This window comes from Dipodomys merriami, unplaced genomic scaffold (genome assembly GCF_024711535.1).
Source record: "Dipodomys merriami isolate MVZ:Mamm:240054 unplaced genomic scaffold, mDipMer1.0.p SCAF_3, whole genome shotgun sequence".
NCBI classification, from domain to species: domain Eukaryota; kingdom Metazoa; phylum Chordata; class Mammalia; order Rodentia; family Heteromyidae; genus Dipodomys; species Dipodomys merriami.
Window position 1 is genome coordinate 67,848,736 of NW_027204492.1, and position 102,974 is coordinate 67,951,709.

General features: G+C 39.1%; 1 protein-coding gene across 5 annotated transcripts; it reads left to right on the forward strand.

The window, feature by feature from the left end:
* The first annotated feature begins 11,023 nt into the window (after nt 1-11,023).
* Heph (hephaestin) lies at nt 11,024-97,696 on the forward strand. 5 transcript variants are annotated; one of them, XM_070040229.1, is made up of 22 exons: nt 11,024-11,049; nt 20,427-20,487; nt 20,677-20,881; nt 23,337-23,581; nt 28,196-28,408; nt 30,125-30,307; nt 32,012-32,266; nt 34,866-35,034; nt 37,366-37,502; nt 39,576-39,707; nt 47,963-48,174; nt 49,194-49,344; nt 52,045-52,257; nt 60,108-60,321; nt 64,083-64,222; nt 65,753-65,884; nt 79,466-79,572; nt 82,984-83,209; nt 85,816-85,955; nt 86,791-86,953; nt 90,826-90,870; nt 93,843-97,696. In XM_070040229.1, the coding sequence occupies exons 3-22, from the start codon at nt 20,706-20,708 to the stop codon at nt 94,073-94,075; spliced, it is 3,486 nt and encodes a 1,161-aa protein (XP_069896330.1). In that variant the 5' UTR covers nt 11,024-11,049; nt 20,427-20,487; nt 20,677-20,705; the 3' UTR covers nt 94,076-97,696. The 5 variants fall into 5 exon arrangements, with proteins under 5 accessions (XP_069896330.1, XP_069896328.1, XP_069896329.1 ...); XM_070040227.1 differs by lacking the exon at nt 11,024-11,049 and adding an exon at nt 11,784-11,986 and having other exon boundaries at nt 20,309-20,487; XM_070040226.1 differs by lacking the exon at nt 11,024-11,049 and adding an exon at nt 20,258-20,325.
* Nucleotides 97,697-102,974: the final 5,278 nt, after the last annotated feature.

Here is a 102,974-nt window from a genome sequence, read left to right on the forward strand (position 1 = left end):
GGTTCACAGTGTTTGGAGAAGAGAAGGGACTTAATAACAATTGGAAATTATGGGATGTGGTGAGAATTTGTTTAGCTGTAATTGTCACTATGACCATGAGGAAAGTTGGACCCATGTGGTAGGCCAGTCTTGGACTGTTAATGCCAGAAAAAAAGAAGAGATCACAGGGTTGAATTGTAAAGGGGGGGGGGAAGCTATGAGTATCTCAGAATTCTTAGTAGTGTATGGAGGAGTGGTGGCTTTACTACTGTGAGCTTTTGTTTTGTAATTGTTTTCAATTTGGTATTTCAGGGTCAGCAAGTGAGGTATGCTTTTGTGTTATATTTTTATTATTTTAGTCATTGTACAAAGGAGTTACTATTTAACAAATAAGTTTATGAGTACAATGTATCTTGATCTATGTTACTCCTTTCATCATTCTCATGCATCCTCCCAACCCAACCTGTCCCCTAAATTTTCCTAGTTTCATAGAATGTGTTGACTATTATGACTGTATTCTCCCACATTTCTCTCTTCATTTATTCATACTTATGAAATGCTAGTTTCCTGGTACTAATTTTGTGGAACTGTGTGTTCATTTTTCTAAAGAATTATGGCATTTCTAATTTCCCCTGCAAATAACATACTTCAGTTAATACATTTGTGTATATTTTCATATCACTCCATATGTGTTCACTTGTATATTTACAAATTAGTCCTAGAATCAATTTACAACAGAGAACATGAATACTTGTCTCTCTGGGTCTGATAGTTATCAATACTTATATAATGCTTCTTTCCTTGAGTTTTTATCACTTGAACAACATTTGTTTGTTATGATTGAAATGTTTATTAAAGACAAGTAAAATATTCTAATTTTAGATTTAATTACAAACACCACATTTTATTTATTTATTTATTTGCAGTACAGTCACATCAACACCCACTTACTTCTTATACCTGAAAAATCTCTGAATTTTATGTCCTATATGGACATGTTGTATTTTACAACTCAAATGAACGTTACCTTTAACTTTTATATAAAACCACAGTTATTGTTAGGTAGAATGTGTTTTACTTTAACAATGTATCAAAACTGTCAATAAAAAAATACTGTGAGCTAAGCATCAGTGGCTCAAATTTATAATCCTCGCTACTCAGGAGGCTGAGATCTGAGGAGGATGGTTCAAAGCAAGTCAGGGCAAGAAAATGTGTGAGAATCTTATCTCCAATAAACCATCCCCAATGTGGAAGTGGTACCCATGAGTCAAGTGGTAGAGCACCAGAACAAAACAAGCTCAGGGATAGTACCCAGGTCCTGACCTCCAGACCTAGGTCTGGTTAAAAAAAAGTACTTCTTAAGTTTTATTAGTAAAATAAAAAGCAATAACAAAAATTATAGCCAAGTCTTTGATCTCTGTGGAAGTATACATGATGTTCAGATAGTCATTTCAACCTAATCCTTGAGTAGTCCATTTGACTGTGAATCTGCTTTGTACTTTTATACTGTGTGTGATGCCATTATTATTCCTTGGACAATCCATCCAACACACAAGAATTATCTGCAGAGCAATATCCCAGGTTACAGGAGATCCTAGAAATGAGCCCAGTAAACCTACTTTAAAATGGTACTCATATTTTCCTTCACTGGACTTGGAACTCAGATCTCTGCATCTGCAATGGACCACAGCTTTTCTTTATACCACCAGAAGAAAGGAAGGAAGGAAATGTACCCTGCTGTGTGAGTTCATGTGGCTCAGTCCTTGAGAAGAGACAGACAGCTCAGCTAGATCACCTTGACACCAAAACAAATATTAGAAAGTGATTGACATGCCAGGAACTGGTGGCTCATGCCTGTAATCCTAGCTACTCAGAGGCTGAGATCTGAGGATTGTGGTTTAAAGCCAGCCCTGGCAGGAAATGCCAGGAGACTCTTATCTCTAACAAAGTACTCAGAAAAAAGCCAGAAGTGGCACTGTGGCTCAAGTGGTAGAGCCCTAGCCTTAAACAAAAAGAAACACAGGGAGAGGTACTAGGGCATAGCCCAGTAGTATAAAACCCCTGCCCAGCATTCACAAGGTTCTAATTTTGATGCCTAGCACCACAAAACATAAAATTAAGTAAGTTTTAGGAATATGAATATGTAGTTATGTTACTCAGGAATCTGAGAGAGGGAAACTCATGAGTCTGCAAGTTTGAGACCAGTCTAGGAAACAGAGCAAGACCCGTCTTAAAGAAATGTTGGAGGAAAAAAAAAAGAAATGTTGGAGGAATTTGAAGGAGGAAGCAATTGATGAAGACTGGAGTCAAAGATGTTTCAGGGAAAAATGGGACTTCAACTTGTTTGTGAAGGGTAGGAAGGATTTGTAATAGTAGAAATTGAAGTGAAGCTGAGTGAGAACATTGTAGAAAATATGCTACATCTCTAAACTAAGCTTTAGGTATAAATTGCCTTTTGGCATCTATGATTTTTTTAAATATGTTTTTAACGTGAAAATATTGTACAGAGGGGTTACAGTTACATGAGCAAGGTAATGAGTACATTTCTTATCAAGCATTGTTGCCTCCTCCTTTGTTTTTTTCCCCTACCATCCCTACCCTCCCATCTCCACGACTACACTCCCCCCACCCCCTGCCAAAGTTGTAAAGTTTGGTTTTTGACATAGCATCTTGTATATCTCACTGCTGCAATGTGTCCACCTGTATCCCTATTTAAACAATTTGTTTTTTTCCTTCCCCTCCACAAATTATACCAACATCAAATACAGTGAAAACAGGGGTTATCCTGTGGGGGAGGGACATACAAAGCAAATATAAAAAATCACCTTATAAATACGTTAGAAGCAATAGCAAGAAAGAAAAAAAAAACACTTGTGTCCTTATCTTGGAGTTCATGTCGCCTAACATCATCTTATCTGACCTTTTCTGCTTGTCTCAGACATATACTAGTTATTGCAAATAAGGGAAACCATGGGACCTGTGTTTCTTTGGGCCTGGCTTACTTCACTTAATATAATTTTTCCCAAGTCTTCTATAATTTTTTTTGTCTTACACTGTTTCTTTTTTTCTGCTACTAGGGATTGAATCCTGGGCCTTGTATATGAAAGTGCAAGTACTTTAACATTGAGCTATACCCTGGCCCTCATAAGCTACTTTTATGTCTAATCAATGCCTAAGAAGAAAAAATTCCCTGAAAATTCCTTCCAACTTGAAATCAGTCAAGGAGTGGTGGAGCATACCAATAATCCCAGCCCTCCAGAGGCTGAGGCAGGAGGATAACAACTTGGGTCAACTTGGGCTATCCTGTCTCATAAATAAATATCAGAACTTGTATTTTCGCCTTTAACATTTCTTTGATTTAAAAAAAAAATGTACTATGGTTTAGACTCAGGGCCTTATGTTTGTTAAGCCATGCCTTGAGCCCTCTACCACTTACATTTTATTGTGCCAAATTTACTACATCTATAAATGCATGAATCAATCCACCATTAATATATCTCCATAATACTATGATAACATAATTTGTCCATAGCTTATTTATTACTTATTTATTACTATTGCAATGCCACTTTGAACATCTTTGTACATTTTTGCTCATTTTGGTGAATATTTATGAGCAGAAATTCAGTGATATAGTGATATAAACAATATATACAATATCTATAGTGATATAAACAATATATATATTAAAACATGGTTCTATAGTAGTTCTTTCAGTTTATGCTTCTCAAAGTACTAGAGGATTTCTTTCCTCACAAATTTTCACATAGCCCCATCAATTTCTAAATGCTTATTAAACTGCACAAATAATCCAGGCAACATAGGCTTACACCTGTAATCCTAGTTACTCAGGAGGCTGACATTCAAAAGACCTGAATTATAAGACATCAAAGGCAAAAAAAAAATCTTCAAAACTAACACACAAATAGCTGGGCTGGGGCTGGGAAGGTGGCTCAGTGGTAGAGCCCTTGCCTTGCATGCATGAGGCCTTGGGTTCTATTCCTCAGCACCACATAAGCAAAAAGAAAAAAGCCGAAAGTGGCGTCATGGCTCAAGTGGTAGAGCGCTAGCCTTGAGCTGAAGAGCTGGGGGACAGCGCCCAAGCCCAGAGTTCAGGCCCCACGACCGGACCCCCCCCCAAAAAAAACAAAAAAAAGCTGGACTGGAGATGTGGCTCAAGTGGTAAAGCATTAGTCATGAGCAAGAAAGCTGAGTCAAAGCATGAGGATTTGATTTCAAGCCCTGGTATCAGCAAAATAAACTAAACTAAAATATAGTGTTTCAAAAATGTCAGCCAATACAGTTGGTTAGTTTAAAATGTGTACCATTTTTTGTTGCTCAAAAATGTTCATTTTCTAAGTACTACTGAGTTTGGGTATTTTTCCATGTGTTATGTGTTCATTTGGGTTTTCTTTTACTCTTTCTTTTGACAAGTTTTCACTGGATTGTCTGTTTCATAAATGTCTGATTAGTGATTGCTTATCTACTGCCCATGTGGCAAAAACGAATCACTTTTTGTTGAATTTCTATTTCTGAACTTCTCTTACTCCTTAGGTTTGGTACTCTTCCTTCAGCTGACCTTCAGTGCTTCCTGTGATGCTAAGCAAGCAAAATGATTGTACTTCCATTTTACCATTGAGGTATCTAATCTTAGAGTGATACTGAAATCAATTCCAAATATCACACAGATAGTATGTGGCAATAGCAGGATTTAGAGTTCTTGATTCTTATATTAATTTTGTGATAACTGCCATCACAAAGTATTAATGTGTTAACTGCTTTGCCCAATACATCATATCATTATTTTACTGCTGTGTTATGTTAATAGCCCAGGGGCTAGAGAAGTGGCTCAAGTAACAGAGTGCTTTTCTAGCAAGTATGAGGCCCTGAGTTCAATCCTTTATACTGAAAACAACAAAACCACTGAACTATGTGCAGGCATTGAAGGCTTTAGGGAATAATCATGAAATTGGGTTCTGCAACTTTTGTGAAAAAAACTTTTATAGATAATTCCCTGCCTCCTGGCTTTTTTTTCTTCCATATTTAAAGCTAGCAAATAGTCAACTGAATCCTCTGACAATTCATCACTAATGATCTCCTCTGCCTCCCTCTTCTGCTGTGACAGGACCTTGTAATGACATTGGGTTCACCTAAGTAATCCAGGATAATCTTCCTGTATTTTTTATTTTTTTTATTATCTTTAAATAGTTATACAAATGGGCTTCAATTCAGCATGTCAGTGTATGAGTACAATGCAATCTTCCTGCTTTAAGACCATATGATTAACAACTTTAATTCTATCTATGACTTTAATTCACTCTTGCCAAATAATGTACTATATTTAAAGGTTTCAGTGATTAGAGCATAAATCTCTGCAGGAAGCATTATTCGGCCTACTTCAGCCTCTGATCTATTATTCTCTCTCTCTCTCTCTCCCTCTCTCTCTCTCTCTCTCTCTCTCTCTCTCTCTCTCTCTCTCTCTCTCTCTCTTTCTCTCTCTCTCTCACTCACTCTCTCTCACTCTCTGTTTCTCTCTCTCTCTTTGTCTCTCTGTTTCTCTGTGTTTCTCTCCCTTCCTTTCTTTCTTCCTTCCTCCCTCCCTCCCTCCCTCCCTCCCTCCCTCCCTCCCTCCCTCCCTTCCTTCCTTCCTTCCTTCCTTCCTTCCTTCCTTCCTTCCTTCCTTCCTTCCTTCCTTCCTTCCTTCCTTCCTTCCTCTGAACCTAGGGCTTGAACTCAGAGCTTGGGTGCTGTCCATGAACTTTTGCTCAAAGCTAGTGCTCTACTGCTTGAGCCACAGCACTACTTCTGACTTTTGGGTAGTTTGCTGGAGATGAGTCTCATAGACTTTCCTACAAGGGCAACTTTGAACCATGATCCTCAGATCTTAGCTTCCTGAATAGCTGGGATTTACAGTTGCATTGGTACCCAGCTACACTGTCATTTAAAAAGACTCAAAGTTTGCCAGAAAAGTAATAGAGACAAGATGAGCTGGTTTGGAAAATAGAGCTGAGTAGAAACTCACTTTCTCCTGCCTGGAGTTGATCCTGAAATTTCACTTTACTCATACTATATAGAAGAACAGTTGCATTGGAAGGATCTGTGCGTTTTTGGTATGTTAAAGGAAAGTCAGAATTTGAAGTTGTACATGCTTCATTTTCTCAAATGTTGAACTTGCTATAAAGTTATTTGTGCAGACACAGAAGGCCCATAAATTGTGTTCAGACACTTGCATGTGCCTTCTACATATTTCTGGGCTCTAATCCAAAACCCCGAGTCAAAGAATCATGGGGTGTGAAACCTTGAAAGGGCCAACTAATAGGATCCAAATTAAACTGTCAGTTTTGGGGGTAAAGTGGGTTTTTAGTCAATTAGATCATATCATGAATATGACCACTTCCTTCAGGTGGTGGTTAAGCCAGCCACCATAGTGGGATTTTCTACCACAGGATTCTGTGAATGAAAAAAGTATTGCACACGAGAATAAAGAAAAGATGGAGTTTGTGAAGCAGTATTGCATCATAGGTGCCCTTCATCTGAAGGCTGCTTCTTTTGCTGTTATAAAAGAGTGGGATAACTGGGCACCAGTGGCTCACATCTGTAATCCTAGCTTCGCAGGAGGCTGAGATCTGAAGATAGTGATTGGAAGTCAGCCTTGGGCAGGAAAGTCCATGAGACTCTTATCTCCAATTAACCAACAACAAAAAAGTCAGAAGTTGAGGTGTGGCTCAAATGGTAGATTAGTATCCTTGAACAAAAATGCTTAAGGACAGCACCCAGGCCATGAGTTCAAGCATCAGTACTGGCACAAAAAAAAGTGGTATGAATGGCAGGCATTTTTACTCAGGAATCCTGAATTTTCCAGAAAAGACAACAATGAAGGCACATGTTTGGTCAGTCAATATAAAGAAAATTCATCTAGGGTTGGAATGACTTGTTTTGGGAGCTAGTGAGCTTTCAGTTACTAGATATCCAAGCAGAGTTGCAAATCATGCTGTAGGCAGGTTTCCCCCTGCCTGAGTGCCAGGGATCAAATCCAAGGTGAAGTAGGTAAACATTACCACTGAGCTACAAATCCAGCCTTTATTTTGGAGGATTTACAATTTTATTTTGCCCAGAATTTTCTCATCAAATACAAGTTGACCTGGCTTTCTTACCCAGAATATAAACCCTTTAAATGTAACCCTTTCAAGAACCTTGTGAGGCAACTGAAATACCGTCCCATGCTTTCCTGATTCCAGACTTGAACTCTGGGCCTCATGCTCATAAAGCTTACGAATGGATGGAATTCTTTTTTTTTTGTATATATTTTTATTGTAAAAATATTATACAGAGGCGTTACAGTTACATGAGTAATGAGTACATTTCCTATAGAGCATTATTACCTACTCCTTTGTTTTTCCTCCACCATCCCTTCTCTCTCCACCTCCCCAACTCCTCCCCCCCCCTGCAAAGTTGTAAAGTTCATTTTCAACATAGTGTCTTGTACATCTCATTGTTACAATGGGTCAATCTGTATCCTTATTTCAGCATTTTGTTATTTCCCTTCCCCTTCCCAAATTAGAAAAATGTATATACAAGATGCAGGGCACTGACATCTAATACAGTGTAAACAGGGGTTATATTGTGGGGGAGGAACATACGAAAGAAACAAAAATAATCACATGGTACATTATAAATGCATTAAAAACAACAGCAAGAAAGAAAAAAACACTTGTGTCCCTGTCATTTTGCATAGCATCATCTTATATGCTCATATGTACATAGCTTTTGACCTTTTCTGCTTATCCTAGACATATACTAGTTATTGCAAATAAGGGAAACCATGGGACCTATGTTTCTTTGGGCCTGGCTTACTTCACTTAATATAATTTTTCCAAGTCTTTTCATTTGCTAACAAATGTGGCAGTGTCATTCTTTCTGATGGAGGCAAAGAATTCATATATATATACATATATATGTATATATATCACATTTTCTTGATCCATTTATCTAATGAAGTGCATCTGGGTTGGTTGTATGGATGGACTTCTATCACTGGAGCCACACCTCCAGCTCCTCCCCATTCTTCTAAACCAGTGTGGCATAAGAGATTTTGGGCATAGGAACAGGATTCAGCCAGTTGTTAATTTGAACAACCCAGAGACATGGCAGTGCCATATACATATGCCTTGGAAACATGGCTTGTTGGCCAAACATTAATATTGTCAGGCCATATATATATATATATATATATATATATATATATATACATATATGTATATATATATTTGTGTGTGACATATATATATATATATATGTATATTCTTTTCTACTAAGATTTTAGTGTCCTTGAAGTCCAGCCATCTCATTCATGCTGTCATTCATCATGCATACATGTATCCATCAGATAAATATTTATTTATTTCTATTTGTATTTCAAATTCTGTGTTAAGTTAGGAGACTACAGTGGAAAGCAAGAAATATGTGATCTTTGACCCCTGCGCTTTGGTTATAACCTGTGGACAAAGGCAGATAAAGAATTTCAGTCAATTACATTTGATGAACAGAGTGACTTAGCACATGACAGCAGTATGTAAACCAGACCCACAGGAAGTCAGGGAACATCTCTTGGAGAGGGAATTTCTAAACTGAGAACCAAAAGAAGAATGAGAGGAGAAATAGGAGAAAAGTGTTTGAGCTAGATGGGACAATATATAAGGAGGCATGGAGGTAAGAGGAAGCATATAACGTATTGAACTCTGGCAAGAGAGGCATACATTTTAGGCAAGGCCTAGTAGCACTGAAAAGATTAGAAGGGGTCCTGTCACTCTTAAGGAGTTTAATATTTGCTCTACTAGAATAACACCATTCTGTGTGTGTGTGTGTGTGTGTGTGTGTGTGTGTGTGTGTGTGTGTGTGTGTATGTCTGTGTGTGTGTGTGTGTTGTAGGGGGAGGTGTGAAATGATAAGTCTGTGGATTCAGAGATGTGGTCTGGTCTGTGATGCCACTGGATTCAGAGGTTTAACTCTTGGAGACCCCTTCTCTACACCTTCTCCTTTCCCTTTGTTTTCAAAAACTGCTCAGCACAAGCTCATCTGAGGGTCCTGAGAACTCTGAGGTGCACAGGCTCTGCGGTGTTTGTGATGAGTACATGTGAAGGGAAGGCATACCATCTGGGAAGGTCCCTGGGTCCTCTCAGCCATGCCCGTTTCCCCTCCCTGCCCTACAGTTGCTTAGAACTGCTTCACTTTCATCTTCCATTAGTGGTGAGTGTTTGCTAAGATACTGATGGGGGAATGGGTTCTGCTGCCAAGGTTAATTTGGGGAAAAGCAAATATAGATTCCCTTCCCATTCTATAGAAAAGGAAGTGATTATCAGAGAGGCAAAGTTATTTGTTCAGGATCGCTGAAGGTTCTTTAGTACTACAATACTACAATGTAAAGCCAGGATTCGTAATAACATTTTGCCATGAATTAATACAACTTATATTATATATTTTCAATTTATTTATTAAAAATTAAAATAACCCTCAATTTGGTCTATTGCTATATGCCAATGTGTCAATATATGTTTCATGTGTATATTTATTTCAGTCCTCATTGAACTGACCTCTAATCACTATTTTACAGAGATAAAAATGGAAAGATTAAAAATAAATAACCAGGCACTGGTGGCTTATATCTGTAATCCTAGCTACTTAAGTGGCTGAGACCTGCAGAATCTCTGGTTGAAGCCAGCCTAGGTAGAAATGTCTAAGAGACTCCATCTCCAGAATAATCTGTCAAAAATGTAGGCTGAGTGGGGCGTTGGTGGCTCATGCCTATAATCCTAGCTACTCAGGAGGCTGACATCTGATGATCACAGTTCAATCCCAGCCCAGTCAGGAAAGTCCATGAGATTCTTATCTCCAATTAATCACGAGAAAACTGGAAGTGGAGCTGTGGCTCAAGTGTTAGAGTACTAGCCTTGAGCTGAAGAGCTCAGGGATAGCACTCAGGCCCAGAGTTCAAGCGCCACGACAGACAAAAATATGTAGGCTGGAATGTTACCCAAATAGTGGAGCACAAGCTGAGTGAGCAAGTCCAGGTAGTGGGAGGCACCTGAGTTCAAGCTTTGGTATAGGAAAAAAAAGTAAATATTATTCTAAGGCTGTCAAATCAGGAAATGCTACAGTTGAGATTTCAATCAAGAATATTTTATTCTATTTTCCATGCTTTAAAAAATGCCATATTTCAGACATTATGTTGTTAAAAAGAAAGTCTGTCAGCAGCTGTTGAGCTACTTAATTCATGGACGAAATCTTGCCTGGTGTTTGTTTTATTGAAATGATATTTATTGACATACAGGTACAAAGGAAGAGCTACAACTAGAGACTGGAGTGGTTACAGCATACAGAAACTGTATAATCTGCAAACAAAATATTTATTGTGACCCTTACCAGGAAACCTTGCCAAGCTGTGGTCTACAGGAGTCAACTTAAAAATGTTTTCTAAGTGACCTTCAAGAGAAGTCATTAGAAATGCATCCAAGGTGTGCAGGAGAGGTGGACACTGTGTGTCCTCTCAGTGAAATTTGGTGAATAAATAATAGAGGCCAGGAAATCTAACCTAGCTGGCCTCCTGCAGTCTTATTGTGTTGACTCAAGAGCGTCTGTAATGACCTCTTTTTGCTGTTCTTCATGAGTCAGAGTAGAGCCCTATCCCTTCCCCTCCCTGTCATAAATGCCTTAGAGCCTGGACTTGGATCCCAGGTTAATGGGTTTGGATCCACCTTCTCCCTCCAGCTTCAAGGTCCACATCTGTGCCAGGCAGATAACCCCAGGTGCTGTCGTAGCCTTATCCAGCTTCCCTTGACCACGGTCTGCATGATCAGGGCTGCATTGTGTGTGGCAGCTCCTTAGTGTCTGAGTGCCCTAAACTCTCTAGAGGTTTATGACCCAGACTTTGCCCTATCAGCTTTGTGAAATTTCCAGTCTTCTGACTATCCTCTTTCTTGGTCCCTGCTCCAGGCAGTTCATATGCATGAGAGGAAAATGTGTCCAGCCTGCCTGAAGAACAGTATCTCCTCCTAGTCAAGATCTCTTCACAAAGTAAGGATGTCAGGTGATAGAAACGCCATCCTCCCTGTCCTATACCTGGGCCTGATGGGTGGATGTGATTCCTTATCTTCAGGAATTACTCTCCACCCATTCTTTCTTTCTACTCTGCATCTTAGTAAAGCCTTCCTCTTCAACTCCTCACATTCAGACTGTGCCTTCTTCATGGAATGAATTCTAGGTATGTAATTTTACAGAGATGGGAGGATCCATATCCAGTTCAAGGATGTCATGTATAAATAGAAAGAGGCCCAGAGCAAAGGGTCTGGCCACAGCTTTATAGATTATTGGGAAAGAGAGCCAGGAGAGTTGGGATGTAGGTCACTTCAACCAAGCCTGAGACTTTTCACTGCCTTTTCTTTCTAGCAGCATCAAGATGGCCTTTGACTTTAAAATTCCAGACTCCTGTCTCACCCTACATTTTTAGGGCCCTTAAAAATAATTTCTACCACTGAGCTAACACATTCAGCCTGCGAATTTCTTCAATGGAACTGTTTGAATCGCTTGCAGGCTTTGGCTGGCCACCGAGGGACCTTGCATTCTCAAGCCTGCTTAGCAAAAGCTCAAGCAGCAGAACAGAAATGCAGCCCACCCCCCTTGTAATTCCTCTGGAGATCCAAACCGGGATTTGGAACACACCCGGATATGGTCAAAGAACCATCCCAGGTTTTGTGCCAAACCGGGGCCCCGGAACAGGACATTCCAGTAGTTTTGGTTTCAGGAAAAGAGGGCACCCAGCACTGTCCCCTCCCCCACCCAGTCACCCCCAGTAACCCTGCCAGACGAGAGTCCCGGAGGATTTAATTCATGAGGAAGTCCCGGTAACCCAGGATACTGAGTACACAGGGCTGGCAGGCGCAGGCCGGGGTCTGCAGTTCAGCACAGTGGGCGGCTGACATGAGTATGGAATGAAGGGTTTTCTCTGGCAAAGGTAAGCTTTCTCTTCTCTTTCCAAACCGCATCACCTGGCTTTCTAGGCAAACCTTTATTCAGCTGGTTGCTGGAGAGCTCTAGGAGGCTCAGACTCAGTGGCCATGGCTGAGAAGTTTCAGGAAGTCTGGTCGGTGCACTGGGAAGTTACAGGAGCCCACAGGCTCCTTTTGTTCCCTGTCGCCAAAATAGCCAGGATCACACTGGCTGCATGGTTTCCAGGATGATCCTAGGGCTGAGTGTAGTTCGCTGTCCTGTAGAAACAGCTTGCTCATCTGTCCCCCATGTTGCCGAGGCTTTTTGCGTGAAGATCACATAAATGGAGAACTCCGACCCTTAACAGCAGCCAGGTTTGGATTCCTATTTTGAGGCAAAGTTAGCACAGAGTAAGCAAGTAAGTGAAAGCTGAGCTAAGCAAAAAATTTGAAGATAAGGACTCTTCTTTAAACAGGGTTTAGATTCTGGCATGATTTTGAACAAATCCCTTCCCTTCTGTCTGTTTTCTACATATTAGTAACGATGGTTTGTAAAAGTTTTATAGATGTGACTCTACAATATATTCAATTTCTCATTACTGATTATCAGTTGTATGCCAAACAAGCCCTTCATGAGGCAGAAATATCCATTATTTGTGTTTGATATTGTAAATAATCCTGTGAAATAAATACCCCCCATTTTGGCATGAGAAAATTGAGCACAGGTACTTGGAAATAATTTCTTGAAAGCCTTGTCATACCTGTTACAAGGTTAGGTTTGAATCAAGGTCTTTGACTTTACTATGTTTCCTACCACAAGGTAAAGAAAGAGCAACAACAACAACAAAACCCTGAAGACTTTGTACAAGTACTGAAATATTGTTTTAATGACTAAATCCTAAGAAAGCAGTGGAGTGAAAATGTTCATCTTGCCAGAGGCTTCTGTTAGGAGATCTAGTGAGATGTTGGAGGTTGGCTACAGGGCAGCTCAGTATTTTGCGGCTCAGATGAGTGGTCTTTATCTGGGTGAACTTTTTCGTCCTTGTCTAGCTGACTTTAAAAGGGAGATGGGGTGAGGGAAAGCATTATTACATTAAAGGAACAACTTGTAAATTCTCAGGAATGCAAATTAGTTGAGGAGGCCCAGGTGATCTTGGGGTGACCTGAAGGTAAGGTAAGGTAGAGGAGGCTTGACTTATGGTACCTCACCTTCTCTGGTTAAACTAAGGTTTTAGTGTACATGAACTAAACTATGCCTAATTCCTCGTGGCCCAGAAACTCTATCTTTTCCTACCTGTGAATAGTTCTTCTATCTGACTTCCTTCTTATTTTTTGTACGTTTTTTATCGTAAAAATGCTGTACAGAGGGGTTACAGTTACATGAGCAAGGTAATGAGTACATTTCCTATTGAGCATTGTTGCCTCCTCCTTTGTTTTCTCCCTACCATCCCTTCCCTCCTACCTCCAAACTTACCCTCCCCCTCCCCCCAGTAAAGTTCACTTTCAACATAGTGTTTTGTATATGTCACTGTTACAATGGATCAATCTGCATCCTTATTTAAGCATTTTGTTTTTTTCCTTCCCCTCCCCAAATTAGAGAAGTGTATATACAAGATGCAGGGCACCAACATCAAATACAGTGAAAAAAGGGGTTATACCATGGGGGAGGAACATACAAAGCAACAAAAAAAATCACATGGTACAGTATAAATACGTTAGAAACAAGAGCAAGAAAGAAAAAAGATATTTGTGTCCCTATCTTGGGGTTTATTTCACTTAATATCATCCTATATGGTCATATGTACATAGCTTTTGGCCTTTTCTGTTTGTCCTACACATGTACTAGTTATTGCAAATAAGGGAAACCATGGGGCCTATGTTTCTTTGGGCCTGGCTTACTTCATTTAATATATTTTTTCCCCAAGTCTTTCCACTTCCTGACAAATGGGGCAATGTCATCCTTTCTGATGGAGGCATAGAATTCTATTATACATATATATATATATATATATATATATATATATATATTATATCACATTTTCTTGATCCATTCATCTACTGAGGGGCATCTGGGTTGGTTCCATATCTTAGCCATGGTAAATAATGCTGCGATAAACATAGTTGTGCTGGTAGCCTTAGTATGTATGGCCTTTGTGATCATTTGGGTAAATGCCCAAACTTCCTTTTCATTTTTAAAACTTTCCTTTTCATCTTCTTTTCTTGGCCACCTTTCTCCTTTTTTGCTCATGTTTGCTCTTTCATTTCTCTTTTTTTTCTTTTCTCTTCTCTTCTTTTCTTTTCTCTTATCAGTCTGGTTCTTCTCTGTGGGCTCAGCAGAGACAAACCTCCTTGCCTAAGTGAAAATTTACACTAGGATTTCTTATCCTTCATTTCAGTTGATCTTCATAGCAAACTAATGCAGGACCCAAGGCAGAAATTAACACCATTCAACAGATGAGAAAACTTAGCTTCTGGAAGTTAGGTGACTTGCTGAAAGTAGTGTAATGAGTAAGAGATGTGCTTTTCTGGTGCATGAATCCTTTCCACTTAAGAATGAAATAATCAAGTGGTTTTAAACACAGGTTATGGGTTCTCCTTTATGCTGCTCTTGAAGTATTCTATAAAACCAAAGTAAACAACATGAATAGCCATGACAAATTATTCCTGGGGCTGGGGGAAGAAAGAAAGGAAGTTGGTAATTAGAATGAATGAAAACTAGTATTTATCAGGTGCCTACTCATTCCCAGTTGCTACATAACATTACACCATTTAAACAATGGAAAATAGAGCTTACACCTAAATTTTTCTGACTTCAAGTTCTCCTTCTTTACATTGATCCATGTTACTTCCAAGGAGAGACTAATAGCCTGGAATATGTACATTTTTGTATGCATGAACAAGTGCCCCTGGGTTTGGAATGTGTCACTGTGTATTGGAACTTCAGAATGTATATGTTATGACTATCCATAAAATAATAAAGCCTTGAGATGCAGGTACAGCTCAGTGGTAGAACACTTCTCTAGAATGCAGTACATGACAGTTGTCAAATCCATAGCCTACTAAAAGAAAAATAGAAACAAATAAGGAAAGATGGAAAGAAGGAAGGGAAGGTGGGAGGAAGCTTTATAATCACAGTATGGTTCTTTTTGTGTATCCCAGTACTAGGGCTTGAACTCATGGCCTCATGCTCTCTGGATAATGGCTGGTGTATTACCACTGAAGCCATATCTCCACTTCCGGCTTTTTTGGTGGTTAAGTGGAGATGAAGAGTCTCTGGATTTTTCTGCCCAGTATGGCTTTGAAATTCCATCCTCAACTCTCAGCCTTGAGATAGGTTTATAGGTATGAGCCACTAGCAACAGAGTGGCATGTTTCATTTATAAAATTATTTCCTAATTGGTAATACTAAAATAATAATAAGCTGCGCACCAGTCACTGATGTCTGTAATCCTAGCTATTCAGGAGGCTGAGATCTGAGTATCCTGGATCAAAACCAGCAGGAAAAAAAGTCTGAGACTCTTATTTTCAATTAACCACCAAAAAGCTGGAAGTTGAACTGTGACTCAAGTAGTAGAATGCTACCCTTGAGCAAAAAAGCTCAGATCCTGAGTTCAAGCCCCAGGACTGGCAATATTGATAAAGTAATAAGAGCCACATTTTGAAATCTATGAGGCAGCTAATAATATTAAAGGTAAAGACTATGGATAGAGAAATGAAGCAATTTCCCAGGTCATACAGCTGGAATAGGGGAGCCAGGATTCTTTTAGTAGGTGTGATTCCCAAAGCTGTTTCCTGGATGCAAAATGCAGAAGCAATGCTTATCTCACAAGATTTTGAGAATCAAATAAGATGGCAGATATGAAAAACACACTGTAAAGTGAGAACTGTTAGGTGAAAACCAGGTAACATTGTTGCTCAGTTTCTGGAGGGTTAGCCCTTTGAACAATTAGTCACCACTTCAGTGTTTTAATGCTCATTCATTGTAGGCTAAAGGTTTGTACTAGTCTCTCCTGAGAACATTTCCAAGCTTACCTTTATTAGTAGAATTTTAAAGCTCTTATTGGATGATAGTTTTCTCTCTAGAAAAATCAGATCAAGGCACAACTGCCTTGCTGATACTTCTTTGAGGACCTTTGGAGGAGGTGCACCTGCATTCAGATTTGCAGTAAACAAAGGATACTCCCTTCCTGAGGGTTCCAAGGAATTGATATTTGTGATACCATATATGAAACTATAGATAGGTGTATATGAGTGGCCCTGTGTTTTATTACAGGATGTGAGTATTGGAATAGTGAAAGAGCTGGAATGAGTCTTTTTTTGTTTACATTTTGAGATAGAATCTTGCTGTGTAGCTTAGGCTAGCCTTGATCTTGCAATCCTTCTGCCAGTTTCCTGAGTGCTGGGAATATAGGCAAGTACCATCACACCCAGCTGGAATGATTCATTCATAGTTCTTTATATATGAACTTTGTGTAGTTATGCATTTATGTGTTTTGTCAGATTATCAAAATTCCATGACTCCCAAAAGATAAGAAATATATATTCTATCTGTATGTGTTCCATTATTTTAGAGAGTGGATACAAGCCCTTCAAGGTAAAGAAACTCACCTAAAGTCACTCTTCAAACCAATGGCAGAATTTGAATTAGAACCAGTTAGTGGGGAAAGGCATGCTTATGCCTCTTCTACAGTACTTTAGCGGTTGCTGCTAGGACCCACCTTCTGGCCTTCTCCGCCCTGGCTGGACACTTTTTTAAAATGTTTTTTATTGTGAAAATTCTGTACAGAGAGGTTATAGTTATGTGAGCAAGGTAATGAGTACATTTCTTATCAGGCATTGTTGCCTCCTCCTTTGTTTTTCCCCTCCCATCCCTTCCCTCCCCACCTTCTTGACTCCCCCCCACCCAAGTTGTAAAGTTCGTTTTCAACATAGTGTCTTGTACATCTTATTGTTACAATGGGTCAATCTGTATTCCTATTTAAACATTTTGCTTTTTCCCTTCCCCTCCCCAAATTTGACTGACATCAAATACAGTGAAAACAGGGGTTATACTATGGGGGAGGAACATACAAAGCAACAAAAAATCACACCTGGCTGGACCTTTATGGCATAAAATCCACCCTGAAAGCATTTTCAATGTGGGAAGTAAAGACAATATACCAGCCAGATACTGGTGGCCCAAATCTGTGATTCTAGCTACATCTCAGGAGGCTGAGATCTAAGCCAGCCCAGGAAGGAAAGTCCAAGAGACTTATCTACAATAAACTACCAAAAAAGCCAGAAGTGGAACTGTGGCTAAAGTGATAAAGTGCTAGCCTTGAGTAAAAGAAGCTCAGGAATAGTGCACAGGCCCTGAGTTCAAGCCCAGGACCAGCACACGGACACAAAAAGACAATATACTAGGCAGCCCAGAAATGTAACAGTACTACAATGTCTGATTTGGAGAGGTGGCCTTCTGGAGTCGATAGGATTTAAGTTAGCCCTTGGAGTAGAAGTACAGAAAGTAAAGGTTTTCATGGGAGATAGTAAAAGTAAAGGAACCAACTTACAGGAGAAAAAAAAGAGGATGAAGGAAATCAGTTGACTCTACTATATTCCAAACACTGATATGATTGGTGCACTTTCATTTCAGTTTTTTAAAATTTATTTCTCCAAGGCTATTATCATACTCACTTTACAGATGACAAAACAATTTCTGAGATGTGAAGTAAAACTCAAGGCTACACAAGTGATCAATGGGAGAGCCAGGTTTTAAAATCAAGATCCCCCAGAGGTCTGTCCTAATATCAGGACTTTCTCCAAAATGTGTGGTGTGTGTGTGTGTGTGTGTGTGTGTGTGTGTGTGTGTGTGTGTGTGTGTGTGTGTGTGTGTGTGTGTGTATGTATATATGTATGTATGTTTGTTTGTTTGTATGTGTGTATGTATGTATGCATGTCTGAATGTATGTATGTAGATTTGGGATTAAATACGTGAATGATTGTTGTGCAGGTAGAAGCCTGAGTGATTGTAAGGAAGTCTATAGGTTTTGTCTTTTAGTATTCACAGTAATGTCTAGGATTTTCTTATAGTTGAGTCTGCATATCCTTTTATTCTTTTGCCACTGGGGGTTAAACTCAAGACTTTGCTGTTGCTCAGCCAGCAGTTGGCACTACTTGAAGCATGCCTCCATAGAGCCCCACTTTTTGCTGATTATTTTGGAGAGAGAATCTCTTCAACTTTTATCCTTGGACTCGCTTCAAATCTCCAGATCTCAGACTCCTGAATAGCTGTGGTTTCAAGTGTGAGCCACTGGTGCCTGGTATATCTATTCATTTCTTTAATTTTTTCTGTAGTACTTAGTATTGCATTTAAAATTTTGATCAATAGCCTGTATTTCATGCCCTTTAATTGAATATGTAAGGAAATAAATTATATAAATCACTGAACATATTATTTAAGTGTGGTGTTCAATGAATAGTAGCTGTCATCAGCATCCCCGTTGTCTCTATCTATATATGTTTGAGGACATGTTGGTTTCTTTTTTCTCTCACATTTTTTTGCTGGTCCTTGGGCTTGAACTCAGGGCCTGGGCTCTGTCCCTGAGCCTCTTTGTGCTCAAGTCTAATGCTCTACTACTTGAGCCACAGAACCACTTCAAGCTTTTTCGTTCAAGCTCTGAGGGCTTCATGCATGCTATCCAAGCATTTTACCACTAAGCAACATTCCCATCCTCATTGGTTTCATTTTTAACTTATGTTTTTTATTATCTTTAGGTGGTTGTACAAATGAATTACCATTCACCAAATCAGTTTATAAGTCCAATGCACCTTGATCAATAATATGCCAGTTTCTAAGGTGATCATAATCATGTATAATTACATGTGGTTTTTCCTAGTTATAGCTGTAGCTGTGGGCCTGTGCATATTTTCTATGTGCATCCACATAAGTGTGTAAGTATGTTTGGGGGAAGGTAGATATAACAGTGATAAAAATCATAGGTGCCAGAGTCACATTTCCTGGGATCAAATCGCAGTTCTACTGATTGTTAACTAGGTGGCCTTGGGCAAATTAATTTACACACCTGTTCTGCAATTTCAGCACTGTAATATGGGGATAATAATGGTGTCTACTTCCTAGACCGATTCTGATGATTAAATGATTTAATCTGTGCAAGACACTTAGAACAGTGCACTCCTTGGATGCACAATAAGTGCTGATTTATTATTATTATAAAAGCCATTAAGGCTCTGAGAGGCAGTGGTTGTATGAATGCAAATGTTGGTATCCATGCCTCTAAGAACGTATGTGCCAATGTATGCAAATGTGTGTATTTGTGTTTATGTAATGTTTGTGTTTCTGATCTTACTGTGTATGGTTACAGAAGAGTGCCTCATGCCAGCCCCAGGAAGCCTAATTTCCTGGATTATTATTCTGAAATGAGAAGTTACAAGTTTGGGTCTGATGGTAATTTAGAGTTAGACCTGTGAAATGGGTTTGTACATAGCCTTGAGGACCATTATAGAACATTTCTTCTGAAAAGTTCAAAATACTTTCCTCACAAACTCATTGTTTTATTGTTAGCTTTTTGAAATATAACATGCATGTAAAAAGTATATAAATCCTAAGTAATACACTATCTAGCATGTAGATCAAGAAAGAACAGTCTGTCTTCCCTTCTTAGTCATTGATCTATACCACCAGGATCAATGTGGTCCTAACTGATTTGAGGGGCCCTTATTCATGAGCTGCCCTCCCACCCATGTCACTCCTTCTTGTTTTGTGTGTATGCTGCTACTTAGGCTTGAACTCAATATTTGGACACTGTCCCTTAGCTTTTATGCTCAAAGCTGGTGTTCTACCACTTGAGCTATACCTCCACTTCAAGCTTTTTGCTGGTTAATTGGAGATAAAAGTCTCAAAGACTTTCTGCCCAGGCTGGCTTCTAACTGCCATGCTCAGAGCTCAGCTTTCTGAGTAGCTAGGATAACAGATGTGAGCCTCTTGTGCTAGGCTCTGTTCTCACTTCTAATAGTAGGATTACTTTTCTCTGATGTTTTACTTCACATAAATTAAATTAAACAATATGCATACGTTCATAGTTGGTTTTCATGTAGCCTCACATTTGTGAGGCCTATCCATACTGTTGTGCATAGCCATAGATTGTTCTTTATCATTGTTGTGTAGAATTTCGCTATATGAGGAAAATTTAATTTACTCATCCATTTGAGTATCCATGGACATTTTGGATGACTCCATTTTGAGTGTATGTATATCCCAGTAAATGTCTTTTGATGAATTATCATTTCTTTCTAAACCAGTTTTTAGGTGATGGGAGGTGGCAGCACTGAGTATCCTTCTTTGCCTACAGGAAAACAAGCAAGAAAAGTGAGTTGCTTTAGGCACCAAGTGAGTCAGAGTGACATAATCAGCCTTCTGCTACCTGTTTCCTGATTCTTAGCCCAGACTGCATTCTTTCTCCTATACAGCTGAAGGAACAGGATCCAAATTTCTCTTCTGAAGGAAGTGATCACATAATTATCAGTACAGGTAATTTAACTTTGCCTTCCAAAGTCCTGTGGGTGGAGATCATTAAACACTTGCTGAACAAAAAGAAATCTGGTAGGTGGAGAAAATGTGCTGATTGGGTTTTGCTTTTTCAGCCACTACATCTGGCTTTGGCCTCTGCAGTATTCCAGATGCAAGTAACGTCCCTTTGTTCTCTTTTTCTCATTCCAGCAGATTCCGTTTGCCTATTTCTCAGTGTTATGTGGGCCATGGAGCCAGTCCACTTCCTCTGGGCACTGCTATTTATGCAGTCCTTATGGCCGCTACTGACTGATGGGGCAACTCGAGTCTACTACCTGGGCATCCGGGATGTGTACTGGAACTATGCTCCCAAGGGAAGGAATGTCATCACAAACCAGCCTTTGGAAAGTGACACGTAGGTTTAATCTCATTTGGTATTAGAGCTGAAGTTGTATCAGGGTACTCTTAAAGTTAGGAAGTAGCCTCTTCTCTTTTTTTTTGTATGCTACTATATGGTCTTGAACTCAAGAGTTTCTTTTCTTAATGTTTGGCCTTTTTTTTGCCAAAATCTGGCACTTTACCACTTGATCCACAGCTCTACTTCTGACTTTTTGGTGGTTAATTAGAATAAAAGAGTCTCATGGTACCACAACCCTCAGATTTTGGCTTCCTGAGTAGCTAAGATTATAAGCACAAGTCGCCAGCACCTGGATAGCAGTAGCCTTTTGATGATTCTTTCCCAGAGTGTGGTTACAGCCAGCTCCCAATTTCTGTCCCAGATTTCTCTTCTTTCATAAATCAGCAGGTTTCCTAGGAAGACGGCTGCTTGACTTAGAAGCTAACATCACATAGGGTATCTGTCCACACTGAAGTGCTGTAGTGCTTTTACAGTCTTAAAGACAATTCCATATTTTCTTGATTCCAGGATGGTATCTACATGTTGATTAAATAACAATTGTTTAGCTTATAAAAGCCATGATGTATGGATAGTGTTTAAAAGATGTGTGTAGTGGAACTACGCATGCATTGTCTGATAGAACTACCTTGATTTTAGATATTTGAGAAGTTGAACAGGTAACCTGAGTCATAGAAGTAAGTAATGACAGTAATGGCTATCATTTAGTAATACTATGTGGTAAGTACCGTAGAAATTACAAACTTTGTCTCACTTTATTCCTATAAAATATCTAGGAAGTGAACATGAATATCCTCATTTAAAAATTTTTAGAGTTGAGGATCAAACCACAGGCCTTGCATAGATCAAGCATGTGCTCTACCATTGATATTTACAGCTATTCCATGTTCCAGATGAGAAAAACTGAGACTCCTGGAGATCAAGTGACTTATCCAAGTCCCCATAGCTTGTATATGCAAGAGCTAGGATTTGAACCTGGGTAATATGAATGCAAAGCTTGTACTATTATCACCATTGTGTTGCTCACAGTATTCACCTTACTTGATCTTTAAAACTTGGTACTCCATAAATTCCTGTGGAATAAATGAATGAATTAAATAAATGCATTAAAAGAATCTTTTGTGCCACATGCCAGTAGCTCACACCTGTAATCCTAGTTATTCAGGAGGCTGAGATCTGAGGATTGTAGCTTGAAGCCAGCCCAGGCAGGAAAGTCCCTGAGACTCTTATCCCCAGTTAAGCACCAGAAACATACAAGTGGAGCTGTGGCTCAAGTGGTAGAACATTAGTCTTGAGCAAAAAAGCTAAGAGACAGAACCCATGCTTGACTTCAAGCCTTAGTACAAGCACGCATGAAAAGAAAAATCTTTGTGATAATGACTCAGTTTATCTCTCCAAAGCCTCAGAGTTTTCCACAGTTGGTTGTAACATCTCTAGGAATAATTATAGTAAGAATAACATCTCTTTTTTCCCCTCTTCCCACTTATTGACAAAAACTATCCATGTTGTTTGAATCAGAGTCCTTGTACTAAAATTAACTTTGAAGGAATATTTTAATTATCTCCTGTTCTTAATTCTTTGAAATAAATCATCATTTACTGATAAAATTATCCTAAGTTCTTTATGTATTTAAATATTCCATTTTTGTTTCTTGTGATTCTGGGAATCAAGCCTAGGGCCTCTTCCATTCTTAGCATGCAGTCTGTCCCTGGGCTCTACCTCCAACCCACCCTACATTGCAATTCTTTTAGTCACCAGTAACAACTGTCTGAGTTATTATGTTCATTTTCCAGATGGGGAGAATGTGCAGAGAAGTAAAGTAACTTGCTCTACATCCCACACATTTGGAAGTGGCAGAGTTGACATTTAATTCTTGGTGGCCTGGCTCCAGATGCTGTGGTTATAACCACTACCTATAGTTGGTATTATAACAGGATGATGCCAAAGCCACAACAAAAAAAAGAGTCAGTACTCAGTTTCCTTTTCCCCCTTACTATATATTGGATTGAAGCATTTGAAACTGGCTTTTTGGAGATTCAACATGCTCAATATATAAAATTTTATTTGTTTTAATGCACTATCTCCTACTCCCTTTTGTGTCAGTACAGACTTGAACTCAGGGCCCTGTGCTCATGCTTGGAATTTTGCTCAAGACTATCATAATTGGGGGTAAGACTGTCATGGATTTTCTTGCCCAGGTTTGCTTTAATCCTTAGTCCTCAGATCTCACCCTCCTTAGTAGCTAGGATTATAGGCCTGAGCCACCTGGCTCCCCATTTTCAAACCATAAAACCTAAAGCTTTTGTGTTTTCATGAGCATATTGTCATTTCCTAAACCATGATGTTTTGTCCTGAACCATGAGGGCACATTTTTGTCAACCTCCTCTGGAAAAGAGACTTTTTGTAGTTTGAAAATAGTAGAAAAATTGGAATTATTTTCTTTATTTTGTCCCAGAGTGGCTTCTAGCTTTCTAAAGTCTGACAAGAACCGGATAGGAAGCAGCTATAAGAAGACCATCTATAAGGAATACAGAGACAACACATATACTGAAGAAGTGGCCCAGCCTGCCTGGTTGGGCTTCCTGGGGCCTGTGTTACAGGCTGAGGTGGGGGATGTCATCCTCGTTCATCTGAAAAATTTTGCCACTCGTCCCTATACCATTCATCCTCATGGTGTTTTCTATGAGAAGGACTCAGAAGGTAAAAGACCCTATTCTTTTTTCTTTTTTACTAACATATTTTTTTCTAATATCACTTTTTCTTTTACTACTGCCTGAGAAAGAAGAACTGGAAGAAAGAATAACAGTTTTTACAGGTCAGGGTCTTTCTATGTATCCCAGGCTGGCCTCAGATTCATAATCCTACTGCCTTAGACTCCTCGGTGCTGGGATTACAGGTGTACCCCACTAGGCCTAACCAAGAAAAGGATTTATTTATGTATTTATTGTGCCAGTACTAGGGCTTGAACTCAAAGCCTTCAAAGTGTTTTTCCTTAGTGTTTTTGCTTGAGGCTAATGGTCTGTCAGTTAGACCATGCCTTTACTTCCGGCTTTTTACTGTTGAGGATGAGTCTCAGAGATTTTTTTTCTGCCGTAGCTGGTTTTGCACTGCATTCCTCAGATCTAAGCATCCTCAGTATTTAGAATCACAGGTGTGAGCCACCAGTGCCCAGCAAGAACAGCTTTTCAAAAATATATTTTCCTTGAGTTAGTGAAGACTTTAGTCAGAGTAAGCACAACTGAGTTCTAGTATCAGTTCTGTTTTTCATATACTGTATGATTGGGGCAAGTCACTGATCTTTATCAGGAATGTGAAGATACAATTCACTTTGTACCACAAGGAACTATTTGACATTTCCATTGAATATTTGAATATGCTTTGAAAAGGAAAGTGTGTTATGAATGTAAGGTGGTATTATGCCACAATCTTACAAAAAATTCCATGCCTGTAACCCTAGCTATTCTGAAGGCTGAAAAATGAGGATCATAGTTTGAAGCCAGCCCTGGGCAGGAAAGTCCCTGAGATACTTACCATCTAAACAAGCTGGAAGTGGTATTGTGGTTCACATGGTAAAGCACTGGCCTAGTAGCTCAGGGACAGAGCACAGGCTCTGGGATCAAGTCTCAGACACACACACACACACACACACACACACACACACACACACACACACACACACACACACACACACACACACACACACACACACACACACACACACACACACACACACACACACACACACACACACACACACACACACACACACCATTTTGTTTTTCTTAAGGGGCATTATGCCAGACATTGGTGGCTCATACCTATAACCTAAGCTACTCGGGAGGCTGAAATCTGAGGATTAAGGTTGGAATCCAGCTGGCAGGAAATTCTGTGAGACTTTTATCTCCAATTAATGAGCAAAAAGCCAATAGTGGAGCTGTGGCTTAACTGGTAGTTAGGGCTGCTAACCTTGAACAAAAAAGCTCAGGGACAGTGCGCAGGCATTGAGTCTAAGCCGTTAGTACTAACACACATACACAGAAAAAGAAGGCATTTAGTTTACTTTTCTGGACTCCCTTTATTTCAGGCTCCTTGGCCTGTAATACTTAAAATAGTAAGTGATGAAACTGAAGAAGGCAGTCAGAGCATCCTAGCTAATGATGAGGAAGCAGAGAAAGGGAAACTTTTATACACAGTTGTTGGAAGTGTAAAGTAATATAGTCATTACATAATTGTATGAAAGTTCCTCAATAAACTGGAAATAGAACTGTCCCCAATGTTACCTATTTGCCTAAAGGAAATGAAATTAGCATGTTGAAGTGACACCAGAATGTCTGCAATACTAGTCACAATATTCAGACTATTATATTCTCCTAAAGGTTCATCTATACACAAGTAGGCAAAGAAAATTGGTATAGGCCTGGGGATGTGGGTATAGAGTGCTTGTGTAGCACATATAAGGCTTTGGGGTCCATCTCCATGATTGAAAAAATGTGGTGTACATACACAATGGAATGCTATATACCCTCTATTTTTATTCCAGTGCTGGGGTTTAAGCTCAGGGGCTGGGCCCTAACCCTTAGCTTTTTATGCTCAAGACTGTTGCTCTACCACAGGTTCACTTCTGGCTTTTGGTAGTTAATTTCAATCTTTAGATCAGTCTCCTGAGTAGGTAAGATTACGGGCATGAGCTTCCTCTGACTCTATTCATTGTTAAAAGGAATAAAATTACAGCTGGATGCCAGCGTAATCCTAGCTACACTACAGTGCCTGTAATCCTAGCTACTCAGGTGGCTGAGATCTGAGGATCACAGTTCAAAACCAGCCAGGGCTGGAAAGTCTGTGAGACTCTTAATCTCCAATGAACTACCCAGAAAAGGCTGGAAGTGGCTCTGTGGTAGAGCACTGACCTTGAGTACAAAAAGGCTCAGGGACAGTGCCTAGGCCCTGAGTTCAAGCCAGTGGCTCATGTAATCCTAGGTACTCAGAAGGCTGAGATCTGAGATTTGCTGTTCCAAACCAGACTAGGCAGGAAAGTGTGAGAGTCTTAACTATAATTAATTACCAAAACCCAAAAGTGGAGCTATAGCTCCACTTGGCAATTAGTAGCTTCAAGTAGTAGAGTGATAGCTTTGATCTGAAAAGCTGTGGGATGGTTCCCAGGCCTTTTCCCAAGACCAGCACACACACACACAACATAGATTAACCAGGGGATATTGTGTTATTTTAAATAAGTCAGACACAGAAAGATAAACATCATATGATTTCACTGGTGCAGAATCTATAACATGCTGATTTCATGAGAAAGATTACTCAACTGCAACATTGGCACAATCAGATAAGAAGAACAAGTTCTGGTGTTATATGACATAACCAGGTGAATATGCTCAATAATAATGCATCATGTATCTCAAACTAGTGGTTTGATGTAGTTATACACACCTATAATCAAATCCCAGCACTTTTCAGGCAGAAGGATCAGCCAGACTCAGATAGGAAGGCCTGGTCTCAAAACAGCAAGCAAAACATAGTTTCTAGAGAAAATTTGAATTTATGCACAAAAATGGTGTGTTAAGTCAGGTGCAGGAGGCCCATGTCAGTGATCCTGGCTACCTCAGGACACTGGAATCTGAGGATCAGTTTGAAGCCAGCCCAGACAGGAAAGTCCAAGGACTATTATCTCCAATTAACTACTCAAAAAAAACCCGGAAGTGGAGCTCTGGCTTAAGTGGCACAACACTAGCCTTGAGCAAAGTGCAGAGACAACTCCCAAGCCCAGAGTTCAAATCCCAGGACCAACACTAAAAAAAAGAGTTAAAGGTAATAGATAAGGGACAAAGAAAGAAGACCTAGTTTGGTCATGAACACATGACCTTGGGCTAGTTATGTCTCCATTTTCTCTTTAATGTGATTTTTAAGTTATCTTTAGACTAGAATTCTATGAATATTTTTTCTATAGCAGGTACTTGAAGAAGGCAGTTTTTTTAAACATAGTATCATTCTTCAGAATGGTCTAGAACTCACCTTATAGTTTCACACACTAAATTATAGATCCTCTGTCTTCTGCTTTCTCAGTGCTAGGATTACAAATGCGTACCTCTCCTCCTGATTCAAAAGGAGGGAATGCTGTCTTTCCCTTTGCTTCCAGGGCACCAACTTTGTACTAGAGCACTGCAAGCTTAGTCCAACTAACCTTTCGCTTAGCCAGTTGGCTTACACCTCTCTGTTCATTGCTTTTTGTGTGTGTGTGTGTTTTATTTTTTTGTGCATGTGTGCTGGTCCTGGGGTTTGGGTGCTGTCCCTGAGTGTTTGTCCTCAAGGCTAGAGCTCTATGACTTGTACCACAGCTCTATTTCTGGATTTGTGGTGGTTAACTGAAAATAAGAGTCTTGGACTTTCCTGCCCTGGCTGGCTTCTGTAAGGGTTGCCAAAAGGAAACTCCCATGGGGTTCAAGGGAAAAGAAAGAGAGAGAGGAGAGATGAAAAGGGAAGATAGAGATCAGAGGGAGACAGAGGGATTAGAGAGAGGGGAAGAGGGGAAGAGGGGAGGAGAGAAAGGGCAAGAGACAGGGGAGAGAGAGAGACCAGAGGGAGAGGGGAGAGGGAGATCGGGGGAGAAACGGGGGAAGATAGAGCAAGGATAGCTATTAGGGACAGAAAGGGGACAGGGCAGAGAGTGGAGAAGGAAGATAGGGGAGAGAGAGGGAGAAAGGGAGGAGAGGGGAAAGTGGAGAGAGGGGGAGAAGGGAGTGGGAGGGAGAGAGAGAGAGATCAAAGTGCCACTTGCATAAGATGGAGGTGTGTGGAGCAAGAGAGCTTATGTAGGGAGGAGAGAGATTGTATAGGGGAGGGCACATATGGAAGTGACCTCAGAGAATGAAGAAATGACCTCAGATCTTGGGAACCTTGCACTTCCCCCAGGCATGCCAAGAGGTGCTGGGCGGGGACTTCCAGGGAACCAAGGGAAGTGAGCATTTCTCCTGGGCAGACCTAACAGCTTCAAATGGAAAACCTCAGCCTTCTGAGGGGACTTCCAGGGAACCAAGGGAAGTGAGCATTTCTCCTGGGCAGACCTAACAGCTTCAAATGGAAAACCTCAACCTTCTGAATAGCCAGGATTAAAAGTGCGATCCACCAGCTCTTTGCTCTCCACCCATTGGTGATGTGAAGTCTGGGATGAGAACACTATTGTGAACCTTAGAATCCTATGTTCCTTAAGAGTGGACTCAAGTATCCTATATGTCTGCCCTCTTTGGACTTCTTATCTGCCATGCTTCTTCTCATCTGAGTATTAAGAACATGTGATTTCATTTTTAGGATCCCTATATCCAGATGGTTCTTCTGGACACTTGAAAGCTGATGATTCTGTTCCCCCGGGAGGCATCCATATCTATAATTGGACTGTTCCAGAAGGCCACGCACCTACTAGTGCTGACCCAGCGTGCCTCACCTGGATCTACCATTCTCATGTAGATGCTCCACGAGACATTGCCACTGGTCTCATTGGACCCCTCATCACCTGTAAAAGAGGTACAGTCTCCAAGAATGAGCTATGCTATGTAGTTTGGGTTATCTGGGGGAAGGAGTCATATAGTTAAACTACTTTCATATTGGGCAACAGCTGGAGGACTGTTAGCAAGGAAAACCCTGTCAAACTCCCTGTGTGGGGCTTGAACTCTGGGCCTGAGTACTGTCCCTCAGCTCTGCAGCTCATGGTAAGCACTCTACCACTTGAACCACACTGCCACTTCTGGTTTTCTGGTGGTTAATTGGAGATAAGAGAGTCTCACAGACTTTCTTGCCCGGGCTGACTTTGAACCATGATCTCGGCCTCAGATCTTAGCCTCCTGAGTAGCTAGGATTACATGCGTGGGCCATTGGTACCTGGCTGTACCATTTTTTTCTTATTTCATTACCTTTTCTTATTTAAACGTAAAACAAAATGAAAAACCATACAAAATATTTTTCTGTTTTCTTTGTCTCTAACTGTTTCTCAGGGCCTGAATGCAATCCCTTAGCTTTTCTGCTCAAGGTTGGTACTCTACCACTTGAGGCACAGCTCCTATTTTCTTACTTCTTATTTTACTTTTGAGACTTAAATTTTGTCATGCACCTAAGTGCTTGTGGTGCACATCTGTAGTCTTAGCCACTCAGGGTGCTGAGACCTGAGGACTACACATCAAAGCCAGCCTGGGCAGAAGAAAAGTCAGTGAGACTCTTATCTGCAATTAACTACTCCCAAAAGTGGAAGTGGAGCTGTGGTTCAAATGATAGAGTACTAACATTGAGCAAAAAAGCTCAGGGACAGTACCCAGTTCAAGCCTAATGACTTGCACCAAAAACAAAAACCAAAACAAAAAATAACCAACATTGTTATGCTGGATGGCAGATCACTTTGAAGTGAGGCATATGGTATGGATTTAGGTATGGATTGAGAGTCCGGCCACCAAGTTTAGCAGAGGATTGAAAACTGAACTTGGGATGAGATATACTCAAGGAGTCATTAATTAGTCATGCCTGAAGATCACAGTGTTGTAGATATGTGGCTAGGTTCAAGTACTAGTTTGAAGGCAGGCAAGGACAGTGGGAAGGAAATACTCTAGGTCTTATATGTTCCCACCTTTAAGTCATGGGTTCAAATGTATTGTTTCATCTAGAAAGTTAAGAAGTGAGAAGTAGTATAAGGAGCCCCATCTGCTTTTCTGTTGCTGACAGATTTTTAAAGCTCCCTCTCCTTTCTTTCTATTCATTGTTAGGTGGCCCCTTGGAGCTTATATTGCTAAGGAAAGGACATTCCCAAGGGTACCATTCTTTTCTTTTTTATTGTTAAATAGTTTCCCACAGAGGTTTCAGTTTAATATAAGTTTATAAATATAGTACATCCTGATCAATTTTGCCCCTTTCATCATTTTCTCCCATCTCTACCAACCCCACTCATCCTCTTGAGTTAGCTGGTTCTATTTTCACATAGGTATGTTGAATACATTGAATACTATGACTGTTATCTAACTCTTTCTACCTCTATTCATCTGCCCCTCTCACACTCTCACCTTTCCAACCCATGGTTGGTGCATATTTTGATAAACTACAAGCTAGTTGTTCAAAGGAGTTGTACCATTGGAATCTTCCTCACTCCAAGAATACTATACTTTAGCTAATATGTTTGTGTTATATATTCATGTGATCCTATGTATGTTTTTATATATGTTCATAATTTATTAAGGGTACCTTTCATGTGTGCCCTAGGAACCTTGAATGGAAACTTTCCTCCTTGGCGACAAGATGTGGACTATAATTTCTTTCTGCTCTTCAGTGTAGTAGATGAGAACCTTAGCTGGCATCTTGATGAGAATATAGTTACTTACTGCAAAGATCCTGCCTCAGTGGACAAAGAAGATGAAGCCTTTCAGGAAAGCAACAGGATGCATGGTGAGCTAGGAGAAATTAATCACATTCTGACTGTGGACCTTGGTCGAGAGTTTCCCCTAGACCCAGTATTGGGTGGGTGTTTTCACATAACTGGTCCTTTTGATATGTATAAGGATCCAAACTCAGTGACATTTCTGTTTTATTTTGTGAGGACACAGATTTTCAAGATTATGGATCAGTAAGTGGTACAGGTTAAAATTTTAACCCTTGCTTTTGCTTTAAAAATGATGCAGACTGAATTATCTAACTCTGGAAAGAAATGGATGCTTTCCAGTTATCCTGCTTATAGGCTTCCTATAGTACATTTGGTTTATGTCTATATTAAATAAATTAAAAACAAAGTAAAGGCACAGAAGCCCCAAGGCATGAGCAGAGAACTGTTTTTTTTAAATAGAAATAAGTTGATTTTGTTTTTATTAATGAAGGAAGTAATTTGCTTACCTTTGTCAACAGGGGTAGGCTCAAAGTCAGATAGCCCCAAGGATTGCTGAAAACTCAGAGGGAAGACATAAAATATGGTTTATACAGCTCAAATTTCTCTTAGGTTTTATAACAATTGATTATGATAGCTGAGGTGATTAGTCAACTAGTGTGACATTTGTCCTGTGGAAACTTCTGAAGGAAACCAACCAGATAGGCAAGATGAGTCTGCAAAATAACCCCATTCCCCAGTGAGTTTCTCTGATTTCTGGTTTTCAACATTGACTTTATCACATAATAACTCTGTGGTCTTCAGAGTGAACTAATTTCACCTTTCTGACCCTAACTTTTCTCATTAAAAAAAAAAGAAGACCAATGGTATTTGCCTATTTCCCAGAGCTATTTGTAAATTTAAATGAGAGAATGTCTAGTCAGCTCCTAGAGAGTCATCCCTGAAATCATAGCTCCTCAGGGGGATGAGATCTGAGGATCACAGTTCAAAGCCATCCTGAACAGAAAAGTCGCTGAGATTCTCATTCCCAATTAATCAGCAAAAATGCTGAAAGTGGAGATGTAGCTCAAGTTGTAGAGCACCATCCTTGAGTCAGAAAAGCCAGGTGAGCACAGGACATTATGAGTTCAAGCCACAGTACCATCACAAAAAAAATGAGGTAATGTATATAGTTAGCACAGCATGCTGTTTAAGCTCATTTAAATATTATCTTTTTTGATATATGGTAAGGTTTCTCTCTTTTTTTGCTGGTATAGGCTTGAATTCAGGGTAATTCAGGGTCTGGGTGCTGCACTTGAATTTTTTTGCTTAAGGATAGCATTTTACCACTTGAGCCACAGCTCCACATATGACTTTTTGATGCTCATGGACTTTTTCCACATGACTTCAAACCAAAGTCCTCAGATCTCAGCATCCTAAGTAGCTAGGATTACAGGTGTGAGCCACCAGTGCCTGACTTCTCCCATTTCTATGTGCCATTTTCTTTCTTCCTTTTTTTTTTGTTGGTTGTGGGGCTTGAACTCTGGGCCTGAGCACTGTCCCTCAGCTCTTCAGCTCAAGGCTAGTGCTCTACCACTTGAGCTACAGCACCACTTCCAGTTTTTTGGTGGTTTATTGGAGATAAGAGATTCATGGACTTTCCTGCTCGGGCTGGCTTTGAACTGTGATCCTCAGATCTCAGCCTCCTGAGTAGCTAGGATTACAGGTGTGAGCCACTGGTGCCTGGCTGTGCCATTTTCTAATACTTTGTTTTCTTTGGGTTTCTTTTGCAGCAATCAATGGCTTTGTCTTTGGGAACTTACCAGAGCTGAGTATGTGTTCACAGAAGCATGTAGCCTGGCACTTGTTTGGAATGGGCAATGAAGTGGATGTCCACACAGCTTTTTTCCATGGACAGATGCTGACTACTCGTGGTCACCGCACAGATGTGGCCCACATCTTTCCCGCTACCTTTGTGACAGCTGAGATGGTGCCCCAGGAGCCTGGCACTTGGCTAATTAGTTGTCAAGTGAACAGTCACTTTCAAAGTAAGATCTAATATTTATGATCTTTAGAGTGTAAGTGGAGTCAGTAAGGTCAATAGGATGCTGGGCTTCTGGCTTGGAACAAAAAGAATATCTTCCAGGTCAGGTTCTGGGTATAGTGAAACACTAGACTTAAGTCAGGGTACTTAGGTTCTTTCTTGGCACTGTCACTAACTTTCTGGCTCATGTTGGACACATTTTTCTGGATTTAGTTTCCCCATCTTGCATACAAGATTGGCTAGGAATGGACAGCTAGACATTTAAATTACTTTTTCTACTCTGAAAATTCTAGTAAATTGAGACCTGGAGGTCTGATAAACAGAAAGTGAAGGAGAAATTTAAGGAGAGTAGATTAAATAGTGAAGGAGAAATTTAAGGAGAGTGGATTTAAGTAAACATGGATTAATGTAGCTAAGTAATGACACTGTGGTTGAGATCCAAAAGCAGTAAGGGCAGAAGTTGCATTTTTTTCTCCCAGAGGGAGAATGGTTAGAGTAATGGCTTATTGTGCATTGCCTTTTTTATATAGTGCAGAAGTTTTGTTTTTTTTTTTTTCACAGAGCGAGAATGGTTAGAATGATGGCTTATATTGCATTGTTTTTTATTCTTGTTTTTGGTTTTTTTTTTTATAGTGCAGAAGGGTTTTCCCCCAGAGGAACAATGGTTAGAGTGATGGCTTATAGTGTATTGATAGTTTTCGAACATTGAGGAACATCCAAGGGGAGGAAAAACATGTGAGGCAATGGTAGAGTAGTAGATACGTGGTTAGGTTTGACATGTAGTCTCAGCTGTGATCAACACACTACAGTATACCCTTGGTACCCATATGTTGATGACTCCAGGGAGAATGCCATTGAGAAAAATCCATGGATGTTCATAATGCATAAGGTTTAGTAATATTTTTTTCCCATAATGCTACCTGACTTCTGCTAAAGACATGCCACTTTATAACAAATCTGTAGTTTTCATGACTTAATTACATTATGCATCCATTTTGGCTTGTGAGGATCATTGTAAGTTTTGCTTTGCTGTTAAGGCACCATTTGCTCTTTGGGAGACAGATTTTTCACAGAATTAAATAAGGAGAGGGAAACACTCAGCACATCCCACCAGGATTTAAACACAACTGACAATAAGAACTGAGATTTTTCCAAATCAATTGAATTGTGTAATGCATGGTAGGCATTTAAAAAAATTTTTAAAACCATTTTAACTGTGGTTGGTCAGAAGCACATGTAGTAAATCCATGAATAAGGTAGACTTATTGTATATAACTCTGGACAAGTCTCTCTCCATTTCTCTGGCTCATTTGTCATCTCTATAAAATGGATATCTCTAAACTCCTCAGCTCTTACTTTCTAGAATTATTTGATATATGGTGAATTAGGGTATTGGATTAGTATTATGTGAATATGTGAAAGTGAATATGTGAGCAGCTAAGGAGTTTGATTGGATAATGAATCTTGGGGTAGTAGGTTTGAGTCAATAGAGGTCAGTTAAATGTACTTTATCAGCTGAAGTTTGTACTTGGTCCCAAATATGTCTGGGTAAGAGAGTAGATATACTACAGTTAGTGGAACAAACATCAGTATTGGAACTAGGCAACCCTACATTCAAATCATTTTTCTTCTTCCTGCTTACATGCCTTTGGAAAGTGTTGAGGATACCTATCTCACAAACTGTAATGAGGTTTCAGAGACTTGTAGGGAATTTAAATCTTAGAGACTAAAAGTGTGATATGACCAAGGTAGTGGTTAGAAAACCTCTCAAGGTTTGTACTTAAAAGATGAGAACTTAATTGTCAACAGTACCAATAACTAACTTTACAATCTTGAGCAACTCACTACATAATTTTGATTTCTCATTTTATTCATCTTCAATAGGGGATGTGAAAAGTGTGTTTCACAGGGTTTTGGGAAAGATGGATTGAGATAAAATGTAGAGCACTTGACATAGGACTTGACACCTCTGTTCTCCTCATCCTTCATGCCATAGACTTGTAACAGAATTTTTATTCTCCTTCAGGTATTGTGAGAGTCAAATGAAATAATACAGCTGAAAGACCTGCATAAGTTCCTAAGGAAATATAGACAGTACCACCTACCTATTAATATTATGGCATTCCACATTTGATGACATGTTTGTTTCCCTCAGTCAAAGCTTGGAGTGTCATCTCCATATGTGGCAGATGACTCGTTTTAGGAACTTCTCAGTTTATGAATATTTCCCCTCTTTTAAAATCAATGTTCCCATTAGCCCCATGATGTGCATTTCCCAAGGAAGAAAGCTCAGATTGAGGAAGTGCCATGCCTGAGGATTTACAAATAGTGGTCATGGTCAAGTTTGAATTCAAGTTTCCTAAGTCTCTGAGATTGTTACAATGTGAGCCTTTTGTGGAGGCAAGACTGAGGAGGTACTGAATTCTTAACTGCTTGCTTTCTCCCAGTGACACACTTAAGCAGTGAGAGGAAGTGGTCTATTTGGGACAGGGCAAAGAGAGTAGTGGAGGATGTGAGGAGAGAATACTAGGAGAAGGAGTATGCTGAATCCTCTATGTAGAAATTCTGGTAGAGTGGGACCAGCCATGATGTTTTTCTTCCAGGTGGTATGCAGGCACTCTACACAGTCACATCTTGCTCCACAGCCCCTCCTGTGGGCCACCTCACAGGCAAAGTTCGGAAGTATTTCATTCAGGCTAATGAGTTTCAATGGGACTATGGCCCGATGGGGCATGATGGGAGTACTGGAAAGAGTTTGAGAGAGCCAGGAAGGTAAGAGGCAGAGGGCCCTTCTCCCTACTCCTGTCCAAATGCCAATTCATCTTCCCCCAAATCTCATTTCACCAGAGGATCATACTTATTGGCTGATTGGTTTACTATCATCCATGTTCATATTGTCTTCTGGGAAAACTTACTCTCTGGTATAACAGGTAGCAAAGTTTATTTTTTTGTTTGTTTGTTTGTTTGTTTTCTTGGATGGTCATGGGGCTTGAACTCTGGGCTTGGGCGCTGTCCCTGTGCTTTTCAGCTCAAGGCAAGTGCTATACCACTTGAGCCACAGCGCCACTTCCAAATACTATGTTTTTTTTTTGTCAGTCGTGGGGCTTGAACTCTGGACCTGAGCGCTGTCCTTCAGCTCTTCAACTCAAGGCGAGTGCTATACCACTTGAGCTACAGCTATTGGATTGTTTTCCCAGTCCTGGGGCTTGAACTCAGGCCCTGGGCACTGTCCCTGAGCTTCTTTTGCTCATGGCTAACACTTTACCACTTTAGCAAGAGCACCTCTTCCAGCTTTTTCTGTTTATGTGGTACTAAGGAATTGAACCCAGGACTTCATGCATGCTAGGCAAGCCCTTTACCACTAAGTCACATTCCCAACTCCATATATTGGATTTTTAATTGTTATTATAAAGGTGATGTACAGACAAATTACAGATTCATAAGTCAGATAATGAATACATTAAGTTTTGGACAGTGTCACCTTCTCTTGCTCTCTATTCCCATCCACAAGTTGCATAATTCATTTTCAACATAAGGTTTAGTTAGTACCAATGTTGCATTTGTTCACCCTTTGTCCCTCCATTTCTATGCTCCTGTTTAAAGTTTATTTTTTGGAAGTTATATCTCCAGGAAGAGATCCAAGCATTGGTTGAGGTTCATCCTGTTGTAATCCATGACTGTGTTCAGAAAGGAAGGCCATTAAGGTGGCTATTCTTCAGCTGTTCTTTATTGTATCCATCACTTACCTCCCTGTTTTTTTTTTTCTGTAATCTGTGTCTTTTTTCTTTGCCATTCCTGTGGCTTGAACTCAGGGAATGGGTCTATCCCTGAGCTTCTTTTGCTCAAGGCTAACACTCTACCACTCGAGCCACAGCACCACTTTCAGGTTTTTCTGTTTATGTGGTACTGAGGAATTGAACCCAGGGCTTCATGCATGCTAGGCAACTACTCTACCACTAAACCACATTCCCTGCCCCTGTAATCTGAAGGAGACATTTGAAAAGGGGTATAACAAGCACTCTATCTTATAGCTATTCCACATATCCTTTTGGAGGAATTTCTCCAAGTTCTCCTGGGCCATCTATGACTCAGATGTGGAGATGATATTGCAGGAAGGCAGTGCTTTACTCAGTTGCTAGGCTTTAGATTATATCAGTTCACTGGAAAACTGGTGAGGCCAGTTCCTTCACAAATGAACACTTGATAGATGATGAGGGGGAAGACCCTTGGATTCTTTCAACAGTCAGAGCTGAGTGAATTTACGGGAAATTTAAATTGGTACTTGCATTTTAGGGTGGCATCTAGAATCTCTATGCTGGTTTATCCATTTAGTAGGCTTTCATATTCAACTGAAGGTTATTTTGTTGAGACTGGATCTCCCTATATTGCTCAGGTTTTCCTTGAACTCCTGGGCTCAAGATCCTTCCCGCCTCAGCCTCCCATGTAGATGAGACTATGTGGAGAAGTCTAGGTGTGGGTGGATTAAAGGTGTTATGAAGAGTCACTCTAATAATTAAAATTACTACGTTGCTAGTGAGGTGGTTCTCTTCTCAGGTTCTCCTTGATTCAGGCAGAAAGACACCAGGCAAGGTGAGGATGGAGATTATGATTATATAAAGCTCTCTATCCATAGATTCATCATTGTCTGTAACAACAGCAGTCCATATAATAGCAGCACCTCATCACATCCTGTCCTCCAGTAGCCATACCCCATTCATCAGTGGTATCACCCCATTAATTTTTCTTGTCCTTCAAGGATGCCTATTTATACCCTTATCTAGAAAAAAAGTGGCACTTGACCAAGGATGGCCACAAAAGGCCATGCATGCATACTCAATCGCAAACTTAAGGTAGCACATGTGCACATGACTGAAGATTACCTCCTTGGAAATAACTTCAATGTCTTTGGAAAGGCTCAATGAGAAGCTGTAAATCTCTTAGTAGTGGTGTCATCAGAAGCAGCATCTTCCCTGGTGGGAGTTATCCAGGACAATCTCAGAAATTCTCTTAACCATAATGATCCATAACCTGATGACACTGAGGGTGAAATGCGGGTCTGTTTGAAACTCAGTAAAATAACTTATTTTTGTCCTTATGTGCCAGTGGCTCAGATAAATTCTTCCAGAAGAACTCTACCCGGATTGGAGGTAGTTACTGGAAAGTTCGATATGAAGCTTTCCAGGATGGATCATTCACTAACAAAGTGCAACTGGAGGAAGATAAATATCTTGGAATCCTGGGTAAGGATGATGATGATGATGATGATGATGATGATGATGATGATGATGATGATGATGATGATGATGACAACGACAATGACGATTATGACGATGACGACGATGATTATCTTTTTTGTGTTCCAGTCCTCGGGCTAGAACTCAAGGTCTGGACACTATAGCTGAGGTTTTGTGCTCAAGGCTAGTGCTCTACCACTTGAGCCACAGTGCCACTTCTGGCTTTTAGTAGTTAATTAGAGACGTCACAGATTTTCCTGCCCTGGCTGGCTTTGAACTATGATCCTCACCTCTCAGCCTCCTGAATAGCTAGGATTACCAGCAAGAGCCACTGGTGCCTGGCTTATTATTATCTTTAAGTAGTTGTACAAAGGGGTTTCAATTCAACATGTCAATTCATCTATCAATTGCATCTTAATAGGGTATGGAATCTTTAACTCATGAAACTTACTAAGCAGAGCCAGAGAAGTGAGAAGGACTGAGAAATTTGAGCCTAGGATGATTCAGGCGCACACTGGAGTTCAGCATCTCCCAAAGTGAGCCCCAAGAGATGAAAAAATGATTATGTATCTGTGTGTGTTTGAAAAACGTTAAGCATAGTCAAGTAATATTCTTTAGTGTAGGACTTAAGACAACCTTGGATTTATTTTTCTTTATCCTGAATCTCCAGGATGGAAGTGGAGTATGCAGTGTTTCTCATATTTCCATTACTACTGGAACATTATGGTATCATCTGCTAGCAGTATTGTTTCTCTAGGGCATTCTTGTAGAGCTGTATGAGGCAGTAAGAATAGTCAGACTCTTCGCAATCTGAGGCCAAGAGCAGATTGACATAGACAAGTTTGCTATGAGAGATAGAGACATAGGCTTGGATTCTCACTTTGGAGAAGTATGCTGAAGGTTGAAAGCACAGTATTAAAGAGCATAGAAAGCTTAGATGTGGTTTAGTTTCTGGGTGAAACGGGCATAAAATAGATCAGACAGGATAAAATTTGGGAATGAAAGTAATGTAATGTACTCTGGAATAGGTATATGCCAATTGATTGTAGTTCTGAAAATGGATACTAAGTTTTGTGTTAGACAGGGAGAGGTTATGAAGAAAAACAGTCCTCTCTGGTAAAGAGAGATGGTGATGAGTAGGACGGACTTTTTAATTGACTGGGGTTCAGTGTGGGTACCCAGTCCTTGAGCAGAGGTAGAAGTAGTAGGTGTAGAAACGAAGGTATTAAGTCTGACCTATAGTTAGAGCCAATATAGAAACCCAGAGCATTGCCTTAGTATTTTTGGTTGGCCTTGAAGTGACTCAAAATAGGTTAGAGGTGAGTAGTGAAGCACAAAACAATCTCAAAGTTATGGCTAGGTGGCTGAATCCTGACCCTAGAGAGAGGCCATAATAATTGTCCTTGCTCTGAATAGGGTTAAGAGTGAGATGAGCTGAGATCTTAGATGAGACCTGTCAGGAGATACAGCTAAGGGAGCTCAGACAATGAAGTCAGGGGAAATGGGAGCAGACCTGACAGTCTGGAGAATGTCCTGCCCTTAGGTTATGACTGTGCAGCCATTTGAATTTGGTCAGTTCTACCTCTCTGGACTTAAATTTCTTCATCTGTGAAATGGACATAATGACTCCTGCCATGTATGCTTTAAAATGATACTTGAGGGTCAATATGAGATAATTTTATAGTACTTTTAATAACTCTAAATAAATATAGTTGGAATGGATCGTTGTTATTCTGAAGAGTATTCTAGTATATCTACCTTCACTTATATTTTCTTTCCTTCTCTCCTTCTGTTTCCTTCCCCCATCATTGTCATTTTCTTTTCTTTTTCTTTTTTCTTTTTAACTGGTCATATTGCTTGAACTTGGGCCCTGGACATCAGAGCTTTTGTGCTCAAGGCTAATTCTCTACCACTTTGAGCCACAGTTCCATTTCTGGCTTTTTGGTAGTTAATTGGAGATAGAGTCTCACAGAACTGTGATTCTCAGATCTCAGACTTCTGAATAGCTAGGATTACAGGTGTGAACCATGGGCATCTGGCTCATTCTCATTCTCATTCTTTCTCTTCTCCATTCTTTAGGGCCAGTGATCCGGGCTGAGGTGGGTGACACCATTCTAGTGGATTTCCACAACCGAGCCTCACAGCCATTCAGCTTGCAGCCCCATGGGGTTTTTTACACAAAAGACAACGAGGGTACAGTATACAATAATGGTGAGCAGACAAAGTTTCCACAAATGGGGGCTGTTAGTGGGTGCATATGGCTTGAGGGGAGAAGGGAGGTTTTGGAGGGAAAAAGAGTGCTATGTGTGATAGGGTTGAATGAAAGATGATGTCATAATGAATCAGAGCTAGGTTCAATAATAAGAGAAAGCCTTAAAAAAACATGTTCAGAAGCAGGACATGAGGCTCAGTAGTAATTTGTACCTAACATACCCCACATCCTGTAGCCAACTGTCAGCAACAAATTTAAAAAATATATTTCCATGTATTCATACTAGAAATTGCCATGTACATTTTGATGTATCTTTTTTCTGTGCTTATAAAAATGTTTATATTTGAATTTAGGGGATAAAAAGGTTATGTATAGTTTGTAGGCATAAATTAATTGTACAGGGGTGTTTCAGAGGTGATATTTCCATACTGGTGTAAAATGTATTTAAATGAAGTTCACTCCCTCTTCATTCCAACTTAACTTCTGCAACCCCTCCCCCCCTATTTTTAGCAGTGCTAGGAATTGAACTCAGGACCTCACACTTGTTAGGCCATTACCAGTACCACTTCAGTCCTGTTTTGTGGTAGTTATTTTTGAGATGGGGTTTTTGCTTTTAGTCTGGGCATGTGCAAGGACTGAAATCTACTTGTTTTAGGCTTTCTATTGTTGCTTAGATGACAAGTGCTTGACATTGCATCCATCTTCCCTTGAGATGGAGTCTTGTGTACTTCTCTGCCCAGGTTGAACCTGGAACTCTGATCCTCCCTATATCGGCTTCCATTGTAGCTTAGAATGGCAAGCATACACCACTGCATGCAACTATGGGTTGAGAAAGAGTTTTGTGAGCTTTCTAACCTGGTATGGTCTTACATCATTATCTCCCCATTCTGTTGTTGTCACGTAACTAGGATTACAATTGTGAACTACTGATGCCTAACCCTCACTCCTTGTTTTTTAAAAAATTATTTTTTTGGTACAAGTCTTGGGGCTTGAACTGAGGGCCTGGGTGCTATTCCTAAGCTTTTTTGTTCAAGGCTAGCACTCTGCCATGTGAGCCACAGATCCAATTCTGTTTTTTTTTGGTTGTTAATGGGGAGATAAGAATCTCATGGACTTTCAAACTTGGGCTAGTTTTGAACTGCAGCCCTCAGATCTCAGCCTCCTGAGTGGTGTGAGCCACTGATTCCCAGCTCAAAAATGATTTTTAGTGTACATTAGTTGTACAAGGAATGTTTCATTGTGACAATTCCATATATGCATCCAATGTATCCTGTACAAATTCACCCCCCTTGTTACTCTTCCTTAACTTTCTTCCTTTAGAGCAGTTCTAATACATTTTCTAGTTCCATTTTCACTCATGCAAATAAACAACTTTAACCACATCCATCCTCATTTGACCTTTCCATTAGCCCTGTCCATTCCTGCTGCTACCCATCCAAACAGAGTCTGTTTTGCACTTCTGCCATTAATTTTTAATGTGTATTAATTGTACTAAGGGGTTTCACCATCGTTTTTCATCTGTGCCTACATTACACTTTAATCAGAATAGCCTTCTCTATAGCTTTCCCTTTTCCTGCCCACCTAAACTCACTACTGTCAGCAGTTATCACTGAAATTCCTAATTTCATATTCATGCATAGTTGCAATGTATTTCAGAATTATTTACTCTCCATCTTTCTTTATCCTCCTGTTCCTTGTCCTCATTCCTCTACAAAGTCCAATAGGTAGAATAATTTCCTATTTATGTATATTGTTATATATACATATATATGCATGTCTATGAACATGTATGTATTTTAGGTATTGTTTACACATATAAGTGAAAACATAGTATTTACATTTTGGGGCTTGGCTATCTTTTTCAACATGATATCCCTCAATTCCATCCATTTTCCTGCAAATGATATGATTTCATTTTTCTTCATGGTACATATATATGTGTGTATATATATATATATATATATATATATATATATATATATATACCCTATCTTTATCCATGTGTATGTCATCATTGAGGTCTTGTTCCTTTATATAAGCAGCATTAGTAGATTTCACGGTGCTATCTTTACATGCGCGTGCACACACACACACACACACACACACACACACATGCACACACTTCAATCATGCTCATCCCCCAGTACCTTCTCCTTTTACTTTTCTACTTCTACTAGTTTTCTCTGCCAGAAAATCCCCTTTTTGTTGATATAGTTTTTCATTCTGCTGTCCTGAAAATCATATCTTTTTTCATATAATTATCATATTATAAATATGTTAGTGACTGTATGGTATTCTTTTTTTTATTGTGAAAATACCATTCAGAGGGGTTACAATTACATGGGCAAGATAATGAGTACATTTCTTATCAAGCATTGTTGCCTCCTCCTTTGTTTCCCTTTCTCATCCCTTCCTATCTCCCACCCCCCATATCCCTTCCCCCCCCAGGCCAAAGTTGTAACATTTTTCAACATAATGACTTGTACATTTCATTGTTGCAATGGGTCCACCTGTATCCCTACTTAAAAGATTTGTTTTTGCCCTTCACCTCCACAAATTATACCAACATCAAATACAGTGAAAACAGGGGTTATACTGTGGGAGAGGGACACACAAAGCCACAAAGACATCATCTTATAAATATGTTAGAAACAATTACATGAAAGAAAAAATATTTGAGTCCTTATCTTGGGGTTCATTTCACCTCACATCAACTTGTCTAAACGTTTCTGCTTATTTCAGACATATACTAGTTATTGCAAATAAGGGAAACCATAGGACCTATGTTTCTTTAGGTCTGGCTTACTTCACTTAATATAATTTTTTTCAAGTCTTTCCATTTCCTAACAAATGGGGCAATGTCATTCTTTCTGATGGAGGCATAGAATTCCATTGTGTATATATACCACATTTTTCTTGATCCATTCATCTAGTGAGGGGCATCTGGGTTGGTTCCATATCTTAGCTATGGTAAATAATGCTGCAATAAACATAGTCGTTCTGGTAGCTTTAGTATGGTCTTGTTTGTGATCATTTGGGTAAATGCCCAAAAGTGGGATTGTTAGGTCATAGGGGAGCTCTATGTGGAGTCTTTTGAGGAACCTCATACTGCTTTCCAAAGTAGTTGAACAAGTTTAGACTCCCACCAACAATGCAGTAAGGTTCCCTTCTGTCCACATCCCCTCCAGCATCTGTTGTTATTAGAGTTCTTGATTATAGCCATTCTAACTGGGGTGAGGTGGTATCTCAATGTTGCTTTGATTTGCATTTCTTTTATGGCCAGAGAAGTGGAGCATTTCTTCATGTGTCTATTGGCCATCCTTCTTTCCTCTTCAGACAGCTTTCTCTTTAAGTCTTTAGCCCACTTATTTTTGGGCAGTTGTTTCTTTGAGGATTTGTTGTTGGGGGATTTAATTTTTTGAGTTCCAAGTATATTTTAGATATGAGACCCTTGTCTGTTGTATGGCTAGTTAAGATCTTCTCCCAATCTGTGGGCTTTCTATTGATCTTGCTAGCTATGTCCTTTGCCATGCAGAAGCTCTGCAATTTCATGTAGTCCCATTTGTTTAAACTTTCTTTGATTTGTTGTGTTTCTGGGTCTCTATTAAGAAAATTTTGGCCTGTGCCAAGGAGACCTAGGGTTTCTCCTACTCTGTCCTATAATGTTTTCAGGGTGTCTGCTTTGACTCCGAGGTCTTTGATCCATTTGGAGTTGATTCTAGTGCAGGGTGATATGTAAGGGATCTAGCTTTAATTTTCTACAATTGATTAACCAGTTTTGTCAACACCATTTACTGAAGAGGCTGTCTTTCTTCCACTCTATTTTTTAGCTCAGCTCCCTTATCGAAGATTAGATGGCTATAGGTCTGTGGGTTCATTTCTGGGTTTTCAATTCTATTCCATTGGTCCTGAGGTCTGTTCTTGTACCAGTACCAAGCTGTTTTGATTACTATGGCTTTGTAGTAGAGTTTGAAATTTGGTATTGATATTCCTCCAGCAATAGGTCTGTGTGTTCATTTCTGGGTTTTCAATTCTATTCCATTGGTCCTGAGGTCTGTTCTTGTACCAGTACCAAGCTGTTTTGATTACTATGGCTTTGTAGTAGAGTTTGAAATTTGGTATTGATATTCCTCCAGCAGTGTTCTTTCTGTTAAGGATCATTTTTGCTATTTGGGGTATAGTCAAAAGTATTTTTAAAACACACTAAAAGTATAAAGAAAAAAGCTGTAAAGTAAAGGAAACTTGCACAAGGCCCCCCGGTTTGCTCTTTTTAATGAAGTTAGTACAATTAACTAAGGCAGGATCAATAAGAGTTTGAGACTAGCCTGGGCTACATAATGAGACTATCTTAAAAAAAGAAGAGAGATATTTTGGAGAACACTGAAACTTTCAATATGAACTGGACATTAGATGACATTAGGGAAATATTTTAGGTGTGGTGATGGTGTTCTGATTACATGGGGGATGCTTGCTGATTTATTTGGGAATACAATTTTATATTTCCAATTAAGCAAACAATCTATCTCTTTTCCTCTCCATATAGGGAGACATAGATGAGATAATATTTTTTCTTAGGCTGGGGACTGAACCTAGGATGCCACACATACAAGTACTTTGCCATTGAGCTCTACCTCCTACGTAGATATAGACAAGGATAGCAAAACATTGACAATAGATTCTTGGTGGTAATGTGGTCATTGAATCATTTTAAATTACTTTTCTATTACTGTATATTTATTGTACAAAATAGTGGGCTTCATTATACCAGATCATATATGTATGTGATAGACTTTGATCATATTCACCTCCTCCATTAATATGTTTTGTTCTCTCTCCCCTTTCCACTGTGATATGGAATGTTCTGCTTTTGCTTATGGCAGGCAGAACCCACACAGCTCTTTTGGCCATGGGTAGAACCCACCAAACCTTTCTGGCTTTGGAGCAGACAAAAACCACTAGGGTTGCAGCCCCATGGCAGGCAATGCCTGCCAGTGTTGTATGTCATGAACCTTGTCTGCCAGTGTTACAGATATGTAGCCTTCTCTGTTCTTGTCTCAGGAATTTAGGGAATGATTTCCAGGACAAGTGTGGGTGAGTGTAAAGAACTTTTATCATGTTGCTTTGTATGTCCCTCCCCTACAGTATAACCCCTGCTTTCACTGTATTTGATGTCGGTATAATTTGTGGAGGGGAAGGAGAAAAACAAATCATTTAAATAGGGATACAGGTGGACCCATTGCAACAATGAGATGTACAAGTCGTTATGTCAAAAATGAACTTTACAACTCTGGTGCGGCGGGGGGGGGGGGAGAGGATTGGGTTAAGGGGCGGTAGGAGGATGGGAAGGGATGGTAAGGGGAAACAAAGGAGGAGGCTGCAATGCTTGATAAGAAATGTACTCATAATCTTGCCCATGTAATTGTAACCCCTCTGTACAGTATTTTCACAATAAAATAAAAAAAGAACTTTAATCAGAGGAGAATTATCTTGCTCAAAGGACACAGACACTCACGCATGCACACGTGCACTGGCCTTGGGGCTTCAACTCAGGGCCTGTGCACTGTATCTGAGCTTTTTTTTTGCTTGTCTAGCTAGCATTCTACTATTTGAGCCACACTTCAACTTCTGCTTGTTTGATTAATTGGAAATAAGAGCCTCAAGGACTTTCCTCCCCAGGCTGGCTTCAAACCACAAACCTTCACATCTCAGTCTCCTGAGTAGCTAGAATTAAGGGCATGAGTCACTGGTGACCAGCTGTGTGTCCGTTCTTATATCTATGTTTCTGTCTAGGTGTCTGAGTCTAAGGGTTCTTATACCCTGGACTGTGCTCTGATTGGTTGCCCCTATTACAATTAGATGTTTTGGAAGATTATTGGTTAGATTCCACAGTATTCTGATTGGTTGGTAATTCCTGATAAGGTCCCTTTTACAAATCCTTTCCCCTAGGGAAGGGCTAGGAAGGGGCACAAGCAAGGTATTTTAAAACAGTGTCTCCCTTGTATTTAGTTTCTGCTTGGTAGGCCAAGATGCTGTCCAGGAGACTTTGGTCTTAACTAATTTATCCTTTCAACTGGCCTTCTTCCTTTTTTCCTATTGTCCATCTTCTACTTTCATGTCCACTTAAATATTGTTTAAAGTTTTCTTTGTGTCTGTATATTTAAAGAATTTAAAGAATTAGAAACCATGAATAAGTAAGCATAGGTAAGTTAAAATAATTCAGATGCATACCCCTTTGTTGTCAGTCCTACCATAAAAGCACTAGTGTTTTTCTGTAGACTTTTATGACTATTTTTCAGGATATATTGTAAGGTGTGCAGTAGATATGTCAGAGAAATACATTAAAATTTTTGTCACTTATATCCAAATTGCTCTATGGGCAGCCAACCAGACCTGAGAAATTCACCTTTTGCCTCACACACACATACCAGCAGTCTGGCAATCTTTTTCCTTTTGTGCTGGTACTTGAGCTGGAACTCAGGGCTTTGCACTCTTCCTATTTTTTTCCCCTTAAGACTGATACTCTACCACTTGGGCCAGGCTATCACTTCCAGCCTTTTCTGGTTAATTGGAGATAATAGTCTCTTCTGTTTGTCTACCTGGGCTGACTTTAAACCTTGATCCTCTTGAATACCTAGGATTATAGGTGTGAACCAACATCGCTAAGCCTGGGAGAGTCTTTTTTAACATTTTTCAAAATGATAGTCTTGTAGGCAATAATATCTATAACACTCCAGGTATTTTGATTTACATTTATTTGATTGCTATGTTAATATTCCTTTATGTGTGGGTATGAACTTGTTCAAAGCTTTTGATGCATTTTGTCAACAATAATATTTTAATTCACTTTATTATCATAGAAGTAATATACAGAGGGATTACATTTACATGTCAGGTAATAAGTATGTTTCCTTTTATATGGTATGTTTCCTTTTATATGGTGTCATCTATTCCCTCATTTTCTCCCATTCCCTCCCTCCCATCTCCACCCACGAGTTGTATAGTTGACTTACATCCATGTCCAGTGTACTCCACTGCTGTACTTTTTCACCCTTTTTCCTCTGATTCTGTGCCCTACCCACACCCTCCCACAAATATGTATGTGAATGTGCCATATATAAGGTAAAGAATGCAGAATCATAAGCAAAACAAAAAACAAATTAAGAAAAATGTCCTTTGTTTCCATATCTTTAGAATTCATTTTAGTATATTATTATTATTATTATTAGCTGTTCTTGGGGCATGAACCCAGGGCCTGAGCTCTGTCCCTGATCCTCTGTATGCTCAAAGCTAGCACACTTGAGCCACAGTACCACTTCTGGCTTTTTCTGTTTTTGTAGAACTGAGGAATCAAACCTGGGGCTTCATGCAAGGTAGGCAAGCACTCTACCACTGAGCCACATTCCCAGCCTGGATGTTATTTTATATACATATGAAGAGGATTTGGGTATTGCTCCTAAGACTATCCTCTTTGGGTCTCACTGTATGCCAACACTGATTTTTGAGAAGAGTTTTCCCATATATAGTTAATCTTGTTAGAGTGGGGTAGATGCTAGCTAAGTCATGTCTCAACAATATTGATAGCAAAATGTTATTCAGGTATTTTAATGTATAATTACTAGTGAATTTTGCAATTAAAAAGCTGTTTTGATTGTCTAGTGTTTCTGTTTAAGTGATTATAGCCTTAATGCTTTTTCATATATGCACATACATACATTTGTAACATATACATACCTAGCTCCTACACACACACACACACACACACACACACACACACACACACACACACACACACACACACACACACACATATATACATATGTATATGTATACAGGAGAGGGGGGGCTTAAAGCATTCAATAATACATCTGTTCTCAAGTGTGAAATAGGCTATGACAGGCTATGGAAAGTTTTTAAATAGAGGTAGAGATAAAAGAGCAGATGAATGTGTGGTTTCAAATAAGTGGTATGCCAAAAACATTTCTAAGTCCCTTTTAATCCAAAGGTCTTATGATTTAAGAAAATTGAACTCTAAGCAAGTTTAAATTCCCCCAGGTGAAATAGCAAGTAGTGGTACAAGCAGAAATCAAAGTCTAATATCTTGATTCCTAGACCAAGGATCTTTTCAATATTCAGTATCCCATGTTGCTGCTGTTCCTGCTGTTCCAAAAATGTGCAATCTTTATCATATGTCTTTGGATCTGATAATCCTCATGATAGCCAGTATGAATAATGAATCTCATGCTTTCCCCTGCAGGCTCATCCCCCTCAGGCTTGGTGGCCAAGCCCTTTGAGAGAGTAACATATAACTGGACAGTCCCCCCTCATGCTGGTCCCACTGCTCAAGATCCTGCCTGTCTCACCTGGATGTACTTCTCAGCTGTGGATCCTATAAGAGATACAAATTCTGGCCTCGTGGGCCCCCTGCTGGTGTGCAAGGCTGGCGCCTTGGGTGCAGATGGCAAGCAGGTGTTGTAGGGGTGTCTAGCTGGGAAGGGCATGCAGCTGGGTTTCTGGATATGAATTAAAATGGATCTGGATTCTATAGGCAAGGGAATAGAAATACAATCCAAGAAAGCCATTTTGTCAGAAATTAGTAATTGGTGACTTCCTGCTCTTTGGGCCTGTTATTTTTAAAATTCATAAACACATCTTCCTTAGCCTGGTATCCTTCCTATTTCTTATCTTCCTGCAGTCATCTACCTCACCACACTCCTTTCTTTCCCTTTGCTTTCCTGCCTCACCACTTCAGTGACCCTTAAAAGCTGCCCCTAATCCCTAAATCTACTTTGCTGTTTGTTTCACTCCTTAAAAAATTATAAACAGAATAGGTTTATTTAGAAGCAAAGAAAGAAAGCTGAGTTAGAAGTGCAGACTCTCCTGAGAGCTGTTTATCTCCATTTGTATCCACTATTTCTAATTCTGTAACTATATTCCAGTTACTAAATCTTTACCACATTTTCTCATCTGTAAAAATAAAGGGTTAATAAAGGAAGAAGGTACCTTGGGTTTCTGTGAGATTAATGAGAATAATCTGTATAAAATGCTTAGCACCACATCTGGCAAATAGTAAGCACTAGGTAACTGCTAGTTGTGATAACAGTAGCTATTATTATTTTTTCTAATTATATTTGAATTTCTCCCCTGAGCCATCCGTGGATTTCCCAGTCATCTTTTCCTAGTCCTCTCCCAGTGCCTGCAGGTTTTTCTCTTGCCACATTCTGTTCATCTTTCCCATTCCCTTTCTGACATTCTTCTCCTTATTCTTGTTCTTTCACTCTGACTTCCTTTTTCCATCTGCAATTTGAAGCTCCTTGGGGGGAAACCTGCCCAGCAACAGCTGCAGCTCTGGCAGGAGGTGTAGGCTTAGCTCTGAGTCTGGAAAAGGAAACAGGAAAGGATCCAGTATCTGGATCTGCAACTACACAGTGCACCACTTCTGAACCCACTGTCATTCATCCCTCTGCTTTCTTCCACGGGACCTGCAGAAAGGGGTGGATAGAGAATTCTTTCTTCTATTCACTGTGATGGATGAGAATGAGAGCTGGTACAACATTATCAATCAAGAGGCTGCTATGTTGGATTCCTCATTGCTCTCATCAGATGTCAAAGGCTTCCAGGAGTCCAATCGGATGCATGGTATGAGGAATACTTTTGTCCTGGGTATAGCTAAATGTTCATAAGGACAATCTAACCCTGACAACAATTATAAGTGATCCCTGAAACACTTATGCCATTGATCAGCTTTGTCCCTGATACAGTCTAGACTGAGGGATTCAAACTAAAAGAATAGAATATTCTTAGATTTAGTGTATTCCTATGCTGTACCCTGTGTTCCATAGTATGGGGAACACTACAAGAAAATACTGTGAAATGAGAACTGTGTGCAAGGAATCTTCTAGACAATGTTGAGAGTAAGCTGAGTTAATACCCTTCAAGTATTTTTTTCATTTTGTTGTTTCTGGCATAGAACCAAATGTCTTGCACCTGCTAGCCATGTACTCTACTACTGAACATGCCCAGCCCCCCTTTTAGATTGTTTTCCCTCTCTTCTTTGGCATAGAACCAAATGCCTTACACCTACTAGGCAAGTACTCTACCACTGAGCCATACTCCTAGCCCCCCTTTTAGATTGTTTTCCTTCTTCTCTTGCTCCCTTATCCCGTACTTCAACTAAGTATGGAATACTTTTTGTTCCCAAATGCACACTTTGTACGAAGCTGATTTCATACTTTGGTAAGTGCTGCACCCTCCACTTGAAAAGTCTCTTGTTACAGATTTGGCTTCAGTCTGTGCAAATTTGTCCATTCTCTGAGACTGAACTCAAAAATTACCTTATCTATGTTACCATTTCTTGTCAGTCAAGTCTTGAGTGAAGCCACCCTCTTCTGAACCCCACGGCACTTTAAGCAGGTCTTTTTAATAACAAGTTCCAAACAGTGCTTCATATTATAATCATGTGTGGCATGGCTTTTGACTTCTACTAGAGTATATTTTTCTAAAGTGAGTATTATGTGTTGCCTATGTCTATATCCTCTACACTGTTTAATACATCATACCTATTCCTTGAGATACTAAACAACTAAATGAGTGGGTGGGTGGGTGGGAGAATGAATGGGAGGGCATTCATTCTTGGATGGGTGAACTTCAGTGGGAACACCAGCACTTTGCAGTGAAATGCAAGTAATAACACCCATGGAAAAATGTAGAACAATCTAAGACATACTATAATTAAGTGCTAAATTGTGTAGAACAGCTTTTAAGTTCGGAGGAGGAGAACATTAATGAGGAACAATCAAATTAAAGGATTTGTAGAAGGGAGCACTTGAGCTGGGGCTCAAAGACTGAATAGTTTTGCTACTAGAACATTCTAGGCAGGGGAAGCATAATTGAGTTTAGTGACATTCTTATCAACATCTTCAGGGATTATTAAATAGGCTGACTCCTGCGGAGTGGAGACCTTGAAAAGCTTATGTTTCAAGCAGCCCTCCCTGTATTTTGTTGGGGATTATGGTTACAAGGTGGGAGGGGGACAAGAACATGTGTGCTGTCTTCTGGCTGCATCTCTTAGTTCACATCTCATGTAGTTCCATCATTGGATAAATAAGACAGTCTCCTGAACCAAGTTAATTCCCATTTATTGACCACTGAATTGGTACCGAGAACCATTCCAACTACGCAGGCAGTCAGACACATGAGAAATTATCTTCTTCCTGTTAGGACAATCTAGTGCATAGGATTTTCTGTAAATCACTGGTTTTGGGAGGTAAGTGATAGTGCAGAAATTTCCAGGCTAAATGGTTCGTGAAAATTAAAGGTCAGAGAGGGACTTTGTGTCACAGAGAAGATGTTTGAGCTGGTTCATGATATCTGAATATTAAATTGCCATAGAGATCAGAGGTGAAGTTTTTTCCAGGTAGAGGGAACATCTGAAAAGTCAACATGTGTTTTCTAAGCACTTTCTGTGTTTAACATCTTCTGGAGGTAGAGGCAAATATCAGTGATAGGCTGTTTGTGAGAGAGAGTGGGAGTATAAACTTCAGGAGGGAGTACCATAGACAAGACTTTCACAAGAGTTCAGGCCAGAGAAGATGAGGGCCAAAGCTTTGGCATTTGCAGAGAAGGTGAAGATGATACAGACTGATGGTTGAAGATAGAATCTAAGGGACAAGAATGAAAACAGATGGATGAATTGGGTGCTGCCTTTATGCTGTGATCCTAGCTCCTCAGGAGGCTGAGATCTGAGGACTGCAGTTTGAAGTCAGCCTGGGTAAGAAAGTCTCTGAGATTCTTATCTCCAATTAACCAGCAAAAAGACATTAATGGAGGTATGACTTAAGTGGTAAAATGCCAGCCCTGAGTGCAAAAAAGCTCAGGGCAGCACCCAGGCCCTGGTTTCAAGCTCCAGTACACATGATAAGGAACAATCAGAAGTTGTATGAGAATCAGAAAGTATAATGTCACAGAAATCAAGGAAATTTGTAAGAGAGTGGGGCTTGTAAAAGGTGGTGTGTGTGTGTGTGTGTGTGTGTGTGTGTGTGTGTGTGTGTGTGTGTGTGTGTGTGTGTGTGTGTGTGTGTGTGTGTGTGTGCAAACACATACAAGCTCTAGTAATGTCTGTTGTTAGGAGACTATGGTGGAAAGGAAGGACCTGAGACCAGATAAGCCAGTTGGGCCCTCATCCACAAGATGGGAATTCAAGTAAAGTTGCAGATGAGTTGAGGTATATCTGCCCTATGTTGTGGGAACTATCGTGTAAAGCTGATGCCATGTTGCTGGCCAATGCTTGAGTAGTCTGATCTCATCTCCCCATCTTGTCTTTTGTGTTTTGTTTTCCAGCCATTAACGGGTTTCTGTTCTCTAACCTGCCCAGGCTGGACATGTGCAAGGGTGACACGGTGGCCTGGCACCTGCTTGGCCTGGGCACGGAGACTGACGTGCACGGGGTCATGTTCCAAGGCAACACTGTGCAACTTCAGGGCATGAGGAAAGGGGCAGCCATGCTCTTTCCTCACACATTTGTCACAGCCATCATGCAGCCCGACAACCCTGGTAAGTAATGCCTTAGTAGCTCCCCAGGTTCAGAGGGAGTAGGGAGTAGAGGGTGAAAGGTCCAGGGTTGAGAAGAAGCAGCATTTGATGGATGCTGAGGAGGTTCCCAAAACACTTGCCTACTCCATCTTCAGTGTATGCTTTGTGTTCTGGTTTTGTGGACTCTCCTCAGAGAGAACAGAGCAAGTAGAAGGTAAACGAAGTGCTTTTCTGGAAGAAAAGGAGAGAAGCTGTCCAGCTTCAGTGCAGTTTTTACAAGGTAGAGCATAGACATGGTCACACAGACCTTGACATCACACAGCTTTTATAAGGAAGAAGCTCAGTGAGGTGCATCTATAACTCTCTCTCTCTTTCTGTCTCTGTCTCTCTGTGTGTTTCTGTCTCTGTGTCTCTGTCTCTGTCTCTCTCTGTCTCTCCCCACCCCCGCCTCTCTGTTGCTGCAACAGTTTCAGATCAGAATTCAAAACATAGGAGCTCCAGACCAGGAGCATTCACTGACTTGCTAGGTAAGCTTGGTCTAATAATTCCCCTTCTCTGTAGGTAGATTCCTCCCTCCCTCCCTCCCTCCTTTCCTTCCTTCCATCCTCCTCTCCCTTCCATCCATTATTTGTTCTTTATTCCCCTCCACACCCTTTCACAAGTTTGATATTTTACTCCCTTTCCACCTCCACCCTTTATTTTCTGAAGAAATCTGACCAGAATAGTTCTTCAGATTCCCTTTCCGGCATTCCATAATGCAGCAGTATTTTTTTTTCTTTCACTCTCCAGGTGTATTCTTTTTTCAGCCAGTAGGTGGCAATAGTGTTTGTAAGAAAAATCATCAAATCTACGCAATTCCTGCTAAACATTTTAGTCATGTAAAATGCCACCTTAATGAAAACAATGCTTCTTAAAAGTTTAAAAGTGTCAATCTGGACCTGAAACACAACCTAAAGGTGATCTTCTCAGACCTTAAGTCCTCATTATTTCTGACCTGGAATATTTTCTTGATCAATTTTAGAATGTTGACTAAGGGAGCTGAAAGAAACAGTTTTTTTCCAGTGAGTTAAGAGAGGAATCTCTATGTAAGAGATCATGCTCTCCAACGTTAGCCCTAAGGTCCAACCCTAAATTGAATCGCTTTTCTTTAAAGCCAGCCAGGCTCCCCAGCTAGGTATATATGCTTTCACAGTGCCCATACTTTAAATGAATGAAATTCATTTAATTTGGGCCATCCTATGGACCAAGGAGGGTAGCTACAGATGACTTAATATTCTGCCTAATCACAGTGATACATATCTGTTGTCTTAGATACTTGCAAGTCTGAGGCAGGAGGATCATGTGAGCCCAGGAGTATGACCCCAGCCAGCCTAACACAGCAAGACCCTGTTTCACAAATAATTATGTGGGCACTTAGTGGCTCATGCTTTGAGTGTGGCTCAAGTGGTAGAGAACTAGCCTTGAGCAAAAGAAGCTCAGGAATTGCATCCTGGCTCTGAGTCTAAGCCCCAGGACCAATAAAATACACAGTAAATAATAAACAAACAAACAAATAACATTGTGGTGGGTAGACTGGTGGAAAAGGGGAGGATAGATTTCTTAATAGTAAAGATGGAAGGGTTATTGTTGGTTTTGTTTCTGAAATTTTTAGCTAGCAAAACAAACCATTTCCCCTTTCCTTGCATTTCTAAACCTTTAAAAGTCTTTCTCACCTTAAAGAAGGAGATCCCAGAATGCAGAGAATCAGAACTGATCAGGTCTCTTTTCAATAATTTCAATTCACTTATTTTACTAAAGCATTTAAATTTAAGGCACAGATATCTGGACAAGGGAAAATGAGTTGCTCACAGTAGATATGTTGCCTCTATATATACTCATTTTTTCATTAAATCCTATTGATATTCCTATATGACCTTTTGAATCTGAAGTCTCCATTCTTTCCCCGGAAATTTGCTCCATGACTAAGATGAGACCACTGTGAATAGTTTTTTGTTTGTTTGTTTTTTTAAATAGGTGAAGTACCTAATTCAGCAGACCAGCCAGGATCAGAATCTTTGCAACTAGGTAGTGATGAGCAGTGATACACACAGATATGTGTGTGAGCAGCTTGACAGGTGTTTTATAAACATCATTGTGTCCAAGTAAGGTGCTGAATGTCTGTAGTTCTAGTTATTCAGGAGTATGAATTGGGAGGATAGCTTGAGCTTGTGAGTTTTGAGACCAACCTGAGCATATAGCAAGACCCATCTCAAAACAAATCCCTAAATATCAGCATGTTATATGTTGGGTGGTTATGATTACGTTTAAAAACACATGTGGAAAAATACCCAGCAAAATGTTAGCAGTTTGTTTTTGGGGTCTATTGGTGATTTTAAAAATCATTTTTATTGGCAGTACTGAAGTTTTGACACAAGGTCTTGCACTTGATATGCAAGTGCTCAATCAGTTGGGCCACATTCCAACCGAACACATATTTTTTGCTCTAAATTTTAATAAGCTTATATTATGCTTAATAGAAAATGACATGCTGTGTTTATAAATATTCTGTGCAGTATGCCTTAGCTCTTTCAATGGAACGACAGATACTAGAGATTTCAGAGACAGGGAAAGTGGCAAATAAAAAGGTTAGAGCTCTAATGTGTTCTTTTCTACCAAATCAAGGTTAGATTTTTCAGCAGCAGAGATAAATTTGATTACTGGTGAAACCACTTATTACTTCTTTCCTCTCTTTTGGCATTGGGATCTCTCTGTGCTCATTATTTCCATGTTTTCTCTCCTTTCTTGCACATTATGGCCTGTGGCTAGGATGTGAGGATGAATGAGACAGCTCTTAGACATGGGAAATGGAGATAGGTATGCCAACATTATTCATAAGGCTAAAATGAGGTTCTCTGAAAGAGCTATGTAACATACTAGGAACTGAGGGAACCTTTTCCTGACTTTCAGTTTAAGGCCTTGCTAGGAAAGCAGATGTTACTCAGAATGAATTTTTACTTCCCTAGTCACAGACTGTACTTTTAAGAATGATTAAAGAGGTTCTAGATGAAGAGGGAGGGTGGTGAGGAGAGCACCAGGGCCAGAAGGAGCTACATGGGCAGTGGTTGGGAAGCAGCACCTGCCTAGAGTGGGTTGACTGCTGATTTCACTCAGGGGTTCTCAGATCAGCAATGTGCTAAAAAGTGTTTGTAAATGTGAAGACATGTTTCCTTGTCACAGTGTCTGAGTATGGAGGATATGGTACTGGTATTTAGAGAGTAAGAGTCCAAAAGTCAACCTGGAAATCTCCAAATGATTATTAGTTTGGGCATGGGGATAAATGGAAGCTTAATTTGATCAGTGCATTCTATCTGCATGTGTGGAAATGCCACACTGAGCCACATTAATACATGTTAATCAGATTTTTTTCAAGTTTTTTCTTTGTTTTAATTTTGATTATCTTTAAATATTATAAAGCATAATGGAATTCAATTCAGCATGTCAATTTCTGAGTATAGTTCATCTTGATCAATGTCACCCCTTTCATCATTAAGTATGATATATGCAGGAGAGAAATTCAGTGGTGCAACTCTTTTGAACAACTAACTTATGGTCTAAAAACATGGATACCAGGAAGCTGCAACTTGTGCTGTCAAGGAGGATGAGGTTAATGGAGAAGGTAGATGAATGAAGCAAGAAGGAGGATGGGTAAATGTGGTCATAAACTTCAATGTACATATGTAAAAATAAAACTAGGAAAACTGAGGGTATCAGTGGGGTTGGAAGAGATGGGCAGTATCAAAAAATAAAAAAATTGTTGGAAATAATTTTGCAGCATGTTTGACATAAGGAAGAACAATTTCACCTCAAATAATGATAGCATCGCCAAGATGCCAAGTTCTTTTTTTAAAAATTATTTTATTGTAAAGATGCTGTACAGAGCAGTTACAGTTACATGAATAAGGTAATGAGTACATTTATTGTCAAACCTTGATACCTCCTACACTGCCTCTTGAACAGTGTCACTGCTTTCAGCATTGTTTTGTTAAGATAAGGGTCTCCCTAACTTTTTACCTGGGCTGGCGTTATATAAATACTGAGTGCTAACCAGCTGTATTACTGGAGCCTCTCAGCTGGCCTTAAACCACAGTTTTCCCAATCCAAGATGTCAAGTTTAAAGGATAAAGGAAGTGGCCAAAGACCCAGTTAGAGGGAGCAGTCCGTGCTAAAGAGCACGGGTTTTATCTTCTAGGTTACAGGAAGCTGTCAAAGGTTTTCTTGCTTTTATTAAGGTGAGAAGAGACAAAATGGGTTTTTATTTCTGTAAGTTTTTTATTGTCAAGGTGATGTACAGAGGTGTTACAGTTACATAAGTAAGGTAATCAGTATATTTCTTGTAACCTTATTAGAGAATAGTCCAGATAAAGCCAGGTGCTCATGGTTCATGCCTGTAATCTGAGCTACTCAGGAGTCTGAGATGTGGGGATTGTAGTTCAAAGCCAGCTTGGTCAGGAAAGCACATGAGACTTTTATTTCCAATTAACTACCAAAAAGCCAGAAGTAGAGCTGTTGCTCAAGTGGTAGAACACTTGCCTTCAACTCAAAAGGGACAGCACCCAGATCTTGAGTTCAAGCCCCAGGGCCAGCATTAAAAAAAAAAAAGACTATGGGCTGGGAAGGTGGCTCAGTAGTAGAGTGCTTGCCTTACATGCATGAGGCCCTTGGTTTGATTCCTCAGCACCACATAAACAGAAAAAGCTGGAAGTGGTGCTGTGGCTCAAGTGGTAGAGTGCTAGCCTTGAGCTGAAGAGCTGAGGGACAGCGCCCAGGCTCAGAGTTCAGGCCCCATGACCGACAAAAAAAAAGAGTAGTCTGGATAATAGTTTTGACTCGAAAGGACACAGAACCAATAAGGCACAGCAGAAAGATGATGAGAGGCTTCCAATGGATTGTGGCAGTGGAGAAGGAGAGATGGCAGAGCTAATTAATACTGAACAGAGAAATGACATTGTGGAGAAGCTGAGGAAGAAGCAAGGATGGATGACCTTTCCAGTTTGTATAGTAGATAGATTGTCGTATCATTAGCCAAACAAACAAATGAATGGATTTGGGCTCATCCTAGTTTTAAATTCTCAATGAATTCTAAGTTTTTACATTAATTATTTGTGGGTAGAAATCCCAAGTGTAGAGGAAAAACTTGGGCTCCCAAAGAGTATTTGGATGGCTTTATAATTCAAATCCATAAAGCATGGAGTAATAAGAAAGAACATTTAAGGCAGAAATTGATGTTAAGGATATATAAGGAAGCAGAGAGGCCACAATAATGAGAAAGCAAAGGCTTGGTAAGTGATGCAGGAGGAGACAAGGAAAACAAAAGCAGAGGGTATGTTGAGAAAGAAGTGGTATGACTAAGTTTTCATATGAGAAAAGTCCAGCGATGTTGCTACACAAGGTCATATGACTCTCTCTCATAATGTTTCCACTTGATTATCAGACTTCTTTTTTACCCCAGACCCTAATGAATGAGTTTTGGACAGTGTGTACAATCATCCCTTTGCTGACCTGTTCATTTACCAACCATATATTTATTGTACGCTTACTGTGTTGTCAGACTTTGATAGTGAGGTAAATATTTTTGCTGATCTTTGTTCAATACATACATTCATAAATGAACAAGATAATATCAGATAGTGATGCATATTGTGAAGATAATAAAATGGTGGAGGCACCATATTGGAGAACGGTGTTCAAAAACTAACTCTATGAATGTGACATGTAAATGAGGAGGAAGAGCTATGTGAACATCTCTGAATACACCATTCTAAACAGGTGCAAATCCTGTAAGGTGGGAACAAGCATGGCTTGATCAAGGGTCAGGAAGAAAGCCAGTAATATGGTTTGAGCGTAGAGATCTAGGCAGAGACTGACAAAATAGAGGTCAGAGGTTGGTAAGAGTCATATAAAGATTTATAGACCATAGTCAGTAGCTTTGATTTTATCCTGAGGATGAGTGGAACATTTAAAGCAAGATGCCAGTGTACTTTGAACTCTATTCATTAAAGATCATCCTACATACTATGTGGATGATGCTTGAGACAGCAGGAGAAGAAGCAGAGAGAATTGGGAAGCTCCTTCAAATTTCCAGGTAAGAATTGATGGTGGCTTGCTTGGACTGGAAATGAAAGAATAGGCTTCCTGCTATGTTTACCAGATAAACTAGGATTCCTGGACTGAAGCAACCTTCTTGCCTCAGACTTTTTTCTTTTTGGTTAGTTGTGGGGCTTGAAATCTGGGCCTGGGCACTATCCCTCAGCTCTTCAGCTTGAGGCAAGCATTCTATCACTTGAGCCACAGTGCCACTCGATTTTCCTGCCTGCACTGGCTTCAAACTGTGATCCCCAGATCTCAGTCTCCTGAGTAGCTAGGATTACAGGCATGAGCCACTGGTGCCTGGATATACCTCAGACTTTTAAGAAGCTGGGACTATAGGTGTATACTACTACAACCATCTCTGAAAGGGTAATTGTGAACAAATGTAAGGGGTAATGGAAACAGATCTCTTGAGAAATAGATACATAAAGAAAAGAAAGAACCTTTTTTGAAAGGACAGGAAGACTTAGGGCTTAACTATGTCATTTAGACATAAGTGAATTAGGAATAGAGAGGCCTAGCACATAGAGTAATTTGGGGCTAGAATAGTCAGGGAGGGAATTTGGAAAGAGATTAAATGAATTGGCTCTGCGAAAATGAGTAGACTATCGTAAATTTGGAAGGTGATATGGGACAAGGGCATTCCAGAAAGGGGATAATAGCATTCAAAAATCAGAATGAGAGTTTGGAGGAACCACCAGAAAAAGATTTAGACTGGGCTTACATCTGTGATCCTAGCTACTCAGGAGGTTGAGACCTGAGGTCATAGTTTGAACCTCTTGGCAGGAAAGTCTGTGAGGTTCTTATCTCCAATTAACCACCCCAAAAATGGAAGTAGAGGTGTGACTCAAGTGGTAGAGTGCAAGTCTTGAGTGAAAAAGCTAAAGGAGATCACGATCATGAGTCCCTGAGTTCAAGACCCAAGACCAGCACCAACAAACAAATAATGAAGCCAAAAAAGAAATAGATTTAGTTAGAGTGGTAGCTCTAAAATTTGAGTAATGTATGGGAAATGGGGCTGGGTCAATAGTTTATGCTAGCTCACAAAAAGGTTTGAAAGAGAGTTTTGTAGCAATAGGATATTCAACAGTGAGAATAATGGTCCAAGACACTTGGCTTCTTTTGGCCCACACTCTGAGCCTGAATGGCTTCAATGTAGTAATCTGGAGCTTGAGATTAGTCTAGGCAGCTCCATGACACAAAATTCATGACTGGTATTTGAACATTTCACTGTAAAATTCTAGGGCAAACCCTTTGAAGAGCTCTCTTCTGAAAACATTCTTTTCATCAGTAGGTTGCTTTTTTGGTGCCTGTCATGGGGCTTGAACTCAGGGCATAGGTGCTGTTCTTGACCTTTTCTGCTCAAGGCTAGTGTGGCTAGAATCAAACCTCTTCTGAACTTTTGCTTGTTAAATGAAAATAAGAATCTCTCGGATTTACCTGCCCTAACTGGCTTCCTACCATGATCTTCAGATCTTAGCCTCCTGAGTAGCTAGGATGATAGATGTGAGCCACCAGTGCCAGACTCAAGTTGGTTACTTTAGTGGAAGACTACTTTAACTTTAATTTAGACAGTGAAACTTTTTAGCTAGAACTCTTAAACTCTGAGCTTGTTATTACATGAATGGATAGAAGATCCTTTTCCTAGACTACCTGTTCTCTGCAGTATGTCTAGGGAGAGCAAATTCTGCAGAGACTTCCTATGTATGTTCTAACTCTGGTTTTGTTTGCTGATCCTTCCTAAGGGACATTTGAGATTTACTGCCAGTCAGGCAACCACAGAGAAGCAGGGATGAAGGCAATCTATAATGTCTCTCAGTGTTCTGGCCATCAAGCCAGCCCTCGCCAACACTACCAAGCTTCAAGAATCTACTACATCATGGCAGAAGAGGTGGAGTGGGACTATTGCCCTGATAGGACCTGGGAACTGGAATGGCACAACCAGTCTGAGAAGGACAGGTAAGACCTCAGTAAAGGGGATAGCCCACTTTTCATAGATGATGATACTGAAACTGAGTCGGAAGTGACAACAATTATCTAAGTTCACCTAATAGGATAACAACAGAAATGAAGACCAGGAACTAGTATGCAGGTCTTCTGAAGTCTAGTTCAATGCTTCCTATTTGTTTGATTATTGGTTTATTTAGGTAGTACTGGGATTTTTTTTTTTTAAATTGTATTTTATTTTATTTGAGAACATACTGTACAGAGGGGCTACAATTACATGGGCAGGATAATGCATACATTTCTTACCAAGCATTGCAGCCTCCTCCTTTGTTTACCCTTCACTTCATGGGTTTTTTTTTTTGCCTGCTAAGCAAGCATTCTATCACTTGAGCTATGCCCTTTAATCCTTTTTGCTTTTAGTTATTTTCACATATTATCTCATGCTTTTTGCCTGGGCTAACCTTCATCTGTGATCCTCCTACTTTTACACCCTGTATAACTGAGGTTATAGACATGAACCACGATACCTCATGTGTTTATTGAGATGGAATTCTAACTTTTTGAAAAATCTGTCCTTGAACTGTGAACCTCCTGATGTCCATCTCCTACATAGCTGGGATTGCAGGCATGTACCATCATGCCCAGCCCTTCTTCTGTATTTATTTACTCATAGCTAGAGTAAAAGACCTAACCCACATCCTTGCCCTTCTAGTTAGTTGAAGTGCTTACCCTGGGACTTAAATTTTATAGAATTTTCTCAAGGAATTAAATGCCTCAAGCTCAATCATTAGCATACAGACTAACTTGTGTGTCAAAAGAGTCTAAAATAGCTGGGTACCAGTGGCTCATGTCTATAATCCTAGCTACTCAGGAGGCTAAGAAATCTGAGGATTGCATTTGAAGCCAGTCCCTGGCAGGAAAGTGTAGGAGACTCTTATCTCCAATTAACCACCAAGAACCCAGAAGTGGACGGGTGGTTCAAACGATAGAGTGTTAGCCTGGCCCCGAGTTCAAGCCCCAGGACACACAAAAAACTCTAAAGCAATATTTAGGTAAGATGGTATTTTATTTATTTACTTAATAGTATATATAAGAATAATCCTGGACTGATAGGGGAACTCTGTCACCATCAACACATCCTTTCATCTCTGAGACCTAGAAGCCCATTATATCTGTAGTCATTCCTAGCATTCAAATCAGGGCAAACAGCATTGCTTGCAAATAGATGACCAGGAACTTATACATGTTTCTTTTTCATGGCCTATTGTCCCAAAGATATCCATATGGCCATCTTCACTTCAGAGAAGCCTGTAGATATAGGGACATGTAATGTGTGGCTGGACAGCCATGTGCTCAACTAAATCCTATAACTAAGAAAAAAAAGTAGAGAAGAGAATCACGGGGACAGATTATTAGTCTCTGCTAGTTTGCTTTAGGTGCTTTCACTGTAGTTTGCCAATTCCTTTTTTTTTTTTTTTTGGTTGTTTAAGGCTGATGTCTTCTTGCTAAAAAGTTGGGTGCTGGTGACTCATGCCTGTAATCCTAGCTACTCAGGAGGCCGAGATCTGAGGATGGTAGTTCAAACTCAACCCAGGCAGGAAAGTCTGAGATTCTTTTCCTTTAATTACAAAAATAAGCCGGAAGTAGAGCTGTGGCTCAAGTAATAGAGTACTAACCTTGAGCAAAAAAGCTCAGGGACAACACTCAGGCCCTAAGTTGAAGCCCTAGGACCAGTGCGTGTGTGCGCACACACACATACACACACAATGCTTGATGTGGGAGTTATGAAAAGTGAATTCAATTTCCTTTTCTGAGCCTAGATTTCTCATCTACAAATGTGTAGTCAAAAGAACATGACTGGAAAACAGAGGGAAGGAATGACAAGCTTCAACCTAAATCCTGATTATCTTTTAGAATGATATCTTTAGAGATAAATCCTTTTGCCTTTATGCTAGTGATTATACCTCTGAGAGCCATCTACCTTTTAGGCCTATTGGAAATGTCCAGTGATAAAGTGAATAACAAATGCTTCGAAAGCTGGACATCAATGATTAACATCTATAATTCTTGCTACTCAGGAGGCTGAGACCTGAGAATCACAGTTGAAGCCAGCCCAAGCAGACCAATCCTAGAGACTTTTATCTCCAATTAACCAGCAAAAGGCTGGAAATAGAGGTGTGGCTCAAATGGTATAGCACCAACCTTGATGGAAAAAGCCAAACAAGAGGATGAGACCCAGAGTTCAAGCCCTAGTAGTGACAAAATAGTAATAAAATAAACTCTTTGAACTGGAAATTATCTCATAAGGAGAGATCTGTAAGATCCCATTTCCTATCTGCCTTTCCCCCACCCTGGACCTCTAGCAGCTGAATTTGACCATCTTCTACTTTGTCCTTTAGTCAACATAGTTTTAGGTAAGCCCTCATTAAGACTGTAACTGGGGCCCAGCACTAGTGGCTCACACCTGTAATCTTAACTACTCAGGAGGCTAAGATCTGAGGATTGTGGTTTGAATCCAGCCTGGGTGGAAAGTCTGTGAGACTCTTCTCTCCAATTAACCACTTGAAAACTGGAAGTAAAGGTATGGCTCAAAGTGGTAGAGAATGAGCTTTGAGCAAAAAAGCTCAAGGATAGTGCCCAAGCCCTGAGTTCAAGTCCCACAACTAACAAAAAAATGAATGCAACTGGAGCCAAGAGGTTCTTAGCCAAGTGTTCTTGCCATATGATGTATACTACAAAATTTCTCTCTGGATATTGAAAACCCAGAAGCTTAGATGCTGAAACTATCTTTTTCTTTCATGCCAATATTAGGGCTTCAACTTGGGGCCTCATGTGCTGTTCACTTAGCTTTTATGCTCAAGGCTGGTGCTCTTCCACTTGAGCCACACCTCTTCTTTCAGCTGTTAATTGGAGATAAGAATCTTTTGGAAATAAGAATCTATGTGCTTGAGCAGGCTTTGAACTGTGATTCTCAGATTTCAGCTTCCTGAGTAGCTAGGATTACAGGCATGAACCATCATCTCTAAGTTGACACTTACTGTCTTTAACTGTGGTTATTCTGTTCTGTAATAAATAGTATCTCTACTTTTTTGGGGGGGGGGTCCAGTCGTGGGGCCTGAACTCTGGGCCTGAGCACTGTCCCTCAGCTCTTCAGCTCAAGGCTAATGCTCTACCACTTGAGCCACAGCACCACTTCCGGCTTTTTTCTTTTTTGCTTATGTGGTGCTAAGGAATCGAACCCAGGGCCTCAGGCATGCAAGGCAAGCGCTCTATCACTGAGCCACCTTCCCAGCCCCAGAATATCTACTTTTAATTATCTTAATCACCCTCTCTTCATTATTGAGCTGACTCTATTTATATACCTTAATGAATTTTCATAGATTATTTCAATCAATTGTTTTTGTTAAGTAACTCATAAATTCTGACTGATAAAAGGATGCATGGTATAATTAGTTAGCTCTTTTTGTTGTGTGCCAGCCCTGGGGCTTGAACCCAGGGCTTGGGCAGTGTTGTTGAGTTTCTTTTATACAAGGCTAATGCTCTATCACTTGAGTGACGGTTCTTTTTATGTGAATTGCTAGTACTTCTATAATGAGTAATTTAAGATTAATGGGGGACAATTGTTATGCAGCCAGTGTGTAGGACAGTCTAACATTAGAAGGATTTAGAGCCATATCTTTCATATGTGATATTTGAATGGTTTTAACTTAAATTACTCATATCTAAAAATGATGGCTGAAGTCCAGGTACTGATAACACTTTATTTCTTCCAGTTATGGTCATGTTTTCCTGAGCAATAAAGATGGGCTCTTAGGTTCCAAATACAAGAAAGCTGTCTTCCGGGAGTACACTGATGGTACATTCAAGAACCCTCGACCAAGATCTGGAGCAGAGGAGCATTTGGGAATCATGGGTAAGGAACCTTCACTTCTGTCTTAACCTCTAAAAGCCTGAGCTGCTTCTAGAGTTGCTATGTCCTATCAGGACGGCCTGCCCCTTCCCCATTCAAATATTTCTTTATGATATACTAGAACAATGGCTCATTGTCCAAAGGAGCCATAAAAATAAGCACTAAAGGAGAAGCTGATTCTGCTGCAACATGATCCAATGTTTTGTATAACTTTGGAGTATGAGGTCCCTCCTGCCTAGAGGCAGGAAACCTTAAGAACATCCAAAATGGAAAAGTAATAGGGGAACCAGTATTACCCCTATACTGCAGGTTAATTACCATGGTAGTTCTTTTTTGTATTGCTTTTGTAAGGCCCAATGAGTTTCTTTATGTTCATTCTGATACACAGGGATGCACTGGGCTCTGAAAAGACCTCAGCTCTTCAAAGTTCTATATAAAAAAAACTCATTTCTTACTGGAATGCTTGCACAGAACTTGGAATCTTGACAGCCTTGGTTTATTAGAGGTAGATCACTGGGATGGGAGAAAGTGGGAGTAATTGAAGGCATAATTGTGTTGTTAGAGTTCCCTCATGATAAAGGTGGTAACATAAATTTAAAGACTAATCTAAAAATGGAGCCATGCCTTTCACTCTCAGAAGGATCTTGGGTGAGGGCAGACATAGTTCATAAGTATGCCTTTTATATTCTTAGCATACATTAGATTTACAAGGGGGGATTTCATTGTGACATTTCCATGCATGTATATACTGTAACCCAATCAGTTTCCTAACTCTATCAATCACTCTGCCTTAGTTCCTCCTTGCTTGCTACTACAAAGTCACCAGGTTTCATTGTTCTGTTTTCATACATGCAATCAATCTACTTCAACCATATTAATTCTCTTTCATCCTCTCTGTTATCCCAGCCTCTGTTTTTCAAATACCTACTCCTCCAACTAAGCCTGTTTTTTTTTCTCCTTCCCCCAGTCCCTGCTGATCAACAATTTCATGGGGTTTTTTATGCTGCTTTCATGCATAGTTGCAGTGGATTTAAAAATTATTCACCCTTTTTCTATACCTCTTTTTCCTTCATCTTTTCCTTCTAAGTAGTCCTTTAGTTAGATTCATGTTGTGATTATCCATATATATTTATACACATACATATATGTTTATATATAATTGTGTATGCATGTATATATACACATATGTTCCTGCTCATGAATATATATATATATATATATATATATATATATATATATATATATCTTTTAGGTGTAACTTCCACATATAAGGAAAAACATAGGATAGTTTGTTTTGTTATCTTGACATGTCTCATTCAATATGGTGTCCTCCAATTCCATCTATATTTCTACAAGTGACATTTTGTTTTTCTTTATGGTTGTATAATAATCTGCAGTGGGTACACACACACACACACACACACACACACACACACACACACACACATATCTCTTGTTGATATGACTTTTATGTGGTGCTTCCTAGTCCACTTCCCCCACTAATGAATGGTTTTCTTTTTTTGCATGTATTAGGTCCACTTATCAGAGGAGAAGTTGGTGATATCCTGACTGTGGTATTCAAGAACAATGCCAGTCGTCCCTACTCTGTGCATGCCCATGGAGTTCTAGAATCTAATACTGGCAGGCTGCAGGCTGCTGAGCCTGGTGAGTAAGGACACTTAGTGAAGGGACAAAACACTTTTGCTTCAGTATTCAAGCTTATTTCTTTAAAAATTATTCTCTTGGGCTAGAGTATAAGGTAAAGTACTGGCCCAACAAGAATGTGAACTTGGGTTTGATCCATAGCGTAAAAAACCAAAATTCCTTGGTATAATATGCTGTGGTAGAATGCATTATTGCATGTGTAAGGTCTTTGGTTTGATCGCTAGGATCACATACGCAGATGAAGGTGTGTGCTCAATCATTAGTTTGAAAACACTACTAAACTTTCAGATTCATGTATTTGTTAAAAGAGATTTCTAGCCTCTTGCTCCAAAGTCTGATTCAGTGCTTCAGGATTCCAATTTGTTAATTAAGTTGTCATGCTTTGAGTTCAGGAACTACATGTTGAAGACTACTGACATAAAGCCCCAGAAGGAAGCTTTTAGGAGAAGGGAAGTATGAAGGAATAAGCAAAAGGGAATTGTTGATGAAGGCTAATACGTAAGAGGGGTGGAAGTTGGAGTAGGGTAGAACAGATATATTTTCCAAAGATCAATGAGGCAAAATAGAAAAGGTTTGTGAGCAATTGGATACTGAAAGTAAAAAAGATAAGAATTCTTTTTTTTGGGGGGGGTAGTCCGGTCGTGGGGCCTGAACTCTGGGCTTGGGAGCTGTTCCTCAGCTCTTCAGCTCAAGGCTAGCACTCTACCACTTGAGCCACAGCGCCACTTCCGGCTTTTTTTCTTTTTGCTTATGTGGTGCTGGGGAATCGAACTCAGGGCCTGATGCATGCAAGGCAAGCGCTCTACCACTGAGCCACCTTCACAGCCCAAGAATTCTTTTTTTAAAAAAAATTATTGTAAAGGTGATGCACAGAGGGGCTACAGTTACATAAGTCAGGTAATGAGTACATTTCTTTTCGAACAGTATTATCCACTCCCTCATTGTCTCCCATTTTCCCCCTTGACTACCCTTCCCTCCCAAGTTGTAAAGTTTATTTCCAACATAGTGTTTAGTAAGTACCCCTCTCACACTGGTTCATCCTTTGTATCACTGTTTCTGTGATTCTCCTTCCCTTCCCCAAATCAGATAAACTTATATATGAGACAAAGGGTACAGAAATAAAAAACAGTGACAACAGGGAATAAAACAAAGGGAGGAAAAAAAGAAAAAAAGCAATAACAAAGCAATACACTAAAAAAACCTCTTGATTCCATTTCTTGGAGTTCATTTTGATAATCATCATTTTATGTCATCATACACACATATCTATTGAGCTATTGTGATCCTCTGCTAAGAATACCCTAGACATATTCTAGCTATTACAAATGAGGGAAACCATGAAGCCTGGCTTGCTTTACTTAATACAATTTTTTTAAAGTCTTTCCATTTCCTTATGAATGGGACAATGTGATTCCTTTGATGGAAACATAGAATTCATATATATATATATATATATATATATATATATATATATATATATATCACATTTTCTTGATCCATTCACCTACTGAGGGGCATCTGGGAATGAATTGCACTGATAGCTCACAACTAATCTAGTTCTCAGGAGGATGATATCTGAAGATCATGATATAGAGCCAGCTTGGGAAGAAAAATCTGTGAGACTCATCTCCAATTAACCACCAAAAGCTAAAAATGGAGCTGTGGCCAACTATGAGCAAAAAAGCTAGGGAGCAACACCCAGACTCTGAGTTCAAGCTCTAGTTCTGACACAAAAATAATAGATAATAGTTCAAATCATTATTATGTATGCTATCAAGCAGTGATTAACATATAGTGACATAAACCTTGAACTAGAAGTGACAGAGAAAAAATTCTACCATCATTTAAGAGTAGATAATTTACTGTAAATAGATATACAGTAATTCTAATCAATATTGCAATTAGATATTTTTGTTATGAAACACAATGTTCATATATCAAGTTCATTTAGGAAGACAAAAAGTTGCTTAGCATGGACAAGATCCTGAGTTGGAACCCCAGGATCACATAAAGCAAGAAGGAGGAGGAGGAAGAAGAGGAGGAGGAAAAGATTTTTTTTTTAATGTCCGTCATAGGGCTTGAACTCTGGGCCTGGGCAATGTCTTTCAGCTCTTCAGCTCAAGGCAAGCGCTCTACCACTTGAACCACAGCACCACTTCTGGTTTTCTGAGTGGTTTATTGGAGATAAGAGTCTCACAGCCTTTCCTGCCCAGGCTGGCTTTGAACCACAATCCTCACATCTCAGCTTCCTGAGTAGCTAGGATTACAAGTTTGAGCCACCAGTTCCCGGCTAAGATTTTCCTTTTAAATTTAATAAAATACTGACTAGAACAATCTAATAGTATGACATTATTAAAAAGATACAACTAGAACACCAAAAAAGTCAACATAATATAAAAGACCTTGATACCAAAACAAGCTCTGCTTTTGTGATTAACAATGAGAATGTTACTCCTTACATCATTGCTCACCCATCCTTCACTTTTCTACCTCCTCTTCCTCCTCCCACAGTAGCTCCTCAGTGGGAGAGATTAGTAATCTTAGTGACAACCCAGGATCTTAGCTGGTCAGTATCTTATTAGTAGGAAGGTTTTTCTTCCCATCTCTTCCCCTTCCCTTCCCATTCATCCCACCCTCTCTCCTTCTTTTCCTTTCTCTTTTGTGTACTGGTATTAGGGCTTGAACTCAGTGCCTCCACTTCTTACTTGACACTCTTGCCATTTGAGCCAGTCTATTTCCAGCATTTTGGTAATTAATTGAAGATAAGAGACACTGGAATTTTCTACCTGGGATAGCTTCAAACAAAAATTATCAAATGTCAGCCTCTTGAGTAAGATTATAGTTGTGAGCCACCAACACTTGGCTGGATTGATGTTTCTTTATCTCAGAACTCCTAATTGTGCTGCCCAGCTGCTTGCATTGTGATCTGTTGACCTGTGCCTGCAACTGGGTGAGCTGGATGTGTTTATTAACACAGGTGCATGGCACATCTAATTATCTTAGTTTAATGGAATCAGAAAGAAGAAGCCTTGATTAGGCCTCTACATCAAAGTTTTGTTCTATAATTCATCTGTTAGCAAAGTTCTGCAGCAGGGGTTAGTAGACATTAGCTTAGCTATTAAATACTTTGGTTCTCATTTGACTACCATTCTTCATCGTTTCCATAGTGACTCAAAGGGAAGGAGCCATTTAACTAGACTTTCTTACCATCATGGAATGACACCATCATAATAGCATTGAAATTTTGACTCTCATATTTAAGTCTCTCTCTCTCTCTCTCTCTCTCTCTATATATATATATATATATATATATATGCTTAATATTATAAAAAGTTAGCATTTCAAGGGAAAAGGGAAAAGTTGATCAACATGATTTTAGGACAAGTAGTTATCTACTAGGGGAAAATAAAACTTGTTCTCTGACTATTACCACATGCTAAAATAAATTGCATATAGATTAAATGTAAAAGTATCTTAAAGAGAACTAAAAAAATGTAAGTAAACATTTACTTGGATTCTGTGTGTGGATAAGTTTTTACAATTTGGGGGAAGGTAGGTGGTCCTAGGTGAACTCATCTTGCTGGCTTATGGCTGACTATCACTTCCGGTGGAGTTTTGTGCCTTTTCTTTGGCTGAACTGGGCTTGAACCTCTGGATCTCAGTTTCTTGAGTAGCTAGGATTTCAGGCATAGCCACTGGTGCCTGGCTTGTTTCTACAACCTTAAAATTCATTTTACTTAAAAAAAAATTGTTGTTGCTATTCCAGTTCTAAGGCTTGAACTCAGGGCTGGGTCACTGTCCCTGGGCTTGTTTTGCTCAAGGCTAGTGCTCTACCATTTGAGTCACAGCTCCACTTCTGGCTTTTTAGTGGCTAGTTGGAAATAAGAATCTAATTGGCTGGGTATCAGTGGCTCACGGCTGTAATCCGAGCTATGTAGGAGGCTGAGATGTGAGGATCAAGGTTTGAAGCTAGCCCAGGCAGGAAACTCCATGATACTCTTACCTCCAATTAACTATAAGAAATCAGGAATTAAAGCTGTGGCTCAAGTGGTAGGGCACTAGCCTTGAGAAAAATGCTGAGGGAATGTGCCCAGGCCCTGAGTTTAAGCCCCAGGACTGGCATACACATACAAAAAGAGTATCATGGACTTTCCTGTGCAGCCTGGCTTTGGACTACAACCTTTGGATCTCATCCTCCTGAGTAGCTAAGATTACAGGCATGAGCCACCAGAGCCTGCCTGGCTCCTTTATTTTTCACTTGTATTTTCCTTTACCAGTTCAAGTATATTAAAACAGATACTGTAAATAGTTTGTTTAGTGGATTATGAGAACATGAATCAGATTATATGGACAGAAGTATAGAAAGAAGTTGTGGAAATGAAAATCAAGAGTATCAACCACTTAGTTTTGAAGACTTGTCTGTGGAGTTGGAGGGGGGGGTTTCGGAATTTAGGATCCAGGGAAGATTTTTAAGTATATTCTAGACTTGTCCAGTGCCATAGCCATTAATCACATGTGGGTATTAACATTAAAAGGAACTGACCAGAGGAGATGGCTTAGTTCTGTAATCTTAGTTCCTTTTGAGGTAAAGATGGAAGCATTTCAGTTCAAGATCAGCCAGGTTCACAAAAAGTTGTCAAGACCCTATCTCAGGAATAAATGAGGGATGGTAGTTCTTGCTTGTAATCCTACTATGTAGGAAGCATAAGTAGAAGGATTATTGGAGGCTAGCCTGGATATAAAGTACTCTAAAAAAAAAAACTGAAAGCAAAAAAGACTAAAGGTATGGCTTAGGTGGTAAAATGCTTGCGTAGAAAGTAAAAGGCCCTAAGTTCAAGTCACTACCAAGAAGTTAAAATCAGTTTAAAAATTCAGTTCCTTGTTATAGTTGCACATGGGTTTGATATTGTCTTGCACAATAAATCTCTCTGATCTGCACCAACTTCAGTATTTTTTCTTCAGTGACAAATGATAAAGCCTCATCAAGTATCATTTTTCTTTATTCAGGCTCTGAATCCCATTCCTTCTTCCTTTTTAATTACCCTACTCCTTTGATTACTGTTTTTCTTACTCCCAATAGTTTCTACATCTCTGCTGGATCACTGAAATTAGCATATGTGCATGCTCTAATACCATCAAACAGAGGGGTTTTCCTGGTTTATGGGAGGAAAGCAAATTTGTAGATTCATATGCAAGCAAGGCCATAGGTGTTATGAAGGTAGGTATTATAGCAGAAGAGTTTGGAGGAAAAGAAAACTGGAGCAAAAGAGATTTTGGAGCAAAAGAAATTACTAACTCAGAGTGTGGAAAAGCAAGCTGTTTGTTTATTTATGTTTTCATTGACACACAATAATTGTACATATTTATGGGTTACAATGTGCTACTTTTATCTATGTGTGTATTATACAATGTTAAAATCATGGTAATTAACGTATTCATTACAATCAAACATTCATAATTGCTTTGTGGCAAGAGCATTCAAAAATACCCTCTTCTAGCTACTTTAAAAGATACATTACATTATGGTACAATTAGATAGGAGGAATAAATTCTGATGTGCTATTACACAGTAGGGTGAGTATAATTAAAACAAGCTTTTCTGCTGAACAGTGTAAAAGACCCATCTGAGGTTTCTTATAATGAATTCAAAGTCATACCAGTCTTGTTTATTATATCTTTGAGGTTTTTATTTTGTAATTTTTAAATTGGCAATGTTTTTTAAAATTATATTTTCAGTGTTACTAGGGATATGGTGTAATGTGTATTAGTCATAGGGGGTTTAGATTTTCCTTTTCAGAAGGGCAATTTGGCAATGCATGTCAAGATTAGAACTTTCTATCCCCTTTGACTCATTAATTCCACCTTGAGACTTTCATTCCAAGGAAATAATCATAGATGTATTTAAAGATTTATGGGCAAAACATTATCCATAATAGGAAAATTTACAACCCAAATGCCCAATATGGGAAAAAAAACAGTTAAATTATGGTAAATTCATAAGATGCTGAATTACATAGCTATTAAGCTCATATCTGTGAAATATCTAATGATATTGGAAAATACTAATGATGTAAAGTTAAATCAAATGTCAGGCTTTGAAACTATTTCAAAATATTGTAATTTTATAAAATGAGAAAATATGTACATGCATAAATACATATACCTATGCATCTATGTAAATCTGCATATGTACATATATCTATATGCAGTAAAAAGAAATAGTTAAGTATTGATTTTTATGTAATAGGATTTCAATGGCTTTAGTACTCTGTTTTTATAGATTCTGAAATATTCAGTATTGCACATGTTTTATTTGTACATAGTTTTAAAAATTTATTTTTAATCATAGAAGTAATACATGAGTGCATTCTCATAATAAAATATTCAAATGGTACAGATAAGCAGAATTCCCCTTTGGTCTTACTCTCTTCTCAGAGGTAACGCAACACATATTTCCTTCTGGACCTTTCTCTCTGCATTTATGCATACTTACACTTAAGTTACTTTATATTACTAAAAACAATGGCTATTGGTTCCTCTCATTTTAAAAAAAAAGTTGAGTAGAGAAATATAAACTAATGAAAAAGACCAAAAGGACATGTCTGAATGATGACTGAACCAGAGGCAGAGCAATATTTTGCTATCAAAAACAATTTAAATAGGGTATCAGAAACTGCAAAGGATAAAATATTACTTTAATTTCAGGTCCATCCTCAGTCCCAACCTTACCTTTAGGTAGCCAAGTAGCCTTTATGTCCATGACTAACAAGACAGGTTGACTTTGGAAGTTGTTTTGAGATAATGAAACTAGACTGGAATGCAGTCCAATATGAGAAATGCCAGAGAAAGTGTGTGGGAAATAACATGCTTTAATTAACTCATAATCCTTCAAGTACAAAATTTCTTTAATTACCAAGCCACCTGTTACTCTTAAGTTCTTCAGTGCAGCCAGACCCAATAGTTTTAGATACTTTTCCTTGATGAGGAAATGGGTGTTTAACATTAGGACAGGTGGGTATTAAAATTCACAGGATTGCTTTCCTAGCTTGGAACATATTAGATGTAAATGTAGGTTGCAGCAACAAAAGGAATAAGACCAGGTTTGGGGCCTTCAGTGAATATGGAGAAGTCAGACACAGCTATTTCTGTTCATTAAGCTATGATATGAAAGCTGGTTTTCAAAGTTCAAGTGCTAAGCTGAATTATGAGATAGATCAGGTCTCAGAGGCAGAAATATAGCAAATAAAAAGCTTGGAAAAGAGTAACACAGTATCAGGAGTATGAGGAGGTTCCTGGGGATATTATCAAGGTGGGAAACATTTGTGTATTTTTCGGGTGGTTAGATAATAACACTTCGGTTTGGCTTGGTTTTTTATTATTTTGGTCCAGTCGTGGGGCCTGAATTCTGGGCCTGGGCGCTGTCCCTCAGTTTTTCAGCTTAAGGCTAGCACTCTACCACTTGAGCCACAGCGCCACTTCTGCCTTTTTTTTCTGCTTATGTGGTGTTGAGGAATCGAACCCAGGGCCTCATGTATGCAAAGCAAGCGCTCTACCACTGAGTTACCTTCCCAGCCCCTGGCTTAAGTTTTGAAGTACAAAACCACGTTAGACCTGGTAGGGTTCCTAATTGTGCGTGGATGTGTGTGTGTGTGTGCTATCACTTGAGCCATAACTCTACTTTCAGCTTTTTGGGGGTTAATTGGAGGTGAGAGTCTCTTGCATCTATCTGTCTGGACCTCCTTTGAACAATAAGATCTCAGCCTCCTGAGTAACTAGCATTACAAATGTCAGACACCAGTGCTCAGTTTAACTTATTCTTATAGTTTTTGGACATCATGTTGTTTTATTAGGGCTGCTATAATAAAATATCACAAACGTGATGTAAACAACATAAATTCATTTACTTATGATTCTAGAGGCTTTTTTTTGTTGTTGTTTTTGAGGGCTGTGAGGGAAAGCTCTATTTCACTCCTCTCTCTTTGGCTTGCAAATGATCATCTTTCCCCTGTGTCTCTGGTCTTTTCCTTGGGTTTGTCTCTGTTTACAAAGTTCTCTTTATAAAGGCAGCATTTATATTGAGTTGGGGCCTGACTGCATTTAAAATTGATTACCTCTGTAAAGACACAATTTTCAAATGTGGTCAAAGTCTGAGCTCCTAAGGATTAAGTTTTTGGCATATAAATGGTTTTGAAGAGAAACAATTAAATCCACAGCAGAGATTATGCCAGCAGCAATTCTGATGGATTGGTGGAAATAGAAGCCTCCTGTGGAGGATTAAAGAGTGAACTGGAATTGAGGAAATGAAGATAGAAATGTTGACCAACCTTTAAAAAATAACCTTCCTTTGTGAAGGAAGGCAGGTACTAGAGAGGGTAAGCTTGGGAGGAGGAGAGCCAAAGAAGGAATAAGAGACTTCAGCATGGTTTAAAAGAGGAATGAGGACCACCTGGCTCCCAGGACATATAAGGTCTTTGAAAATCATTTGGTGTGATTCTAAGGCAATCACAGGTGGGAATCAAAATTCAATATATCTAGCTGCTTTTTTCATAGCAACGTATTCTTCAGTATTACCTAATGTTACATGCCAAATGATCTTTGGAAGAATAAAGGTTTCCTGTAACTGAATGGATAGAAGAACCCACAGAGCACAGATTAAAGTTCCAGGTGGGAGAGGGAATCTCAGTCTGGCAGGACATAAGATGAAGTAGAATTAAGAGCTGTTCTAGAATCCTGTAATCCTAGTTACTCAGAAGGCTGAGATATAAGGATCATGGTTTGAAGCAAGCCCAGGCAGGAAAGTTTGTGAGACTCTTACCTCTAATTAACCAGCAAAAAGGCACAAGTAGAGCTGTGGCTCAAGTGGTAATCCTGAACAGAAACTCCACACAAGGGCACAGCACTCCGTCACATACACAAAACAACTGACCTAAACATAGTAGAGCCTTGAGCTAGAACAGAATCCTTCTTTCTCCTTCTGAAGATAGATGGCTTGTTGGATATGAATATAGAAGAAGAAAGAATGAGAACCCTTAGAGTTGGTAGTAAGATGGCTAATCTTGATTAGTCAACTTGATTGGACTGAGAATTGTTATGAAGTTAGTATAGCAAACTTCTGTGCATGAGAGAGCATTTCCAGAGATAAGTTCCTAAGGAGGATGAAGTGTGCCATCATTTAGGCACAGATGAAATAAAGGGGAAACAAAGCAAATGGAACTGTGATACTCACTAAGACACTATATTGAAAATGAACTATAAAACTTGTGGGTGAGGACAGGAGGGAAAACGGGGAGAAAAGGAGAGAAGGGGTGACATTGTCAAAAAAGAAATGTACTTTTTTCTCTTGAGAAGAAATATTTTATTCAGTAATCATTTTTGAAGGTATTTTAAAGTAAATTTTTAAATATTTTTTATTGTAAAAATAGTATACAGAGGGGTTACAGTTACATGAGTAAGAAAATGAGTACATTTCCTATGGAGCATTGTTACCTCCTCCTTTGTTTTTTCCCCTACCATCCCTTCCTTACCCACCACCCTACCTCCTCCCTCCCCCCCAAGTTCATTTTCCACATAGTGTCCTGTACATCTCATTGTTACAATGGGTCAACCTGTATCCCTATCTGAGCATTTTTGTTTTTTCCCTTCCCCTCCCTAAATTAGAAAAGTGTATATACAGGATGCAGGGAAGGTCAAAAGCTATGTATATATGACCATATAAGATGATGTTAAGCGAAATGAACTCTTTATATGACTTTTGTAACTGTAGCCCCTCTGCTTATCACCTTTACAATAACAATAAGAAAGGAACAAAAAGAAACAAGATGAAAGCTCCCAGATTAGACATTTTCTCCTGTATATTCTGGCCACCATGATGTGAGCTACCCCAATCCACCAAACCCTCATTGTTACTGTGAACTGACATCTCTAAAACCATGAGACCAAATAAATCTTTCCTTTTTCAAGTGTTGATATCATACATTTTGTCAGAGGCAAAAAAAATGTAACTAGATGGGAAGGGGAAACAAAGGAGGAGCCTACAATGCTTGATAAAAAATGTACTCATTATCTGGCCCATGTAATTGTAACCCCTCTGTACAGTATTTTCACAATAAAAAAATTAAAATTAAAAAAATGTAGCTAGTACAAATAGCAATGGCAGGAATTCTGGAGCTAGGCTGTTTAATTTCAGATTTCAGCTATACTGTATTACTTTTTAATTATATTTTCATCTTTAAGTAGTTGTACAAAGGAGTTACCATTAAACATGTATCACTGAAAATAATTTAGTTATTCATGAGCTTTAGTTACATTCCACTATACAATGGAATTAATATTTATTTCATAGGGATTTGGATGAAGGTAATACTGAGATTTGATCTCAGGGCCTTATGTTGTTCAACTGGTATTCTACCATTTAAGCAACACCTTCAGTCTTGCTTTTGGCTATTTTTGTGATGGAATTTCATGGACGTTTCTGCCCAAACTGGCTCCAAATCACGATCCTTTAGATCTTAATCTCCTGAGTACCTAGGATTAGAGGTGTGAACCACCATCATCCTGTTCACAGGGATCTTTCAGATTAAAGAAATAAATGCATTGTTTACAAGCATTTGCCAATATTATTTTGTGAGTTTCTAGATGAAGTTACTCTTTGAGGGTGAAGATATATGAACAGATGGGCTTGATGAGTGTGCTGAAAGTTTGAATTTTCACCAAGGGGAATGTGATATGGAACTAATGAAATAACAGGAAAGACAACATAGCTATGACTGGAAATAAATTTAAAGGAGCTGCAGTCCACAGGGTTGAGCAGCTGTATTTAGCATGCCCTTTTTTAACAGGAGAAAAGTTAGACTGTAAAATAACCTAGGGAGTTTAGTGGCATTCTCATACCACTGAGCATAAGAATTACCTGGAGGGCTTATTAGCAATACATAAACAATGATATCACATGTATGTGTCTGGGGGGGGGGTAGCAGTGCTGGGGCTTAACCTAGGGTAACATGCATCTAGACAGCACTCTCCCACTGAGCTCCCTAGCTCATTTTGGTTGTTTTATTTTTGACTCATGGCCCTGTAATTGTTGGTAAACACTCTATTATTTAAGCCATACCCCTATCTGGCATTGTGTTATGATTTGCATTTTCACAGTGGATACTGAGGACGAATACCTTACATGTGATTTTTCTTTATTTGTTTATTCTGGTTATGGAGCTTGAACTCAGGACCCTAGTGCTGTCTCTTAGCTTTTTTACTTAAGGCTGGTGCTCTACTACTTGAGACACAGTTCCATTCTCTCTCTCTCTCTCTCTCTCTCTCTCTCTCTCTCTCTCTCTCTCTCTCTCTCTCTCTCTCTCTCTCTCTCTCTCTCTCTCTGTGTAGTTAAGAGTCTCTTGAATTCGTATGCCCAGACTGGCTTCAAACCACAATCCTCAGATCTTAATCTCCTGAGTAACTAGGATAACAGATATGAGCCACTGAAATGTGGCTCTTATACATCGTTAATAAAATATCTGATTAGAGTTTGATTCATTTTAATTGGATTTTTTCATTTTGTTGTTTTGAGAATTATTTATTATTTTGTTATCAAAAGTCTCCGTATAGTCAAGTTAAGAATAAGCAAATGATTTGAATACTTATTTCTCCAAAGCAGATATTTAAAAGAGAAGATACTCAACACATTACTCACCAGAGAAAAGCAAATCAAACTCAAAACAAGACAATATGTATCGCACTCTAGAATGGCTAAAATAAAATTAAGACAAGAACACTGTAACTAGTTATCATAAGATACTCTTTATGGGAATATAAAATGACAGCTACTTTGGGAAACTGACAGTTCCTTAAGTGATTAATTGTAAGAGATGCTTTATAAGGTAGTAATACTATCCAACATATAAGCCAAAAAGAATTGAAAACGTGAGTTAACACAAAAACTTGTACATAAATGTTGATCACTATATTTTTGGTGTGGAGTTAGGCTTTTAATCGAGGGACACACAATTGTCTCAAAGTAGAAATGACAAAGTGTCCAACTGATGAATGGATGAATAAAATATATTCCTGAAATAGATATTCTTTGGCAATAAAAAGCAGTTAGGTACTGATATACAGTTGGGAGTAGTGCAAATACATATCTGTAATCCCAGAACTCATGAGGCAGGAAAATTGTGAATTTCAGGCTGATTTGTGCTTCATAGGGAGACTGTCTCAAAAAATGTACCAATATGTGCTACAACAAGAGTGAACCATGGAAACATAAAGCAGACGAAAACTACTAATAAAATATAACATAGTATATAATTCGATTTGTATCAAAAGTTTAGAATGAGAGCGAATACATGAGTAGTTGTCTTTGAGTGGTAGATAAAGGGAGACATTTTCATGGTGGTGAGTCATTCTAATATAGATTATGGTGCTGGCTATAAAATTTTGTGAATATACTAAACCATTGAATTTTGCACTTTATTTTCTTATTTTTCCAGGTAATATTTTTAATTTTCTTGTTTATTATAATTTATTTAGTTTTTGTTAAGGAGTTATATAAAGGGATTTCAATTAAATATGTTAATTGTGCATATTGATGGGTTATAGTGTGGTACTCCAATACATGTATGCAATGTGTAATGATTAAATTAGGGCAGTTTGCAATTTATAAATTATATAACATGTGAACTATTTCTCAAGAAAGCTATTATAAAATAATCTGGAAGTGATTAGAGGCTGGATTGGAAAGGACAAGGCTAAAGGCAGAGAGCCTTAAGAGGTTTTGTAACTAGTTGAGAAAAGTCTAAACTAGGGTAGTAGCAGTGGGAATTGCACAGAGAAGAGGATGTCTATAAAATATAGTGTATAGAGAGGGGATCAATAAGACTTTCTTTTTGGTTGGATGTTGAATGGATGAGAGTATAAGAAGACTAAAAGTTTCAGTGTGGGAGAATGATGATGTTATTTCTAAACACAGAAGGTACAGTTTGAGAAATAAGATGTTTTGTCTGTATGTGTGTGTGCTCATACCTGTTAAGCACTATCTCACTGCACTAGAGTCCCTGCCCAACAATTTCAGGGTTTGAGCTGCTATCAAGACAATCTTCAAATTGTGCATAGCATCTAACTGAAAATTTTGAGTTGGGGTTTATTATCAAGGGAGTTTTGCTAGAAGCATTTAAGATTTATCAAGACATAGATCATAATTTATGTCACAAAAGTGACTAGAAGCTTTCATAGAAAGAGCATAGAAATAAAGGCATAGGGGATGGATGGAGAGTCTCACTGAAATGGTTTGCTAAAAAAGTAGACCAAAACACAGCTATAAAAATGGTGCAGAATTATAAACAGGGTAAACACCAGCAGTGCTGCCTTACCAAAGAACTGCACCTAGGCTTTTAAGAATTGGAAGAGTAGCAGAGAGTATTGAGGGTATCCCATGAGGGAAAAAACAACAACAATTACCAAGATAAAGTGGAGACTGATATGGGAGAGATTAAGAGCTATCTGACCCATTACAGAAGTTTCAAGAGACCTACAAGTTGAGAGAAATTTCTGACCTGGTCCAAATTGAATTCCATTTTTTACTTGTCCTAGGTGAAGTGCTTATTTACCAGTGGAATGTTCCAGAGAGATCTGGTCCTGGACCTAACGACTCTGCTTGTGTTTCCTGGATCTATTATTCTTCAGTGGATCCCATTAAGGTAAAGACAACATTGACTACCTAGATATAAGTCTGAGAAATGGGAAAACTACATGGAAAAAACAGATATAGGAAGAAGGAAGCCCTCAAACATATAGCATGGTATTTAGAGAGAAAATCCTCAAATGTTGAATTTACTAGGAAGTGGGGGGGGGGTGAACATAACAGCTAGCACCAGATATTTGTCCTGAGAATTTCCTTTCTCATCTCTTCTTTTTTAAATCATATTAGACAAATACATTAGCATTCAAAAAAAACCCTAGGTATTGTTGTCTGGAAGCTGGAGTTCTAATTCCAAATGTGGGTATTTGTTTGTCTTTGGAGTCATTTTAGGAAAGTTGTTCTACCTCTGTTTCCTCATCTGGAAAATGGCTTTATCTATTTAGCCATTCATGCATAGCATGCCATTCACAATCATTTATTGAATATGTACTCTATACTGGTCATTTTACTTGGTACTTTAGATGTTGAAAATGTAAGATGCATTTCCTAATTTCAAAGAGTATGGACTAATGAGTAAAAGGGAAGTGGAGATTCTATTAGTTTGGAAGGAACATGCATTTTGGGCCTTGAAATTAGATATGGGATATGACGGATAGGAGAACATTGCAGGGAGAAGAAATAAAATAAAAGAGTATTGAGTTTTGTAAGTGCTTACTGGATTTGAAAATAAGTGAGTTCAACCTTGCTCTATACTTCCTGGCCACCATGATGTGAGCTACTGTGCTCTACTACGTCTTCCCTGCCATGATGGACTAAAACCTCAGAAGAATGATCATCACCAGATAAAGACTTGATTCCTGCTTATTATTTTGGAAATGGAGTCTCTCAGGCATTTCTACACAGGTTGCCTTCAAAGTGCAATCCGCTGATTTCAGTCTCATGAGTAGTTGGGTTTACAGGCATGAAACCACCAGCATCCAGTGCCAACAATCTTCTACATGTAACTTTACATCTGAGAGTATGTTTCCAGAGGACCAAAAACAGATGGTGCCACAAGTTAGATTACTTGCTAACCAAGTGGTAGTGAGAACACCATCACTAATAGAAATGACAGATGCAATGGAGAACCATGATGAAGACATAATCATAAAAGCAGTGGAATTTTGCACCAAGGATTGTTTCAAGTACCCTAGAAACAATGCTAATGAGAACTTTTTGAACTTGGAAAAAATATGTTGGTTGTGCTAACTAAAGAAGACCCAAAAAACAATGAACTGTGCTAGAGGAGAGGATCAAAAATCTCCAGAGAGACCCTTGATGAATAAGTCTCAGAATTGCATGAGGGAGTTTTTCTCAATAAGTCTCAGATTTGCATGAGGGAATTTTTCTCAGCAATGACCGCCCCCCCCACAATTCCAGTTACTTTATGTCAACATGCAGTAGAGGTATCAGAGGAGAGAAAGCCTTAAGGAAGACAGAAGTTTTGAAGATTATTCATTTTGTCTTGTAAATTCTGAGATGAGTCTTAAAATGCTAGGCAAGTGCTTTGCCATTGAGCTATATTCTTAGTTCTGGATTAGATTACTGTTTTTTCTCTCTTATAATCCTTTTTATTTTTCAAATTAGCATACATTAGTTATACAAGAAGGCACTTCATTGTGACATTTGTACAAATACTTACAATGCAGTTCAACCAGTCTTACCCAAATTCAGCTCTCTTCCTTCTAGTCCTCCAAGAAGTCTTAATGAGTGCTCATAACTCCAATCATGGAAATTATCCTATCCTTTTTTTTCTGACCTTCCAACATTGTTCACTATCCACATCCCCTGAGAAAGTACCCCAAACTTGTGGTTTTTGAAAAGGACATTTATTTTAGTATTGAATTTGTGACAGATGATAGCACTTAGTTCTTATTCATTTTTCTTTGAGCAGTTGCATTTTTTGAGTAGCTTTCAGTTGAAATAAATAAGACTAGATTTCTCTTTTGTAACACACACACACACACACACACACACACACACACACACACACACACACACACGTATGTATGTATTTGTCAGTGGTGGGGCCTGAACTTTGGGCCTAGGCGCTGTCCCTCAGGTCTTTAACGCAAGGCTAGCACTCTACCACTTGAGTCACAGCGCCACTTCTGGTTTTTTCTGCTTATGTGGTGCTGAGGAATCGAACCCAGGGCCTCATGCATGCAAGGCAAGCACTCTACCACTGAGCCACCTTCCCAGCCCCTATTCTGTAACATATTTTGAGTCAAAAATATAATTTAGGAATTTGTCATACAAATCTATATGGATATGTAGAAGTATATTCACTATAGATATTTTTTAGATTCATTAGAGCAAAAGAGTGGGGAAAACCCTATGGGCCTATCTAAGGCATATGCCATTGATAGTACATCCAAATGAATATCATAAAACTGTTCAGAGGAGTGAGTTGATTCCATACATATAAACAAGGGATAACAACCTTTAAGATCTTTATTAAGTACATAGAGATGAAAGAAATTACCCCATTGTATGTGTATGCATACCTTTACATCTATTATTTTTGAAAACTGAACAAGAAGCATCTACCATTGGAGATGGGAGATGAAGCTGTTACTTAGGATCTTTTTTATTTACGTCCTGTTTGAATTTTTCTACTAACATGCACACCTGTGTCACATTTTAAGGATTAAAGTAATAAAAAATAAATTGTGTGTGTGTGTGTGTGTGTGTGTGTGTGTGTGTGTGTGTGTGTGTGTGTGTGTGTGTGTGTGTGTGTGTGTGTGTGTGTTCCAGTACTGGAACTTGAACTCAGGGCCCTGTGCTTTTCTTGCTTTTTTCATTCAAAGCTAATATTCTACCACTTGAGTCACAATTCCACTTTGGGCCTTTTGCTGGCTAATTGGAAATAAGACTTCCTTACCCAAGCTGGCTTTAAATCATGATTCTCAGATCTTAGCCTGTGCATAGCTAAGGCCATAGGTGTGAGCCACTGGCACCTGGCTAAATTTATTTCTTAAAAATTAGTTGAAAGCTGGGTACTTATGGCTCCTGCCTGTAATGCTAGTGACTTAGGAAGCTGAGATCTGAGGACTGTGGTTTGAAAGCAACCAGGCAGGAACTGCATGAAACAGTTATATCCAAATAATCACCAGAAAACCAGAAGTAGTGCTATGGCTCAAAGTGATAGCATGCTACCCTTGAGTGAAAATGCTCTGGGACAGTGCCCAGGCCCTGAGTTCAAGCCCCATGAGCAACAAAACAAAAACATAAAGCTAGTTCAAGTTAGCTAAAGCATATATTCAATAGAAGATATCTCCCAAATGGTTGTGAGAATGAATTAACATAGTAAGGTGCTTTTATGATGTACTGCTAAGGAGCACAGTGGAATTAGGTGGGCCAACTCCCTGCAGATCACTTCCACACAGGATTAACTCCATCTCTTTCTCTTTCTTCATTCTTCATTTAGGACATGTATAGTGGCCTTGTGGGACCCTTGGCCATCTGCAGAAAGGGCACCCTGGATCCCCATGGAGTACGAAGTGATATGGATCAGGAATTTGCTTTGTTATTTTTGATCTTTGATGAGAACCAGTCGTGGTATCTGGAGGAGAATGTGGCAACTTATGGACCCCAGGAGCCAGGACTTCTTAACCTACAGGACGAGACTTTCTTGGAGAGCAATAAAATGCATGGTCTGTAGAAATGAAGTTACCCCTAACCCAAACAAATTTTACTGGTTGCAGGTGGCTACCAAATAGACCCATCACTGTTTAAGGGGGTATAGATCCAGAAAAGATAGGAAGATTGGAAGATATAATGGAGATGAATTGGGAGAAATCTTTAACTATTGTACATTTTTACATAAAAAATGGATGTATAATCCAGATTAGATCAGGTGCTGAGGAAAGAGGAAGGTAATTCTAAAGTTGCCATGGTGACATGAGCAAATTTTAACATATTAGAGAAGGCAAGATGGACATTTATGACTCTCTTTGTATCTTATGAGCTGGCTTCTTGGGGCCTCTCTGTTTGAAAATTCAAGGTTTAATCTCTTCATATCATGCTGTTTTATTACCATTTGGATTTAGGGATCTGCTTTCTCAGTATAGACAGGTGAAGGCTAGCTAGTCTTTTAGTCTGCTTTTCAAAGTTTCCATTTATGGATGGGATAATTGAGAAGAGATGCTCGGGAATAGCACACTGGGTTTATGCTATGTACAAGGAAGATCCTTTTTGATTCTTGAATGTAATTTTTGGGAGGAAAAATGTTCACCAAAGCCTTCCTTTGCTCTAGAGATCTGTGTAGCTTTTCACAAATAAGAGAAAGTCTTAAATAAGAGGGAGGACTTAAATGCAATGGAATGTATGAAGTGATCTCTTATCATACCTTCTAGTCCAAGATTTCTTTGATGTGAGTGAGGTGCAGCTTTGATAATGACTCTAATGGAACTCAAAAGTAGTATCCCATTGTCCCACAGATTTTAGCTATTTCCTCTTGATGAAAACATGAGTGATTCACATTAGAACTGATGATTCATAAACTTCACAAAGTGAACTTGTTAGTTCCTGTCAAATCTGAGAAATAAATGGCTGAGGACAAAGGGGAAAATGGGGCACAGGTAGACTGTGCTAATACAGGAGTTTGACTGATGCCCACTTTTATCTGTTTATGTATCCATTAATCCAGATTCTTCAGGTATGACTCTACCTACCTGTCTATCTAGTAGATATTTGTGGATATTTTCTGAATGCTAACACTGCAGATACAAAGTCAAATAATGTCTCCAAAGGGTTAAACAAATAATATTATTTTCTTCCCTTCTGGATTCCTGAACTGAGAAAAAAAAACATTTGCTTCAGATCAAGTGTGAGTTTTTTAATTACAGAGAAGGATAATTAGAAAACTGAATTTTAGTTATACAAGTAAATGGGCTTGCTGCTACTTCCCTGGCAGTAGATTGATTTTCTACATGTCATTGACGTAGATGGACAATAGCTCTCCTCCTTCAACAGCAGCATCATTTTGTCCAAAAAGGAAATAGTGAATCAGTTTGCATCCCTTTCTGTGATCAGACTTGTCATGGAGAGAAAAGCTCTAGAATGGGCTGAGGTGAACCAGTTTAGTTCTTTCTCCCAAATTTCCAATTTGGTGGGCCTAGACATAGAGACAGACCATAAATGTTCCTTCCATTATTTCCCTCATGAGGAGAAAAGTAAATATTACCTTCCCTCTGTGAGAACATGGGATGTGGGAGGGAATTATTCTGGACAAAGTCCTACCAGTGCAAATTAATATAACATAGAATAGTTGGGTGTCTTTCGAGCATGGAATGCAATTTGGAAAGAGAGAGGATGAGGTCTATGCGTTAATATGATTAATTACATGAATGTGTCAAGCTAAAAATTTATTGTAATCTATGGTATCTGATAATTCTGTAGCATCCTTGCATTTAGCTTCCTTCCATTCATTTCCTGCTTGCTAGTAATAGTCTAGTTGGGAGAATGAAGCATTTTTTTGTGCCAGTCCTAGGGCTCAAACTCAGGACCTAGGTGCCATTCCAGAGCTGTTTTTGCCTAAGGCTAGCTCTACCACTTGAACCACAGCTCCTCTCCCATCTTTTTGTTAATTAATTTGGAGATAAGAGTCTCACAGACTTTCCTGCCTGGGTTAGCTTTGAACTACAAACCTCAGATCTCAGCCTCCTGAGTAGCTAGGATTACAGGAGTGAGCCACTGGCACCTTACTTTAAAATATTTTTATACCTTAAAAGTAGCTAAATGTAGAAGAGTCAGAGAGATAGTACAGAAATGTATGGGAATGTAAGGAATGGGGGTATTGAGAAGAGCTTAGGAGATCAAGGAATTTTTCCATGACTAAAAGAAGCAAGGAGGGAAACTCAGGAATATAAGGACACAACGGACATGCATGGGTCATGTGAAGGATGGTGAAAAATGACACTTCTTGGAGTAAATGTCTTGGGGTAGTGGGCAATAACTCTGAGAAGCTAGTTTGGGACTCTATTTTGAAGAATATTATGTTCAGCTCCAGATCCATTAGTTTCCTTTTGGAGGATGGAGGGATCTATTACAATATTTTAAGTAGAAGAACAGTAGGATTAGTTATTTACAGAGATCACATCAATGTGAACAGTAGATTGGAGAGTAGTAGATGGATTAAAGATTATGTGAATTAGGATCCTATTGCTGTCATCCAATTATAGGGACTAGACCCTAGGACAGGGACAAAGAGGTGTCTAAGGGAGATTTGAGAGATAAAAGAGACTTTATTCTTTTACAGCCATCAATGGGAAAGTCTATGCCAACCTCAAGGGGCTTACCATGCACCAAGGAGAACAAGTGGCCTGGTATATGCTGGCCATGGGCCAAGATACTGACATACACACTGTCCACTTCCATGCAGAGAGCTTCCTCTATCGGGTGAGCAGAAGAGGGGGTGATGGCAAGAGTGCCATGGCAGCTACTGAGGATGAAGAGAATAGCAAGGAAAAAGATAATAATCAGTTAGAAGAGCGGAGGCCTAGTATATGGAGAGCATGGATCTGTGAGTCTCATCTGATTATATATTCCAGAATCAGCGATATTCTTCAACAGCTTAGCTTTCCCCTGTAATATTGAAGAGAATAGCTCATTAATAGGGAAAGGACATAGAAGAAATTGGCGTTATGGGTCTCTGTCAAGGACTTGCAACTCAATGAGTTGTGTGATCCTAGGAGCAAGAAATTTTGAAATAACATCACAGAATCACTGAAAGTTCCTAATCCATCAGAAGAAGAGTTTTATTTCAGGAGCTACATAGAATTATCCATGTATTTTGAAGATTTCCCTTCAAGACCTTGAGATCTAAAAGTGTTTATAATGTTCATGACAATGGGAAGAAACCTCATTGAATTCATTTCTAAAAGCATCATGAAGCAACTTCATAGAGGTCAGAGCATAAGTCAAATTCTTGAGATTTCCACCAGTTGAAAGTTATGGAAAAACTAGTTTGGAGTCTTCTAAAAGAAATTGAAAAGCTTTTGCACTTTGTGGCACTTTAAGAAACAGTAGAAGAGAGTCTTCTGTTGATTTAGTTTGTGTGGGTGGATCCTAGGAGAGATGAATATAATGGGCTTTTAAAGCTATTCTCTGTTCTAGGAATTTTGGAATCCTATGTCCCTAATGTGAAGTTAGAGACTGTTATTTCCTCCAAGTTATGAGATATAAGGTTCTCTTAAATCAAGTTCCTTCCTTACTCCTAATCTCTCTCTTGCAGAATGGACAGAGTTACCGGGCAGATGTTGTAGACTTGTTTCCAGGCACCTTTGAAGTCGTGGAGATGGTTGCCAGCAATCCTGGGACATGGCTGATGCATTGCCATGTGACTGACCATGTCCATGCTGGCATGGAGACACTCTTTACTGTTTTGCCTCAAAAAGGTAAGGCCTTAACTCCCTAAGATGGGTCATCTTCTAACACTTTAGCCTATAGTAATAAGATAATCCCAAGAAACCTCTTGTACCTCTCCTCTGATCCCAGAAGAACCAGATGCACAGAGTATGTCCCTTCCCCAGGCATTTCTCCAGCAATATTTCTCACTTGGCCTCTGGAAACCTGTCCATCTCCAGAATACTTTGATACCTTTTGACCTCCCAAGGCTTGACCTAATCTAAAACTGCTTAGGCTCTATGCCTGGTGCAGGTCTACACACTTTCTATTTAATTTATCTATAATTTTATTATTTAAAGTACATTAAGACTATTGCTCATGAGCTCCCCTTTCTTAATTTTTTTCTCAATTTTTTGTCTGAGTGCTGGAGCTTGAACTGAGGGCCTAGATGCTGTACCCAAACTTCTTTTTGCTGAAGGCTAGTGCTATACCACTGAGCCACATCTCTATTTTTGGCTCTTTTTCTGAATAGTTTATAAGAGTTAAGAGTCTCACGAATTTTCCTGCCAGGGTTGGCTTTCAACCATGGACCTCAGATCTCAGCCTCCTGAATAGTTAGGATTACAAATGTGAGCCAGAACACCTGGCCTTTGAGTCCTTTTTTAATAGAAACCCTTTATGGGCATGACATCCCAGTGGGATGAGGGAGGGAGATCTAGAGCTGCCAGTGGGTAGTACAAGAATGGAGCTTGCTTGATGCCACACATTGATGTATGGAAATACAGACACTACCCAACTCCTCCCTGCAAAGGCACTTACTGACCCAGGATCTAGAGACAATATTGAGCATATGATCCTCTGCTTTCACCTAGAGTAGAGTAGGCTGTCTCTGCTTCCCTCTCCTCCTGTGCCTTTCTCCCTGCTCAAGGGCCAGAAGGCAGGAAGGCAACATCATGCCCCCTTCGGTTAACCACACCAGCACCTCCACACCTTCCCCCTCAATACTGTGTGGGAAGCTAGGAGTTATGAGTCCCTTGATTTTATTTTAGTGCTGGTGATTGAACTTAGTACCTAATCATGTTAAGTGTGCATTCTACCTCTGAGCTATGTTCCCAGCCCTTAATGCATTTTTTTAAAAACAATTTTTATAATTATTTCTAATGGTTACCTCTTAATTAATTGGATTTGTGAAGGTTGTGAAAGGTTATTTTTTCTTCTGTCCATCAAAGGCTAGAAACAGATATCGACATTTAACTATTGCTTATCCCAGACAGAATTGGTTCTAAGGATAGATATTTTTCCTAATTTTTATGGTGATGAAATAACCAGGTAAATGTTTTATCACTCACCTTTTTTTTTTCACCAAACAAATAGAAGGATAGGCTGCACTGACTTTTGTGTCTTTAGGTTGTTAAACAATTAAGTGTCTCACTTTTTGATCTACTTGACCAAAGTCCAGCCCCTAACATTTTCTTCTTCCCATGAAGGACCTTTTCTGGAACCCACAGGAATGAAAGGTTATTTTTCATTGTTTTTCTTTCTATAGATGTGTGTGTGTATGTGTGTGTGTGTGTGTGTGTGTGTGTGTGTGTGTGTGTGTGTGTGTGTGTGTGTGTGTGTGTATGTGTGTGTATTTGCATGCACTAAAGCTTGAACTCCAGGCCTGAGCATTGTCCCCAAAATTCTTTTTGTTCAAAGCTGGCCCTCTACCATTTGAGACACAGCTCCACTTCCAGATTTTTGGTGGTTAATTGGTAATATGAATCTCACAGATTTTCTTACCCTGGCTGGCTGTAAACTACAGTCCTTAGATCTCAGCTTCCTCAGTAGCTAAGATTCCAGACATGAACCACTGATGTGAAGCCTTTTTTTATGTGTTTTAGAATATCTTATGCTTTGAAAAATGGTACTATTAAAGTGAATGTTTTGAGGTTGTCAACTAGTGACATTTTACCAAAAGAGTAGAGAATATGAAAATGTCTTCAGCTATTCAAATAGACTTAGTAAACTAGGGTCGAAAATATAACTCTGCTTTTTACCCCAGGGAAGGAACAAACAATTGTACATGATGATTTCCTGTATTATTAGTTTTGTTCTCTAGCATTCTGTAATATAAGAATGTGACTTCTACTGGCTACTCTTATAGTCATGCTAATAAGTCCTTTTATCCCTCCGTTTTCAATCAAAGTAATGTTTACAAGAATTGCAACACCAATGGGATGTGACAGAGGAGATCCAGGTCCTTAAAAGTCTGGCCAAGGGATGGAGAAAGTAGCTGGGAGTCTAGACGCTTTATAGACAAACTATATTTTATCAGTCCTAGAGAATATAAGTTACATAATTCAGTTGATATATCATCAAGGTCTATAGATTTCAGATAAGAATATGTTTTCATATACTATAATGACTCATCTCAAATATGAGCCATGCAAAATATGAGACCTATCAATGTATATCATTGGGGTACATGTATGAGATAAGTGTAGCCCATATCTCCCTATAACAATCATCCATCCCATAAACTTTAATCTATTTGCTTTTCTGTTTGCATATATCTCACTATGGTCTAATTCCATAGTCTAATCCCTTTTACTAACAAGACAATCACAAGAAAGAGTTGAAGGTAATAGGGAGGAAAGAACTAACTGTTGAAACAAAGCTACTGATAAAGTAGCAAAGGATAAGAACTAGAGTTAAGGGAAAAGATTAGTATAAGTCTGGGCAACGGTAATTCTACTGTAAGAAGGGAGAAGAGATAAAAAGAGGTGAATCATTGTGCACATTTGGAGGAAGTCTTGGCTGATAGAGGGGTTTTTATTCTGTGGTCTCTGTTTCCTTTATGATGAAGTCTATAGAGTCATAGGAATAATATTTCCAGGAAGCACTAAGGGTTCAGATGAAGGTATATTCAAACAATATTAATCTCCCTAATTGTGTGATCTCTAAACCTGTGATCACATAATAGTGTGTTCTCAGCATATCAGCAGGTGATTTTAATACTATTGGTAAGCTAGTGCCCCAATGGAGTCTGACCTAGCTATTAATTGTAGAGCAGAGAGGATGGAACTAGAGTGTTGGAAAAAATGTAGAAGATTTCAGGAACTAGAGGTATAATGGGGGGAGAATAGTATTATTTTTGAATAAAGAGTAACAGAACACTGAAAAGATAGGAAGTTACTATTAGATTTTGTATTTCTAAGATGGATTATGGGGGGGAGTTGATAGAACTGGAGTTAGCATACAAGTCATGAAGAGTTGAGAGGTCTAGAAATTATGAAATTGACTGTTGGGTAGGTCATCCTAAGCTAGGAAGCAAAGACTTCCCCAAATTGAAGAGAACTTCAAGATAAAGTAATAAGAAGTGATTTTTCTGGTTAAAAAAATATGAGCCTCAAAAGCGATATCTTTATTAAAAAGGAACAAACAGTGATTAAAAGGCACAGCTATTGGAGGGTGAGTAAATGGACCACAGAGAAGAGATTAGCCTGATTAAGAAACACAAGAAAGAGGTATACTGAGAATAAGTTGAATTGTGTAGGGAAGTACAAGGACAAGGAATAGAGGCTTCCTGAAGAAATAAGAAAAGGAGAAAAAAATGTGTGTGTGTGTGTGTGTGTGTGTGTGTGTGTATTTATTTATATATAGTCCAGTACTAATGGGGATAGATAGAAGTAGTGTCAAGAAATATGTAGAGGACTACTTACATTATGGTTTCTTTAAGTCTGTACTCTTGTCCACAGTTTGTGTGGACTCAAAATATATTAACATACAGATATTGACTATGACTACAAACTAGTTCATTCCACTTCCATTTTTCTTATTTCACAGAGAAATTTCCCCAATCAATGCTGGATTTCCACAGGGAACCTATAGATTGACAGAAACAGTATGAGAACTAATTTCTTATTTTCTTTTTCCCCAGAACATGTAGGCACTTTCAGCACCATCACCAAAGAGACTGAAAATGGTAGGTGAAAAGAATGGATAGTCACATGTATGCATATGTGTGTGTGTGTGTGTGTGTGTGTGTGTGTGTGTGTACTTGTGTGTGTATGTGTGTGTTATCTCTAGCAGATGTGATACCTCTGGCTTGACTGAAAAGTAATCACCCTGGTATCAGAATCCAGAGATTTGTGTAAGACTTCAGAAGCCAGGGAACCAAGATTCAACTTCCTTCAACATGTGTATTCTCTCTGGCTCTTTCCCCCAACCTCTGGAGTCAGAGAAAACAACCTTGTCCTCAGTTGGAGGCTGCTTTCTTATCCTCCTACCTAATGTGTGAGAGAGAAGAAAATTCAAGTCCTGCTGGGGTAGGCATGAAAGAGTCACAGCAAAGACATGGATTCCCACAGGGACAATGTGAGACTAGAACAAACACCAGACGTTCTTCAACAGCTATTTTTATATTGCCTCTTTCCTCTTCATCAGTGGAATACTAAGCAGTTGAAGCTGTAGAAATTGCCATTTTTTTCCTTTAAGAAGATAGAGATTCTTATTCTATGCAGCATAGGTTCAAATTGTGCTTTTGTTTTTCACCTCATTTGTCCCTACACTGAGAAAGATTCAGAAAAGTAAATTTGAGTTAAACAAGATCCTAGAGACAGATATGGTGATAGATACCTATAATCCAAGTACTTGGATACAGAAGGGTTATGATTTTGAGTTCAATCTGAGCTACACTGTTTCAAAAGACCAAAGAAGCATAGGTTGGTCACAATTGTTACCCTAGCTGCTCAGGAGGCTCAGATCTCAGGATTGTGTTTTGAGGCAAACCCAAGCAGAAGAAGTCCATAAGACTCTTATCTCAAGATAATCATTAAAAAGATGGATAGATGTGACTCAAGTGGTAGAGTGCTAGGCATGGACAGTAAAAGCTCAGAGTGTGAGGTCCTGAGTTCAAGTCATAGTATGTGTGCATGTGTGTATACACAGACCAAACAACAAAGCGAAAACCAGAACATTTAAAGAGTATTTTCTCTGGAGGTTTTTAGCTGTACTAAAAACTTAGCATCTCATTTGCAAAGTCCTAATGATCTAAGGGCTAATGAATGGTTTGCCAGGGGACTAGCATATGTCTCTAAGATGTTAGAGTTAAATGGGTAAGACTTAGACCACATCTCCTTCACTTCAAGTAACTCAACTATTATATATATATATATATATATATATATATATATATATATATATATATATGTATATATATAAATCATTATACACATGTATCTGTTTTTGTATCTACATGTTTGTGTATATGTACATATCTTCTGTATATACTTGTATATATGTATGTATTTTGTGTACATGCATAGCATTTCTCATAAGTTCTTACTTTCTTACAATGGGGAAAAAAATCCTCAAAACTCTGTCTAATAAAACTCAATTATTTTCTCCAGGAGAAGCAGAGAAACAGGAAGTGATTTGTCCAAGGTCACAGAGGCGTAAATGGTAGAATGTAAACTCAGGAACAGGATGTTTCCCAGCTTCTGTTTAAACTCATTACTTTCTACCTTCTGTCTTCTGTTAGAGCATTCATTCACCCAATTATATACTCATCAAACAGGTGTCAAGTACCAATGATACAAAAACAAATAAGACATAGTTGCTATTCCCCAGTGTCTAAAAATGGAATGAGACACAAACAGTAGTTGCAATGCTGGATGCTATTCACAGAAAGGGCAAACAATAATAAGAGCCAACATTTGTTGCGCATTTGCTATCTACCAGGTGCCATGCTAAATATTTTATATGTATTATTTTACTGAAATCTGACAATAATCATCTGTAAGTTATGGTCATTTTTCCCATTTTTTAAAAATAGGAAACTGAGATCCAGATAGAACACTTTGCCCAAGTCACGCAGTAAGTAAATTGTAGGAGTACAAGGAGAACAGGTATTCTGGGAAACAGACCATTAATTGTCAAGTGAATTGAAGAAAACTTTGCTGTAGTATTTAAGCTGCATCTAGAGATGAAGAGAAGGACAAATGTATATTCTGGTAAAGGAGTACAGAGCAAAGACAAGCCTCAGTGGATTGTTATGATGATAAAGACTCATAGAGAATGAGTTCTGTGGCTCAAGAGTAACAGATAAGACTAGAAAAGTAGATTAGGGGCCCACTGTGAGGGCTGGAATGTCTGACTTAAGATTCTGAGCTTTACTTTGTAGGTCTGTTGGGGACTATGAAAAGTCTGTATGGCAGGAAGTAACAATCATCCAGAAAGATCTGTATGATATTGATGTGTCCAGAACACCACAGTGGCAGGCTATTATAATGGTCTAATGGTAAGAATGAGCATTGACAAGGTAGATGATTGAATCAATCTTCTTTCTGGAATTTCCTTTATTCCTCTTAATTTTATATTCAGGAACGATGCAGACCAAGCCCAATTATTTATCTCCATCACAGGCCTGTGGATATGTGTAGAAATATATCAACGATTTCCTACTGTGGGTTTTAGGTCAATTCATGGATGCACTGTGGCCTCAGTGATTCCCAAGGAGCCTTCTACCTATGATGTTTTATTTATCTGATTCGTTATATGTTTGTTGTTGTTGTTTTGATGCCAATAATGGGGCTTGTGTTTAGGGTCTGGGTTCTGATCTTTAACTTTTTCTATTGAAAGCTGATGTTCTAACACTCGAGCCACACCTCCACTTCAGCCTTTTTGCTGTTTAATTGGAGTTTTATGGACTTTCCTGGTCAGGCTGGCTTCAAAGCACAATCCTTGGATCTCAGCCTCCTGAGTAGCTAAGATGAACCACTGGCATCTAATTATCTATATCTTTGGGGCCTGTCTTTATCAGCTGGTATTTTGTAGGTTAGGGATCGGTTTGCTGTACTATTTGAATAACCTTTTTCCTTTAAGAGATGACTGCAAAAAGTTCCCTTAGAATATTACTCATCCATGGGTACCCATTTTCTTCTTATTCTATTTCAGCTCTGATTCTAAGGGACATTGAAGATGGCAGTGTGAGAATGTTGGGCATGAAGCTCCCTGTAAAGGATGTCGAGATTCTGATTGCTGTTTTGATTGCCATGGGTGTCATCCTCTTGCTAGTTGCTCTGGCTCTAGGTGGCATGGTCTGGTACCAGCATCGGCAGAGAAAGCTTCGACGGAACAGGAGGTCCATCCTGGATGATAGCTTCAAGCTTTTGTCTCTTAAACAGTAATAACTAGAGTCTGGACATATCCTCAGGAAGCACATGTGAACTCCCCAAATCCCAGGAAGCTGTGGACTAGCAGCTAATTCTACTGTGAAAAGGGCATAGTTGTTGGAGGGGCAAGGATGGAATCAAAATTATCTGGGCATTTCTTCATTTATTTATTTACATGCTTTTACTTTTCTTTAGTTTCTTTGCTATACTTAAGTACTTAGGATTAGGTAAATCCCATAGTATGCTCCACAAAAAATTTCAACAGCTATAATAATATTTTTTAATTCTTGGAAGGTCTGGAAATTTCATAGAAAAGGATCCTTCTTTATGAAATAAACTCATTAAGTAGGTTTTTCAGCCTTCCAGAATGGAGGTAAGTTGAACTAAGGTCATATGAGCTGCAAAGTTAACTCATAACTAAACTAAGGATTATGAAGAAGGATTATGAGAAGATGGGGAATTGGAGGTAGGGTAGGAATTGGGAATACAAATTGTGATTTATTTTCTTTGGCAGTGGACTCTTTTGGAGAATTGTGTGGAAGGGTTATTGATGCCATAATTACCTACAACCTGTGGATCCAGATATACTCCAGAAAGCCACTCATTCAGTACTGTAAACAGGGTGGCAATTAAGGGAATTTTGAGTGGCCTCCCCATGTTTGAGACAGGAAATTCTTTATATTAAAGTTGTTAGAGCTTGTTAGAGCTGGGCCCTGGTGGCTCATGCCTGTAATCCTAGCAACTTATAAAACTGACATCTGAGGATCCCAGTTAGAAGCCAGCTCAAGCAGACAAATTTGTGAGACTCTTACCTCCTATTAACCAGCAAAAAGCCAAAAGTGGATGTGTATCTTAAGTGATTGAGCACCAGCTTGACTGAATAAAGCTAAGTCAGAGTACAAGTTCAAGTCCCAGTACCAAAACAAAAAAGTCCTTGTTAGAACAAGTACTAAATTTAGTAGTTTTGATGATCCTTCTGTGGCTTTCTCCTCTTACTCCTTCTTGCACAGGAGATTGTACTCAGGGCCTTGAGCTTGGACCCTTGTGGCTTCAGGAAGGTAGCTCTGCAATTGAAACAGAAGACTCTCAGGTTTCAGGAAGCACAAGTGTCTGCTGTCCTTTGTTGATACTGTAGATTTGTGTTTTGGAAGCTATCCCAAAGAAATCTCCAAGTTAGAGTGGTTGATATATTCTATGAAAGGAGCAATTACCACTAATTTAGCCAATATATACAATCAGCCTAATGGATAAAATGTGGGATATATACACAATCCTTTAGCCATAAAGAAGAATGAAAATGTTAGTGAGAAAATGGATGAAACTGGAGATCATCATGTTAAGTCAGATTCAGACAATTGTATTTTCTCTTTCATATGTGGAATTGAGACTTGAAAAATAAAATGTATGGCATGAATGTCAAACAGGGGAATTTTTAAAGAGGTGGGAACCAGTAAGGGAAAGGAAGGTGGGAAAAGCCGGGGATAAATATGATTGAAGTATATGTATGAAAATGCAATAATTAAACTTGCCAAAACTATACAAAAAGAAAACAAGAAAATAACAAGGCACAAATTTGATTAAAGTAGAATGAACAAAGAAAATATGGTATATAGCGTGGAATATTGCTCAGCCATAGAGAACATTAAAATGTTATTTCCAAGAAAATAGGTGGAACTGGAAATCATCCTAGTAAGCAAGAAAACCCAAATACTTCATGCTTTCATTCATATATGGAACCTATACCTAATAATGAGACATGAAATGCAAAAGAGGATGTCTCTGGAGGACTCAGCAGGAGGAATAAGAGCAAAAAGGAAGTGTACTGAGTGTTGAAGGAGAATCAAAGTCCTATTTATATGACAATGTAATGAAACCCACCCAGCAAACATTGAAAATAAGGAGGAAGTAATAGAATATAATGGAGGGGCTGAACATATTCAAAGTATTCTGTGTACATGTATTGAACTATCAGAATGCAGCCCCTTAACACTTTCAATGTATCCTACTCCAAAATAAAAATTTTGAAAGTATATTATATACTTATATAGAAATACTTTGGACAATTAATATATGCTAATTAAAGAAAAAAAAAGAAAAGGAGTATTGATGCCATAGGTGACAAGTTTTTGTGAATATCAGAAAAATTGGGCAGAGGGTGATAAAAGGCTGAAACCAGCCTCAAACCTGTTCATAGGACAAGGATAGGAGGGCAGAGATCTGTTGGCCTTTTTTGACTGTGGGGAAATGAGAGGTCAACTTGCAGCTTTGAGGAGCACTATAGAAGATAGTCACTCTCTCAGATTCCTCACAGTATTCTTTTGTTACCTGCAAGGTTGGGCCTTTCTAAAATTTTGGTGAAAGACCACAGCTCAGAGGTACAGTAGGACCATGCACTGGTGGCTCATGCCTATAATTCTACCTACTCAGAAGGCTGAGATTTGAGGATTGTGATTTAAAATCAGACGGGGCAGAAAAGTCTATCTCCAGTGAACTAGCAAAACATTGGAAGTGGTGCTGTGGCTCAAGTGGAAGAAGGCCGCCCTTGAGTGAAAAAGCCAAGTAAGAGCTCAAGGCTCTGAGTTAAAGCTCCAGTACCAACACACATAAAACACAATGGGGTGGCTTAAGGTGGCTTACCCTCACTTCACTATCCTTAGTAGTGTATCACCTGGCTAGTGGAGAAAAAAATGAGGCACCTAGAAAAGTTAAGATAACAGGAATGCATGATGATTTACACATTAGGAAGCACTCTTAATTCCTGGTTGAATTGGTCTGGGGTGCTATCTGTTTTACATTTGAGTAAACAAAGGCTTATGGAGATTACATGATTTTACAGTAAGAGCTCAGCTAAGAATTGAGCAGGGACTCAAGTATTCATTTGTTGAATTCCAAATACCACTTATATTTTCCTTTATCATGGAAATCTTGACTATTCTCCGTCTTACTCATATTGATTGCAACTTGCCTGCATTCCTAATATTTTCTGTGCTTAGTTAGCAACCTCTTGAAGATCAACTGTAGAAAACCACAGGGTTGGTGCTCAGTTGCCACATAATGTTGAAGGTTGGAGTGAGAAACAGGCCAGAACCTAGCATTCATCTTATTTGATCAGGGTAGTGGCTTTCTCAAAAGCTTTACAGGAAATCTAAGAAACAATGGAAGGCAAAAGGGCGTCAAATTGCAAAGTCAATGTAGTTAACAGCAGAAACCTTTTGGCTTGTAAATCTGGGTTTAATGAAAACTAAATCTACTCTGGGGGCTAGTCAATGAATGGTCATAATTACATAAAACTAAGGGGTTCTTAGTTTGGGTGCAGTTGTGAATCTAAGAGATTAATGCTCTTATGTGGGACAGGATGATTTTTTTCTGAGTGGGAAATTCTTGCTCAGCTCAAGGAATAGCTCAGAATCTGAGAGAATATAATTTGTGTTGGGTTTAATTAGTCCAAGTGCAGATGTAAGGAGCTACTTTTTTTCCATTTACTTGGCACTACCATTCACTTGCTCAATTCAGAAATTCTCAACACCATTATATCAATGAGTCTTATTTGCCATCTTTCCAAAATACTTTTAACTTATTTGTTTTCATTTCTATCATTAACACTCCAGTTTAAAATACAAGCATTTGTTACCTGGATTGTTGTGGTTTCTTCCTTATTATTTTCCTCAAATTCTCTCTAAGCTCTTAAATTGATTTTCTTCATAGAACAGTGACATTTCACAAATACAAATTAAGCTTCTAGTTTGGGCAACATGTCAGATTTATCTCTACCTGAAGATAAATAGATCCTGGAAATAATGAAAGAGAAACAATTTAAGAAGAAGGCAGACTAGACAGGGACAGCAGGGATGAAAATGTAATTTGGCAACTTGGTATAGTATGACCCTTCATACAGAAACAGCCAAGTCATGGTATACTTAAATTCTAAGAACTAGACAGAAAAACAATCTTGAAAAGAACCAAAGAGAACAACATTTTACCTGCTTGGGGAACATCAATTTGAATGACAGTGAATGTCTCTTTGAAACTCTGGAAGCTGGAAGTGAAATGGCATATTTTTCAAGGGATGAAAGGCAAGGATTATTAAAGGCAGGTGTGGTGGCTCACATCCCAGCTGATGGCAGTTTAGGTAGTAGGATAGAGAATTTGAGGTCAATTTGGGCTATACAGTGAATTCAAGGCCAGCCTGAGCTATATAGTGTGAGATCTTGCCTTAAACGAGAGAGGGACTTTCACATTGTATATCCAGTGAAGCTGCCCATCATGGATGAAAAGCATCCTTACACTAAGAAATTTTAAAAGAATCTGTTGCTATCAGAGTACCCAGAGACAATGGCTAAATCAATTCTTTAAACAGAATAGATATGGTAAAAGTAAGAATCATGGGGTTTCAGAAAGTAGAAAAGAAAAAAAAGGATGAGTGATGCTATAGGAAAATTTGAACAATACAATATATGTTATATATAAGACAGTGGCACATACATGGTCTTCAGTTACCCCCATATCATTCATAGAGCAGATGATATGCAGGACAAAGAATTGACATTACATTATATGTTACCCAACTACAATGGAACCAAACTAGAAATTAGGAACAGAACAACAGAAATATCTTTAACACTCAGAAATTTAGAACATTAACTCATGGATCAAAGAAATTTCAAAGAAAAATTTAAAAATACATGGAACTAACTAAAAATGAAAATGCAATATATTAAAATTAGAGGAAGTGGCACTGTGGCTCAAGTGGTAGAGTACTAGCTTTAAACTGAAGAGCACAAGGATAGTGCCCAGGTCCAGAGTTCAAGACCCATGACCAACAAAAAAAGAAAGCTAACAGCAAATCAGTTTGGCATAGTCATGGATTATGGAGGAAATTTATTTTGAAAATTTACATTAAGAGAGATCAAGCACTGGATGCCAGTAGGTCACCTCTCTAACCTCAGAGCTTAGCCTCCTGAATAGTTATAGGATTACAGGCTTGTGCCAGCTTGAGGGTTCTGATTTGATGCCAGCTCTGACAGAAAAGTTTAAGAGATTCTTATCTCCAATTAACACTCCTCAAAGATATAGCCCAAAGTAGACCTATGGCTAAAGGGGTAGAATATTAGTGTTGAGTAAAAAAGTTAAGGGAGCCAGGTGTCAGTGGCTCACATCTGTAATCCTAGCTATTCAGGAGGCCGAAATCTGATCATCACAGTTCAGAGACAGCCTGGGGAAGGAAAGTCCAAGAAGTTAAAAGTGGAATTGTGGCTCAAGTTGTAGAACACTAGCTACAAAGTTCAGGGACAGCTCCCAGGCCTTGAGTTTCAAGCCCTAGAACCAACTCTCTCTCTCTCTCTCTCTCTCTCTCTCTCTCTCTCTCTCTCTCTCTCTCTCTCTCTCTCTCTCTCTCTCTCTCTCTCTCTCTCTCTCTCTCTCTCTCTCTCTCTCTCTCTCTCTCTCTCTCTCTCTCTCTCTCTCTCTCTCTCTCTCTCTCTCTCTCTCATGGTACCCACAGACAACACAAAAATTAGTGCACCAAATATGACAATACATAAAAAGAACTATGCATTGTGACCAAACACATTTTATTCTAGGTGTAAATTCTAGTACAACACTTGAAAATTACTTGATGTAACCCATTCAATCAACAGGTCAAGAATAAAAATTCATGATCACATTGGTAACTGTAAAAAAAGCATTGGAAGTATTCCTATACTCATTTATAATTAAAAAATAGGGAAACTAGCATTAGAAGGGAACTTCCTTCACTTGATAAGATACATCTACAAGAATATAAATGGAATAATGATCACAATGCTGAGAAACTAGAAGCTTATCCACTAGGATCAGGAGCAAGTCAGGGATGTCCTCTTAATGCTCATAGTTACCATGGTACTAGAAGTCCTAGCTAATGCAATCAGACAGGAAAGAAAAAAATAGTTGTACAGATTGAGAGGGAAGAAGTTAAACTGTGTTCATCAGAAAAGGCATGATTGTTTATGTAGAAAATCTGAGAGTAGACAAAAATTAAAAGATTTCTTGTTGAAGACTAAGGGATAGTAACTCTTGCTGCTAGGAGGACTTCCCTGCAATCTTAGTCAATGGAATTCCAAGGACGCAATAATATGTTTCTTCTCCTGCCTCCTTGGTATGCACAAGACTTAAGTCTTTCTGGATTCTTTCAGAGTCATCTTGAATTTTCAGGAGAAACTCCTATACCCCAAAGCCTTCTTCTTGACCCTAGAACAGCCCACATAAAATATATCTCTCTTTTTCATGGGGAAAGCCAAGCCAGGCTTGCCTGACATTTAGAATTTTTTGGGACTGTTGAGACATGTCATCAAGGGCCAGGAATTCCATGATCCAGCTCCTAAACTGCACTGAAAAGGCTTCCCTGGAAGAGGAAAGCTCTTGAGTTGTGCTTTTCTGATACCTGCAGCCACTTGGAAGGAAGGGGATAAATCAACCATCATAAACTTCTGGTTCTTTTTATGAGTCTTTAAATTTTTTTCTTTTTCTTTTTTTTTATGAGTCTTATTGAGGGGGTAGTGTTGAAAATATATACAAGGCTCTGATGAGAGGCTGTTCACAGTGCTAGAAGGGCCCTGTGAGGCTAGATAGCTTTGTGGGGGACACTTATGGAAACTAGAAGAAACAGCTGTTTACTCCTCAGATTGCATGTATATTAGTATTTAATGGGTAAAGATGTATCCAACATGCCTTGGATTAACATGCCACATATCTCATGCCATATCTTCAATACTCTCTACTGGAAAGTTTCAAACTACTCCTCTATCATAACCAAAGCATAAACTTGGATAAAGATTATAGCCACTCCCTTGGGCTGTGAGTTCTAAGGCCTCAGGTCTCCCTATCCTTTAAGACAAGTCAGTATCAGCTCATTTGTGCCTATAATTATGCCGGAAATTTCCCAGGATGTTTGACTTTAGAACTGCATGGCTCTGAACTTCACCTTGGCCTGTGAAGGAAAGCATGAAGGATCTTTTCTTGGCAAGGAATATACCCTTATTCAGGCTATCCATTGTTCACCAAGGGTTCATTAGGCACTAGTCTTGATGTCATGAATCTTCTTTGGCATTTATGTTAGTTAAATTAATTTTCCAATGAATTACAGGGATGTTGCAACATCTTAGTTCTTAGCCAGTGGGAATGAAAAAGGAATAAGGCCAACTCTAGCTTTAAGTGGTGCCTGTGCTTTCCTCTGTATAAAAAACAAGCAGGGAAAGGAATGTTGAGATAAAAAAAAAAGCAGCTCCCTGGAGTAAACAATCTAAGGTACAAGATCAACCATGGTTCCTTAGAGGGACATTGAGGAAGTAAAGTTCTGCTTGCCCTTAATTCACTGGCAAATAATCTTCCTCTGGTCTTTCCACAGTGTGGGTTTTGATATCCATTAAATGCTGATAGAATTCTATACTTTGACATAGAAATATATAGATTCATAATAGGTGGTTGGGAGAAACTTCAAGCAAGAGAATGAGAACATGCTTCTCTTCTTTTAAATTGTAAAAAGAGAGCCATTATTCTAGGTCAGAATCCAATCCTTGCAAGTTACACGTGTAAACACCCTGGCTTCAGAGGTTGTTGCCATGCTCTGTGGGAGCATGCTTTGTGGGGAGGGAACTGTCTCAGCAACTCATACAGCTTAAGGATATTGAAACCCTTCTGGTGAAATTAGTTCATGGCACTCTTAGATTTCTTATATGAATGAGGAATGCGAGAACAAAAACACAATTCACAGGCTATAAAGAACTATAATATACAAGGGCATCATTCATTATTACCTTAAAAATTATTTTTCTTCAATGAGTTAAAAAAAGAAACAGTCAAGCCAGGCACTGATGGCTCCTGCCTGTAATCCAAGCTACTCAGCAGGCTGAGATCTCAGGATCACAGTTCAAAGCCAGCCTGAGCAGGAAAGTCTGTGAGACTTTTATCTCCAATTGACCACCCAAAAAGCTGGAAGTGGAGCTGTGGCTGAAGTGGTAGAGTGCAAGCCTTGAGCAAATAAAAGCTCAGGGGCAGCTCTGAAGCCTTGAATTTCAAGTCCCAGGAGTAGTGCACACAAAAAACTGTTACAGATGAGAAGTGAGACAACAAACCACAGACTTGGAGAAATTATGAATTCATGCAAGAAACTCAAAAGTCAGTAGTAAAAGACAAACTTTTAATGGGACAAGAGGTTTCCTTAATTATTTTTCATTGTTATTATAAAGGTGATATACAGAGGGGTTACAGTTATGTAACTTAGGAAACCAGTACATTTCTTTTTGAGCAATGTCACCCCTTTCCCTGCTCTCTCCCAGTTAAGGACAACAGATTTGAATAGACAGTTTTCAAAGAAGATAAAGGGATATCAAATAAGTATAAGGATGTTCAATTACATGTCCTTAGGAAAGTGCAAATTAAAATAACAAAAAAACTACTAAATACTTATTAGAATGACTCAAAAGAGCAAACAAACAATACCACTACTCAGCCTAAAGTGGCTCCTGCTTGTAATCCGAGCTAATCAGAAGGCTGAGATATGAGAATCCTGCAATATTATTCACTGATAAAAAAGAAATGAGCTGCAAAAGTACAAAAAAGATATGGAAGAACCACAAATGCATATCACTAAGTGAAAGAAACCAATCAGAATTGCAACTGTTCTGGAAAAGGCCAAACTGTGGAGTCAGTGAAAAGATTAGTGGTTCACAGGAGTAGGAGTTAGGAAAGACGAATAGGTAGAACACTGGGGACTTTTACAATACTCAAACTGTTCTGTAAGATTACCTATAGGTTAATCTGTTATTATACACTTGCCCAAACCACATACTGTGCAATAGCAAGAATGTAACCTACACTTGAGTAAATGTTCTCTGTGACTGTGACTGAGAAGAATCAGGGTAAGAAAGGATGGACTTTG

What these genes read in the sequence shown, in the direction of transcription:
- Heph (XM_070040226.1), top strand. Translation starts at nt 20,269, where the DNA reads ATGGGAGGTGGCAGCACTGAGTATCCTTCTTTGCCTACAGGAAAACAA. An exon ending in TCACATAATTATCAGTACAG is followed by an intron (nt 20,488 to 20,676) that starts GTAATTTAACTT and finishes TTCTCATTCCAG; the next exon opens with CAGATTCCGTTTGCCTATTT. An exon ending in GGGTACAGTATACAATAATG is followed by an intron (nt 39,708 to 47,962) that starts GTGAGCAGACAA and finishes TTTCCCCTGCAG; the next exon opens with GCTCATCCCCCTCAGGCTTG.